This window comes from Periplaneta americana, chromosome 12 (genome assembly GCF_040183065.1).
Source record: "Periplaneta americana isolate PAMFEO1 chromosome 12, P.americana_PAMFEO1_priV1, whole genome shotgun sequence".
Taxonomy (NCBI): domain Eukaryota; kingdom Metazoa; phylum Arthropoda; class Insecta; order Blattodea; family Blattidae; genus Periplaneta; species Periplaneta americana.
In genome coordinates this window covers 124,678,890-124,823,068 of record NC_091128.1, presented here as the reverse complement: position 1 = coordinate 124,823,068, position 144,179 = coordinate 124,678,890, and the positions used below count along the sequence as shown (strand labels likewise).

General features: G+C 35.3%; 3 protein-coding genes across 8 annotated transcripts in view; all 3 read left to right on the top strand.

Moving 5' to 3' along the window:
- Positions 1-25,459: 25,459 nt before the first annotated feature.
- On the top strand, positions 25,460-103,625 carry LOC138710870 (periostin). Of its 2 annotated transcripts, none has more exons than XM_069842045.1 (6): positions 25,460-25,743; positions 91,454-91,654; positions 94,362-94,676; positions 95,838-96,047; positions 98,386-98,706; positions 101,099-103,625. In XM_069842045.1, the coding sequence occupies exons 1-6, from the start codon at positions 25,569-25,571 to the stop codon at positions 101,833-101,835; spliced, it is 1,959 nt and encodes a 652-aa protein (XP_069698146.1). In that variant the 5' UTR covers positions 25,460-25,568; the 3' UTR covers positions 101,836-103,625. The 2 variants fall into 2 exon arrangements, with proteins under 2 accessions (XP_069698146.1, XP_069698147.1); XM_069842046.1 differs by having other exon boundaries at positions 25,479-25,743; positions 91,457-91,654.
- A 5,012-nt stretch (positions 103,626-108,637) lies between these two features.
- Positions 108,638-129,343, top strand: LOC138710872 (uncharacterized). 3 transcript variants are annotated; one of them, XM_069842047.1, is made up of 9 exons: positions 108,638-108,787; positions 110,159-110,246; positions 113,846-114,148; positions 118,343-118,488; positions 119,318-119,499; positions 119,596-119,801; positions 124,757-124,839; positions 125,799-125,968; positions 128,599-129,343. In XM_069842047.1, the coding sequence occupies exons 5-9, from the start codon at positions 119,349-119,351 to the stop codon at positions 129,162-129,164; spliced, it is 1,176 nt and encodes a 391-aa protein (XP_069698148.1). In that variant the 5' UTR covers positions 108,638-108,787; positions 110,159-110,246; positions 113,846-114,148; positions 118,343-118,488; positions 119,318-119,348; the 3' UTR covers positions 129,165-129,343. The 3 variants fall into 3 exon arrangements, with proteins under 3 accessions (XP_069698148.1, XP_069698150.1, XP_069698149.1); XM_069842048.1 differs by lacking the exons at positions 108,638-108,787; positions 110,159-110,246 and adding an exon at positions 108,861-109,024; XM_069842049.1 differs by lacking the exons at positions 119,318-119,499; positions 119,596-119,801 and having other exon boundaries at positions 108,640-108,787.
- A 5,618-nt stretch (positions 129,344-134,961) lies between these two features.
- LOC138710869 (mannose-P-dolichol utilization defect 1 protein homolog) overlaps positions 134,962-144,179 on the top strand; it is a 524,941-nt gene continuing 515,723 nt past the window's right edge. For 2 of the 3 annotated variants that reach the window (XR_011335319.1, XR_011335318.1), the window contains exons 1-2: positions 134,962-135,113; positions 143,255-143,320. Coding sequence is in view for 1 of the 3 variants with exons in the window: in XM_069842044.1 (XP_069698145.1) it covers positions 135,026-135,113; positions 143,255-143,320 (154 nt within the window). In the remaining 2 variants the exon portion in view is untranslated. The remainder of the gene's footprint in view (positions 135,114-143,254; positions 143,321-144,179) is intronic. The other variant, XM_069842044.1, reaches the window with a different exon arrangement.

Below are 144,179 nucleotides of genomic sequence, written 5' to 3'. Positions count from 1 at the left end.
ACTAGTTTTTTTCATATTACTCCCAAAAATAGCGTAAAAGTTTATTAGTTTAAGTGAAATGTTTAACCACAATAAGCATACCACATACGGTTTTTGGTTTAACATGTGCTTATAAGTTTAATGGTTGAACATTATACTGAATATCATGGCAATACATCACTTCTGCTACCCGATCTGTTCACATCAACGAACTGTGTCTTTAATATTCAAACGTAACAGGTTTGTCAACATGTGATAATCACTGATCAGCTGAAAAAATATGGCTAATATAGCTTTCCGACTAAAATTGTAAATCTGCTATACAAAAAGTCGATTTTATAGTTAAATAATATCAATATTATAAATCTAACCAGTCCTCTAAATAAAGGATATTCATAATATCTGTTTAAAATTGTCAAATTGACAATACTTGAACATGATTTCGAAGTATGTACACAGTAAACGTTATTTTTTAAGGATAAAAAATTATGATATAAGATTATGGGCAGAGACCCGAAGTATAGTATAATATACTTGCATTTGTGCCCTAACTGTAACTTGCAGAATTTTTTCAGCATTTTTCCTCATTTCAGCGACTTTTTGAAGTGTAGAATTATATTGAACTTTAAGAATAAAACAAAAAAGTCTCAGGACTCAGGAGGATATACAGGGACATCACTTTATTTTTACTTAAAATTTTATTGTACCTGCGTTTCTGAATGTACTTGACTCCACCCCTTTCACTAATGTCCTGCTCCCGTCAGCCACACAAACTTACGGCCGCTGTTACATTCGAAGTCTGCTAGCAGTGAAGTAAAGAGTACAGAGTATAGCGTGTTTCAGAAATATGGTTGCGTTTTCTATAGAAGAAAGAGCCTATATTATTGAAGCTTATTTCCAGGGGCAGGTATTTATGGAGATTAACTTTATCATTTGTGTTTTTTAATACTGGTGTCGGCGGAGATTGTTGGAGACTGATTTGTACTCTTGGCGGGTATTAATGGAAATTTTGAAAAACACAATTATTTTGAAATTGGAGTATTAACTCAGTATGAATATTACTTTACAAATAATTAATATCAAAGATTCGTTGGATTCTGGTAAAGGTGCGGTATGGCCAATTGACAATATTTGTTGGATTGAGACTGTATTTAACACACATGCATTAAACACGAAAAAAACTTGCAGCCCTCAAATTAACACTTTCAAATTATTAGCGAAATATTGAATTCACTAATGTAATCAGAACACCTGGAATATCATGAAATGTAGCCTACTTCGATATTATAACAAATTCAAAAGAAAAAATAGTCCGAAAAAAGAACTCAGAATATGAAATTCGCTATAAAACGACACAATAATAATGCGCGAATATGTTCATATTTCGCTATTAGAACTCTATTTCGCGATTTGTCGTGATTATTTTATCCGCATATTATTAATCAGAATCACTTAATTCGTAAAGATTAGTAAAAATATATTGTGTATCTATTATGTCGTGATTTTCGCGATCTCCATAAACACCTGGCCCTGCTTATTTCGCACAGGTACGGTGTGTAGCATGACTGAATAACTTTATCTGTGTGGACTGAGCAGAAGTGGAATTAGAGTTATCGAAAGTACAGTAATATGCTGAATAAAGTAGCCATTATATAATGAATACAACCTCCTGAAGAGTTGAGTATTTGAAAAAAAAAACTATTACTACTCTACTGTATTTTGATAAAATACCGTAAAAGTAATAAACAAACTGAAAATCGTAATATCTCATTTCCCTGTAACATAAGTGGATACACTACTTTACTCTCCTCCTATAGCTAGTAAAATGATTTGTTTACATATTGCACTAATAACACCAAACTCCTGTAATGGAAGGGGGTAACAGTGTTTCCGAGTATAGCCAGGTTAATGTTAAAAATGTTGGTAAAATAAGTGATTTCCCTGTATTATATTACCTATATTACAATGAGAGTAATAGACCTATACGATATTTATATGCAGAAAATACGGTCACTCTTGAGGAGTTACAACGTTCTCTCGCTCTATTTACCGAAAACGTAAACGTCAGTAAAGCTGTTTACCATACTATGCATATTCGTCAAGCTAATACCCACTTAATTGCAACTGCCAGAGCACAAAGAGAAGGCCTATACTGAAGGAATGAGATATCATTACTCATCTTGCTTACGATGGTTTCATTCTCAGGGTTCATGATGGGATAATAGATCAATGGAGAATTTAGTCCCTGCGATTTACGGAAAGCCGGTATAATTGTTGACATAAGCTCTTCCGAGTATTAGACGAAAGAGGCAATCATGCACAACCTACAACTTCTCCGGTGATTCTCTACTAAAGCGGGGGCTTATCACTCGGTTCACTTGTGTTCGATCCCAGGCATTGACTGGAGCGCTACTTGTGGTGTACAAACTAATAATGGGATGCAAGTTTCCCCGGGTTGCCGCGTTTCCCACAAATTAATGAATTTCATAGAACCAACACTACATTTCACATTAGAATGTCCCTTAATTTCATATAATTTTATGTCATAAAAAATTGTGGGACGGTGTCGTTGCTGCCAGATGGAGATAGCCACAGGTCAGTCAGGTGCAGTGTTCGATATAGAACTCTCACGGCCACAAATCGGTGAAGCCCAGGATGAGACACACATGTTATAGATATAGGTTATAATTTATGAAATTAATTATTCTTAATTAATTATTATTAATGAATTCTTTTTCCTTCTTAGCTTTCATTGATTCTTTACTTGAATTTTTTTTTCTTCTGTAAACTGCCATTGTTTGTTTGTGTATTTGTTTGCCCTTTTTCTTACTCTTTTAGCTCTCATCTTCTATTTATTCTTGTATTTTTTTGTATGCTTTGTCTAATGGCAGCCTCTAATTTGAGGAAGCTTTGATAAATAAAAAAAAAATAAATAAGAACATTTTATTCGCTTTATATACATAATAATTAATAATAATAATAATAATAATAATAATAATAATAATAATAATAATAATTTATTTATTTATTTAACCTGGCAGAGCTAAGGCCAGTAGGCCTTCTCTTCCGCCCAGCCAGACTCTAATTCTAATTAAATACAATTGCTTACATAGTTATTACATTAATATCTAGATCATAAAACAACTTGAAAGTAAATAATGAAAATTGGATAACTAATGTTAATGTGGCAATAATAAACATTGGTAAGAAATAGTTATAATAATAATAATAATAATAATAATAATAATAATAATAATAATAATAATAATAATAATGATAATAATAATAATAATAATAGTAATAATAATAGTAATAATAATAATAGTAATAATAATAGTAATAATAATAATAGTAATAATAATAATGAGATAATTCAGATATTTATAGGTATGTGATATAATATATAACAATTAAACATTGAGAAACTTGAAACAGCTATTATTGTTAACAAGAATTGTTAGAAAAATATCTCGTTAGCCTATTCTTAAATTGGTTTGATGTCTGACAGTCCCTGACATTACTCGGTAGGGAATACCAAAGTCGAGGAACAGCCACAGTGAAAGAAGATGAATATGAGGATGTTCGGTGGGAGGGAATGGATAATATTGAGGAGTGTTGTGATCTTGTGTCTAGGTTATGATGGGTGGATAAATTTTGAAAACGAGACGCAAGATAGACAGGAGTGGAGAAATGCAATATGTGAAAGAGAAGGGAAAGACGGAGCCAGGACAACATTTCGAGGGATGGTGTTACGCGATCAGCCCGGCGAATATTGCAGACGAAACGGACGCACATATTATGAACACGCATGCATGTATATACGGGCTATTCCATCTCAAATCGACCGAAATATAGAGAAAATTGACCTTGCAATTTTTAAATATAATGAAACTTTTTCTGTCCGTTGACAACTGTGATACAATGCTTTGTGCAAAGTTTGAGGCATCAGAACTTCATAGTGTTAAAATTAAAAATATTTAAATTTATCGTATTTTCATAAAATTAGCAACTTTAAACTATTGTGGCTCCGAAACCCTTTCACCCAATGATCAAAATCATGGTTTATTTTGATGCTGAGAAATTAAAGTTTTTATTAACATGTAAACAGTTTTTCTTACTTTTTATGGAAATGGAGAAGTTTAGATTTTTCTTCATTAAGACGCCTTTGACCACGAAAAAATATTTTTAAAATATATGGTTAGATTCCGCATTGAAAGTATAAATAAACACATATTTTTTACCGATGCACCGTTGATAAGAAAGTATTGAAAATATCAAATAAAGAAAATAAATAGTACGTGCGTGAAGTAACCAGCTGACTATGAGGCGGGAGCTAGCCTAGGCAAGCAAGGCCAGTAGAAAAACATGTGATGTTTCGTCTAGTAGCGCATAGCTGGGCTAGCTTTATCACAAGTTTTCATAAACACAGGAGTAAAATGACGCCCAACGCTCGTGTATCTTCAGCTCTCGGCCAATGCGTGCAGTACTGCGCCGTTCAAGTCCAGGCGTGTGAAAATAATTTATTTAATACCCTCGAAACTTATTACCGAGCCACTAAGCAAACAATGCCGAATCCCTCTTAATAATGCAAGGTTTTTTCTCAATAGTTTTTACATTTTTTCAAATGGGCAAAAAGCCTAAAAGTAAGTAAGGTCAGATTATCTGTCTCTCTGTATGCAATAAAAATAAGAATTACTTCTTAACATAACCTACCAAATGTCAGCTTCAAAATGAGCTCTCGTTCAATGCTCTGCAGTAAATGGTTCCAGAGTTCTGAGCACTGAAAGAGGCTTGTTTTTATAAAATACGCTAAATTTGTCGCTCAATAGTACGAAAACTGTTTGACTTTCGATAGTATATTTTTTAAAATTGCACTGTCCTCAGCACCTTGTATAAATAGGGAAAAAATTAGAGTATTAAAAAATGCGACGTTTTTTACTGATCGATTTCATATGGAATAGCCTATACAGTGTGACTCACTTGCCCCTTAGTATTAATTTTTATAAACCTGCATTTTGTAGTATGCTCACTAAATTGTTTAATTGTTTCTACTAGATTCAAACAAAGGTTAGTTGTGAAATTGCCGTACCTTCATGGGTATTTCCTTAATTAAAAAAAAGATAACTCTGCATTTTATTTGGTTACCAAGTAAAATTATCACTTTCTTCTTTGTTTTAAAGTATGTACTAATAAAGTAAGCACATAGGTTAGGTTATCGTAAGTTAAGTTATACTGACAAATTTTATTTATTTATTTATTTATTTACTTATTTATTAACTTATTTATTTATTTACTTATTTACTTATTTATTTATTTACTTATTTATTCACTTATTTACTTATTTATTTTTATTTATTTATTTACTTTACTTTACTTTACTTACTTTACTTTACTTTACTTTACTTTACTTTACTTACTTCACTATACTTACTTACTTACTTTTGTTTATTTATTTATTTATTTATTTATGTTGTTATTTAGTAGGTTATTTTACGACGCTTTATCAACATCTTAGGTTATTTAGAGTCTGAATGAGATGAAGGTGATAATGCTGGTGAGATGAGTCCGGGGTCCAGTACCGAAAGTTACCCAGCATTTGCTCATTTTGGGTTGAGGGGAAACCCCGGAAAAAACCTCAACCAGGTAACTTGTCCCGACCGGGAATCGAACGCGGGCCACTCGGTTTCGCGGCCAGACTCGCTAACCGTTACTCCAAAGGTGTGAATTTATTTATTTATTTATTTATTTATTTATTTATTTATTTATTTATTTATTTAATTTATTTAATCTTACCTAGTTTCTCGTTTTGTTTCCATTGCACTACCTCGAACACGGATCATGTACCTTTTCTCTATTCCTCTGCACAGAACATCCTTCTACTCATCATCTTTCAGCATATCTATTCCACGCCTCTGGAATTCTCTCCCTGACCACGTCAGAGACTGTCGGACAATATCAAAATTCAAATTTAAATTAAAAAATCACATTCTAGTTCGTGGAATTGCTTGTTGAACACATGTCAGGTTGCGCAACTTCACCTTAACCCATGACATATAGTAAATATTGTAACTATGCTGTTGTAAAATTGAAAATTAATATGTAATGTATTTATTATTATTATTACTACTACTATTATTATTATTATTATTATTGTCAGTTATCAATATCATCATTGCTATCTCTGTTTTCTTTCTTTTTGTTGTATTAGCTCGATGAGAGCACTATAATGTACTTTTGACTCTGTTGACCCTCTATAGGGCTTTAACTTAATTTGTATCATTTTCATCAGTGTTTGTATTTCTTTTTTGTATTTATATGTGCTATCTGGTAGGATGGAAGAGAAGGCCTTATGGCCTTAATCCTGTCAGATTAAATAAATTATTATTATTATTATTATTATTATTATTATTATTATTATTATTATTATTATTATTATTATTATTATAAATTGGAATAAACATATTGATGAATTATCCAATAAATTATCTCAGACATTGTATCTGTTTCGAAGAATCAAACCTGTAACTGCACAAGACATGCTATTTAAAATATATTATGCCTTATTCCATTGCCACTTGAATTATGGTATTAGACTCTGGGGAAATTGTTCACGTATTAATGACATTTTTCTAGTGCAAAAGAAGGCTGTTAGAATTTTGTCTGGCAGTAATGATGTAGCACATTGCAAACCATTGTTTATTAGATTTCAAATTATGACACTTCCATCTTTGTATATTTATGCATGTTTGTTGTATGTTAAAAGAAATTGAACTCAGCTTCCTTTACGTAAAGACTATCACGAGCACGCTACCAGATATTGTAATGATATTCAGTTACCATTGATTAGACTTGAAAAAACAAATTCTTCATTTATGAAACAAAGTATAAAGTTTTATAACATGTTGGATAATGACGTTAAACGTTTGGATATGAGACATTTTAAGATTGTATTAAAAAAAAAAAACATTTTACTATCATCCATATTATAGAATAAGTCATTTTCATGGTATGCTTAAGAATGTGTTGATTGTTTCTTGACTTAGTTTGATTGTCTGTAGACACAAGCCAAACTTAATAAAGCATACCTATCTATCTCGTCTGGCCGCGAAACCAGGTGGCCCGGGTTCGAATCCCGATCGGGGCAAGTTACCTGGTTGAGGTTTTTTCCGGGGTTTTCTCTCAATCCTATACGAGCAAATGCTGGGTAACTTTCGGTGCTGGACCCCGGACTCATTTCACCGGCATTATCACCTTCATTTCATTCAGATGCTAAATAACCTAGATGTTGACACAGCGTCGTAAAATAACCCAATAAAATAAAAAAAAAATAAAATAAATCTATCTATCTACTTACGTACTTATTTATTTATTTATTTATTTATTTATTTATTTATTTATTTATTTATTTATTTATTTATTTATTTATTTATTTATTTATTTATTTATTTATTTATTTATTTATTTATTTATTTATTTATTTACCAGATAGGTATTTACATAATATTGTAATTTGTTACATCTTCAGTTTTACATATCTAATGATTATTACAATGTAAAATGATTTGTTCACTGTAGATTATAAATTTGTTTCACATATCTTGTTAATATTTGTACTTTACTGTAATTAGCTACTTATATATCCCTGTCCGTACTGTTTATATTTCATGTTACCTGAATTGAATCTTCCACCACTCCTCCCAGACAAGCTATACTCGCAACGCGCAAGCATTTCAAGCAACGGAATATTTACGCGGGCTCTATTAATCACATGACATTACTTCATATTGCTTAACTTCACTTACTCTTACGTCATGTAACATCATAATATGATGATGCTAAAGGAAGATAAGAGATTATTACTTTTACTGTCCTTAAGTTTATTATTATTTCCTGTTATTCTCGACAAATATGACTTGTATGAACACTTGGACAGTATCGGAAATTCTCTCACCTTCCTCAGGAGAGGATCCGGAGAATCATTTTCTTTTCTCACACTTTCACAAAATATAAGCAATCATTATTATTATTATTATTATTATTATTATTATTATTATTATTATTATTATTATTATTATTCGTCATCTCTGTTCTTATTCTCGAAAACTGTAATTTTCTGTTACATGTAGAAGGTCGATTATGAGAGATGTGGTCCAGTACTGAAATGTCAAAAGTACAAAAATATTCATATTGTGGTAATGCCCATATAGTCAGAAGGTGATATAATGAAAATGTCCAATTACTTACCCAATTGGTGAGTTGCATAAAGTTCGGATCTACGAAGTACCGTCTGGATAGTAGGCGACTTCGAAGCGTCCAATTATCTATGCTCCAATACCGAAAATGCCCACTTTCAAGAAAGTGATGTTGAAAATGTTGAGATTTACTAAAATAGATTACCGATGAATGTAAAGTACCCATGTGTAAAAATGAGTTGATATAATCCCGAGAGTTACCACAACATTGAACAGGAGGAAATTTTACTATTCTAACTGAATTTAAAACAGATATTTGACATTACCATATCAACGAAAACAATGTATTCTCATTTAACATATTATTGATTAATGCATTCTTGAGTTCCTTAACTTGACTGTGTCACCTTGGAAACATTCTTGTGTGTTCTTTTTCTCATTAAATCTCACTTAATCCTCAGCGCTTTTACACTTTGGGCCTTTTCTCTTAATGGAAATTTTAACTTTGGACATCTCTACGTACTGAACTTTTTAATCACGGACTAAATATCCTGGACCAATTATACCTGTTTGTACTTTCCAGTACCTATAGACATTTTGTGGGCGAATCCAAAAATGCATTAGCATTATTTGGAAGACCTGAGTGAAAAAGACCTTTGGGGAGGCCGAGACGTAGATGGGAGTATAATATTAAAACGGATTTGAGGGAGATGGGTTATGATGCTAGGGACTGGCTTAATCTTCCTCAGGATTGGAACCGAATCTTACTTCCTGGGGGCCCTCGTAATTTAGCTCGAATGGCCAAAATTTGTATAAGTACTTGTTTTGACATTATAACATGGTGGAAGAAAAAAATTAACTTCTTTATCTGCCCTCATGAGAAAGTTTGCTTGTAAGTAGAAGAGAAGGCCTGATGGCCTTAACTTCGCCAGAATAAATAAATATTATTATTATTATTATTATTATTATTATTATTATTATTATTATTATTATTTTTATTATTTATGATTGTGACTCATTACAATTGCTGAGAGTTAGAATTCAGAGTTAATAATAATAGTAGGTAAAGATATCCTCTTCAGACTGTACTAAGGTGCTGGGGGGGGGGGAGGTGGAGGTAGATCGCCGTGCTGTCATAACCTCGGTACCGTCAACCGGGGTGACTTTGTCTCATTTTCAGCACTTTTTCCCTTTAAAATATTTTTATTGTGTGAAAAGTATTTTTGTAAATTTCTAGAATATTATTCTCAAACTGTTTAGTTTCTGTCTAATGAATAATTTAAAGCTATTTACAAAGTTATTGAAATTTCCTAAGTCGATATATATATATATATATATATATATATATATATATTTCTTTAATTTCATCCATAGGAAATCCGGACTCAACTTGGTAAGATGGTGAACAAATGATTGCTGCACTGAAATATCATATGTACTTCGGTACATCGTAATATATGTAATATTGGTGACTTTAGTTTTCGGTGTGCGTGTTTGCCTCGTAGTCTACATTTCCGTCACACTATCTTGCCACTTTGTCTCTGAAGCCCTTCACTACATTGCACTGCACCTTGCTATCTCTCTCCCTAGAGTTTTCCACTGCACTCTGTCCCTGGCGATCCTTGTCGAGTCTGTTCCAGCTGCTGACTGGAAGTCATCCGCCCATCTACATTTGGGACGGCCTCTCCTCCTTTTCCCAGTCCGGACGTCCCACACTGTTGTAGCGTAAGCCCATCTATCCTGTTGCAGTCTAGCAGCATGACCTCCCCATTTCCACTTTAGCACTTTTGCCTGGTTTCCCACGTCTTTCATCTTGGATCTTCGTTTTAGTTCCGCATTTGGTATCCTGTCGATTATTTTGACGTTCAAAACTTGTCTTTCCATTTTTCGCTGATATATTCTCAGTCTTTCCATCTGTCTTTGCGTACAAGCCCAAGTCTAGCTTCCATACAATAATATTATTTCGAATTTTAGCTTTCGGCTAAGAGATCTGTTTTGAAGAATAAAATTTAGACTGTGGAATTTGCTCCATGCCTGTGTAATCTATCTACGTATCTCTTTTTCTCCGTATCTCTTTCCCATACGATTCATTAAAAAATTCTAGGTTCCCATACGCCATATGACCCCCACGACATCACTAATAGACATTAATAGTGAGATTTGCCGCTGATTTCAAATGGCAAAGGTGAAAACCGTATTGGTCTCACTAAAGGAATTTAAAGAATTTAGAGGTGGGAAAAGACGAAAAAATGACGTAACGTATTACTTCAAATAAAATCCCCGGCTACAAGTGAAGGTTCCTGGAATGGAAGTTATCAGCTGATAGAGTTAGAGCTGGGAGTCATTGACTTCACTCAAGACGTGACCGTTGTTTAAACATCCAGATCTTGAGATCAGTAAAAGTCACAGTTCTTCTTAACTAAGCGTAACAACTATTTTTAAAGCTGAGATGATGTACCGGCTGGACTTCACTGCTCTGGAGGAAGAGGAAGGCTGGTAGCAGGTAAAGCATGGACTCCACTGCTGCAGAGGATGTTATTCTAGCCGACCAATTAGCTATCTCATCCGGTCCGGTGGCTAGGAATGACGCTCTGTGGTAGAATCAGATATGCATAATCGGAAATTAGAAACGTCTCCGCGTTCTGACTCACTTCAAAGCCCGCACGTATTGAGTTTCTTTTCTTTTCGTACGCAAAATCGACTGTTTAACCTTCATCTGCGGTTACTGACAAAAAGGCCAATGTTGTCTTTCCATCTTTTCCTTTCATGGCGCCCAGTGTTATTGCATGAAGAATCATGTATGAGCCACTTCTTGTTACCCTTCTTCCTCCTCAGCCTTCTTAATAATAGCCTAACAATAATAATACGATGAAAAAGTCTTAGTCACTAATGGAGCAGACTATTGCGCCATTATTGTCACATTGTTTACGTAATAATCTTCAAATAGCCTTTGTAGTTAAATATGAATGCTAAATAAGGAATTAACCGTGTCTATAGGCTAATTCACACGGGGATAGTTTACAGGAATCAAGTGCTTGGAGCAAGTCGACTTTCCTTCAACTTTCCCCATGTGATATGGTCGAGACAGTCAAGTTGTGACTTGGCGGTCAAGCAGAATTTGAGTTGACGACCCGTCAACTTTTGTGTCCACTTTCCCGTCACGTGACCAACTTGACTCCACCACTTCCCGCGTGTGAATGCGAACTTGTAGCAACTTGGCAAGTAGAAAGTTTGTAGTTTTAGGCCTATTGTCGAAGTAAATTAATAATTATTAATAATGAGCGCCCCTAAGTGGAATTCAAACGATATCATAAAGTTTTTGGAAGTGTATGAGAAGTATGAACTTGTATGGAATATACGTTACAAAGAATACCTCAATAAAATCAAGCGGGAATTATTATTCCAGAAACTAGTCAGTGAACTCATGGAACAAGGTTTCGAAAACATAGACGTAAAAGTGGTTCGAAAAAAGTTAAAAACCCTTAAAACAGGACTCATTCTGAGATGTTAGCTGTATTCTGCAGGACTTCTTCAGCTAATTCTTTCAACAAGGTATTAGATGCACCGTGCATAATTCTTCTACGAATCCATTTCTTAACCCATGTTCTCTTTTCCTTTTTTTCAAGAATATTTTGTAATTCATACAATAACAAGGCGCCAATTAGCTGCACACATGCTTGAATATGTGCTGGTGGCATCTTCAGTTTCACCAAACTAAAAATGCCAGTTCACTATTGATTTTTATTAACTATCAACAGAATACAAGAATTCAAACACCACTACGAATACAACATTCAGCGCACGCTTTTTTTCAAGCAAGGTTTAAAGTTTAATGTCTCCGTGTGATCACAAATATAGCATCAAGTTTAGGGGCTTCAAGCACTTGACTCCTGTAAACTATCCCCGTGTGACTCGGGTTTATGGCTCAAGAGTTATCATTCTGATCTTCCATCCAGGCGTTCGATCCCCGGGCAGTCGAATTTATGGTTAATAAAGTAGACGTTGCAAAAATTATCTCGGGATACTTCCGTTTCCTTCTATAATTTCACCAACACTCAATCTTTCTCTCATTTCGTTGGAATAGTTAAAAATATGCTGGGGTGAAGATTTGGAGTAGTACCACAGTCTAGTATATACAGTCACAAAGCTTAAGTTGTGAGGGTGCTAGGAACAATAGACTGTGCCAGTGCTATTTCGCATTATCTGTAATGAGGTGATAGTAGCGATCTTAGTGGTTAGCAACTATCTATGGATACATATTTACTACGTATTGAGCTTCGTGTCTGTATATACTAGACTGTGGTAGTACCCACCGGTATCTGATGCTGGTATAGAATTTATGGGCTTGGGGCTCCTGGCCCTGGGTCTGATCATGCTACACGTCTGAGGGTGGGACCTGGTTCTGACAGGGCTGAGGTAGAATGGTCCATCTGTCAACATCGGATTCACGGATGACACTCGGACCACCTGTCTGACTTGGACGATCATCGCATGCATATACAAGGTGGATGGTAACTTCTACACCAAAATGAAACTGGTAATACATCATAAGGAGAGATTTGAAAAATCTAAATAAATTTTTTCTCTAACATTCACCGTTTTAGAGAAAATCATTATGTTTCTATGAAGCATTTGGCATCATCACAGCTATTACAATAACTCTAAACAAGAGCGGCCTGCACTCCTTACCTTCCCCTCCCCCTCTGCTGTACTCTATCGGTAACACGCGACGTGCGCTGCGTTGAAAGATTTATTTTAACGATTTTCGCTATTATTCAATTTAAAGTGATGGCTAATCGGTTTAGTTTTCAAAAAAGATTCAAGACATTAACTGTTCAGATTATTTTTACCTCTGCTTGTATAGCAATGTGCCATTTCTTTCGGGCTATTACCGCAATAGAGCGCTGCAAACATTGGGCAAACACTATTTTTTTTTTCTATTTAACGGTGCTTCATCGAAGGAAAGGGTAATAAAAGTTTTGTTATATTTAACATGTACGAGTAGAAACACCTCTTAAATTTTGGTGTAGAGGCTACCATCCATCCTGTATAGGGCGCACAGTGGGTTAAAACGAGCTTAAGTGCAGGGACTAGCCCTCGAAAACACAATCCAAGCCTAAATAAGGAATGGCAATTGAAAGTATCTTATTCGCCTTACACAAACTCCTTACGTAATACTGGTAAAGGGCTTTCTTGAAATATAAAATCTTACCTAAGTAAAATGATTGTTTCTATACCTGGTAAGGTTTGTCTTGTCTCAGTAGCAATAAAACCAAGTCCCTTCAAATGAGGGTGGAGATTATAGGAGGGTTGTAAATTTTCAGGATTCCTTTCAAAACCTTGTCATTGTACAGGCTACCGGAACTCAATTTCTTGAAAGATACTGCTCCCGTCCACTGCCCAGTGCGAGAATCTCCTACAGGAACTCCGAACGAAGAGGTCACAAATATGGAGCAACTTCTATACAACAGAGGCCATGCTGTCCGAGGAGTGGAAGAACTCAGACACACCACCACACGCTTCGCAGTGCATGGTTTTCATTTCAAGATCTGCAAAACGATAGGCTACCATGAGACCAGTGCAGAGTGCGTGTGTAAATTGTGCGAAGGTGCCTGTGAAAGATACCACGCCCTCTCATGCACACTAGGAATCGAATCACTAAGCAGTTTCTGTAGTGAATAAGCATCCATGGAACGAACACACAAAATATGCATATTTTGCGCTTTTCTACCTATTATAATTTCTTGAAAGACAAGCTCAGTGACGGAACTACACAGTACGAAGAGAGATATTTTGTAATTTTATTTTGCGCTACAGAATGTATCAACTGGTCCCTTCCGCCACTGGATGGATGGACGGCATCGCTCCACTCCTCAATCGCCATAACAATACAGACGAAGTAAGACATATCTCCTTTCTCTCTCTTTTCACGGTGAGACAAGATACATCACACAGACTCTATAAGATCGAATCATTTCTTCCTTGCATTACCGAAGTATCAGAACTGTCAGATGACGTGCTAGGAGTATTCTGGGTTGGAATAGGTAACATTAAAACGATGTTTCTACGGTTGTGTCCGTTGCAAGGTTGGCAAACCTCGCTACTTGGAAGTAACAGAGCCTCGATCCGCAGACCTCAGCTGTTAAAGGTCACTGCACTATCACTGAGCCACCGTGCGCCCTGAATATACGAAAGTATGCAAACTTACGTCACAGACAGACGTGGATTTATTGGCAGCCAAATAATTGTTCAATGTAAGAAGGACATAACTCCTTTCATTGCAATATTCGATAATATTGACTTGATGTGAACTATTTTCATCGATGTTTATATACAATAATAAAATATATGCTAGATTCCTACAGCGATGTGAAGTAAGAAGATATTTTATACTAAAGAACACTGTCATAATATTCTAAACGTAGCCTAAATCTGAGACTATTTACACTTTCTTCTACTTCCGACCGTTTCTATCACGGAGACTTGAAGTCTGTCTCGTTCTCAGTCTGCTTGATAGCTCAGTTGGCAAACAGCTCTCTTACGACGACCGCTCACCCGTATACCAATCTCGCTCACGGCGGAATTGTGTTTGTGGTGAAAAAAGCCAGGGTGAAGATTTTTCTTAGTGTTAGGCTATTCCACACATCAGCAACGTTCTTAATTAGCTGTCAAAAATATTCGGCTAACAAACTGAGTGTGGTTATCCAAAGAAAAATAAAGAAGGTAAACTTGCGAATTCTAAATGAGGCAGTAAAGCAAGTGAACAGCTTCAAATACTTGGGGTGTACTATAAGCAGTAACATGAGCTGTTGTCAAAAGAAGGATAGCAATGGCAAAGGAAGCCTCTAATATAAAAGGAGCATCTGTGGATCTCTGGAAAAAGAACTAAGGAAGAGACTAATGAAGTGCTTTGTATGGAGTGTTGCATTGTATGGAGTAGAAACATAGACATTACGTCGAAGTGAAGAGAAGCGTCTAGAAGCATTTGAAATGTGGATGTGGAGAAGAATGGAGCGTGTGAAATGGACAGACAGAATAAGAAATGAAGCTGTGTTGGAAAGAGTGGATGAAGAAAGAATGATGCTGAAACTGATCAGAAAGAGAAAAAGGAATTGGCTGGGTCACTGACTGAGAAGAAACTGCCTTTTGAAGGATGCACTGGAAGGAATGAGAATGAGAGAAGAGTTCAGGGCAAAAGAAGATATCAGGTGATAGACGACATTAAGATATATGAATCATATGCGGAGATTAAGAGGAAGGCAGAAAATAGGAAAGATTTGAGAAAGCTGATTTTGCAGTGAAACACCTGCCCATGGGCAGAACACTTATGTATGTATGTATGTATGTATGTATGTATGTATGTATGTATGTATGTATGCTAAGTGTCAACCTTCCTCTGTATCGCTTTTCTATGACAGCAATGTCCTGATGAATAGAGACCGTATTCTGTCCCAGGGCATACGAAGATAAAGTTAGTTCTTCATAGACTATGTTGGTGTGACGTCATGTTTGGTGCGTGGCACAGGTACTGTCAGGAAACACTTGCATCTAGTTGACGTTCTATTTATAATTCAAAACTAGATTTCGGAGACTATTGACAATGTATTCTAATGATAAAGGTAGAATTTTCCTAAAATAATTTAAATTATTTGTTTATATGTTTATTTCAATTGTTTGTACTGTTATTTGTCTGCCTCGGTAGCGTAGTTGATATAGCGCTGGCATTGTATGCTCGAGGTTACAGGTTCGATCCCGGCCCAGGTCGATGGCATTTAAATGTGCTTAAATGCGACAGACTCATGTCAGTAGATTTACTGGCATGTAAAAGAACTCCTGCGGGACAATTCCGACACACCGGCGACGCTGATATAACCTCTGCAGTTGCGAGCGTTGTTAAATAAACCATAATTTTTTGTAGACTAAAGACTACAAGACCTTCTCTTCCACTCAACCAGTATAAAAAAGGATGTAATTGTCCTACATGAAACGCTACGTGTCATGTAAGATATATGAACAGACCTTAAGTCTAATTTAATATGAAGTGGCGGAAGAAAAATTGTGTCTTTTTAACTAATAGTTCATATTTGGCACTTATTTCCCCTGTTCTCAAAGCATACCTTTCAGGCTACTTACTCTCTTACTTCGTAATATTCTGCTTAGCTTGATTATCACAATCGCATATAAAGCAGAAATAAGATAAAGACAACACTATGTGGAAGGCGTTTTAAAGGAAACTTTGAAAGGAAACGGATGTGGCTTTTCAATGTTAGATCTTCTGTAGATGAGTTATAGGAAGAATATTAAAATTGCAATTCTGCATTAAGATAACTGGATAAACGATAAACATTTGAATCTCGTTAATATAACGTCATGTCCAAATATATACTGCAATACAGGACGTTACATTTCACAATAGACGAATTTTCATTCCCCAGAATTCTTCCATGGCACTTACTCAACCTCAAATATTTGATTAACCAGTACATACAACATGGTTAGTAAGTTCATATTTTAAAAATACAGGGTGTATCTAGATATGTGTTCCTAAATGTGGGAGCGTGTTCCTGATACCAAAACATAACAAAAAGTTCATATTTTAAAAATACAGGGTGTATCTAGATATGTGTTCCTAAATGTGGGAGCGTGTTCCTGATACCAAAACATAACAAAAAGTTCATATGAACGTGGGTCCGCAAACCCTTCGTCATGTCCAATACTTCTAATTGATTAATTTGTATTTATACTGTAACATGAGTTATATGTATACACAATCAATTTCAATTCAATTTTAAAAGTTTGCATCACATTAATTATTCTCCAATTTTATTCATGATTTTATACATAAAGCTCATGAAGATCCAACACCATGTATAATACATTGCTCATTTGTTATTTGCTCAATTTGATCAAGATTCAGATTACATATTTTATTATATCTGATGATGCCCAATAAGGCGAAAACGTTAATATATTCAAAATTCATATAGCAAATAAACATTTGCAAACAGATGTGTCTTATGATTGAAATTTATATATAGCCTACTTATTTTATTATATATTATCTTTGATTGGGTTAAATAATTATCTAACTATGTTAACAATGATTGGTTTATGCTGCTTGAAAATATGGCAATCCTCTTGTGTTTGCAGTAAAAATTAAAATGTATGCAATTTGTATATGTGGGTTATCATTATTTACCCCCGAAGTCTTCAATTATATTACCTAGGTAGATCAGATAATGAAATGCCTTAGTACATTGTTCAAACACTGAAGAATTTCGGTTATACAGAATGATTCAGAAATACTTGCACACATTTTGAGTATGAGTTACTTACTTACTTACGTACGTACTTACTTACTTACTTACTGGCTTTTAAGGAACCCGGAGGTTCATTGCCGCCCTCACATAAGCCTGCCATTGGTCCCTATCCTGAGCAAGATTAATCCAGTCTCTATAATCATATTCCACCTCCCTCAAATCCATTTTAATATTATCTTCCCATCTACGTCTCAGCCTCCCCAAAGGTTTTTTTCCCTCCGGCCTCCCAACTAACCCCAATGCGAGGCTTATTTTGAGGTTTCGTAACAAGTTATTTTTTACGGTGAAGGGATGTTAGCCCTTCGCCCAATCCTCAAGCTGGAGGACCACCCCTCATCGGCTGTCCGCGACTGCTTATTCAATATATTCACAGCTACCCTCCATATCTGGAGGCCGTCTCCTCTATCCGCAACCTGAAGACGCGCCATGCCATGGTGAGATCTAAATTAGAAAAATATATCACGTAAATTATGTCCATAAATGCTTAGTTTATGAGTTGTAATTGCAATATTACAGTAGACAAACACACAGATGCCATATTTTACTCAAAACTGGCAGAATGCATTTACAGTTCATTAAACGTTTTGGTGTTGTATCAGGTAATGAAATTGAACTAAAAATTCAAAACTCAAAGTCAAATACAATAAAAACCTGAACCAACTAATCAAATTCACGAGACATGTCAATGCATCTGCACTTAAGCCTTTTCTACAGATTAACCAAAAACATCATAACGAAGTACTAAATAAAGTGCGAAATCCTACTTCCACATCTTCATCTTCTAATTCCATGTCCATTGTATCTATAAAAAATGTCACTCCTTCATTCAGTTTTGATAACTGCGTTTTCAACAATTGTTCATTTAATTAATGTATTAATTAAGTTATTTTTAATTATTATATTATACAATATTAAATTAAAATATTATGATTTCAGCAGATAATGAAACTGTGTTTCTGTTATAATAACAAGAGAAAAGCGCAATACATGCAATTAACATTGTTACACCTGTATTTCTCTTTTCTCAATTGGCATTACTGAATAAAATCCAATTTTTTTATTGCAGTAATCGATTTTCATCTATTTCAACTTCATAATGTCTGAATAGGTACTGTAAGTATTCATAATATACAATTATTAACACTTTTTGAGCGAATTTTAGGGATATATTATATGCATTTTTATTTTATTAGAAATATTTATAATAAATCTCAGACCTCTTGTGACATTATTAAAGATAAATCACATGAAAACCATGCCAAAGGACAGTTTAACAGAAATGTAACCATGTTTTAATTACTATAAGTCTCGAGATAAAATAAATATTTAAAATCTTTGTAAGCAATGGATTGATGGAAACTGAAACAGGTTTGTAGTCTACTCATGAATTACAGAAGAAGAACAGCGATTATGAATGGTGGTCTACAATACGTGATTTATAGCTTTTCCTAATAGTTTTATTCGAAAATAAATTCGAAGCCTTTTTAAACTTATTTTATGTTAATTTTTGTTACGGTTCTGTATTGGAGGTCGATTGAAATTATTCAATCATTAAAAACATTTTCGTGTTGTGTTAAGTTGTACAGTATATTATACAAAAATATTATTTGCAGAACTTTATGCCTCAGTTTTAATTTCAAAGACTCTTGTTATGCTTTTGCGCTTGTACAGTACTAGGTGTGGCTCTTAAAAAAAAAGCTAATTTTTATTGCAGACTGTACAAGGGGAAAGCATAAAAAGAACACGAAGAACTCTACAGAAAGAAATGTAATAAAATATAGCTTAGGAACAAGTGAAATCGAATCTTCCAATAATAATTACAAAAACTTTGTTTATGACCGAAGCGTGTTTAGTCACAGACAAGGGAATGCAAACTTTCTTTGTGTGCGTTACATCACAGAATAATAATATTATATACTAGCATAGTCAGGAAACAAAAGAATATATTTCAATATTAAGGTGTCTTTCTGGGGTTGGATGGTTCAGAATCACTCTACGCTCTTTATAAAAGCAAATATTGTGGATTATTTTGCATTATTAATGTTACTCTCTGGTCTCAGGAGTATAGAGGTGCTCATAGGACGGGACATGTAGTATCTGTAAACACTATCCCCTGACGTGGCTGAGTGGTCAGACCTCTGGTCTGTCACACAGACGGCCCGGGTTTGAGTCCTGGTCAGGTCTGGAATTTTTCATTGTAGCGGACAAGGTCGCAGTTGGGGGTTTTCTTGGTGTTCTCCCGTTTTTTCCCATATTGGGCATGTACATCATTCCGTGACCATTTCTCCATTTCGTCATCATTCCAAATGCAACTTTTCCTTCTGCATATGGGTGTTTTGGTTGGTGACAAAAATATATATATATACTCTACAATTTGCTGATGATCAAATTATACTAGTAGAAGACTATGATGATATTGAATACAGGAGCAGAAAACCCATTGAATAATATGAAAAATCTGGATTGAAATTTAATTTTGAAAAATCTCATTATATGGTTATTGGGGGAAAGAAACAAAATCTGATAATTGAAAATAAAGTTGTTATTAAATATAGTAATAAATACAAATATTTAGGTGTTACAATAGAAGAAATCATGTAGAAATGAAAGAAAGGAAAATATGCAATATTCACTCTTAATCAAGTGTTATGGGATAATAAAATCACAATTGATACTAAACATAAAATTTATAAATAAATTGCGAGAAGTACAACTTTATATGGGGCAGAAACTTGGCAATTGCAAAACGCATTCAAAAATAAATTTTTGGCCTTAGAAATGGATTATTGGAGACGATCAGCAGGCATTTCAAGAAGAGATAAAATTAGAAGCGATATAATCAGAGAGAAAATGCAAGTTAAGAATGATATTGTAGAGGATATTTTCACAAAACAACTAATATGGTACGGGCATATGATGCAAATGAATACGGAAAGATTAGCAAGGTTGACAAATGATTGGACCCCATCAAGAAGAAAAAAAAGAGGAAGACCTATGACAACATGGAAAAAGTGCATTCTGGAAGATATGGAAAGAAGACAATTAGGAGAAGACCTATGAGGAGAGAGAGGGGAGTGGTATCTTGCAGTGCGATACATTTATCAGGGACTGTAAATTAATATTTGGCTGTCAGAAAATGTCAAAAGGCATTGTAAACTGGCTAATATACTGTATATTACTAGTGGCTTGTGCAGAAAATACTGCAAACTATGTAAGTTCATTAGACGTTCAAATAAACGTTTTTCAGATTTATTTTCAATGAAGAATACCAGACATTCTAAAAGTTATTTGTTTCCATAACAATGAAAGATACTCTCTCTCGAGCCAATACTGAAGAGAACCACGCATATAAATACACCACACCGCCATTAAATATATGAAAAAGACCCAACCCCACTTGATTAATAACTATAAAAATATTTGATTTTTAATAATATTATTATCTTACGTAAGATTTATAGCTTTCACTAACATATACTATATAGCCGCCACTCAGTAAAATATAGAAATCAAAACCTAATTTAAGTTATTCTCTACACTACTTATATAACCCCAAAACGTTTCACTTTCATATCATCAATAGCATTAATATGTATAATTAATGAAAAATAGTCACATCATGGCATTAACTACAATAATATTTTATTTCTAATGGTAATAATGCCATCAAACCACCTCACGTTTTGTAGTTTTTAATATCCAATACACAGCTCTACCTAGAAAATTACACACCACAGAATTTAACCTGTAAATTATTTTTAGTAAGTTAAGTTCTTAATAACAAATTTAATTTGAGCTCTAAATATGTCAGCATTCTTGCAGATCATGGCCTTCGTGTAATATTGTTTACTGTAATGTGTGTTTTGTTTTATTCTGAAATGCAATTAGCTAGTTCTCAAAACTGATGAGAGATGGATTTTAGAAAATAGGAAAATTATGTTGAAAAATTGACATTTCACTGAAAACTACTATTTTTCTTAAAAACTTTGAGTTCCAAGCTTCAAAATGAGGGGTAATTTATTAAAATCCGTTCAGCCGTTTTCCCGTAATTTCCATTACCAGTTCAAATTATATATATAAAGAAATTTTACAACGTTACATTTGTTCGGATCAAATTTCTGCGTATTTAAAGGACAAAACTAAAATTCTTTCAATCATCCATTATAATACACTGGTCTCTTAAACTTACTGAGCATATTGGGAATCAAATCAAAGGCTTTCCCAAAGTACGCTATGAAATGTTTCAAGTAAAACAATTTTTATCTCGAAAAGGAAGCAAAAACGAGCAAAATTTTATTAAACATTTTTGTTTGAAATATCCCAGAGAATAACCTTCTGAAATTAATGACATGATTTACGGTCCATTCTGTATAAATCCCACAATGAACCAATGTAATGGATCCGTCCCAGGTCCAGAGCTCGGAATGTCAAGCCAAGTGTGTATTCATTAATATATTCTTGTAACGTGTTTCATCCAGTTGTGCTTACACTCATTAATTTATGGTTTCCTGCAGAATTTCGTAATTTCTTTTGTGATATGTCACAGTTGTTCTTCTGAGAAATCTCGTGTCTACTTTGTTTAACTTGATATACGAGTATCTTGTTTACTTTATAGACTGCGAGTCATGTGATGCTTTTAACTTGCTTTGTCTTTACAATTCGATTCAACATTGTTGATTATGTTCACTGAATTATTAGTTATCTTATTCTGAAAATATTTTCTAATTCCAACCAATAACTTACCCTCCGCTGTGGCACAAGCAGTGGCGTTTCTGGCTACAATTTCAGTGGATCTACGTTCGATTCCCTGCAATGAAGTGGAGCTACTTTCACTTTTCTCATAGAATGTACGTTTTTTGACTTGCATTTACGATGCGTTGTCTCAGGCGTGACTACGCGCCGTGCTAATATTTCCAGATAATGTTGCTAGTTGTGAATATCTAGTGCTGGTTCATATTTCTCACAAGAGTGGTAGGGTAAGACCGGAGATCCCGTTCTTAAAATGAAAAATGATATGTACATAGCCTATGTAGGATATAACATGGCATGATATAATAAAATATTGTATCATATCCTACAGTATATGTTATGATATTGGTAAAATATGGCATGGCATGATATATGATATGGTATGGTGGATAGATAGATAGATAGATAGATAGATAGATAGATAGATAGATAGATAGATAGATAGATAGATAGATAGATAGATAGATAGATGGATGGATGGATGGATGGATGGATGGATGGATGGATGGATGGATGGATGGATGGATGGATGGATGGATGGATGGATGGATGGATGGATGGATGGATGGATGGATGGATGGATGGATGGATGGATGGATGGATGGATGGATGGATGGATGGATGGATGGATGGATGGATGGATGGATGGATGGATGGATGGATGGATGGATGGATGGATGGATGGATGGATGGATGGATGGATGGATAGATAGATAGATAGATAGATAGATAGATAGATAGATAGATAGATAGATAGATAGATAGATAGATAGATAGATAGATAGATAGATAGATAGATAGATAGATAGATAGATAGATAGATAGATAGATAGATAGCTGTATTATAGGTTGAAGATGGGATAATTCCACGTATACTTAGGCCAGCAGTACGGGTTTTGTGTGCTACCTTAGAATAAAATTTAGAGAAATAGTTGGTTAATTTTGTCTAGAGCCTCCCATTCAGGAACGAGATTCTTTTACTTCCTGTAAATATAAGACATGACGTCTCAGGTTTACTTTCCTTCCAAAGGAAACCATGCTAAAGATTTTATCGTTCTTGAACGGATTTGAATCCACGGACATCTGATCTGGTGGAAAGTATGATTATTAGATCGTCGAAGATTGAACAGGACTGGTCTGTAGTAGTAGTAATAGTAGTGGTGGCAGTCGAGGTAGTAGTAGTAGAAATGCTTCAACTTATCAGGTCTTTCACCTGGAGAGATTACTCAGCGTCGAAGTTCAACATGGTCGAGAATGATAATGAATTTAGCTTGGAGCCGTCTGTTAGGGACAAGATTACTTTACGTGCCGTACTAGCTTTACGTCCCTGTCGGAGGAAGCCATGATAATGATTTAGCACTCATTAAAATCCACCGCCTTTCGCCGGACTTGAATCAGCGAATCTAGGATCCAACTGCGAACATGTAACACGGGTACAATATGTGATATGATATGATATGATATGATATGATATGATATGATATGATATGATATGATATGATATGATATGATATGATATGATATGATATGATATGTTTACAATTTTATTACGATATGATATGATATGATATGATATGATATGATGTGATATGATATGATATGATATGTTATGATATGATATGATATGATATGATATGATATGATATGATATGATATGATATGATATGATATGATATGATATGTTTACAATTTTATTACGATACGATATGATACGATAGGATACGATTACGATATGATATGATATGATATGATATGATATGATATGATATGATATGATATGATATGATATGATATGATATGATATGATATGATATGATATGATACGATATGATTACAATTTTATTACGGTACGATTACGATTATGATACGGTAGGATACGATTACGATATGATATATGATATGATATGATATGATATGATATGATATGATATGATATGATATGATATGATATATGTGGTATGGTATGATATGATGTGATTACAATTTTATTACGATACGATACAATTACGACTATGATACGATAGGATATGATTACGATACGATATATGATATGTGATAATGGTATGATTACAATTTTATTACGATACGATTACGATTATGATACGATAGGATACGATTACGATACGATATATGATATGATATGATATGATATGATATGATATGATTGTTATTTTATGTTATGTTATGATACGATGCGATATATGTTAGGATTACGATACGATATGATACGATAGATATGATATATTGTATTATGTTATGATTACGATACGATAGGATACGATTACTATTGCGATATGATATGATACGGTACGATATATGTTATGTTAGGATCCGATACGATACGATGATAGATAGATATATGTTTTGATACGATTACGATACGATAGATATGATATGATATGATATGATATGATATGATATGATATGATATGATATGATATGATATGATTATGGTACGATGTGTTTCCTCACATAATTTGAATATACAAATAAGCCTATTCAAGACTAATGTAAATGGGCCACTATTTCTTCTGGGCAATGAGCTCAGGTGGAGTTCCCAATTTTTTTTTTTTTTTTTTTTTTTTTTTTTTGCTATACATTAACCCCTATATATTGCAGGTCAATGTGTCAATAAATTTTGCATGCCAGTTACATCATATCGCCGCTTTCTCACGTTCTCACGGAAATTAAGCTTTGGTTATATTCGTACGTAATATTTTATTTTGTCATATGTTCTTATAAGCTGTTGTCCCAGAAAGATCAGTCATTATTTTTGCTTTCTCATTACGGTATACGAAATGTTAAAAGAAATTTGATGCCGCAAACAATCGATTTCGAGATTTTTAGATCTTGTGGAAAAAAATATTCGTAACAAAAAGTTTTGAAACACTGGTCAGAAGAAACATTCCCTCCGTAAATTATTATTATTATTATTATTATTATTATTATTATTATTATTATTATTATTATAAAAGTTATGCCCAATGTATATTTGATGTTACTTTACTGAGCGGAGAGAAAGTTTCTTACACGCTCAAGAGTTCGTCTAACTGTACGTATTGTTGTTACGTTACAAAGGCCTTCACTTCGCCCTTGACATTGTCAAACAAGCGCGTCTTCGGTGAAATCGATTGTCTTGTTTTCACGAGAGTAGTACGCCCGTGTCCGCCGCGTGGCAGCGCTGCAAGCAATCAAGTTCCACCTCTCTTTGCAGTGGCAAGCAGCAACTTTTCCTTCCTGGCGGGTCTGCCTTCTTTAGGATCGGCTGCACGAGCGAGCCAGCAGTTGGCGGGTTGTTGTGGTGCAGAGGACGTCGATCTCTACTGTCATGGCTCTGCCGTTACTGGTGCTCTGTCTGGCCTCAGTGTCCGTGTCAGTGACAGGTGCTCCCCCCCAGCTCCCCGACACCTCGGGGATAGACTTCGTATTAACGGACAATCTCAACGTTGACCAGTTCTTCTCACTATGGCTTGTCTTCAACAACGATGAAGTGAAAATGTCAGGTATGTTATAGATCTATTATAGGATTTTTATTTTTCGCTCTAAAACCCCCGGAGATGTATGGATGTTGGCATGAAAAGGGAACCTTTAAAAATCTCAGCGTCGAAACCACGCTTGAAAAGTCACACTTAAAAGAAGAGGCAAAAGAGAGGAAAAAATATGTCTGTAAAAACCATTAGGCACAAGGAACAGACTCCAATAGTAATATGCGTTAAAAGAGCGGTATGTTGAAGTTTTCATGTTCGAGGAAAAGTTTGAAAAAGCGAAATGTAGTTGAGCTTTTTTAATTTCCGAGAATTGAAAGAAAACATACCGCTCGTGTATCGTACATTATTTTGTGCGAAGATAGTTTATTACATACCTGAAAGAGGAATTTCTAATTAGTTGCAATGAAATCTCCATCTTGGTTTCTGTTCAATGACGGAAATTTTGGAAAACAAAAAATCTATCTTCAACATTGTTGCTTTAAAATGTTTTCTGTGTTTACTATACTCCAGCAGGCCATGATATACGTCTGTCTTTTTTTCCCCCAGTCTATAAATGCGAACTTAAAACAAACGGTAAGGTTATGTAATGATTTTTGCAAATATTTAAAAACAATAATTAACAGTCAAATTTAGGTGAAATTGCAGTGGTAAGTTTCCAATTCATAATTATTACTATATTGAACGTCTCTAAAAATAATATGTTAAAAGCCTAAAGCAGTAAAATCAATATGTCATTTAAGCGGTAAGAAGAGGGAAATTGTTATGTGTGTTAGGTTGGGAATACGGAATGTGGAATTTTAGACTTTCCGCGGATTGGTTTTGTGCGGAAACCAAGCAAATACGCACGATCTCGCACAAAAATTGTTTAAGATCTGTATTTTTAAATAGCTTTTTGTCGGGCTTCTGGAACACACGTGCTTGACACGTCTGTGTGATCGGTATTTACTCTCCTCGTCCGCTAAGCCTGCAGATCAAACATAAACACTCTGTCCTTGGCTTTCTGTATCTTACTGATTGAATCTTCGATCTCGCTACACACCATATATGTCTGATTTTCGTTGTGTTTTTAAATGACAATATTAAACTGAGAGATGGGATAACTTCACAAATGTACACAAGGCACAGATTAAGTAAATATATGGCATGTAATATATTACATTAACAAAATTCCACTAAATAAACAATTCGCACATACATGTTGTCGGTTTCTTGGTAAAAGTGACCAAGTCCAAAATGCAAAATTGTTGGGAAAGCCATTTAAAGGTTTAATGATCCATCCAAAAATCACTGTACTTATTTAGATGTTAGTAATTAGTTATTTTGAAGATAAATGTGCTATATTATTAGTTTTTAATATAACATTATGTCTTAAATTTTCATAATGCTTGGAAGGCTTCAATGTGACTTGGTCACTTTTACCAAGAAACCGATGATGTGTCATTGCATTACATATCGTCATTTATAGTTGAGAGTAGGGTAAAGGTTGGTATAATATTATGATAGTTCTTTTTGAGAATCTATTACAATTTTACTGAGCGAGTGAAAGATCGATTTTTTGCGTCAACGTATTAAGGGAATGTTCGTGGACAAGTTTCTGCACAAAACCGGTCATTCTCTCGCACAGTAAAATTGTAAAAACAATTCTCAAAAAGAACTTTAATAATATTATTAGTATCACCATTTACCAACCTTTACCCTATATCTAGCAGAAATTGATGTCTCAGAGCTGCCAATATATGGAAAAAGAAATAAGTAATCATTGTTACGTTAGTTTTGGATTGTTCACGGTTTTTTTATGCATTACATATACTTTTTTTTGGTAGGTAGATGATACATAGAATTGTGAGGTCGAAGATCAGTGACAAGTTAGGTTTGGTTTATTAAAACTTTTGTATGCCTTGCATATAAGCTTTTTGTTGTATAGGTAAGTAGGTTTGCCCTATACCTCGACATTGTTGCACAGTCAGTACTACTGATAACATTCGCTTTCCCACGTAGTGCAAAATGATAGTGGTACCACTGGGTTTTATCGTTATTGTCTGAAAACAACGAAGAAAGTTATCCGTCATGTGTATAAGAAACGAAGGTATTTGGGGCGAGCTGGATAGGCTTACAAGCAAACATTCTGATGAAGGCAGATAAAAAAGTTAATTTTTTTCTTCCATTATGTTAATAATGTTAAAACAAGTGCTTATACAAATTTTGGCCACTCGACCGCAATTACGAGGCCGTCCAGAAAGTAATTTTCCCTGGGGGCGTTTACAGAAAAAAGCACAATATTGCATGTAAAGATTTATTGAAACAGATACAGCAATTGTTGCGCTATTTGTCAACATATCCCCCCCACTGGAATTGAGACATTTGTCATATCATGGGATCAATTTTTATTTATTTATTTATGTATTTATTTATTTATTTATGTATTTATTTATTTATTTATTTATTATTTTGCTAATATGTAACATAAATTATAAAATATGCAGAGAAACTTTAGCTCGCCCCTGAAAGAGTAGAAGTCGTGCTCAGGGGCGGATTCCTGAATTGAAATTAATAATTATACAATACAATTATAATTAATAATTATACAATACAATTTACAATTATAGTATATTGTATTCTTGTGTCGTAGAAGTCTGCCGCCTGGGATCGGAACCAGCGTTTGACAGCCGTCTGCACCTCTCTGTTGATTTCATGATATGACAAATGCATCAGTTCAACAACTGTTGAAATAGCTCAACAGTTGTTGTGTCTGTTCAAATTAATTTTTCCAATGAAATTGTGTTTTTCTCTGTTAACGGCTCCTGACGAACTTATTTTTTACGGCCCTCGTAATTGCGATCGAGTGGCCAAAATTTGCATAAACACTTTTTTTGACATTATTAACATGGTGAAAGAAAAAAAATGCAACTTTTTTATCTGACCCCATCATAATATTTCCTCGTTAGAGCAGGAATGTCAAAGCGCTTGTATTACGTGCCCATACTACAAGCAATGCAAATCCAACACGTTTTAGCAAGATAGTATAGATACGCAATTAAATTTTGGAGCGAGTCTTGATGGGAGTCCACCTGTATGTAGCCAACAATTTCGCACAACTGTCCACAAGTAGCATATATATAGGGGCTCTTGTTTACTGCACATGCGCAATAAGGGAGCTCCAAATTTTATTTCCGTATCTGTACAATCGTCGCACTTAAGGAAGTGTTGTGCGGGCGGGTTCTTTAGAGCACGCAGTGCAGATGCTTTAAGATCTCTGCTATACTGCTTATGTGGACAGTGGAGATTTAGCTCACAGACTTTCTTGACCTCGCCACGAGAAAGTGATGTGGTCAACACCACGCTCCAGTCGCCTTTTTACCCTCGAAAAGAACCGGTAAACTACTCAATTTGTCAGGAGGGTGACTGCATTCTAAAGCCTCCTGGAAATTATGATAAAAAAAATTCCGCCACTATCCAAGCACGATACAGACGGTAGATTTTCAGTGATCTTCCTCATAACTAAGGATGCGATTAACATAAGCTACTTTTGGTCTGAAGTAACTCGGAAACAAAAATAATTTTGATCCGGTCCACGATAAAATGTTAATTAATAATTATTACCCAATTTTATTACTTTATTAGAAGTAATAACTAAAGAAGCCACACTTACACCAACAAATTATTGATCACTATCGATATCTTTGATCGCCAGTGTAAATATCAGCAGAACCTCAATCAGAGGTATGACAGGATACCATTTACCTTTTACAAATTTTACATATAGTCTACATACATTTTTTATAGGTTATAGGCTTTCAAGGTAGATTTTGACCTTATGATTTGGTTAATTCCCCAAACATTGAACGTACACAGGATATACTGGGTGTTCAGTTCAAAATGTGTCATGGCTCGCTGTATGCCGCCATGTGGCTAGCTGATGAGCCTAGAGAATTCAATCTTCCTACACTTCCGCAGAGGTGTATAACCTAAGAGGCAGAGAAGTTGCCTAGCAAGTACGGCGTTCATTCTGAAGAGTACGTACCGATACGTACGGTAACGCCGGTAGTGGCAGGAATGTGAACTGTTTGGAAATACGTACTGTCGGGATATGGGGAGAGGGTTAAGACGATTACTTACGTATTTGTTGACATTAACTTCGACGGTCAACATGGACACGGAGCATTTGATTTGTGTTGTGGAATGTTCCGTACGCAACCGATGATAACAAATACCCTGCGTACGACTTGCCGGCGCAAAACACAGTTCGAAAAAGGTTATGGTAGCACACAGACCGTACAGACCGCCATCTGTTGCTACGACGTTCAAGTTATACCGTACACCTTCTCAAGTTCAGATTGAAGAACGCCTTAAATAATAGGCAACTTCTCTAACATATAAGCTGAAACTCGCTTCAAATCGGTGACCCAACAACAGTGATGTCATGACACACTTTGAAATGAACACCCAGAAGTATTTTCTTTTAATGTTCTCTTCATCGTATTAATATTTGATCATTCTTCTTCCTTTAAAGGTACAGTATATTGAGTAAAAATTAATTAGGAGACTTAATCTTATTTATTCTGCTATCAAGACATCAAAATAACATTTTAATTGGACAGATACTCTTAACTTCGCTCATTCTTATGTCCCACAGTTTTTTCACAATTACAAATGATCTCGGTGATGGAATGCTTTCTATGGTTTGGATTGGTTTGTAGAGGGCCGGGACGGGATGTATCCACGTACCTAAGTTCGCAATGCTCCATTGTGTGTCCTACATTTCATTTCGTGTTCTGCTCAAGGGCAGGTCTTTCACTGCAAACCCAGCTTTCTCCAATCTTGCCTATTTTCTGCCTTCCTCTTCGTTTCCTCATATGATCCATATATCTTAATGTCGTCTATGATCTGATATCTTCTTCTACCCCGAACCCTTCTCCTGTTCACCATTCCTTCTAGTGCATCCTTCAGTAGGCAGTTTCTTCCCAGCCAGTGACCCAATCAATTTCTTATCCTCTTCCTGATCAATTTGAGCATCATTGTCCTATATATGCGTTGATTATTCCAGTTTGATAAATGAATCCGATGCTGACAGGCGGACAATTCTCCTTCAACTGTGACAGAGCGGTATCCCAACCTACAGATGAGTATCTGATAAGAAGGAAGTCCAACCCCTTCCTGTATCATAATCAGAAACTTGAACTGTCTCCAAGAATTTACACCAGTCTACTTTTTATTATTGAGGATAGGTGAAGTGAGGCGAAGAGTATGGGTGGAATGAAAGAGGGAAATTGAAATACCCCGAGAAAAAGTCTCTGCTACGTGTGCTTTATCGATCAGAAATGTCATCACTACCAGGCCGGGGATCGAACTCTGGCTGTGTGGATGGTACTAGAAGACGTTAATCCTGAGCCACAGACGCGGCTTATTATTGTTTTTAAAAGTATTTTAGACTTGAGTACAAGTTAATTAGGAGATTTAACATTTTTTCCTGCTTTCAAAAGGCCTGAAATAACATTTTTAATTGGACTGATCCTCTTATAACTTCAGTTAATTCTTCTGGCTCCACTTTTCTTCAGAATTAGAAGTCTTCTCGGTGATGGAATGGTTACCATGCTTGTCAATACGACCGAGGTTCGCGATTCAAAACCCGCGATAGATGCTTTAACATGACTTCGAAAAAGGAGGACAACTGAGATTCACAAATAATAAATATTTTATGACACGTGAAAGATAGAGATAAGCCTTGAGGCAAATTTAATCACTTGTTTCTGTTTGAGTAACCTCTTCAGTTTAATATGTCATTAAATAAAGTAATTAATCATTCGATAAATCGATAATTTCTTACTATAGGCTACAAAAACCTCGATAATTTGTACAGCTAAATATACGTCTCGCTTAAAAAAAAACACTGAAATCGTAACGAATCAGTCCAGTCTTTTCATTCATCAGACAATTTTTTCATAATTTTCGTTAAATCAGAATATGCGGTTTCAAACCCAGCGATGAAATTCCTTAATGTGGCTTCCTTATAAAATCAAATAAAGCTAGGATTCTCATGGCATAGGATTTACGACATTTCATATAGCTTTTGACTCTAGTGGACAGTACCAGACAAAATTTATGGCTCTATTAATATCATTTGCTGTGGAAAGAATCGTTAAATAGTGATCTATAATTGACAGTTATAGCGTTTTGCTATTGTTGTTTATGATATTTTCATCTTGTGTCACTACAAAATTTAGAAGCGGTTGATAGCCAATTCTGGCGTTTAAATCTCCAGAAATCTATTGCAGACAAAAATGGAAATGGATGTAGAAAGGATGAAAGATTCTCGGATTTCCAAAAGCAACAATGTCGTACAAGTCAAGAAGAGGTAGAAAGGTCCGAGGAAGATCACTTAGAAGATGGATAGAAACCTTCCATTTTATTCAGTTTAAGCTTTAATACCTAAGTCTTTTGGACGTTTTCTGGCTTTAGTAAATGTTCAGCCGCTTAATGTCTCGGTTTTTCACATCGTTCGAATTTGGACAAGGTGAAAGCTGAATTTCATTTATATTTCCATTTTCATTTCATCATAGCTTCATTTCCGTCAACTCACAATTATATCTTAAATGAAGAAGACTTACCGTTTAAAGAAACTTAAAAAATAAAGAGTTGTAAATTACTGTCATTCATATTACTGAAGTCATTGAGAGATTACTGTGTTCTGTCACTACCGAAATATTCAATTCTACGGGATTAATTATTAAAGTAGTTCTAAGAAAGAAGCAAGTCGGTTAATTTCTTCCTTATGTTTCATTTTGATTCTGAGTTGAAAGGCTCTGTTAAACGCCGTCTCCTTAGATTCCCTTCACTCGCGTTAAACTGACAGGTGTAAAGGCCAGCCACCAGTGCGGCTGATTGACTGAGGCAAGTGAGGCCCGGCCTCAGTCACTTGGCTTAACTGAAATCAAATTTTGTGTTTTTATATAATATATTAGTTATTTGAATGAAGCATATATCGCTGTAGAAGCATTTGAAAACTTTGTGATGTATATAGACCTGTTTTGCAGTAAAATTTGTTCCTGAGGCCAGGATCGCTCGTGCCGGGTCTGGCATGTGATGTATATAGACCTGTTTTGCAATAAAATTTGTTCCTGAGGCCAGGATTGCTCGTGCCGGGTCTAGCTTATGCATTTCCTGTCTTTTCGCGGGCTTTGAGTTTGCGCTTAAAATGTTGTAGCTGAGGCACAATTCGTCAGGCATCGTGGCCTGGTCAGGTTTCACTTCTCCCTTCCATGAGCCGGCCTCAAGGGTAGAGTGGGGTGGGAATAGCAATGGTGACTTGTCTTCCTAAATAGGCCATAAATAACAAAATTCCAGCTCTTTGGCAGGCAGAGACCCACACTATTCTCTCCCCTTATGTCTTAGTTTATGACTTAAGCGAGAGTGTTGTACTATTGTACTTCGTAGTACAGTAGCGAATCTGGACCAATGTTGTTATGTATTTCGGGAAAATATAAACAGAAACAAATGCGAGAAATAATGCTGGTGCAGTTAATTCATTGTTAGTGTGTCCTTTTCCGAGAAGAAATAATACTAAAAGAAAGAAAGTTTTAAATAAAGGAGAGACTACCGAGATACCTACGACATCGCTGACAATTTTTCTGACGCGAGTTTCTGTTGCATCCTGGTATGGGCAACATAAATGGTTAAGTGGTAATGTGGTGCACAATAAACTTCTCTGTTGGCCTTGTTTGTTGCTGTCAAAGGAAAAAAATAAAAAGAAAAGAAAGAAAGGGGAATTCATCCATTTTGAATCTTGGGGAATTTCAACACATAGTATGGGTTGCTTCATCACACTGAAACAATCACTGAAGCTCACAGCATAACAACTTATTTGATGAGTGAAATTATTTTTCATTAATAGTAATAATAATAGATTAATAATAATAATACAGTAATAATGATATTAATAATAATAATATAATAATAATAATTAATATCATAAACAAACATTTCCTATCGTAAGCACTTAAATTAGTTGCATCTGGCCTCACCGAGGATTTCGATCACCGGCCGCTACTGCCGGCCACTCACGTTAAAACAATGTCGACGCTAAACTGGTACTGTAATTACGTAGCAATAATTCATTTGACGTCTCTTTTAATCATCCGTCATCATAAGTCGCCTTGGTAGCTCAGTTGCCAGAGCGATGGCTTACGACGACCGTAGACCGGAATTCAAATCTCGACAATAGTCGAATTATATTTGTGGCGAATAAAGCCATCGTTGTAAGGGCTTACCTCGGAATGAAGAATTACGTATCAGCCTGAGAAAATTTGGCATCACTGGGTGAAACAAAAGATGTCTCCTTTGTGGTATGCGATATAAATATTGGAAAACACTTGATTGACCTATGAATAAGCAACACACTACTTGACACATGGTTTGACGTATATAGCTCTCGGTTCAATAAAGGCACAACCGTTAGTTAATGAATGAAATTCATGGGCATGACCCATAGTCATTGACTTCGCCTGCTACATGCAACCAACTCTAACAGAGCTTCACGATCCGTTTAATACTGGTATTGAGTCAGTATTGCCAACTAGCCTATATCACGAGCTCATACAAAACTTTTGGACATTGTGCCACATCAGAAATAGAATTATCTCCAGTAGACAGGGAAGAAGGCTAAACATAAGTTTGTATTTAGATTTACGTTGTATATTTTGACTTATACATATGAGTTGCTGAATGGAATAAGGGCTTATCTCTATCCCTGTTCAAAATGACAGGCTTCAGTAAAACCTGTAAAATGTAGGCTATTACATTTTCAGGTAGAAGGATTGACGTGCATTGTACGCAATACCATGAAAAAAAATAATGTATGACTTACGGTACACATTTATAAAGATAAATTAGTAATCTTATAGTTTTTCAAATTTACTGCAATTGGTATAGGCCCTTACTGTCACATGCGGCCAGTGGGCTGGTACACTCTCATCCTCCTTCATGCCATAACAATCGGGGTGCACAATAGACCTCAGTATGGTCGACGTGCAAAGGGTCGTCCTAACCCGCCCTTAGCCACGTGACCTAACCTAACCTAGCCTAGGCCCTTATTTCTTTCAGACACACATATGTAAATCAGTACAGTAGAGTCTCCATTATTATCCGAGTTAATGTGGACCAAGACTGCCTCAGATAAGCAAAAAATCTGATAAAACGGATGGTTACTGAAGACTGTGATTTGATTAGTATACATAGACGAACTCTTTACTTAATAGACTAAACATAATGAACAAATCAGATTAATAATATGAACTCTAGGCGTTTAAAAATATAGTACGTATATATTAAAAAACAACTAACATGTAATACTCTACAGTATTTACAGTAATTTCTTATTTTCTTTTTTGGATCGGGCTCGGATAACACGGAACCTCGGTTAATCGAAACTCGAATAATCAAGACTCTATTGTATATTGATTTTCTGTATGCCCCAGGACTAAGATAACCAGTCGTCCTTTTACTGTAGGAAATCTCCTATTTATGGAGAATGGAAGATCTCTTTAAATATTATTGTATTAAATTGTACAGCAAATTTTCAGTATTTTATTGTAACGTTTAAATATGTGATATGTGATCTCAAATGTATCGATACTTATCTTACTGCAATAGGGATTCTGAATTAAAAAAAAAAGCTATGATTTTTATTGCCCTTTTGACATTGATTGAATTAAAGCTTCTAAGTATATCGCTACGTGGAAAATGGTCGTATATATCCAGATTTGTACAGTATAGTAGTTACTGTAGTAAGAGTATGTGTGAGGAATTGTGAAATAAAGAAGATTGCGTGTCTGAGTATGTCCGCTATTGAGAAAACTTCATACCTATTGCATGCGTACTGTAATTAAGTCTTCCGTCAGTTGTTAAGAATATCCGCTCGCTATTGAGAAGTTCTTTTTCCATAAGCGTGTACGTATATCTATCGGGGAATTTTAAACTGCCTGTAAATAAGGAATGTCCTCTAGTGAGATATATTCATTACCGGAAGTTTCTCTGTGTTTTATTTCAATGTCATATATTATTCCAGAATATAAGTAAAATAGTTCAAAACTGTACGCATATAGCTATACATACTTGTTCTTAGAAAAATGTATAAACTTGGTAATCTTTTAACCCTACCCAGGATACCTAATAGTATGCCTAGCTTGATGATAAATCTCCGAACAATACTAGGTTATGCTTTCATGAGTCCATTATTAGAGGTTATAATTCACACGCCTGCGGAGACGTCCATTTGTATAAAGCAGGAAACTGTAAAATTTGGCCTGGAGGTCTTTTATTCATGGACAACTTTCTTTGACGTGACGTTAAGTCTTCGGAAGAAGCACTGTTAAAACAGCGGCCGATGTTGAACGCGCTATAGATAGACATAGATTTGAGTTAATTTATGTATAATTTTCTAATTGCTGTTTCTGTAAGTTCGATTAGCTCGGATGTGTAACAACACAGGGCTTTATGATCAAGAACTGGAAAACGATTTAACATCAGATCAATTTAGAGCTCTTATTTTATAATGAATGAATATCCACTAAAGTGATGCTTAAATCATAAATAAAGCGATATTATTATTATTATTATTATTATTATTATTATTATTATTATTATTATTATTATTATTATTATTATTATTATTATTTTATTATTATTATTATTATTTAACAGAATGTCTTATTACACATTCCTTTATAACAGGATATAACAGACAATTTTTCAATTTCACATTCATTTTTTATGGACTTCAGATTGTTTACAATGCTTTTAACGTTTGTCTTTGTGCTCCCAGTTTATTCGTATATTGCAGTATTTACACATAAACACGTGTTTATGAAAAATATAATCATAGTAGTATATAAGTAGTAATAAATACTTTGATTTAAAAACACAGAAATGTACTCGTTCACATTGTTTTAAGTTTCTCGAATATGACGTAAGCATTTCCATGGCGACCGAAGTTATGACGTCAGTATAATTTTCTTTCTACTAATTTCTGCCATTTTTTCTATTAATGCTTGCCGAATATATAGTAGACGTTACACTTCGAAATACTGTGTCAATTAGATCAAGAGATGGGCGTAGTTGCTATCCACAACGCTGATTGGTACGTACCTGTTAAATTGTGTGTTTTTACATGAGAGATAGTGAGTGGTTTCTATAACTGCGAGATGCGAGGTCTGCGCACCTCGCAACCATAGTCCGGATTTTCGCACGTTGCATCCGTCGGTTCAGAAAAACCAAGGCTTTATTGGGGACAAACGACTGAAACACACGGGAAATGTTTAATTGAAATGAATTAAAAAACTGCCTTGCGACATTCTGCGTCATTATTCAGGATGTTAATACCTGCTTTCTAATGAATCACATATTTTATGGTGTTAGATTAAATTAGAAGGAAAATTGCTTTGAAACAAAAGTCAGTTCTGTAGTCTACAATCGTCAAATGGATTAAAGATTGCGTCATTCTTTGGCTTGCTTTAAACCTTTCCTCATTTTACATTACTTGGAAAATAAGCACCAATGACATGAACCAATTTCCCCAATATATAATTGAAGGCCGTGAGAAATTGACAGAATTAAAACTAACCATGATTAGAAATGAGATTCAAATTGCATTATATTTCGTGTATGATTATAATGAGTTTTTTAGGTGCCGTAATTTTATTATTTCATTTATATTGACTTTATCCTTAATAATAATTACCAAAATATTCAATAGCCTACTTGTTAGGTTCCATTGGCCTAATTTAGATAGCGTGTGTAGTTTTTCTACAAGAAATTCAAACTTATTTATTATTATTATTATTATTATTATTATTATTATTATTATTATTATTATTGTAAATGCCTATCACTGATATCGTCTTATATAGTGCATACATTTTATCTTTACACGCTCGAGGAGATAAAGTGAAATCAGCAGCGCATAGAGCAGCTGTCCACATGCGAGCGTGGAAATATAAAATGTATTCACTGTAGTTTTATATGGTCTTGTGACTATCAATCGTCGATGGGTTTTATGAAAGGCCTACTATAAAATCCTTAACGTGACTTCCACTATGGAAGTGAATCTGTGAGTACTGTCCCGTCGCTCCAATTCCCGCCAGCCAATCGCGTTGCAGGTCGGCTACATTTAAACGTGTGCGTCTTGTGATTCGCTGATGAAGACGTTATTCATTTCTTAAGGCTCGATAAATACTTAATATAATCGCCCGCCATTTTGACTCTTTCGTTGGCGTTTGCAGAAAGTACACGAAGACATTATTTGCTGCTCAATTATTAGCTGAATTACAGTGCGTTTGATTTATTATCATAGGAGCTACGACATGATAATGTTTAACGGTGTGGCAAATAGATTCCTCGTATGGTAGCTTGGCAACGAAAGAACAAAAATGGCGAACGATACTATCTACCTAGACTTTATAGAGCCTTCACTTCCTACGTACACAAAGAGGAGTCACGCCGGGAATAACAGCGTCGCGACTAATTCCTGTCCTTGATTCAAGAGTTTCAGGAAAAATTCGTTGGTCTTTTCTCTCCCAGGTTGAATTTCGACTTTTAATAGCTTCAGCACTTGAAAGAGCTCTTGCACTACTTCTGTCGCTATTACTATTACTACTACGTAATCTTCTCGATAGTCCGTGATGGAATATTTATTATCCCGAGACTTTGGTTGAGACCTCTGCGAGAGTAACTTAGACTTTGCTGGTTTCTGGCGTGAAATGCCAATTCTGTGGCCGTTCATCTAACGGTGCCTCCATTAAACGCTACAGCCTGTAAATGCGTAATTTGTGCAGACTTCTGCATTAGCTAGTATAGCCCCTGCTGTGAATATAGTTGGATCGTGGCATAGATCAGTCTGATGTGGGATTCTACTGCGAGAGAGGTTTGAACCTGTGCGAACCGTTAACTTAAATGTGACGTTAGAATTACTGTTGTCATTATGTGTACAGACTGCAACCGGACAGGCGATAGGCTACTTGGCGCAACCTGCACATCCACAGCTATGAATCACCGTGCTGTGAAGGAAGTGGCGGCACATAATTTGTTCGTCGTATTAAAAAAATATGTCATCGAGATTAGACAGTCTTATTATTACGTTTTGAGTCTTTTCGCAGTTACTTTTTTTTTTATCAAGTTATCAATTATATTTTAATAAATAGTTTCTTTTCTTGAACTTTCAAGAAACATAAAAAATTAAATTATTTGCTATATCCATGTAAAGGAATAAACTTTCATACCCCGAAGGGAAAGAAGAATGGAATAGAGAAAGGAAGGAAAATAGAAGCAAGAAGGATGGAAGAGGGGAAAAGGGAAAGAAGGATAGAAGAAGGGAAAGAGGAAGGATAAAAGAACATGAATAAAAACAAGGAAGTAAGAAGATAGATGGAAGGAGGGATGACGGAAAGTGAAAGATTAGAAGAAGGATTTTTATATTGATGTCAGAAATACCTTTATGTTGAATAGGATATATTTCGTGTCAATATATTTGGTATCTGAACCGTGACAAAATGGTCTAACCATAACGTTTCTGTGGTAAAGGAATAAGCATCCTTAGTTTTCGTAATAACAAAGTACTACTGGAAAGAATACTTCCGTATATAAGTTAATTTTTAAATATATTCCCGGAATTTATCCAGTAGACGTATAGTTCGCAAGAAAATTAACTTCCTGTATATTTACGAAATACTGTTAAGAGTCACGTTGTTCTCCTATACATATATTCAACCCTATCGTATAACATTGTAGAAGGGGAGTTCAACAGGTATCATTACGTAAGTGGAAAGGGCGTGGCCCGTAATGAAAACGCTACGTCAAGACTCGAATCTACAGAACATGCGACGGGGGCGAGTTTCAGCCATTTATCTTGCTTCCTCCGTAACCTGTTTTCGGAATTTTCTATGATCGGTCATAAATTTTAATTTACTCTGTTCAGAAGGCACCATAATTCTTTCTTTACGTGTTTCTAACGTAACTTTCGGGACTATGATTCATAAATTTACCATCAGAACATCAATTAATAAACCTGGACTTGAAACAGAAATGTTGCGTTTCAGCTGTAGTTCGTCTTAGAATGTTAAATCCTGCAATTCAATAAATATTTTCTTTTTTTTTTAAATGATTTGAAAGTTCCTGTATGCATAATTGTATGTATTATGTGGTAAAAGTAAAGTACGAACTATGTAATACAGTAGGCCTATAATGTAATATGTAATATTTGTGTACATGTATGAATGCATGTATAAGAACACTGAACGAATATCTAATCCAGGAGTTGTTTTATTTTTTGAGACAGCACCGTCCTTTACATGTCACGTTTTCCGTACCACGACGCCCATACCCAAAATTTAAAAAAAAAAAAGCCCCAATTCGATTTCGTGGTATTTAAAAGAAAATAGTCGTTTTTACTAGCTTGTATTCTTTTACATGTAAAAATACAAAATTAGATGCTGATAGGCCAAACATATACTGAAAATTTGCATGTTGGGTTTCACTATGCACTATAAATTTTAGTTTCTCCTTATAACCGCAACGCCCCAGATAAAGACATGTGACGCACCACGGCGTCGCGATGCACAATTTGAGAACCCTTGATCTAAATGAATTAACTTACTTACTTACTTACTTTTAAGGAACTCGGAGGTTCATTGCTGCACTCACATAAGCCCACCATTGGTCCCTATCCTGAGCAAGATTAATCCAGTCTCTATCATCATATCCCACCTCCCTCAAATCCATTTTAATATCTTCCCATCCACGTCTCAGCCTCCCCAAGGGTCTTTTTCCCACCGGCCTCCCAACTGACACTCTATATGCATTTCTGGATTCGCCCATACGTGCTACATGCCCTGCCCATCTCAAACGTCCGGATTTAATGTTCCTAATTATGTCAGGCGAAGAATACAATGCGTGCAGTTCTGTGTTGTGTAATTTTCTCCATTCTCCTGTAACTTCATCCCTCTTAGCCCCAAATATTTTCCTAAGCACCTTATTCTCAAACACCCTTAACCTATGTTCCTCTCTCAAAGTGAGAGTCCAAGTTTCATAACCATAAAGAACAACCGGTAATATAACTGTTTTATAAATTCTAACTTTCAGATTTTTTGACAACAGACTGGATGATAAAAGTTTCTCAACCGCATAATAACAGACATTTCCCATATTTATTCTGTGTTTAATTTCCTCCCGAGTATCATTTATACCCGGGTTCGATTCCCGATCGGGGCAAGTTACCTGATTGAGGCTTTTTCCGGAGTTTTCCCTCAACCCAATATGACCAAATGCTGGGTAACTTTCGGTGCTGGACCCTGGTCTCATTTCACCGGCATTATCACCTTCATTTCATTCAGACGCTAAATAACCTAAGCTGTTGATAAAGCGTCGTAAAATAACCTACTAAAATAAAAAAAATAAAAAGTATCATTTATATTTGTTACTGTTGCTCCCAGGTATTTGAATTTTTCCACCTCTTCAAAGGATAAATTTCCAGTTTTCATATTTCCATTTCGTACAATATTCTCGTCACAAGACATAATCATATACTTTGTCTTTTCGGGATTTACTTCTAAACCTATTTCTTTACTTGCTTCAAGTAAAATTCCCGTATTTTCCCTAATCGTTTATGGATTTTTTCCTAACATATTCACGTTATCCGCATAGACACGCGACTGATGTAACCCGTTCAATTCCAAACCCTCTCTATTATCCTGGACTTTCATAATGGCATACTGTAGAGCAAAGTTAAAAGGTAAACAAAAGAAATCTCATTGATATAAAATAATGTTGGCAGTGGGAATCACGATATACGCAAATAATATAAAGAATAAAAGCTTAATTTTACCCTTATTTAAAAAAAAGAAAGTGGTTTTTATTGTGCGATGTCGGGTTTGCAGGTGATATGACGCAAGACTCGTGCAAAATCAGTGCACACGCATATGAGTGTTTCCCCCGAGATTGCGATCAGTTGCTCATGACCTCGCCGTGAAATGTTAGACGTAACAAAGCTCAAGAATGCCAAAAACGGCTGAGGCGTGACGACCACCTCGCTGAACCGCCTTCATGCCTCGGTGCTCATTCAAGTAGTTCCTTTCTCTTTTCCGCGTTGCTACTTCTCACATCTCCCGCATAACACCAAGGATTGCATTCTCTCTGAAGAAATATTGCAACCTACGACTCTACCTCGGATTTTTCAGGCATTTGTGACGGGATAAAAAAAATCCAAATGACATTTATAGCGCATAACTTCAGTATAGAGAACATTTGGGGTTTTCTCAAAGTTTTCCCGTTTCCCCACGTTAGGAATTAACTTCATTCCGTCAGATCTCTACTCCATTATCATACAGTAGAACTTGGTTATAACGACATCCAAGGTACCTTGAAAATTATGTTGTTATAAACGAGTGTCGTAGTAACCGAGATTCATTTTATCAGTCTAGTGAGGTGTAAAATGAAAAATAATAAACATAATTAAGCTTATTTTAGATTTATGCATTCACTTTTAAGCATACCATGAACACAATAAAATACATGTACAATTATAAATACAGTATTCTGTATTAAAACAATTTATTCATTACTCACCAAACTTATTTACTGAGTAGTGAAGTAATCAGTCATTTTACTCTGTTGTCTCCTACTTGCCCAATATACACTTTCTAAATTACATTCTATGTTCATTATTTCAGTTGCAATTTCACTGCTCCTTCTCCTAGCTTCATAGAAATGTTCGCAATTCTAATGACTTCTAAAGTGTCACTCACTTCTTTTAGTGGCCATACTGGGTTAAAATGCGCGCACTTAGTGAAAACTTCCATTAACACCGCATGAATTCGGGCAGGTTGCAATGGGATGGGGAATCTGCCTGCATTCGAGAGGTCTATGACAGAAGGGAACAGTAAAGGATTTGCCAGATTTCAGCAAAATATTTCTTAAAATACTTTGGTTCTTAGAAAATTGTATTCCAAACTGAGGTTGAAAATGACGTTATATGCGAGGTAGACGCATATACGTTTGTCGTATTAAGCAAGGTAGAAAAGCATATGTCTTATGGGGAATTAGTTGGGACCACAGAATATTTGACGTTATAGGCGAGGTGTCGCACAAAATGAGGTCGCTATAACCAAGTTGTACTGTATTTGCATTCTTCGATCGCAGGTTGACGACTCACGGTGGGGTTAATCTATGAACGAAACCTGGATACTAACGAATCATTGTTTAGTCAGCTAGCGTGGTTGGGAATTCACCTGTACTTCGATCCATAATGTCTGACAGGAGAAGTTAACAATGCCAACAAAGGAGGAGAGAAGTATAATTGCTATTCAACCAATGGCAGAGGTCTCATTCCACGTTTGTCTTGAAGTTGGGAGGGGATGGAACGCTTCAGACCGCCCAACTTCAAGATAAGCGTGGAATGAGACCTCTGCCATTGGTTGATTAGCAATTATACTTCTCTCCTCCTCTGCCGGAAATGTTTACTTACTTACTGGCTTTTAAGGAACCCGGAGATTCATTGCCGCCCTCACATAAGCCCGCCATTGGTCCCTATACTGAGCAAGATTAATCCAGTCTCTATCATCATATCCCACCTCCCTCAAATCCATTTTAATATTATCTTCCCATCTACGTCTCGGCCTCCCCAAAGGTCTTTTCCCCTCTGGCCACCCAACTAACACTCTATATGCATTTCTGGATTCGCCCATACGTGCTACATGCCCTGCCCATCTCAAACGTCTGGATTTAATGTTCCTAATTATGTCAGGTGAAGGATATAATGCGTGCAGCTCTGCGTTGTGTAACTTTCTCCATTCTCCTATAACTTCATCCCTTTTAGCCGGAAATGTTTACTCTTAATAAATTGGGCATAAAAGGAGAACAATTGCTTGCAGTGACTAAAGAAATAACTAGTACAACGCTGAGAAATATACTAAGAGATGAGGAATACAAAAAATGGTGCACACTCAAGCAGAAAGGCAGAGGTATGGCATTATTTGAGGAATACACGCCAGCTAACCGTTGGATAAAAACAGGGGATGGTCTCTCTGTATCCGAGTGGAAGGAGGCAATTAAAATGATAGGACAAGTATCAAACGTGCGTGCCATGCCAGGTCGGTCTCAGGATGGTGTGATTTTATTTTGTTACTCAATCACAATCATCCGCTACCACATACAACTTGTTGTGAGTGGACGCTGGACCTAAAGAGAATGAATGAATGAATGAAGTGCATTTATTGATACACAATTATACAAACTCATGTACACAAGATCCTTTGCACAAGTCCGTACAGCCATTCGTGCTATAACTATGTACAGTTTGGACCTAAAGAGATCGCACAGGCAGCCAATATTCTACGACCAGCACCAGAGAAATTAGTTGAAAACTCGAGATAACAGTACAGATTAACAAAAAGAGCGTATCACGTCACATTCTTATACTATTCGTACTGTAAAAGCTAATATGGAGAGGGAACGGAACTATATTTAAAAATATAAGAATCTGTATGTGGTCTGGCTTTTAAATAGACTCTGATTTTTTTATTAAAAAAAAGTTTCATAAAAAGTAATTTCGCACTTATTTCGTAGAAACATATAGGCTACATTTCGCATTTTGTCACGGTAATATGCTTAACATGCTTTTAAACATAACATTACTTAATTTTGCAATTTTTGGGCACATTTCGCATTTACCATTTCTAATAACCAGGGAGCGAAACTTGTTGCCCGATGAGAGAGAGGCAAATGGTTTCAGATTAACTGTGTTCTAGAGTCCTTCTACTGTGTACAATATAAGGCGGCGTGGATCATGCTCCCTTGAACTACTTTGCCTTAGTTGTTAGCTATTTACTTTTTTTGTGTTGCAGTCGAAGAGTAACTTTTTAATTAGTTATTTTACTGTGCTTTATCCACTGCGACGAGTAACTTACATTATGGGCTGAGACCTCAGAATTCCGTATTAATTTCGAAAAAAAAAAATCGTGATAAAATATATTTCGAGTTTTATCGCTAATTAGTTTTAAGATAATCGCAATAATTCCATATACCTAAATTGGAAAGAGATTTTTACTTGAGAAAATAACCCTATATTACGCATTAGGCGTCAAAATAATGATAAAAAAAGGTTTCATAAATCAATTTATTCAACAGATGCACAAGGAACCCAGACACATTTCAACACAGCAGGTGTAAATTCAGGGTAATTCAACATGAGAGTTCGTAATGTCTCAATCACGTTAAGTTTTAACATTGAAAGTGTTGGATGATTGTTTCAAAACTATGTATTTCAAAGTGAGAAACGCTACACTGCAATCAATACTTTTCATATCCTTGAAGTAATTTATTGTTTTAACCCTTTCTGTGAGTGCATTAACATTATTAGCATCTATCTGTATAATATTTACTGGATTGTCATTTAAATTTACAAACAATGAATATGAAGTATGTAACTTGCATTTTTCAATTTTCTGAATCACTAGTTTACTGAATGCTTAAATAATTTTTATATTTCAATCTTTAAATTCAAACTGAAATAGTTAATTAATTTGCCTACCGATTCCCCTATATTATTAGAAATTACTATATTCATTCTACGCTTCATATCATTATGCGGAAATCTATGATCTCTACCTATCTGTCTCCACAGGTGACCATGACTATTCACGCTCAAGTAAACAAATCCGTACCTATAGTGAATGAACAGCAAACCTGTTTCATCGGGCAACAAGTTTCGCTCCCTGCTAATAGTCACAGAACTGAAATATGGTAGATGACAGAAATAGATGGATAAGGTAGCTACACAGAACCTTTGTCGCGCCGTTATCGGCATTGAAATCTTAAAGATCACAAGGTGTGGAAGGAAAAACATCTCAAAGTAGAAAGATGGTGTTGATAATACCGAATTTGGAATTTGTCCTCTAATAAGGGATATAATTTGACAGCATCGATTCACCTCTACGAAAGTAACCACTATTTATATATAATTAAAATATCAAACCATATAAAGAATCTTTTCAAAACTTATATAAAAAAAAAACAGCCGCTGAGAAAAGCACGCTCTGGTGCTTATTTTAACTGCAGCTAAAACTCCGTTTAACTTTGTCTTGAATAAATGTTGGTACCAACTTTCTCTGCCAAAGGCCTCGTGAATAGTTCAATTTATTTTTCGTGTTTGACGTCCAGGCAATGAACTGCATTTGACCTGATAAATATTGGCACGTGTCACTCCGCCATGCTTACTACTGACTGTGCTTGTCTTTACAACAAAATTCAGAGCGTAAGAATTCCGCCTTCTCTAGCCTTCGTTCCCGCTTCTCAAGAAAATCGATTTTCCGTCTGTTAAACGAATACTCTAGGGCAGACTGTACAGTTTCATGACCTTACTTGAAGTTTTAAATGTTTCTTTTTTTTTCTCTCCCTTGCACGAATGTATTTATAATGTAGCGTAGCATGAAGTAGGCTACTACTCTGCAGATAAGAATATTTTTAATGTAGACAATTGAAGGGTTCAGAACCATAGTGGACCAAGCGCCATTTACTAAAACCGTAGAAAACAAGGGTTAAAATTAAGTTATTACCATAATTCAATGGAAACATATAGCAAGTAATATAAAGTATACACATTAAAACTAAATGATATGTCAATCTTTATTAAACTATGGTATTCACTTAACTTTAACCATTGCTTTCTCCGTTTTAATAAATGGCGCTTGGTCCACTATAGCTCTGAACCCTTCAATTGTCTCAAATAATTTACTACTGACACTACTGATTAAAATATGCATTTTAACCTTGAATTGACACCGTTAAGAGAAGAATATATCTTCAATTTTCCACGTTGAAAATTCAGAGTCAATGTAGAGTTTTATGGAATTCTGCAAGTCTGCCAGAACTAAATTCCATTTCTAAGGTGAAATTACTTGTAAGAACGAATTCACAACTCCAATGAAAAAAAAAATTGACTAACAAAGAAATTTCACACCTTTTATCATGTCAGAGAAAATCATAGGGGATTAGCCGGCAGTAGCGTAGCGTCAATGTAAACTAAAAAGCTCAGCTTCCCCAGTTAATAATAATTTCATAATAAACCTGCAGTCTATGGACAAAATTATTTATTGATTTTAATAGAATTTATAATTACGCGTTAAATACTGTGATGCGGCAGCTCAGGATGATTTGTGATGCAGCAGTAAACAAGAAGCCTGCACACACCAGCTTCCAAGCAGACTGGCTTCTTACACTCATTCTTCTGTGTAACCCACCCCGCAGATTTTCCATCCCTTTCTAACTAAACTATCCTGGTCGCAAGGCTATCAAGAAGCTAGCTTCAACATTGAAAATAAGTAGTTTCCGAGTTATCCCTTTTCGTCAATTGTGTTCAGTTGAAGTGTTAGCATGTGCATTGTGGCTGATATAATAAATAATGAGTGAAATAACAGTTCCTGACACCGATTTACTTGAGAATTTTTTAGGACAATTCTATTATCAAGACTGACTTACGGACAAAAGTGTGATCTAAAAAACAAATGACCGACTCCCTTGCTGTCAATGAAGGACACAACCAAAAGACAGATGCATACATACGTAATGATACTAATACTGTATCTACTGACCGTTAATATTGTGTTTCCTCTAACTATGACAGGGAGTGAGCTAATGTTATACGTATACGTATCTATTTGTTAGAGATATGTGTAAACCGTGAAATCATATTTTACTACGTACCATTTGAGGTAATGCCTTATTGGTGTTACTTACTAGGTTCCAACCAATCTTCGACTGCTGACTTGACATTGACTACTATTTATTTTAAGACTATATTTTTGTAATACGTTTTCTCATATTGCATGAAAGACAACTTGAATTAGCTTCCCCTGCTCAAAATTTCATGCTACTCCACTGTTAGCCGGTAGAGCCATGAGCACCTAATTATAAACTGTTGATGGACGATATACTACGCGTTCAATGTTACATGACCGTTGAGCGTTGATGTCGCCATAGTCGTATAACACACATCGTAAGCGATTATGAAGAGCGGGGCATTGAGGGGATCAACACATCCGTGGAGGGGATGACGTACACTGCTAATTCGTGGAATCAACATCGGTCAATTTACAACGGACGGTTAGATTAATTTTCTTGAAGGTAGGATTATATTCAATAATTATCATTATTACTGACATCAAAGTCACTGTCATAAAAGCCATTAACTGCAGAATCACGATGACAGCCACAGCCGCCATCAAAGTTACAGCCATGAACATAATCACCACTAATACCACTTGCTCAAATGTTAGGACACTTCAAATTTTTTCATTTGTATGCTTTTATTTTTATTTCCATTTATTGTGGCTTTGTCCTCTGACGTGAAACTTCTAAACTCAACCAAAAGAAGAAAAAAAAATTGTAACTTATTAACATAAAAGCGAAACATGTCGTGGATTATTCTCGCGATGTAGGTACAGGAAGTTCACGGGACAAGGTAATCACAGTTTCACCAGCTTTAACCCAGCAGTGAATTAAACACTGAAATGTTACTGTATTTGATAACAATATGACAAGGTAAATTAATCCATAATTCACATTCTAATTCAATACCAATTAAATAACAAGATAATTTGAGCTCATCAATTTAACAGATGCAATCATGGTTAATCACAAATTAATTTAATCCAACCTACAGCCTGCGCTAGAGAGCAAGGGCGACCAGATCGACCTTCTGCCGCAGGTGAAACATTAGCAAGTACCGCGCATGTGCGGAGAATCGATAGTTATGAATCGATCATACCGGAAACCTGATAAAACTAAATGTACCATTCTGTCAGATTATAATAAAACGGCACACACACTCATACCGTTACAAAAGATTTACTCTGACGTCTCTGGTGGTACCATGGAAAGAGAAGTGTAAGATGAACTTTGTACATCTTGGTTTTCCACGCGGTTCTTCCCGCTCCTTTCGCCATTTAATATTCTTCTAATCTGTTCCTGCTCTGTCGTGCTTCTCCCCCTCATGTGGTAGCTATTAGATTGCGTAATTTTTGGCTTTTCTCTTCAAAATTCTCTAACACTAACTTCCATTGCAGAACGAAAAGTTACATTTGTTCAAATTTCTGCACATTTAAGGGTACGTACACGTTGGAGCAACGATAAACGATAAAAGAAATGAGCTAGCGACGCTTTGGTATTATCAAAGAATCAAGTGTTCATATCGAAGCAACGAGGTGGCGAGAAGAGAACATTTTGATTTATCAGTAGAAGATACCCTATGCATCCACTTAATGAAATAAGATATATAGGAAATATCAGCTGCTAAGTTCAAGGTTAATATAACTTAAATACGTACAAAATTAAACCCGTTTCTCATCTCAAAGATAGTATAAATTCGTTGTGTTGTGATTGGTTCTTGTGATCACATAACATATGACCAATAAATACACAACTGATCAATTTGAAAATATCTACAATAATTAATTTAATACGCCGAAATAATAATAAATCGATTAATATTCGGGTATATTGATAACCACCGGCAATTATACAGATTAATATTATCTTAATCAGAGATAATATGAACGACAAGAGCGAAGAAAACTGAACTTTTCATTTCCGTCGCTTTTATCGTGTATCTTCGCTTTTATCGTTACTCCAATATGCACACCTCAATGACAATGCATGCTTCAATTCTCTCTGATATAGCATCGCTGCTTCTTTTATCGTTTATCGTCGCTCCAACGTGTACGTACCCTTATGGACAGAACTAAAATTCGTTCAATCATTCATCATCATAAAACACTGCCCTCTTAAATTGACTGAGCATATTGGGAATTAAGTCAGTGGCTTTCTCAAAACATGCTATTATCATATGAAAAAAAATTATCTCGAAAAGGAATCAAAGACAAGCAAAATTGTATTAAACCTTTTTGTTTGAAATATCTCGAACACTAACCCCTTGAAATTAATGGCATTACTTACGGTTCATCCTATTGAGGGGTTCACAACCAGAGTGGGCCAAGTCCTTCTGGAATAATTTTGAGAAATTGAGTCTTAAATTTCATGCTTAGCAACCTTCACCTTTCATAGGAAATGCTGCCCTCTATGGAGTAACAAATGAGTTATGGACTCGGTTTGTTATGGCTATGAATAAATCTAAGTTTCTTCCTCCGAGATTGTATTAATCCACAAACTGACCACTGGTGGACTTGGTCTACTCTGGTTGTGATCCCCTATTATATATTTATAATATACGAAAGAAATGCTACCTCTATCTGAACCATGAAAGATTACCATTAGACTATAGACATGCCTTAGCTCAGGTCTGGGGGATTTATGCGTTAGCTTGAGCGATTTTCAGATAGCTGTCTCCTTCTACTCCCGCAATTTATGTTCATTGTGGACATAAGAATCGATCAGTGGCGTGCAATGTGTAAGCTACATTTGCATTTGTTGTAAACAGAAAATCAAATGTCATATTTGTGTACATATGTAGGCGTAGCATGGCTTGCACTCATTGTGAATGGCACGTCACTGAACCTCTGCAGTGTTTATCGTTCCTGTCCACCTGTCCGCAGCTTGTTTCTGTGTGAGCGCGAGGGCGCTCAGAGAGAGCTACCCCAAGCCTTGCCTTAGCTTATAAATAAAAGATCAATAATTAGAGATAATAGATTTCAGCAAATTAAAATTAAAAATTAAATTTAAAAATATATGTAATTTCATTTCCAGAGCGTAATATTTATTTAAAAATTGTCATATTTATTCATATTTCTTTAAGCCTTCGGATATTCTCAAAATTTGTATTCCTGTCTATCGTTTTTTTTTTTCTTTAGGACAGACAATTCTGTTTACGAAAACTGCGCATACTGTATTAAGTATTTAATTCTTAATTTATTATCAAGATATCAGTATAGTTGTGCACGATGAGTTTACACACTAGGTTACGTGAAAATTACTTTAGAAATAAAATGGTAGTAACCGGCAGGAAAGTTGCTTCCTTGATGGATCGTAAATTGCGAAAGTGACTCATTGGGGTAGACGGAAAAAACGTGTTTCAAATGCTGGGATTCCGACACAATAAAATGGTTGCAGATTTCCTGTCAATATTTATTGCATCATACAGTGGAGTCCCTTCTTTGTTCATTTCTTTGAGGGTAAAAATTTAGCTAATCAAAGGCAATTTAATATACTTAGTACGTACTGTGTACTATTGGTCTTATATGCCCGCCCCTACCTCGGCGATACAACCATACCCGAGAAATGAACCGGTGACTCGTAGGGGTAAGCAACAGGGTGAGTACAGACACTATTTAATGTTTCAATACTACGTAATACTGAGGAGGTGTACTTGTCTTTGAGCGTTGGAGGGACCACGCAGCAGATTCCCTACACGTTTCAACTTAATTTTTTGTCTGAATAAATGTATTGTTATGAAATAGTATCAGTCTAAATTACTTAAAAATATTTTGTCGTTAATTTTAAAAACAATTATTTTATTTAGAGAAGTTACCACTGTAATTATTTATTCTTATGTGTGTGTGTGAGTGTGTGTGTGTGCGTGCATGTGTGTGTGTTTTTTTTTACTAAAAAAAGGTCTTCTCCTTATATTTTTATGTCTATATAGCTTATTTAGATGCTAAAATAATTCTTATTTAAGTTTGTATTTTCATGTATAAGTGAAAATGAATATTTTTCTTCTTTTTTTACTGTATCTTTTGATGTCAACGTCGAACACGAGCAAAGCAATCGCCTTATCAGTAACGTATTGAGTGGTGTTCATGTAGTGGGAGGAGTCGGCTAGGTTTCCAAATTAAAAGTTTCCATAACAGAAGATTTCAACGGAGGGACTCCACTGTACTAGATCCTTTTGTCTGAAAGTGTAGGTTGTTTTAATACGTCACTTGTGTAACGTTAAAGAATTACGGTACTGTATTATTGTCGACATCATTATCATCATGATCATGATGATCATAAACATTATCATATTTAATAATAAAAGTCTGAAGGTGTAGATTGGTTTAATACGTCATTTCTGTAACGTTAAAGAATTTTGGTACTGTATCATCATCATCATCATCATCATCATCATCATCATCATCTTTAATAATAAAAGTCTGCGACCTTAAACCCATTCCGTCTTAAATAAAATTGTCTCATGATTTTTATGAATATGCATACTTTATACAGGGTGTTAAAAAGCATCCATTATTTTAGGAGGTGCTAGTATGCATCAAAACAAGAAAATAATATCTAATTAACATGGGTCCTACAACACATACTTTCTGAAATCTGAACACTTGTTCATAGGAGGTGCTCAATGCGACGTCCACTCATGATAATGCATTCCTCTGCCCTTCGACGTAAGGAATCAGACACTCTTTGAAATTGACCTGGTTCCTTCATGTGTCCCCATAACCAAAAGTTTAGGGGATTTAGGTTTGGGGAACGAACAGGCCAAGGTGTGGTGGTTCTCTGACCAATCCAGCGGTCCTGAAATATCAGCGTCAGATGTTCACGCACATTGCGGAGAAAATGTGCTGGTGCGCCATCGTACATGAATAACATCTTTATTCTCTGCTGACATGGCACATTCTCCAGCAAGGCAGACAATACGTTAATAAGAAAGCCCTGAAAGTCTCTGTGGTAAGACGTATGGCCCTAATAATCTATCACCAAGAATGCTTGCCTATACGTTGATTGAGAATCGGTGCTGAGGCCTTGTTTTTTTCAACAGCATGGGGATTTTCATCAGCCCACACATGCCGATTACGAAAATTCACATCATCTCTGCTGAACCTCGCTCATATCCGCAACCAGACTTTAGTTTTCAGTATGCCTTGCTACGTATCATTATTCTATGCCTAGGGTGTCAACTACGGTATGATTACCTGGTAGTCTGCTGTATTATAGGACAGAGAAATGAATTGTCATGAATGGACGTCACATTGAGCACCTCCTATGAACAAGTGTTCAGATCTCAGAAAGTATGTGTTGTAGGACCCATGTTTATTACACATTATTTTCTTGTTTTGATGCATGCTATCACCTCCTAAAATATTGGATACTTTTTTGTTAACATTCTGTATACACAAGTTACAACAGAATTTTGTGAGATTTCTTATTAACAGTATTAGGTATTAATAAGTGTAGACTATGCAAAATTTCATCATTATATCGTGAGGTTGGCGAAATTTTATCGCATGACACAATACGGTATAATCACAACAATAAACACACACACAAAACCTTCTGGAAAAAATGTAGATCTCCACTCCTCTGCCGAAAACGAAACTTGGGTACCTGCACTATATTTGTAACCGGAAATGCTATCACCTGAGTCACAGCGGATGATCATTATGTCTAGCTTATTTCATGTGTGTGTGCTATCATTAGCTCGAAAGGTTTAATATGCGTGTGAGCAAGTCTTCCTCGAATTAATTGTGTATTCTGCATAAAAACCTTGATTCTGTTGTTGAATCGTTATTACAAAAGTAATTTTCGCCTCTCTTACACAACTTAATCTCGATTGCATTTGTAATTATGTAGAATTAGTAGAAGGTCGTGTGATGTTTTAGTAGCTGAGCTGGTGGCTGCCACATTATGAGTCAGCGAGGAGAAAGTGAGAATTTCTTGCGACATTATTTACATCCGACGTGTAGAATGATGTTTTTTCCCCCCTTGTAGCATGTCAATCATCGCGTCGAGATGCAAACGTCAAAGCACTCTTAACCCTTGTTGTCAGCATCTTGGAGCACAATACCACATCACACATTGGACAGTTTTTGGGCTCATGTTCGGTGCCCGTGGCACGATCCCAATATAAAATTTCTGATGCAACGATTGATGCCATAGGATCTCACGTGTTAAAATCATCCTTAGCTATAATTAGTAATCATTTATACCCAACAAAATTTTTATTGTAAATGATTTCCTACGTTTTCTTATCTTAATGTTTTTTCTTTTTCTTTCCAAGTGTCACAAAATTGTTTTGTTTACTTATTATTCTTTATGAATTGATTAGTAGGCCGATCTATCGAACCCTTATTTAGGGCGGCTTTTGTTTCTACAAATTATCTTCTCACACTAGTTTATTAAACCTTGTCGGACCGTAAAGAAAACAACTATCGTTATGTCCATATTTTATATGTTGTACAATATTATAGTATTGTGAAATTTTAATGTTCCTACCAATTTTTTTCTATTGTTCTATTAAAATTATAGTACGAGTATATAGCCTATTAACCTGTTGTATCCTATAGGATACCTTGTCAATTTAAGGGTTAATATCATAACCAGGGAATGAAACTTGTTGTCCGATAGGAGACAGGCAAGTGGTTTCAGGTTAACTTTACTGCGTTCTGGAGTCCCTCAATTATGTACAATAGAAGGCGGCGTGGGTCGTGTCCCGTAGTGCCCTGTTCCTTAGTTATTCGCTATCTACATGCTTTGTGTTGCAGTAGACGAGTAAATGGTTATTTTGCGATGCTTTATCAACTGCGACCAGTAACTTACATCATGGCTGGAGACCACAGAATTCCGTATTAATTTCGAAAGAAAAAAATCGTGATAACAATATTAGGCCTATATTTCGCGTTTTATGTTTAGTTGTTAGATAATCGCAATAATTTCGTATAAATTGAAAAAGAGATTTTTACGTGAAGAAATAACCCTCTATTACGCATTAGGCGTCAAAATAATGATAAAAAAAGTTTCATACATAAATTTATTCAACAGATTCATAAGGAACCCAGACACATTTCAACACAGAAAGTGTAAATTCGGGGTAATTCAACATGAGAGCGCGATTGACTGACTATCATAGGAGCTATGACATGAAATGTTTTAATGGAGCGAGAAATGTTGTTTCTTGTATCTTAGCTTCAACTGGTAGACAGAAGAGTTTCGTAAAAACATAGCTTTCAGTGTGGCCACCGAAGGTAGCGAACATATCGAACAAAGCGTACAAAGCAAACATCACGTACATAATGAATGAATGAATGAATGAATGAATGAATGAATGAATGAATGAATGAATGAATGAATGAAGTGCATTTATTGATACACAAATATACAAACTCATGTACACAAGATCCTTCACACGAGCCCGTACGGCCATTCGTGCTATAACTATACACAGTTTGAAACTTCAAAGAAAACAAAAATAATACTACTAATAACTTACTTACTGGCTTATAAGGAACCCGGAGGTTCATTGCCGCCCTCACATAAGCCCGCCATTGGCCCTATCCTGAGCAAGATTAATCCAGTCTCTATCATCATATCTCACCTCCCTCAAATCCTTTTTAATATTATCTTCCCATCTACGTCTCGGCCTCCCTAAAGGTCTTTTTCCCTCCGGCCTCCAAATTAACACTCTATATGCATTTCTGGATTCGCCCATACGTGCTACATGCCCTGCCCATCTCAAACGTCTGGATTTTATGTTCCTAATTATGTCAGGTGAAGAAAACAATGCATGCAGTTCTGTGTTGTGTAACGTTCTCCATTCTCCTGTAACTTCATCCCTCTTAGCCCCAAATATTTTCCTAAGCACCTTATTCTCAAACACCCTTAATCTATGTTCCTCTCTCAAAGTGAGAGTCCAAGTTTCACAACCACATAGAACAACCGGTGATATAACTGTTTTATAAATTCTAACTTTCAGATTTTTTGACAGCAGACTAGATAATAAAAGCTTCTCAACAGAATAATAACAGGCATTTCCCATATTTATTCTGTGTTTAATTTCTTCCCGAGTATCATTTATATTTGTTACTGTTGCTCCCAGATATTTGAATTTCTCCACCTCTTCAAAAGATAAATTTCCAATTTTTATATTTCCATTTCGTACAATATTCTCGTCACGAGACATAATCATATACTTTGTCTTTTCGGGATTTACTTCCAATCCTATCTCTTTACTTGCTTCCAGTAAAATTTCCGTGTTTTCCCTAATCGTTAGTGGATTTTCTCCTAACATATTCACGTCATCCACATAGACAGTCCCATTCCGAGGCTTATTTGAAGGATTCGTAACAAGCTGTTTTTTTACGGTAATGGGTTGTTAGCCCTTCGCCCAACCCCCAAGCTGGAGGACCACCCCTCATCGGCTGTCCGCGACTGCTTATTCAATATATTCGCAGCTACCCTCCATATCTGGAGGCAGTCTCCTCGATCCGCAACCTGAGGACGCGCCATGCCGTGGTGATAGGGACCCACAATACATAATAACAAAAGAATAAAACAACAATATTTGTTGTTATTTCTACTGTTATCATTAATTATCACAATCACAACTAATGTAACTTCATACCAAATTTCCCAAAAATAATAAAAATAAAATAAATGTAAGATATGAAAGAGAAAAAAAACACAGTGAAATATTATATAAACAATTCAATTCTTTATTGAAACTGCAATAAATAATCCAAATAATAAATATAAATGTAAGACATAAAAAAACATATACACGCGCAATAAAAACACCAATAGAAAAAAACACAATAAATACAAAAAGAACATTATCCCCTAATTACCTCATTCGCTCGGTGTTAATACTATTCACTACAACACTAATTAATAACTCTTCCCCTTATTTCCTCGGCCCCCTCCCCCTCGGCCAGTTCCACCCTCAGCTGTCGAACTTTTGCCATAAATTTTCCCACATTCTCGCAGAATTTAGCGTTATTTAATATATCGTATGTTGCCAAATCCCCTCTGCTAGATATCACGTAGGCTACATAGCGTAGCGCTCTGTGTGAACTCAGAATTAGACGTTCACAGCTACAAACAAACAGGACTTCGAAATAGGGCCAGACCTCTGACCAGATGGAGACACCAAGCCAACTCTTGAAGACGGAAGTGGCAATGGGTCCAAACCTTGATGTATTTTATTATTATTATTATTATTATTATTATTATTATTATTATTATTATTATTATTATTCGAAGAGGTGGAAAAATTCAAATATCTTGGAGCAACAGTAACAAATATAACTCGGGAGGAAATTAAACACTGAATAAATATGGGCAATGCCTGTTATTATTCCGTTGAGAAGCTTTTGTCTTCTAGTCTGCTGTCAAAAAATCTGAAAGTTAGAATTTATAAAACAGTTATATTACCGGTTGTTCTGTATGGCTGTGAAACTTGGACTCTCACTTTGAGAGAGGAACATAGGTTAAGGGTGTTTGAGAATAAGGAGCTTAGGAAAATATTTGGGGCTAAGAGGGATGAAGTTACAGGAGAATGGAGAAAGTTACACAACGCAGAGCTGCACGCATTGTATACTTCACCTGACATAATTAGGAACATAAAATCCAGACGTTTGAGATGGGCAGAACATGTAGCACGTATGGGCGATTCTAGAAATGCATATAGAGTGTTAGTTGGGAGGCCGGAGGGAAAAAGACCTTTAGGGAGGCCGAGACGTAGGTGGGAAGATAATATTAAAAAGGATTTGAGGGAGATGGGATATGATGGTAGAGACTGGATTAAGCTTGCTCAGGATAGGGACCAATGGCGGGCTTATGTGAGGGCGGCAATGAACCTCCGGGTTCCTTAAAAGCCAGTAAGTAAGTATTATTATTATTGCTGCTGCTGTTGGTGTTGGGTTCAACAGTAAGTGAGACAATTATCTAACAAAAGATTCGATTTTTTTAAATTCTTAGGATTATTTTTTTAGATAAAGAGGTTGGGAGGCACGTTTCCTCCTTACTCTTCGGTTTATCACTTTACAGTTGCTCCATTATTATCAATTCACTCTATAATTGTATTGTTTCTGGATAGCCTTGATAGTTCTACGGTAGCATTAAATAAAAGATATACATTTTTACTACTGTCATTAATACGTGCTTGATTTACGTTATGTGTGAATTGAATTGCAAATCGCTTCTCTCCAATCCATCACGCAGGAAGTGTGCCCCTCTTTATTACTGTCTGAGAGTGAACATGCAGCATCACAATCCCACATCAGCACCTGCCACGTGTTTTACAGTGTAATTGTAGCAATACCGGACAGAAGTGCATGTAGTGTGTGATCAATAAGCTTACACAACGTCATTAACACAAACCAACGTGTGTACTCGACACGTTTCGGGATAGAGATCCTCCCGTTTACAAAGCATATGATAACCGACTCCTGTTGTATGCAGTTTAATCCAGTTTCATTAGATATTTTTTGCGAGTTCAAATTCTAACTATACATTCAATACAATTGAGGAATAGTGTTTGATATTCTATAGTGTTTTAAATTTATATTCACTAGAAATTTTGTATTGGGGGACAGAATAGTTATCCCATTACAAAAAAAAATGCTAGGATTTCAACGATACCTTTTTCAACAGAATTCAATTTTTACGTGACTGCGTCTTTACGAACAGAATAAATATTGTATGTTCAACATTAGAATTAAGACCAGGGAAGGGCTGCAGTAAAAATGTATAATGGCCGACGGAATATTGTCTCCTGCTTCCATGTTAATTTGACTTTACAATGCATTCCTTTAATCCAGGGTTTCAACTACGAATCTGATTGACCTGTGCGGTTAATTTATTTTTTGCCCTTCATTTTTGTTGCTAGTTTAATGTGAGTTTTAAATTTCCTTTTAAAAGAATTGCTGCAAACACGTAGGCAACTGTTGATTTAATATTATTCTTATTGTTAAAGTTTGTTTAATTTAATGGTTATTTATACTTATTATTTATTAGTTTATCTTATGTTTTAAAACAGGGTGGTCTAAGCAACTGCACTAAACATTCGGGTGATGATTAATCTGAAAAGTCGACCTGGTTAGCGAGTTGGTATAGCGCTGGCCGTCTATGCCCAAGGTTGCGGGTTCGATCCCGGGCCAGGTCGATGGCATTTAAGTGTGCTTAAATGCGACAGACTCATGTCAGTAGATTTACTGGCATGTAAAAGAACTCCTGCAGGACAAAATTCCGGCACATCCGGCGACACTGATATAACCTCTGCAGTTGCGAGCGTCGTTAAATAAAACATAACATTTAACATTTAATCTGAAAAGGGGCTTTTGTCGAAAATTATTTGATGAAAACTTAATTTTTATGTGTTTTATATGAATATTTGAAAATGTTACACTGGACTCTCTTAAGTTCGACTGAACAGAATTGAAAGTATAGTCCAATAAGGGTAGTGGGTGTGGCAGGTGAAATGAATACAAATTCTTATTGGCTGTCCATCAACGAATACAGTACTGTACTTGCATTTCCTGCCCTCCCCGAGACTTGTGTATGCGCTTCTAGTACAACCACAGTGGGTTTCGACAGTTCCGTCTCACAAATGGCACAATTCTCAAATAGAAAAAGTAGAATTCATTAATTTAAAATTAGTGATTAAATATGGATGTCCTAATCAATAAAATATTATGTTTTCATTTAACAAAAGTATCACTACAAGACACAGAACGAATTCTCATTCAAATGGCAAACCCATTTCTTAGTGCCCGTATAGGGGCGTGTCTAATTCTCCTACGTAAGCAGTCGAACTATAGGATGTCGAACTTCAGAGCTTCCACTGTATTTACATAAAAATCAAAATATGTGTTTTTATGTGAAATAAAATTTAAAATACATATTCAGGTGACCTTGTTCCAAACTTAAAACATAATTACGAATTTCTGTTACAATGCAAATAAAATATTTATTTACCTAAGAATCCTTGCCCTAGTCATAACTCGCACAACAACGGAATTAAAAATATTTTGTTCCACAAAAATATTCCTTTTTAAATTTAAGGTTTCACGTGTCTGAGCCTTTTGTACAAAATCCCCTGATTCAATTTTAATTACAATCATGCGTTATTTTTTAAACCCCGCGTAATTTCGATGTTAGAATATCTTGTCATTTAAGCAAAGATGAAATTTTATTATTCGAAATCTGAACTGCACGGATTGTGTTGGCGCAAGCTTTCTAGTTAGATTACTGTCATTCTATCAGTTAATTAGGTATCGCATGGTTAATTTAACACTTTACGCAAACGATACGTATTTGTTTCCACATGCAAATAATCCGCCTATCGTTCTACGAGAAAGTTCTCTCACTTAAACCTAATAAGAAATAAGAAATCGTGACCAATCTCATGGCCACAACAATCGTAGTCGATTGCGTCACTTTACAATTCGTTGCCACGCAATAGATATGTAGGCTATCAATGTTACGGAAGCCAATCGTAAAATGTTTCCGTACCTCTTCCAATTCCTGATTTCGTGATAACGTCTGATATGTAGCACATTTCCAGTGAAAACTGTTTCCTTTGCGTATTTTTCTCCTTGTCATGCTTCATAAAGTTTAATTAACTAAAGTCATCATCATCATAAGCGTTAATGTATCGTAGTAGTTACCTCTTCGAATTTCAGCACACTTGCTCATATTTCAAGATCACATGTGATTTGTAATAAAGTATTTTTGGGTTAAACGAGCGTTGAGGGACTTCCGCCGATTTTGGAATAGACATCGACACACTTAGGTTAATTTCAATTAAGAAACACGCCAAACGAATTATCTTTGCAACAAAAACGGATGCTCCCTGGACCAAATTATCGTATTTTATAATTATTTGAATGCAACAGAAGTCAGAAGTCTTGCTAAAATCGGCGGAAGTCCCTCAACGCATGTTTCACCGAATTTTTGTTCGAATTACTTTATACCCAGAAGCTCTGAAGTCTGTTAGCAGTTTCTTACAGACAATTAACAATAATTAAGAGTAAATGTGGACTCCTGACCGTAAACGAGCGGACCCAGGTTGAAATCCTGGTTGAGATAAATTATCTGGTTGAGATTTTGTCCAGAGTTTGCCTTCAAAACATTAAGAGCAGCACCCAGCATTTGCTGGGTAACTTTCGGCGCTGAACCCTGGGCTTATTTCGCTGGCATTCTCACCTTCATCTCATTCAGACGCTAGAAAACCATAACAGTTGATAAAACGTCGTAAAATAACCAATTAAAAACTCCTGAGCCGTCAACTTTCTTAGGACAATCCCAAAGTGCTATAATCAGCGCATTATGAATTGGCGGATCAAGGTCACATGCAAACCACGCACGAACTGAACTAAACTGTGAACTGAAGCACTGGTAATCCCGGCTGCCCCAACTGACCATAGTTGAGGAGAATGGTCCAAGATTGAGGGTAAGCACACGTGCAAAATGCAGTCCATTGCTTGACCTTGATCCGTCAGTTCGAAATGCCCTGGATATAGTATACAGAACCAGTAAATTCTTCTACGAAATACGTTACTTATATTAGTACATAATAATAGCTTACTGTAGAATGTAGAATTCCTGAATTCTACTCGTTTATTATCAAAGTAGGATTTCATTTTTTGTGTGTGGTTGATGTACGTGTACACTAAAGGTAAACTCTGATCACATATAACAGATTGATTAGCCTAATGCATTTTTAAGGTAACTTTTATCAATTTGACTATGCTGCCATTTAGCGACTATAAAAACCCTGGTGAAAATGCATGGAGTAATAGCTTGCAGCTGTACTTCCATCTAGCGGTTGTTACCAAAAAATAATTTTCGACAGTGGAGATCCTAGTGATTGTTCTCTTTTATATGTTGCCATTTTATAGCATGGGAATGGCCAATCTGATATATATATGTGTGTGTGTGTGTGTGTGTGTGTGTGTGTGTGTGTGTGTGTGTGTGTGTGATCAGTAGACTTGTAATGTTGGAGACCGATTACACAAGTTTACCGCAGTATAGGCCGGAGACGTGAGCAAGTACGAGGACATTGACTTGGTTCTGCGATCGATTATGCAAATAATAAGGTGCACATAAACAGCTCTAAAAGTAAATATACGCCACATAGCATTACAAAAATATATTTTTACATACGTTTCGTTATGTGCAGAAGAATTATCTTAGAATTATTCGTGAGTTTAAGTTTCCTCCTTTCTTTTTTTGTGCTACAATGTCTCTGTATAAAGACTGATTCGCGAGGATTTACCGTCCCTTACGGAGCTTATTTTCGAAGACATGTACATGTATTGCTATTGAATGTCTTCAATGATATGCTGGCACATCGTTCCTTTATTTGGCTAGTTATCAACGTCCATACTTCTCAGTCATATGTTAGCGTTGGAGTTGCCATAGTTTAATCATATTGGCAATGGATAATAAGCCATGCATGAGAAAATTCGGTTCACGACCACTCCTTCTATAAAGCCTTAAAACTACGTCGTGGCTATCGGCGTACGTCGCAGAAAATTGCTCTGTTACTTTGAGATACGAGTATAAGAATGAATTGTCTCATACATTTCTCGAGGACATACACATTAGTTGCAGGTGCTGTATTTGATGTTAATGATTTACCTGGAGGCACTGAAATCCTGGAGTCAAAGAGGTCACAGTTGTGAAATCGACAGCAAAGCTCCAGTAAAAGTTCACCGGTATACGGAATAAACAAAAAAGACACACGAACGTGCTTCCCGCGTGCATTTTCTCTGGTTTCTTTTGCAGTTCTCCGCAGCCATGTGTTATAATGACTTTCGTAATAAATTCCATTTCGACTTTGTTGGTATCCCCTCCACAACTCTATCTACTAATTACATCACGATTCTTTCGGCAACCTGTTGTTAATACATCAGTGCACTCCACACGAATTATTGAATGGTAATGGATTTGACGGACTGAAGGATAAGATGGAATATTTATGGACTGGATGAGACTATACAAGAGTAGACATGTTTGGACTGAACAAAATTGGACACGACTGGATGGATATATTGAACTGGACAAGATTTATTATTAGTATTTATTGATTTAACCTGGTAGAGATAAGGCCATCAGGCCTTCTCTTCCTCTCTAGTAGGAGATCACAACTACAATATTAAGAATACAATTAAACTTATAATAACAATTAATATTAAATTTACAATTACAATTGAAATAAAAATCAAAGTACTGGAAGATTACCTGATTAATAAAGGTAGACAATTTATTGTAGAAGTAATATTACTTAATTAATCAATTAATATTAAATTTACAATTACAATATAAATCAAAGTACTACAAGATGACCGGATTAATAAAGGCTAAACAATATATTGCCCCCTGATGTGGTTACATTCATTAAAATATCAAGATTAAGATGGGCAGGATATGTGCAAAGGATGGCAGATCATGAGATACCCAAGAAAGTTATGGGGAATAAATTTGAAGGAAAAAGGAGTGTAGGACGACCAAGACTGCGATGGATGGATGGAGTGTTAGAGGATCTAAAGAAAGTGGGAATTAAAGGATGGTGGTTGGTTGCCAGGGACAGAGATGCATGGAAGAGAGTTCTAAGGGAGGCCGAGGCTCAAATTGGGCTGTAGCGTCGATGATGATGATGATGATGATGATGATGATGATGATGATGATGATGATGATGATGATGATGATGATGATGAAACAATATATTGTAGAAGTTAACAAAGAAGGATTTTTTTTTACTGGAGTACAAATTAAACCTAGAATAAAGAGATGAAATTACCGGAGATCGAAGTATTTTATGCCATGTCTGAACGAGTCTCAATTACTGACCAAGTTCCTAGTAAGTTTGTGTTTGATTTAAATTATATTTCGACAGTCCCTGATGCTAGAAGGCAGCGAATTCCAGAGTCTTGGTAGGGCTATTGTGAAAGAGTGTGAGTATGAGGAGGTGCGATGGGATGGTATTGTTAGTATTGTTTCATGGCTAGAACGTGTGTTCAGATTATGATTCGAAGAAAGCTAAGTGGAGAGACAAGACAGGTACGAAGGACTAGAGTTCAACATTTGGAAATAGACGTCAAGGCCAACTATATAGTTTCACCGTAGGAATTCCATTGAATTGAATTACATTCCTGATTATACGATGTAATGCAGTAAATTTGTCATGGTATTATTACAGTGAGGTTAGTTGGGGACGCTCGGGTTTTGCAAGAGCCGTTCCCCGCCGCGTCCGCATTCTCGGCGCGCAAGCAATGAGTGACACTGCAGTTTCATTTAGTTGTGTTGTGTTGTGAGAAGTAAGTTGGAGGTGAAAGTTGTAATCTTAAAAGTTTAAGTTGAGTTTAAAGTGCTTCGTGTAGGCTACTGTTGTGATGACTTATTCATTACGTGAACATACTTATCTATACAATACATATATACGGAAACAAAAATCTTGTGCGGCGATAAGATGCAAATTTCGGAAAAGTTTCCAGAGAGACCTGTTCCAGCTGCCAGTATAATAAGAAGACTTTTATAAGAAGTCCTTGCGAATAGGTTCGGTAAACGATGAAAACCCGAAAAGAGAAGGTCATGTTCTGTCGGAAGAGAAATTAGACGAGATTAGTGAAAGATTGGAACACAACCCCCATAAATCCTCATAGACGTTCAGCGCAGGAAACTAGAATAAGTAAAAGTTCTGCTCGTGTAGCGACAAAATTACTTACATTAAGGCCCTACAGAATGCAAGAAACCCACACTCCATAAACGAACTTAAACAGAATACAAGAGATGCAATAAATTCTATCAGTGCTGAAGAACTTGCGAGATTGACTGCCAATTTCATAAAAAGATGTCAAATGAATGTTGCAGTAAATGTAGGACATTTTGAGCAACTAATGTGAGTCTAGTAAATACAATTTGGGACATCTGGCCGAAATCTACGGCTGACCACTAGGATCCAGAATACAAAGCAGAGGTTAAATGAAAAATACAATATGATTGCGGAGAGAATACGGAACAGTGATAAAAAAAATAAAGTACAATTTGAGTTCGGAGAAACATGAGATGAAAAAACATTGAAGAGTAATGAGATAAAGTGAAAAAAAAATTACATACTATTATACAAGTGATTGTATAAAATGGATAATGAATCTCTCAATACCATTAGACAAATTTTGTTAATGTCCTCATTAGAAAATTTAAGAGAAAGGAGAATGGTTTTGGTTAACTAAAATGAAGTTCCCCTAGCGCCAAAAAGAAGTCCTTTCACTTCCCATGTATTAATATTAATTTTGTATCTCTCACTGAAGTGAGGCATACATGGGTTGTAAATACTCTTCTTTTCATTGTTAACGTTGTTGGCTTGTTGATCATCCTTCTCGAAACGGAGAGTGGGGTCAAGAATGAGGCTTTGATTCCGGCGATCGATAGCTACAATGTCTGCTCTTCTCGTTGACCCATTCTCAGCCAAGCAGTAAACTTCCCACTTTGCCTTCCGAAGAGTGGTTGCGATGGAGCTTCTCACTTTATGTGGCGATTGCTCCTCAGTAGTTCTCCTTTAGGGCAATAACCCAAAACATGCCCAAGGGTTTCTACTTCGCTGCATCCTGGACTTTTAAGCATTGTAACAGTAGGATTGTAGATCTAAAAATGCCGGAGACGAGCGCGTGTTCCTCGCGGTAACCAACACATTGATAGCCTGAACGAAAACCCGAGCGTCTCCAACTAACCTCACTGTATTTGCAGATAAAAGGGAATCTGTTGAATTGTAGAAAAATTGTAAAATGATATTAAGGAAAACGGAAGAACACAGAGATTACCGGTACCAAGTTCCTTGCCTTGATTGAGCAGACGGGCAAATAAGTGCATGAATATGTCATTAAGCACAAGCAACGGTATTTCTGGTTTTTGAGGACATGTAGGCATCAGACGCATGACATAGTACATAAGTTATGATGGTACCTGCATAATACTGAAAGTAATTGACACATCCACACGTCAAATCGCAATGAACAGATCGAAATGTGTGAGAAAATATTTCTACGTAAACAGGAAAACTAAAATGTGTTGCTCAAGCATAGTGGTAAGCAGTATAGCCCATGAAAATAGAATTTGAGCCTACATTTCGTGGTTTTGCAGTAAACGTTTAGTTTGTAGTGATGAAAAATATGTTGATGAACCTAGTGTGAAGTGATTTAGAATAAAGGAGAAGGAAATGGTTATTAGATCTTTATAATACAGTAAGTACAGAAATTTTCCAATCAAATAATTTAATTTTTGATGTAGGCCTAATGCAAGTGGTACAAATCAGTTGATTCCCGCTACAGAAGCGGATATTTGTCTCCTTTCCATTGCGCGTGTCCTTGTTTTATGTTGGTTTATGTTGTCTTGAGCGGTGACCTGAAAGTCACGCTACTAGTGAACGTCTATTGTTGATTAAGAATTTAAACGGGTACTAATAGCCTTAAAAGATAAAATCTAAATAAAGATTAAATCTCTTCATGCTATAAGAATCGTTATCATCTTCTGGAAAAATAACTAAGGAAGAGACTAGTGAAGTACTTTGTCTCGAGTGTGGCATTGTATGGGAAAGAAACGTGGATGGCATTACGACGAAGTGGAGAGAAGCAAATAGAAGCATTTGGAATGTGAATAAGGAGAAAAATGGAAAGTGTGAAATAGACAGAATAAGAAATGAAGCCGTGTTGGAAAGAGTGGGTGAAGAAAGGATGTTGTTGAAACAGATTAGAAAGAGGAAAAGGAAATAGTTGGGTCACTGGCTGAGAAGCAACTGCCTTCTGAAGGATGCACTGGAAGGAATGGTGAACGAGAAGAAAGTTCGGGGCCGCCACCGCCGCTTAGGAGAACATAGGCCACTAGTGTAGCTCGTAACGGTAGCGAGATATAGGTCTATTCGTATTCCGAGGCTTCGCTTGGACATGGGTTCCAATCCCAGTTGCACTGATTATCTGCCTGGGTTTTTCGGAGGTTTTCTTTAACTGTAAAACGAATGTCAAGTAAGCTCATAACGAATGCTCGGACTCATCTCGCCAAATGCCATCTCGCTGTTACCAGTACTATCTATACTAAGAAACCGCGCATATGATTTAGTGTCGTTAAATACAGACCTAACGAGAGGAAAATAAATTTACACTTCTCTGCTGGGATTCTAACCTTAATGCGATGGACTGATGGGTAGAAACGCTATCTCTTAACCTATAATCATGATAGTGTAATTTACAATGCATATAATAAAATATTTAATTAATTAAATTGTAAATGATGAAGTGATATCAAGGGTCTTTATTATTATTATTATTATTATTATTATTATTATTATTAATATCATCTGCTGTTTGATACAATATGATGCATAATATATGTACTGTAAACCTGTCAATATACCACTGTTGTTATTTTATTTTTACTATTACAGTTATTTTTGTTATTGTTACTGTGCGGTGATATTAATGTTATGATTATTACGAGTAGTGTTATTATGTTAATAGTACAATGATGATGGTGCAATTCTAACAACAGCAATAATAATGTATTTATTAAAGCAAAATATCCGTAAACAGCCTTGGACTATATACTAAAAATACTTGCACATGTATTTGTCTATTGAATAAACTACGCAGTGCTACCATAAAAAAAAAAGAATAACATTTTCAAGCTCATTTTCTTGTTCTTTGTCAATCGCTATGTGTACACAAATACACTTTACGATGTGCCTGTGATCTTCCATTCTGTTTCGGTTCAATTTCCTTTGTGTGAACCGTTCTTGGAGACCGTTGAATTTTTTAACTGTCGAGTCTCATGTGTGCTGGTCTTGTCCGCTCGCACCGGAGTGTGAAGCCAAGGCACTCTCGAGTTCGACCTTGAGTGATACATGCTTCAGCGGGAAATTTTCCCAGCATGTGGAAATAATTAGCCACTGTGGTTGTGAAGAAGAGGAGAACCGTCAAGCGACGGTGAATCACTTGAAGCGTAAGACAAGGAAAGCCCATCAAGTGACTTAAAAAAATGCTTGTGACGTGCGGGAATGTGTGTCATAAAGCAGGGGTCATCAGTTCAGTTTGCATGAGATAAATTCAAAGTTGGCAAAATTACCATCAAACTGAGAAATAATAATAATAATAATAATAATAATAATAATAATAATAATAATAATAATAATAATAATAATAATAATAATAATAATAATTTTCATGTAGGCTTAGCTTCCATGGACTTAAGTCACTTATGGCCTCACTTCTTCTAAAGTTGTTTCATAGCTTTTCTGTCTTATTTTCCTTTTGGTATGTAGGTTTTTTAAATTGTGGGTAGTATATTTCTTTTAATTGTATAAGTAAATACTACTAAAAAACGCTTTAAAGTCACTTATGGCCTCACTTCTTCTAAAGTTGTTTCATAGCTTTTCTGTCTTATTTTTCCTTTTGGTATGTAGGTTTTTTAAATTGTGGGTAGTATATTTCTTTTAATTGTCTAAGTAAATACTACTAAAAACGCTTTAAAGTCACTTATGGCCTCACTTCTTCTAAAGTTGTTTCATAGCTTTTCTGTCTTATTTTTCCTTTTGGTATGTAGGTTTTTTAAATTGTGGGTAGTATATTTATTTTAATTGTATAAGTAAATACTACTAAAAACGCTTTAAAGTCACTTATGGCCTCACTTCTTCTAAAGTTGTTTCATAGCTTTTCTGTCTTATTTTTCCTTTTGGTATGTAGGTTTTTTAAATTGTGGGTAGTATATTTCTTTTAATTGTCTAAGTAAATACTACTAAAAACGCTTTAAAGTCACTTATGGCCTCACTTCTTCTAAAGTTGTTTCATAGCTTTTCTGTCTTATTTTTCCTTTTGGTATGTAGGTTTTTTAAATTGTGGGTAGTATATTTCTTTTAATTGTCTAAGTAAATACTACTAAAAACGCTTTAAAGTCACTTATGGCCTCACTTCTTCTAAAGTTGTTTCATAGCTTTTCTGTCTTATTTTTCCTTTTTTATGTAGCTTTTTTAAATTGTGGGTAGTATATTTCTTTTAATTGTATAAGTAAATACTACTAAAAAAACGCTTTAAAGTCACTTATGGCCTCACTTCTTCTAAAGTTGTTTCATAGCTTTTCTGTCTTATTTTTCCTTTTTTTATGTAGGTTTTTTAAATTGTGGGTAGTATATTTCTTTTAATTGTATAAGTAAATACTACTAAAAAACGCTTTAAAGTCACTTATGGCCTCACTTCTTCTAAAGTTGTTTCATAGCTTTTCTGTCTTATTTTTCCTTTTGGTATGTAGGTTCTTTAAATTGTGGGTAGTATATTTCTTTTAATTGTATAAGTAAATAGTACTAAAAAAACGCTTTAAAGTCACTTATGGCCTCACTTCTAAAGTTGTTTCATAGCTTTTCTGTCTTATTTTTCCTTTTTTTATGTAGGTTTTTTAAATTGTGGGCAGTGTATTTCTTTTAATTGTCTAAGTAAATACTACTGAAAAACGCTTTAAAATGATAGTTTTATACAGAGTGGAAACTATGTAATTATCGTGCAGAGTGAAGGGGGCAATATAATTCATTAAAATAAATAAAAAGATATAGGATAAAGGTTGGTAATATTGTGATATGAGTAATATTGTGATAATTTTTTGAGAATTTATTACAATTTTACTGAGCGAGAGAAAGACCGGTTTTGTGCAGCAACTTCTCCACAAACATTCCCTTAACACGTTGACGCAAAATATCGATCTTTCCTCACACAGTAAAATTGTAATAAATTCTCAAAAAGAACTATCACAATATTACCAACCGTTACCCTATATTATGCCTTTTGTAATTAAGTGTATGGTTAATTAGGAAATTAGGCTGAAAGTCTGCGTAGTTTGGCAACAATGGATCACCATCTCAACTACGAATGCACACCGGAGCTCTTCTGAATAGTAGCATTCCGTTCCTTGGTTACTGCAGTAGGGTTGTCAGACTTTCTAATAGCAGGAAATAATGAAACTTGGTAATCTAAGTTATTTAATTTGCAAGAAAACCGTTCATTTCATTTGAAAATTACAAAGGGATCAATTATTGAATAATTTCAAGGAAAAATTTTTCCAGAGCCGGGTATCGATCCCGGGACCCTTCGCTTAGCGCGCGAACGCTCTACCGACTGAGCTACCCCAGGAACTATACACGACACCGTCACAATTTTTCCTTTTATATCCACACAACTCAAATGAGCTGACAAGACGCCAGAACTCAACTATGAGTGCACACAATACTGTGTGACTTAATTTGTGGCTTTCTGTTAACGTACCTCCAGTAACGAATGTATTATACAGGTACTACCTGAAAGCCAGACAAAACTGGCTTTTAAGCACTGCGTATGAAAAAGTGGATCGTTTTAACGAACACATTTGTCACTAGATTGGCGCTACAGCACCAGGAAATTTTTTTATTGATAAGGATATAGAGCGTCCCAGCGGGCTTTGGGCCAGCCGCGCACCTAGTTTCGTGCAGATGGCCAGGGATACGCTGGCGACACATCGGATCCATTTGAAACGTACAATTGAAAATCAAGAGGAAAGCGGAATGTTGGCGGATATATATATATATATATATATATATATATATATAACGCTGTAAATAATAGTCTAAACTAACCTAAACTTCGTAAAGCCAGTGGGTTTAAGGCGTGTGATTTAGTGATTTATGATTTTTCTGTATTATATTTATAGAACATAACTTATTTGTAGATTTAATTAACCGACAGAGTAGGCTAATGGCTGGAACAATAATACTTAATACACTGTTCCCAATTGATACTCATGGGACTTATAAAATTATATATCAAAGAAAGTATCACCACAATCTAGTATATACAGTCACGAAGCTTGAGTTGTGAGGGTGCTAGAAACAATAGACTGTGCCGGTACTATTTCGCATTGTCTGTAATGAGGCGATATTAGCGATCCTAGTGGTTAGCAACTATCTATGGATGCATATTTACTACGTATTTAGCTTCGTGACTGTATATACTAGACTGTGGTATCACTTCAAATATTAAATCAGGACTTTAGAGTTCAAAGTTACATAAGAAGTAAGTGTAAGAGAAATTAGTGGCAGAGAAATAGGATGTTCGAGTAGGTTTTTAAGTAATATCTCTTCACCTACCATCATACTATCAATTCTCTACTGTAATATTCTTTATTTCATCATAGTGACAAGTAATGTCAATCAGCAAGAAATAGGCCTACTGTTTGTAGTAGGAGAAATTATTTACACCACCGGAAAAACTTGGCAGCAGCCGATGTTCCATTCACATGTCTTGCCTAATAATGATGAATCACAGTTGAGTCATTCGCAGTGCAGGAAATGTACAGCGCGTAGAGTTTAATGTAGCAAAATATTGAACCTCCTCCTCGAATTAATATTTCATCAAGTTTCAAAGGTTTATTAATCATATTTAACAGACTTTAAAACATAAATATTAAACTAACATTAATATTTCGGAAATCTCGTAAAAGCTATAAAACGCCTTTTTTATATTTATCTCATTTTCCCGTAAATTTTTTAAATTTCTTTATTTGTCATATTTTCTTCTCTTTTCACCTGTTTTTCTACTTATTCTTCTTCATGATATTTTTGTTTTTCTCTTACTACTTTTTTTGTCATTTCCTATATATTTCAGTTTATTCACATCCTAACTATTTTTTCTTGTCTTTCTCTCTGTATCTTCTTCTTTCCTTCATGTCTGTCTCTTCTTTTTCTTCTTCTTCTTCTCTTCATGTTGTCTCTTCTTCTTTTTCTGTCTCTTCTTCTTCCCTTCTTATTTGTCTCTTTTTCTTCCCTTCCTATCTGTCTCTTCCTATTTGTCTCTTCTTCTCTTCATATCTATCTCTCTTCTTCTCTTCCTATCTGTCTCTTCTTCTTCTCTTCCTATCTGTCTCTTCTTCTCTTCCTATCTGTCTCATATTCTTCTCTTCCTATCTGTCTCATCTTCTTCTCTTCCTATCTGTCTCTTCTTCTTCCCTTCCTATCTGTCTCTTCTTCTTCCCTTCCTATCTGTCTCTTCTTCTTCTCTTCCTATCTGTCTCTTCTTCTTCTCTTCCTATCTGTCTCTTCTTCTCTTCCTATCTGTCTCATCTTCTTCTCTTCCTATCTGTCTCCTCTTCTTCCCTATCTGTCTCTTCTTCTCTTCCTATCTCTCTTCTTCTCTTCCTATCTGCCTCTTTTTCTTCTCTTTCTATTTGTCTCTTCTTCTCTTCCTATTTGTCTCTTCTTTCCTTTCTATGTATCTTTTTCTTCTCTTCCTATCTGTCACTTCTTTTTCTCTTCCTATCCGTCTCTTCCTCTTCTTCTTCTCTTCCTCTTCTTCTTCTCTTCCTATTTGTCTTCTTCTCTTCCTATTCGTCTCTTTTTCTCTTCCTATCTGCCTCTTCATCTCTTCCTATCTGTCTCTTCTTCTCTTCCTCTTCCCTTCTTATTTATCTTCTTCTGTTTCTATTTCTCTTCTTTTTCTCTTCCTATCTGTCTCTTCTTCTCATATGTTCTTCTTCTTCTTCTTCTTCTCTTCCTAGTTGTCTCTCTTTGTTCTCTTCCTATCTGTTTGTTGTTTTTCCACCTTTTGTGTTATTTTATTTAGCTTTTCTTCGGTTTTTATTTCCTCTTTTTTTTTATTTAGTTTCAGCTAATGTTGCACCAAAGACCGTATTTCAAATAGCCGATGAAATTCACTAACACGCACACATAAGGATAGAAATCTTGTGTTGATAATTTCCTTTGGGAAAACGTTAAAAATATCTAACCGGAAGAAACAAAAGAGAACTTTATACCGCTGCATACTTCAACTATGAATAAGTTCCACGTTTCTTCCGAAAGTCCTTCATGCAGGTGTAGGAGTGATCATCCCACCCGCAGGACAGTGTGTAACTGGGTGACCTCGAAGCGTGAGAGAGATCAGCCCTATTCCGCCTTATAAACGACCCTGCGTGCAAAACCGAAACAAACTCTTAAGCGGGTAAAGGCTGGTACACAATAAACCGGGAACGGAAACGACAACGAGTATGGAAATATTGTTAAAATAAATGTATTTAAATGTGAGCATTAACAATTAATGAGACGCTTGCCGGAGCCCGGGAACGGAAACGTGAAAGTTAATTGTGAATGCTCACATTCAAATACATTTATTTTAACAATACTTCCGTTCTCGTTGTCGTTTCCGTTCCCTGTTTATTATGAATCAGCATTAAGTCTCGAGATGAGGGAAGTATTAGCGCAAAATAAATATCCCGTTATATTATACTCGTTTTGTTCCCGTATAAATGCCACCGGACTTGGATCACTGATAGACTCTAAGATTTGTGATGGATAATTGTGTACCGAGGCAGATTTTTTATGCTTTATGTACCAATCGAAGAAACTGATGTTCTTCATATTCCCTGTCCCCTTGTTGGTATGACCGTTCGTCTGCTGTTATTGGTCTTAAATTGCATAAGCATTTATTTTGTATTTACAGACGATATAAGTTAGTAGATAGTAAATACAGTAGATACCGTAATGAAAAAAGTCCTCTGAGAATTAATGTTATAAACGCGCTTGCTTATAAATGATAAACCTATTGAAGAAGTTATGTTACTTATAATTCTTAGGTTTCCATCTGTTATACAAAGGATCAATTATTTGAAGATAAAACTGACGAAAATAAATCATGCACGTGGTAATAAAAGGAAATCTAAAATGTGTGAAAAAAATGTGTCATGAAGATGAGACATACTTTCTTAAAGTAGTCTCCGTTTACGTATTCCACACCAACTCAGTTTCGTTATCATATTGACAATAGTGTTACTGTTTATAATTTACTTTCTTGAACTATTATTCAAGGGGAAAATGTAGGCCTATAGTTTAGTTCAGACCTGGGCGTTAATAACTCAATTGAGTCACTGCAGACCACCCCTTAACTTCCCACTGCACCTTCCTCGGCTGAGACAGTAATGATTTGGTGCGGTACGATTAGGCAGAAAGATCAGTGACGGGTTGTATCAGGCGAGCATTAGAGTTTTTAAGAACTTTCGGCTCTCGCTGGTCGCCTAAAATCCACCACTGATGCACAGAGCCTTACTGTGCGTTTGTTTATAAGGCGGTGTAAGAAAAAAGGACATGGGCTGGGGGTTTCTCCGTCCCTTTCACTTCCCTTCTTACGTCCAGGACTAGTTTAGTTTATTTAAGAAGTCATCAAATAATAGACTACAAAATTACAATAGGCTTAGTCAAAATTAATATTATTTGCAAACAAATTAATTAAATTTACATTCAAAATATTCCTGTATTATGTAAAATATCTTGCTGAAAAGCATATCTTTCAATTTAGTTTTGAAAACTCTAATATTTTTAATATTTATAATGTTGAGAAAAAGTTTATTTAAAAATTTCGCACCTACAACAAAATGGCTATTACAAGTTTTGACTAATCTACATTTTGGTTTTTCTGAGTCTATGAGAATGTGCCGTGTTACCAGAAATATGTTCATGTAAATGTTCATATAAGAATATTATATTACCAAAACATACAAGGAGAAAACAGAATTTCAAATTGATTGAATAAGGGCTTAGAATGTTCTCTTGGGTCACAATCTTTAAGAATACGGACAACTTTTTTCTGAAAAAGAAAATCATTTTTACAGTGACACTTTTCTCACAGTAAAATTCCATAATTAAAATGAGATTGGAAAAAAATTAGATAGACGTTTAATAAGGTACTGCCAGGAAATAAGACGCAAGTTCAATTCAAAGTACAAGGTGGGCCAGTCAAACAGAAAGATCTGATGGGAGTATACTGTCCATATGGAGAGGCTGAGAATATAACCGTCTCTTCTGTACCTACTTCCTTTACAATTTACTACTCCTTAGGCGGTGACGTCACTATCTCCGCGTTCCCTAGTAACCAAGTTGTTTGTCTCTACTATGTTTAGTTAAATGGTGCTCATCGTTACTGCAAACTGCAATTGATTTATTTCAATGGAGCGTTGGACGGGGGAACAGCGCGGCTACGCACTTAAAGCGTATTATCTTCTTCTTTTTTGAGAATGAGGTCGGAAATGCAGTGACTGTTAATTCAGTGCGATATGTTGAAATGATGCAGAAATTTTTTAAACCACAACTCGGCATTTTCCAGTGAATGAAAAAACACTGTTTCAACAGGACGGAGCAACGAGCCTTCGATGGATGCTGTGAATGCTTTGTTCCCGGGCCGCGTCATTTCTCGGAAAGGGGATATCGCTTGGCCGCCTAGGTCACCTGATTTAACGGTGTGTGATTTCTTCCTATGGGGACACTTCAAAACGAAGGTGTTTGGGAGCAATCCACCCAGAACAATTTCAGCCCTAAAACAACGTATACGAGAAGAGGTCGCTGCGATACCTCTGAATATGCTGAGAGGGTTTATGTAACAGTTCGTGGTCAGACTCGAAGAACGTGTGCGTTTCAATTAAGGTCACTTGGATGACGTAATTTTTAAGAAATATAAATTTTTTTCTTGTTGCATACCTAATGGTTATTCATGTACTTATCATTTCTTCTTCTTCTTTTCTGGCCCTATAGACCATTGTGAGCTTTGGCCTCCTTCACAATTTTCCTCCACTCGTCTCTATCTTGTGTCTTCCTTTTCCATCCTCTTATACCCATTCTTCCCATATCCACATCAACGTCCTGTAATCACCTCTTCCTAGGTCCCTTTCTTTCTTACTTCTATAATGTGTCCATGAAGCAGGAGTTTAGGCATTCTTCCTTCTTACATTCTCTCCACATGACCCAGCCATCTCAATCTCATGGATTTGATATGTTTTACCAAATCTTCTCCTTTCAGTATGTGGTCAATTTCCGTGTTTGATCTAATTCTTCATTCTCCGGCTTCAAATATTGGTCCATATATGTACTTGTCATTTATACTCATTAAATTGATATAATAGTAACTTTTCATTATTTTTCTGCACCTTGAAATCTTTCCGTTTGACTGGCCCACCTTGTATGTATATTTAAATAAGAAAATAAACTCTGTAGAAAATAATGGCTGTACAACATACGAAGAAATAATGTAAAGAAACATCGAAGGAGGTTCTTATTTCTGGACTAAAAAAACTAATCATGTAACGACAACAGAAGAAAAAAGATGTCTTGAACAATTGGCGTTACAAACGACTTCAGATGATGATGATGATGATGATGATGATGATGATGATATTCTTATTGTGTGTTTTACTTAATATGCTACATATATATAAATTTTCTGTTCTTTTTTTTGCCCCTAGAAGTGACAAAAAATGTTATCTAGGCTAGTTGAAAAAAGTCAGAATTGACAATAATTTGAGTTTTGTCACCCCTGAGTGTCTAATTCACACAGAAGCGAGACACTTGCGTGATGAGATGGGTCCACGCTACAGGTACACATTGGCGCCATGCCGGATACCGGTTCTGTGTGCTGCTATTGCAGGAGAGGAATGTTGTACTCTCGGACTCCAAGGCGCCGGCGTGATCTGTTTTACTACTTATAAAACCTCGTGGCTATAACGTTTCCAAAACACAAAGTGGTTCGCAATTCGGTAATCAGAACACTGCTCAGTTTTATTCAGGACTCTAGAGATTATGGTGACTAATGGTGGTGATGGTAAGGATTATTACTTACTTACTTACTTACTTACTTACTTACTTACTTACTTACTTACTTACTTACTTACTTACTTACTTATAGCTTTTAGAGAACTCGGAGGTTCATTGCCGCCCTCATATAAGCCCGCCATCGGTCCCTATCCTGAGCAAGATTAATCCAGTCTCTCTCAAATCCATTTTAATATTATCCTCCCATCTACGTCTGAACCTCTCCAAAGGCTTCTTTCCCTTCCGCCTCCCAACTAACACTCTATATTGTCGTTGTTCCTGCAAGAACTCCTATGTGACATATTTATCTATTTTCAGATATTTGCTCTATTAAACAACTTAAATAGTGATAAAGTAAATAATAAAATCTCCTAGGCCTATATGTAATTGTATTTCTTTGTTTCGAAAATGTTAGAATTCACAGTCTCCTATCTACGGCTGCCATAGGATAAATAAATGTGTTTTTTCTTCCTACTGAAAATTGTTATATTTGCACAGAGGAGTTATTGCAGGAACAACGACGATATGAATTTCTGAATTCGTCCATGCATGCTACATGCCCTGCCCATCTCAAACGTCTGGATTTAATGTTCCTAATTATGTCAGGTGAAGAATACAATGCGTGCAGTTCTGCGTTGTCTAACTTTCTCCATTCTCCTGTAACTTCATCCCTCTTAATCCCAAATATTTTCCTAAGCACCTTATTCTCGAACATTCTTAACCTCTGTTCTCTCAAAGTGAGAGGCCAAGCTTCACAACCATACAGAGAAACCAGTAATATATTACTGTTTTATAAATTCTAACTTTCAGCTCTTTTGAGAGCAGACTGGATGACAAAAGCTTCTCAGCTGAATAATTACAGGCATTTCCCATATTTATTCTGCGTTTAGTTTTCTCTAGAGTGTTATTTATATTTGTTACTGTTGCTCCAAGATATTTTAATTCGTCCAACTCTTCAATAATAATAATAATAATAATAATAATAATAATAATAATAATAATAATAATAATAATAATAATAATAATAATAATAATAATAATACTGATAAGAATTAAATTATTATTATTATTATTATTATTATTATTATTATTATTATTATTATTATTATTATTATTGGTAGTAGGTGGTACAAAACCATAGTTCGCGGGTTCGGATCATGGATTTTTTAAAATTGATCTAATCTTACCGGCTACACTAAAGACCTGGACCGTCTAACCTCTAACAGAAATGAGGGACGGTACTAGGGAGTTTTTCTTGAATGTAAAGACGGCAAGCACTTGGATTGACATCCCTACTGTTACTAATGCCGCTTATCTGTAAAGGTGGGAACCTTAGCCTCCTAAGGGCCTCTATGGCCTGTAATAGGATAACTTTTTTCCCCCCAAAGTGCTTACTGAGCACGCACAGTATGCTTTATCTCGTATTTAGAAAATTCAGGTGGCCCAAATTTTGTTTCTATATATGTACCTGCGATAGAGAAAGACTAAAATTTCATAATTTATAAATTAATTTATAAATTTACTTTATAATCCTGTAACGGTTAATTTTATGAGGTCCTAAATTTATTTTTATTATTATTTATTATAAAGTAATGTTCTTTTTTATTTTTACTAAGTTTGAGGCTCGCATTTGGGAGGTCCCAGGTTCAAACTCCGTTGTCGATCAATCTGACTGGGGTTTTTCATGATTTCTTTTAGTCACAAAGGCAAATGCCGAATTTGAAATTTAATACCATTATTCATCACAACCTCAATCACAAACATCATACAAACTAATCAAAATCTAAGATCAGTTACGTAAACAAGGCATCTAGAACACACAATAGAAACAGGAACTCAACCATTGTAAAAACGGCCTACCCAATATACCGAAAGATCCTACATGCGCGGTATGACCACAGATGTTAAAGCGCGTATAAATAAACTTAAAAAAGTGTTATTGACTAGTATAATGAAAACGTGAAGACAAGCTAAGTTGATTGGGCGTACATTTTTTATGACTTTTTTTATTGTGAAGGTAATTTTGAGATGGCATGGATCATATTAAAAAAGGAATTACAAATTTGTTACCGTGATATTTCTTTGACGTAAATTGCGTGTCATCGCTTGCATGCATTAATCCCTACCCGTTCCCTACCGCGCCGTATCTTTTGGAATACCAACCGTTATTAAGCTACAGGAAAATTTGTCAACGCATTACACTTATAACGATGTAGACATTAATCTAAGCGATATTTTAGCATCCTCATTAGATGAGAAAAGTCCGTAGACATGAGAGCTTATCTGGAGGCAAAAATGCCAGACTGATTTAATGTAGAACATTCACGCAAGCTGTCACTTTCAGGTAAATGCGAATGCATGCCTCACCAATAAGTAACGGTTGAGTTTATATATAACTTCAGCATATTTATTTCTCTTTTAATCTTCCAGTGACTCATTTTTTATAAATATCATAGACAGAACTAAAATACTTGTATATCTATTTATACCTATAGCTTTGACTTGTAAATTATATTATAGTTGTTCCCTGTATCTCTAAAGAAATGTCTACGTACTTGAAACTAAAACATAGAAATAAAGGTTAAGATAAGGTAATCATTAAATGTTCCTTTTTAAAGTACAGAAATAACCTATTTGATGGGACGTATTCAGTAAGAAGCACATGGGCATATGTCCCCCTTATCCAAAAATTCTACCATTAAAGAAATCTCAATTTATATGTTTTTATTATTGGCTTTGCTGCATTATTATTATTATTATTATTATTATTATTATTATTATTATTATTATTATTATTATTATTATTATTATTACTATTCATAGTTGCTGTCAAAGGACAGGTCTCTCACTGCAAACCCAGCATTCTCCAATCTTTTCTACTTTCTGCCTTCCTCTTGGCCTCCGCATACGATCCATATACCTTAATGTTGTCTATCATCTGATATATTCTTCTGCCCCGAACTTTTCTCCCCCATTCACCATTCTTTCCAGTGCGTCCTTTGTTTCTTCTTAGCCAGTGACCTAGAAAATTTATTTTCCTCTTCCTGATCAGTGTGAGCATTATTTTTTCTTCATCCACTCTTTCTAAAACAGCTTTATTTTTTTATTCTGTCTATCCATTTTACTTGCTCTATTCTTCTCCAAATACACATTCAAAAGCTTCTAGTCGCTTCTCTTCACTTCGTCATAATTTACTTGTTTCTGTCCCCATACAAGGCACTTCAATATTATTATTATTATTATTATTATTATTATTATTATTATTATTATTATTATTACTTTACTGTGTTGCTTATTTCAGAATTTATTTTATTCTAGGCCTATAATTTACTCGCATATTTTATAATCTTATTTTTTACCTGTGTTTTATTGTAAAATGTTTGGAAATATTTATTATTATTATTATTATTATTATTATTATTATTATTATTATTATTATTAAGAGGCATTCACATGCATTTATGTTAATATTTATGTATAAGTACGCAAATGTTCGTAAAACTATCTAGAAAAACTGACATGTCTAATTGTCATGCCGAATGCTTCATGTTACCATGTTAACTCGTAGGTAGGCTACAACATTTTTTGCTATTTAAAAATAATATAATAATAAGATTATAACTTAGCATTAGCACAGTGTAGTATATACAGTTACGAAGCTCAATACGTAGTAAATATGCATCCATAGCTAACCACTAGGATCGCTAATATCGCCTCATTACAGACAATGCGAAATAGTGCCTGCACAGTCTATTGTTCCTAGCACCGTCACAACTCAAGCTTCGTGACTGTAAATACTAGACTGTGGCATTAGTAAAATGATAATGGCGATGGGAAATGGAGATGCTGAAAGAAATCATCCATAGGTTTACAGCTTTTTCCTTCGTCTATCCAGTAAATCACTGGATTGCCAGAATCTGTCCATAGGTTACACTAAAAGCTCAGTGACGACGTGGAATATTACTATTATTATTGTTACTGCTATTTTTGTTATTATTGTTATTGTTGCATTCGTCTGGTTATTCATTCCAGTAACATTTCGAGTAGTGGGTCCAATATTTTACGTCATACGAGTATATTAATCAATTAGATTAGGTTAGATTATATTTTATTAAAGTCACGAGTATTATAGAAATACTATGGACATAGTCATAATAAAAACAGAACAGAGTGAATAAGATTATATTAGAAACATAAGTTATTAACTGAGGACTCAAAGTATTCATTAATACTATAAAAGGGATGATTAATCATCCAGCGTTTTAAAACATTCTTAAAAGTGTTATAGTTAACAGTATGTACAGACTTACGTAATCTATTAAACATAGATACTGCCATGGACATAAATTGCTTTTAGGTGTTTCCAGACTAACATTAAATTTAGTCAAGTGAAAATTGTATCTTGTATTATAATTATGATGATCAGATCTGTGATAATAATCTGCTAAATTTTTCTTTACCTTCAGCAAAGAGGTGAAGATGTAAAGATTAATAACAGTCAGAATAGCCTCATTTATGAATAGTGACTTACAGTGCACATCATAAGCAGAACCAGTTAAAATACGTAAGACTCTTTTTTTTTGTAGAAGGAGAACATTAGATACTATAGAACTTTTTTCCCATAAGAAATACCACAGGTTATTATATTATTGAAGAAGGCAAAATAAGTACTTCTTACATATGTTTTAGGCACCAGTGATTTCAATTTTTGTAATAAATAAATAACCCTTGAGAGTTTAGTACAAACATAATCAATATGTGGGGCTGAAGATAATTTGGGATCCAGTACAATTCCTAAAGGCTTAGCAGATGGCTGAGAGTTGTAAATTGTGGAATCACTTAACGTAAACAACACATGCGGCTGAACCCATGCCAGAAGCTAGTAACATGGATCAGCAGCAATTTGGATTTATCATTCTCAAAAAGTGAGAAGGATAGAACTGGATTTAAAGTGTTGATGGAATGAAATTGTGAACAGAAAAAACCACAGGACCTTCTCCATTACAAGTTTCACTCCAGTTAATTTCAGGAATCAACCTGAGTTCGCAGAATGATGATAATGTATGTTGAAGATTGAACCCAGATTATTTCCGCCTTAGCTTGCGTACACCATAGTGCTTCATATGTCACTGCAATTGTAAATAAAACTGAGATAAATAAAATTAACCCCGCCGAAAAATTACATATGCAGTAACGTAACACGCCTTCTCACGTGTTTCTATTAACTGCGCGTGTTGTAATATGTTGCCTCGAACTTGATTCCAATTAATGTAATGACGCAAAGACGAGTCTTTGAGGTTAACACCCACAGAGAGAGAAGAAAAAGCAGGTCATAATTCAGTGACGTCAATATCCTAAGTTTCAAAGGTGAGACTTTCTACATATTTTCGCTACAGAACACTTGTCGGCCGGCTAGAGCTTCTGCTTTCCACGACAGGTTCAAATCCCGCCTAGAACTTGGATGTTTGTCCTTTACCTGCATAATGCCCAGTGTCACTTTCTTATTGCACGAAGTATGAGGAGAAAGTATTGTGAAGTCCCAAAAGAATCGTTATCGTCGTCAATATTATTATCAGCAGCAGTGGCTAGACCGCTAGAGGGATTGGACAAAATTAAAGTTCTTCTGAAGTAGTCTCCTTTGAAGTTAATTTCTTACAGAATAATGAATGACCTATTTAAACAATCTTCTGAGTTGTGCTGGAATTCCCTTAGGATTATTCCAGTTTCCGTGACATTCTGATATTTTTCTGTTTCCCCAGTAATTTATATATTTCTATTTCTTTCTTTATACTTTCATTTCTTTTTCTATCATTCGTTACAGGGAACTTGACATTTCACACGAAAAATATTTCTTCTGCTTAAACAGGTTCCGACAATAATTGATGGGCCTACTAACGAATTTCAGCATGTTGTACTAAAGTGACAATAAAGTTTAGAAATATAAAAATAACACAGAATCTGGTTTGAACAATGCAATTTATTGGGATGTTATTATTTTTTTAAATGATACATTTCAAGTGATCCCCTCGGTATCTTATGGTTTGTTGTAGTCTTACCCGTAAATTGTTCATGACTATGAGTGTGATATTTTGGTATTAACGATATAGGTACGCGAAATGTGTTAAGGGGTTAGGTACAGCTTATAGCAGTAAAATTTTGGAAATATTCAACATTTTTTTCCTCCATTACTGTATCTTGTACAATAATGAAAATTAGTACGTGTAAAACACTGTCCTTCTGCTATATAATAACAATATTTTTACGATTTAAAAAATATATATTTATATTCTTTTCCAAAATTCAATATGGTAGCAGTTCACTGTGCAGTGACGAAGCGTTTCCCTCATAACTCAAAAACTATCCAACATTCTGTGATGAATTTTTTGTGTGTATTTATGCATGTCATATCTACAATATGATGCAAAATCACTTCTCTACCTTTGACAGATTGTCTGATAAAAATGAATTCATTTTTAAAAATGGTCAAATATCAGTATTTTCTTCTGACGCAAAATAAAAACAATATTACTTATTAGGTGATACAGTTGAAAGAGCATGATATTGTAAACATGAGTTTCAGCAATAAAATAAAAGAGAGAGAACATGAAAAGTTAACATGTTTATGAGTTAGGAGGGAAACGCTTCATCACTGCACAGTGAACTGCCACCGTTTTGAATTTTGAAAAAAATATAAATATAAATAATTTTTTTAAATCGTAAAAATATTTTTTTCATATAGCAGAAGGGCAGTGTTTTACGCATACCAATTTTCATTATTGTACAAGATACAGTAATGGAGGAAAAAAATGTTGAATATTTCCAAAAAATTTACTACTGTAAGCTGTACCTAACCCCTTAAAAGCTTAATTTTTTGCATGGAAATGTAAATACCTTAATGACAGTCCAAAATTAAGTTAAATATATTCGTGAATTTTCGCTAAATTTATAGAAATCCACGAAATTACTTCATAATCATGAGATTTTTAACAAAAAAAAACTGTTTTTATGGAGCATTCGCAAGAAAAATAATTCTTTCTTCCAGATAAAACGTTATTCTTTTTTCGTTACAGAATATACAGTACATTAACATTTCTACAGATTTGATCGTTCAGCTTTTTATGAATATGATATCTGGCGACAATGCACGCATAGTTTCAGTGACTACTTCCAGGGAACAGCGCAAGCAGACAACGGTCATTTCTCTTTCCCGCAACAACTGCCTTCGTGAGATCAAGAAGGTAGTGCCGTCATCCTCTCACAGTCGATTGGAACTGAATTATGAATTTAATTAATGATACAAACAATTTTGTGTTGGTTTCAAAGACATTGTTTCAGTAATATTTAAAAGAAAATTGTATATATTTTTATGTTTCTTTAGGGTGCGAAATATGCACAAAATTGCTTGTTTTTTTTTTTAATATTAACCAAAATTGAACCATTTTAATCACTGAAATCAGGGTAAAATAACCACCATAAAATCACACCCCTGTTCATGACACGTTGTTTCTGACGAGTTGGCAGAACTGTAAAATGAGAGCAGCAACAATTAAACGTTTTCTAGACACTGCCTGAACGGCCAATACATAGCGAAAAGGTGCTGTACTGTTTGTGCTAGAGTCATAATTGGTTTCTACTTTTATTCAAGATGAAAATGAGTTATTACAGTGAATGGTGAAAGGTATCAGCAAATGTTACAGACATTATTCAAAGACGCGCCGCACTGAACAAAGCTGTCATATGATTTCAATAAGATAGGATTACGATCGACACTGCCAGAGACACACTGCAGTTGTAGAGAAATCTTTTCCCTGGACGCCTAATTTCTCGGTTTGGCAATATTAATTGGCCGGCTCGATCCCCAGACTTTACAGCTGCTGATTTTTTTTTCTGTGGGGATACCTCATAGACAGTAGTGTCAAAGTTGTAAGCTCCGAAACCGGTTGTGGTGCTAGAGACGTCCAGTCGGAGCGTGAACTTGCTTATGTCTGTGGAAGCACCGGAGCACATAACGAGTTATAGTGGAGCGCTCCGCTCCGTTTAGGCTGTGTCTGACAACGCTGTCATAGACCACTAAACGAGACTACACTGCCACTTTAAAACAGTATGCTGACATTCGTTGGAGTCAACTGCCGGATCCAATATTTTGCTTGTATCTCTTGATTTAAAAATCCACGTTTTGTAGCCATATAACAATGTTACGGTCATATTCTTACACGTGCAATTTTAGTATTATTCCTCTTTAGTTTGAAAAAAATTTCGATATTTTACAAAAATGCCTGTTATCAGCATTCTTGAATATGAAAGTGATTTTCGGTTGTCTATCTGACCGGCTTTCTGTTCTGTTCGTAGTAAGGTTAAGGATTGGGACGAAGATTAAAGCCTTGTCACCTTTCGAAGGTAACATTCTTCATTCATTGACTTGAGATCTTTGAGTAAAGGATTAGATCAAGTAGAGGCCTGCTGAAAACTGGAATTTTTATGAGTTTCACAACTCATAAAATTCTTTTAGTGACACCTTTCCGATAAAATTAATTGATTCTATTCTGCGTGCTGTGACCTAGTTGCTTGGCTTTGTTCACCACAAATACGAATCTGCCATCACCGTTATTCGAACCAGAGTCCTCAGTCATATCACAAACCAGTGCTCTGTCAACTGAGCTACCAAAGCGAATTGAGAGAAGTCTTAGTATGTGCGGAAAAAATATGTGGAGAGTCATATTTATTTAGGATAGGTCGATATTCTTACTTCAAAGTAGAAAGAATGAAAAATAGTGGCGGGAAAATGCGGAGTAGTAACTATCCCTTGCTTTTTATGAATGTTTGATAAATAGAAAATTAATAATGACAGAGGAAATGGAAATAACTCGAGAAAACTTTCCCCAACATCGTCTTTGTCAAGGCACTTTGACTTGCTGAGATTTGAACAACGACCTCTGGCGTTGGAAGTCAACGTTTTAGAAGTGCGTTTTATTTAATCTTAGCACATGATATCATTAGCTGTAATGTTCAGTTTAACCTTGATGTAATTACCTTAATAATAACTTTTAAGTAAGCATTGTACCTTAGAGAAGGTTTTCTTAAGAGGTGTATTGTTTGATGACGTCACCACGAATTTATCACATAACTCACACCTTACGTATTTACCAACAAACAATATTTATATAATCACAACAATTTATTGATTCAAGAAAGTCATAAAATCCTCAATCACACACTCTTGTTTACGCTTTAAGAAATGGATTTAAGTCGCTTTTGCTCATTAAATATTTCAGTGTTGACGTACTATGGCATTACTGTAAGACATTATCGAAGAGTTTCATCTTCCTGTAATTAATATAATAGCATGAAGGCAAACCACTCTTAAGAATGCTTAAGTTAACTCATCATGACATTACTAGCCGACAATTTCAATAATAATTCTGGTATTGTGCTTATACCAAGGATTATGAGGTCAAAATTGAGTCATCCGTTGAATATATCACGCGGAAGTTCTATGAAATATAACTTATTGCGAATTTTAAAGGATTGTCCTTAAAAATCTGATTGAGATTCTGACTGACACATCTATTAACTGGCAGTACATCTCGCTTGAAGATTTGTGTTAGAGGAAGAACAATATTGTTCCATACTGTATAGCCAGTGCCAGCGTTTTTGGCGCGTATCCTTGAGTAAAAAGCCAGTCAGTGAGCACTTGTTGCCAGTGCAGCTGAGAACGGTACCACCCAACACGTCACGACAGCAATCTGCCCACTGCGTCAAAGGCAAGAGTCGAACATCCGAACGAATGTTCGAAGTTAAAGCGGTTACTTCTAGCGTTTTGCAGGCTAGACAGAACACCAGGCGCACTTCATCATACAAGAAGACTGACATTTTATAAACACACAAACGAAGTAGGCTAACAATTGAAGGAAATTTACTTTGTCTGATTAAAAATAAATGTGTTTTCTTGAAATACGCCTTCAGTTGATTAGACATTTTAATAAATTTATCGTTTTCAATACTTTGAACTTGCAGCAATTTCATAACTTTTGCATAATTTTTTTTTTAATTTTATTGGGTTATTTTACGACGCTGTATCAACATCTAGGTTATTTAGCGTCTGAATAATATGAAGGTGATAATGCCGGTGAAATGAGTCCGGGGTCCAGCACCGAAAGTTACCCAGCATTTGCTCGTATTGGGTTGAGGGAAAACCCCAGAAAAAACCTCAACCAGGTAACTTGCCCCGACCAGGATTCGAACCCGGGCCACCTGGTTTCGCGGTCAGACGCGCTGACCGTTACTCCACAGGTGTGGACCTTTTGCATAAATGAACGACTGGACACTGGTAATATGAAATATGAAATGTGATATGTATACAAATGCAAAAAATATATTATAATTAATTACAAAACAAACTATAATTTGTAATGTTTATAATTTGACCTCAAAATGCATACCTAAAAAAGTAATTGTTCATATATTTGGTTTTTAATTGTTCTAAAAAGATGCATTATTTCATTAAAAATAATTTTGAAGAAGATAAAATATTATTTTAACAAAAAAAATAATACTCTTAGAGTTCTGATGTACGCCTATTTAGTTTTACGTTGATGATGTCGCTTATGACGATGCCTAATTGCAATGCTGAAAGGCTCAATGCGGTGCCTTTTATAACCCCATAGCCGTCCACTCGCAAAGAAAGCGAAACAAACCGAACGTTCGTTACCGAACACAGAGGCAATATGCAAGAGAGAAGAGCTTGGATATTGCCTACGGCGCCAGGCGTTCAGCAGCAATAATATAGTTGAGTACAGTATATACCTATAATATCATTTCCATTTTTTTCCAACCGATTGTGCAGGACACTAGACTGTGCTGCAAGGTTAAGCCCTATCCACCATTCGTCACACTACGCATTCCTCTCCACCCTCTGGTGGTGATTTGCCGTTTCTCATACATATTCATTTATTTTTTGGAGACTTTGCAGAGGAAGGCGTCAGTGTATAATCTGCCATATATTATTTATTTTAGAATGTAGGTTTTTACGGCCGGCGTTGATAGGATGCTGTTATTTATTTTTTATGTATTTATTTAGTTATTTATTTTATTTTTTATTCATGTTTTTAATTATTTATTTATTTATTTATTTATTTATTTATTTATTTATTTATTTGTCGTCATCCCCGCCCGAATAACCAATAGACGTGAGCGACATAATCTCTTTATACAGAAATATGAGCCATCTGGAACTCACCGCCACTGCCTTTCACCATTCTTTGAACAAATCGCCAGGAACATTTACTGCCGTGGACGGTGGTTCAGAGTCTAACGTCACACAAACATGAGGAATTCCAATATTTCTTTCCGAAATGAAAATGATAATGAAAGAGGAATTGTGGAGAGTATTTTGAAATAATGAGGGGGGGGGGATGGAAGAACTCCAGAAAAACCTTGGTTCTGTCCAACACGAATATATTACTTAATATTTATTAATAACGGAGAAAAATAGTAACCATAACAGAGAATTCTGTAGGATCAAAAAAAATAATAATAATATTATCATGTGGATATTATTTAATAGACAAAATTTCAGATATACGAGATATAATTCTTGCGCTAAGAAAGGGACAGAGTTGACATTGAAATGATATTGGACTTAGATTAGCTATTCGTAAAAGCAGGCCGTACAGTTTTATGTAATATGTCACTGCTTTTATACATCCTGTCAATAAAACGAGGGTTGACGCCAGTGATCTCTATGTATCAGTATAGAGCTCACTGGTTGACGCATACATAAGGCTTTTCCAAGTATGGTATTGTTTTCAGTTGCATTAAGCAATTACCGTACGTATCTAAAAACCGCAACAGTGTACATATTATCTGAAGCTGAAACAAGACTCTGCATTCCACAGAATGCATTCCCCAGTGATTCATGTGATTTGCTTCCAGAGAAACCGTTAAATAAACGATGACCTTATGTTGGCATTTCACCAGGTGGCGTCACCAAAACGGACATTAACACTTCCAGGTGTCGTCGAATACAACTAGTTGACATTCTCATGTTTCAGTACCGCGCATTAATGAGTAAGGGAATGGTCTTTCAATACCTGTATTAAGTAAACACGGGACTAAAAATAAAAGTGACAGGATTTAAGGAAATTCCCAGTGATTGCTTGTAACGTGTATACAGAAATTAGGATAATAGAATTAGGTTAAACCAAAGAATTCGTTGTAAGATTTACAAAACTTTAGCAGTGATCAACGTGATGGTAGATTTTATTTAACATTTGCAAGGTGTCATAGATTTATACTTTTTTGAGGGGGGGGGGGAGGGATGTGTATTTGCATCCGTCAGATGTCTCTGCATCTGTGACCTAGTACAAATACCCGAAGATCTCGCTTCACAATCTTGTACCAACAATGTTAATAAATTTTATGCTCGACCATGCCGAAATGTAGTAATTATACACCTGGTAGCAGTCCTTTAATGCATGTCATTAAAGTACACCTATTCATTAAAGTTCAGGTTTTCGATTATTCTCGGATATGCAATCGAAAGACAACGAGGGAAACGTCACGGAGGCTGGAAATCCAATACTGTCGCAGAAGGTTATGTTCTGTTACTATAATAATTAGCATTAATTGTAAATAATATTCAAATAAATTCAATTTGTCATCTCGTTTTTCAATTCTAAATCAATTCCCAGGTTATATCAAAATTAGTTCATTTTATTCTCTAAATTATATCAAGACCAATGACATTATTGTTCCTCGGAAAAAATCAATACTTTCGCGTCTGCGCACATCTCACAATTTACGAGCTTGCACAAGGTCACTTCTGCTCTTCAGTGAGATGCGAATAAAATGAATACTTCTGAATAATTTCAAGTTAGAAATATGGTCGAGCATAAAAAGTCGTATGAAACTTGCCTATAATGGTAATTAAGACGCTCGTATGAAAATTATGAAACTCGCCTTGCGCTCGTTTCATAAACAAATATACTCGCGTCTTAATTACTATCATTATAGGCTCGTTGCATAATGTACTATATTGACTTCTTGATAATGTAGGGCCTATACAGTATATCACAAATTATGTATTTATTTATTTTAATTACTTATTTGCTTATTATTTATTTATTTAAGAAACATAATATTATATAGTCACATATGCTTATCTTGAAATTCTCTGTATGTAAATGTTTACTTTTTTAATCGAAGTTAGCAACGAAATTGATTAATTTTATTTCTATTCCGGTACTTTCGATTGAGCCAAATGTGTGCAGTGCAGACATTGTGCCTATAGCAGGCAGAGACCTTTATTTCTTAAATACCACAAACCAGGAAGATATATTCAGCACAGAGAAGATAAGTATTAGCTTTGACAAGAATCTTTCAAATGTCACATACCCTCTTCTAATAAATAAAACGAGGAAAGAAAGTAGCCTACAGAAGTCACTTGTCCACTTCTAATCACAAAGCTGTTTTCTTAGTTAAAAATAAAACGAGGAAAGAAAGTAAAGAAGGAGAAGAAAACGTTCATTATATAACTTAATATAATACAATTTGCTATGAGTTATAACCAGAGGGCGGATCTGTGTGCGGTTAGAAAACTTAACAGCTTAGACGCGACGAGACGCGAGCAGTAGCAACATAGTCCATGCATACTAATCCTGACGGACAAGCGACAACGCACATAACTATACATTACTTCATATTACTCGTAATTGTTTTCATATTTGGTAAAATGTAATTTATTCCAACTATTTTAACCAAAAAAAAAATGGTATAAAGATATGTCGAGTTCTTTTCAAAAGGTCATTAAAGTGACTAACAAGTCTATAGAAGTTACGAGCTCACGCCTGTGGAGTAACGGTCAGCGCGTCTGGCCGCGAAACCAGGTGGCCCGGGTTCGAATCCCGGTCGGGGCGAGTTACCTGGTTGAGGTTTTTTCCGGGGTTTTCCCTCAACCCAATAGGAGCAAATGCTGGGTAACTTTCGGTGCTGGACCCCGGACTCATTTCACCGGCATTATCACCTTCATATCATTCTGACGCTAAATAACCTAGATGTTGATACAGCGTCGTAAAATAACCCAATAAAATAAAATAAAATATAGAAGTTACGGACATAGCTTCTAATCCCACCGAAAGCATATGTATCTGTCTCTTTTTTATGATGTACTACTCTACCACGGGCACGTTGCAGGAATTCCACTGTATGTTCGTAAAGTTATCTAGTGAATTGTTAAACGAAAAAAAAATTGACCATAAACTTTAGATACCGAAAGATTCATTCATAGTGTTCTGCCCAAGGGTAGGTTTATCACTGCAAACCCAGCATTCTCCAATCTTTCCTTTTTTCTGCCACCCTCTTAGTCTCCGCGTATGATTCATGTATCTTAATGTCGTCTATTACCCGTATTTGACAGTTTCTTCTGTCCCGAACTTTTCTCCCGTTCGCCATTCCTTCCAGTGCATCCTTCAGTAGGCAGTTTCTTCTCAATCAGTGACCCAGCCAACTTCTTTTTCTCTTCCTGATCAATTTCAACATTATTCTTTCTTCACCAACTCTTTCCAACACTGCTTTGTTTCGTATTCTGTCTGTCCATTTCACACGATCCATTCTTCTCATATCCACATTTCAAGTACTTCTAGTCGCTTCCCTTCACTTCGTCGTAATGCCAATGTTTCTGCCCCCATAGAATGCTGCACTCCACACAAAGCACTTCATTAGTCTCTTCCTTCATTTTTTTTTTTTCAGAGGTCTGCAGAAGATGCTCATTTTTTCTATTAAAAGCTTCCTTTGCCATTGCTATCCTCCTTTTGACTTCCTGGCAACAGCTCATGTTACTGCTTATAGTACATCACAAGTATTTAAAGCTGTTCACTTGCTCTACTGTCTCATTTAGAATTCGCAAGTTTACGTTCTTTACTTTTCTTCCTATGACCATGGTCTTCGTCTTGTTTACATTTATCTTCATCTCATATTGCTCACAGCTTTGATTTAGCTCCAGTAACATATCTCTTAGCACCGAAAGATAATATTGCATATATATGAAACTTTAAACATAATATAGGCCTAAAATATCTTCCTCAATAAGTCTCTTTCTGTAGTATACAAGTATTAATAAGTAAAAAGGTAAAAAAAGGAAAAGGTATCCCCGTAATATGCCATGAAGGCACTTGGGGGGCATGGAGGTAGAGCCCCATGCTTTCCATGATCTCGGCACTAGAATGAGGTGGTGTGGTCGGCACCACCAAGTTTGCACAGTATAGATATGCTGCAAAGCTTCATTGCAAATTGAATAGGTAAAAATATTATTGTATCATAAATTACGAAGATAAATTAAAATTTAGAAGTGTAAGTTTTTCCATAAATTCAAAACTGAATGACTTATTGTTTCAGAAGAGCCGTTCACAATCTTCGCTCCTCGGAATAATGAAGCATCTTTGAAGGACGCACAGAATTTGTTGGCTCAGCCAGACCTCGTGAAGAAGCTGCTGATGGATCACATTGTTTTGGGTCTTAAACTCAACCTCAACCTCACAGGCGACTTCACCATTACCACGTTGGGAGGTCGAACGGTGAATGTGCGGAGGATCAATGGTAAGTTGCTAAGTCGCTCAAGCGACGTTAGCTTCATATTTGGGGACTCGGAGAATATCTCTTCGTATTATCTAGCAACCAGCTTCTGATAACAATGTTTTATAAAGCTTCAATATTGACTTCCTTGCAACAAGACAAAGTATGTGAATAGACTATCATTTAATGTGGAAATATACAGTCTACATTTAAAGGTAATCACTACTGTTCTTCCTATGTGCATATATAAATTTTGGGTTTTCACTGCAATACAGGGTATTTCCAATTTTACGAACTAAAAATATATACAATTTTTTGTTACATATTGGGTTATTACAACATTCACCATATACCAGGTGTTTCAGACCACCCGTATCAGGCTTTTTTCTCGAAAACTTTGAGATACTGGTTGTTCATAAAAAAATTTGATAACCAAAACCTATGTAAAGAATCGATTGGTGGTAGTACCATTTCCCGTAACAAACCGGAAGTAGAGGTACCTGTGGTCAACTTCGAAATTTCAAATGAGAACATGGTTCATTTAAGGTACCATTATTGCAATTATTAAAAATCTTGTAACTTGTAAAAAAACTTTGTAACTAATTCAAAATCAAAAAAATTACTTCCATATTCCATCGACAAGTCTATCGTGCTATCAAAAAGGAGTGCGTTATATGGCAGTAAAAATGTTTAATAGCCTTCCTATCGATATAAAAAATGAAACTCAAAACATAAGCTTATTTAGGGCCAAATTAAAGAAGTATCTAATTCCTCACGCCTTCTACTCTGTAGGTGAATTGATGACATTCAATAACGCTTCATGGAATTGATACTAAAACTATGTGTTGTAGACTATATTGTAAACCTCGTCTATATATATTTCATCTAGACTGTGACTATAAATTAAGACTTTATAATAGTATTAAGTTTTTTGACTTGTTCCATATTCTAGCTGTAAAGCAATATATGAATACCATGGAATGTTAATAAATACAATACAATACAATACAATACCATTGGAAACTAATTTTAATAAGAAACAACTTTTACTGAAACTTTTTTTTCTAACTTTTATTGTTTACTCACAAAGCAACAAAAATGGTATCTTCTGAGAAATGCTGTCTGTTGTTTATACTATACCTATACTCTTCATAGTAAGTGTTCGAAATGTACGCCACTCTGTGCTAAACAATGTTCTGATCACCTCCTAACATCCGTGATTGCACTTCAGCACAGCTGAGAGACCCACAGGCTTCTTTAATTCTTTGTTTCATGTCTTCTCTAATTGTTGGACGCACCTGGTAGAACATATCTTTAATTCTCTTCCACAAGAAGGCTTGTCCGTGACTCAGGATTGCATCATAATACAGTGTTTAGAATTCTGAAAGACAACAAATTTCATTCATACCATATTCATCTCCATCAGTCGCTACAATGCCCATTACTGGTCTCTGGTTAATCCACACTGGCTACGTGAAGTGGATTATCAACATGTGTGGAGCCTAAACACATGGTGTAGCTTCCTTGGACACCATCAAAGGACCATACTTTTTTGAGGAGTACTTGAATGGTAGAAGACACGCTTCCTCCGAAAAACTATGCACCAGTTGCTTCATGATGATCCCCTTTCACTTCAGTTAATGATGTGGCTTCAGCAGGATGGCTGTATCTATGTAATTTCTAATTCTAGTAAAGTTTATTCACTTCATTATGGTTTAACAAAGCAAATCCAGCTCTTTACCTTTTTAAAAATCATCACTAAAGTATTTAATCTTGTTAAATCTTGTTTCGGAAGTGTCCAAATTTCGCTACCATACAACAAAGTTGGAACTGATAAGGTGCTATGATATATAGACTTTTAAATGTCGTTCTTTCTTTAATCTCATCAGGTCTAAAAATTTGACTCACTATGTAATCTTCATCTTACGATGTTTGGGTGACGTGTATACGTCCGTTGATGTGACATATTAATGAATTAAATACTATTATAGTCACAATCATGCCATGGTATGAAAGAAAAATTCCACAACCTCGAGCAGGAATCGAACCAGCCATAAGCCATAAGCAGTGCTGACTAAGATCAGACGCTATGGACAGTACTCTATAACAGAGTCGCCAGTATGAAAGGATAATTCCGAGGCTTTGGCGTGAGACGAGCTCGATAGCTCAGTGGTAGAGTGCCTGACCGGAAACCAGGAAGTCGCAGGTTCGATTCCCGCTGGAGGTTGTGGAATTTTTCTTTCATACCATGGCATGATTGTGACTATAATAGTATTTAATTCATTGACTCACTATGCCCTATATTTAATTAGTTTTGTTTGGAAATCTTCAACTTAATGTATAATTGGCATTCTATGTAGTTGAATCCATTTACTTATTCTACTGTTGTATTCAGTACTACTATTTTACTTATAACAGGCTATTAAACCAAAGAGCTATGATTTTAGATTTCGAGGCTGAAATATTCATATCAATTTTATTCAAAATATTGTTATCTTTGTGAATCATCTTTCGAATTGGAAATTATTACTATATCGTCAGTAAAAATATAATAAAGTGAACTTTTGTATGATTAAATTTCTTTAAAGTGTTACAGAGAAATGTCATGGAAGGAAATATTGCAAGAAAGCTGAAATTTGTTTTGTAAACTGTCATATTTTGGTGAAATCTGCAAAATAATATTATTTTCTATAAACTCTTATTATATTAATTATTATTATTTCAATTGCAGGGACTCTGTATGCCAATGGTGCCAAAATATTAGAGCCTAGAGTAGAAGTTCCCCATGGCATATTGGTCGTCGTAGACAATTACTTGTTCCCTGAAGAACTCGCACCAGGAAATCAGACTGTATCATCAGACTCAACAGGACACACAGCTGAATCTCTAGTCACAATCACGGCTGATGTCCCTGACAGTTCCAAAACCACCAATGCAACAAGTTTCCTGGAGAGTGTAAACCAAGTACTGTCATATCTCAAGAGTGGTGTGAAAGTTTTCCAGCAATTTCTTGGAAATTCCAGTGTTTCTCAGCTTCTCAAGGATGGTAAGTTTCAATTTTGAATAAAAGCCTTATCCTATGTACGAAAGAGAGACTTAAGTATGCTTTCATCTCTTTCTTTTACTTATCTATTTCCTTTTTTTCCCCTTTCTTATTCTTTACCTGGTTTACTTACTTACATACTTATGGCTTTTAAGGAACCCAGAGGTTCATTGCTGCCCTCACATAAGCCCGCCATAGTTCCCTATCCTAAGCAAGATTAATCCAGTCCCTATCATCATCTCCCTCAAATCCATTTTAATATTATCCTCCCATCTACGTCTCGGCCTCCCGAAAGAGCTTTTTCCCTCCTGCCTCCCAACTAACACATTATATGAATTTCTCGATTCGCCCATAAGTGCTACATGCCCTGCCCGTCTCAAACGTCTGGATTTCATGTTCCTAATTATGTCGGGTGAAGAATGCAATGCGTGCAGTTCTGTGTTGTGTAACTTTCTCCATTCCCCTGTAACTTCATCCCTCTTAGCCCGAAGTATTTATCTTTTATTTTCTTGTTCATTTCCTTCAGCTTACCTTTCTCCTTTCACTTTCTCTTTCTTTCCCTCTGTCTAATGGCTGTAAGTTTTTCATCTATCTTCCTTCTTCTCTTTCTCTTATTTTTCTTTATCCTATTTATCTTTCTTTCTATTTTTCCTGCTCTATTTTCTTTTATTTTTCTCGTTCCTCTCTTCTTTCTTCTTTGTGTTCTTATTTCTTCTTTTTGTTTTTCTTTCTGCTTGTCTATTTCTTTCTCATATTTATTTTCCTTCTCTTTCTACTCATTTCCTTCCTCTTCCTCCTTTATATTATGTCAGTCATAAGACCCATACAAAATTTTATGAATATTATTTGATGGAATCTGTGAAGTCATGCATTCCATTATTGCTACACATGGTACCAGCATTTGTATTTTGGCTGCTGGTATTTACATAATTACATACTTAAATATTGATTACCACTGTTAAAACTATTGGTTGTTGTACTAGTGTGCCCCGAGTATCATTATTTTATATAAGAAGATCAATTTCATAAAATGGCACATTTTACAAATTAATTAGTACCAGTATTTGTACTTGCACTATTTCGAAACACACAAAAGGCATACCAGTAATGAGAAAGTAGTATTTATCATCATCGTGACATTAATTTAATTTAATTTTATTTCAGGTGAAGAATACACAGTGTTTGTTCCAACGGACCATGCTTTCCAACGTTGGCATCCAATTGACTGGGGATTTTATCCATTCTCAGTACCCGAATTTACGGAAGAGATAATTGTGAACCATTTTGTTAAAGGAAACTGGAGACAAGATTCCATTAAAGATGGTCAGAAATTAACAACATTAGGAGGACGTGAGATAATATTTGAAAAAAAAGGTAAGAGTTGTCATACATTTAAGAACAAAGTGAATGATTATTAGGAAATTATTTTCAAAACTATTGTATTGTATTAATGCCCAGTAGCCTATTAATTGCTAAATTTAATTTTGACATTCATGAAATTAAATAAAACACTGGTACCCCTCCTTTATGAATCTTCTACATCCCTATTGGACAACTCACTCAGGCTGCTTGTTAAACTTGCGTTCAGTCATTAGACTGCTGATGATCAGTTCAGCCAGTTCTCAGAAATTGTAATCCGTGGTGACAATGAGGGAAAATTCTAACTCCTTGGGAAAATCGATAAGCATATGTTTTACTGATGCACTTTTACTCCGAAGCAGACAAAATATATTGTCTTATGCCACCAGAGTCATTATATTTCTTATTACGAGCCATATTGGAAGACCTCACAAGAGATGGTTGGAGACTGTAACAGGCCACTAGGCCTACTACTTGAAAGAATGATGATGATGATGATTATGATGATGATTACGAGTACAATAAATACCGTATGAATTAACACTGATCATAAAATAACAAAACATATTGAATGTATGTTATGATTTCTTCTTATTGTTATTTATCATCATTTATGCAGCATTATACTGTAGCTTCTAGCTTCTATTTTTAGCTTACGAAGCTTCAGGTTTCCCTGTTGAACCGGTCGCCCTTCAGGAGACCCTTCGCGAGAATGCAGTTACATCTTGCTTTTCCTCAACTTCACACATTTCATTCCACTAACACACCCATTTCATCTTACTTACCTCCTCAGCTCAATTGTCTACAATTTTTTTCGTATGCGTTTATTTTGTTCCATTACACAATGTAATATGACATACGCGCGCGTGCACATTTGTGTGTTATGTGTGTGTACGCTTGCATAAGTGCGTGCATGTGCACGCAAGACCTACAGGAGACCCCAGCTGACGATATCTGCTGGTATGCAGTGATAGTCAGATATATATAGTGACCTATAGGAATCTGTCAGCCAGACCTGTGGTACCAAACCCTCCATTAGTCGAAAGGCTAGAGAGTCGATTTTCCAAGATGGTAACCTTGTTCGAATCCTGGTGGGTCTAAATGGAATTCGTGGTAACTTACTCCTATTTCTATTTAATATTTGAGGAGAAAAATTCGCTCTGGCGTCGGGGATCGAACCCGGGTCCTTGGTTCCACGTACCAAGCGCTCTGACCACTGAGCTACGCCGAATTCAATCCACAGCACCGGACCGAACCCTCCTCCTACAATGTTTCCCTTTTTGGCCTGACTCCAAGTTAGGCATATATGTTGACGTATATATCCAATGTCAACTGCCATTATATTAGGAGCGCACTCAGTTGAGTGACTTGTTTGGCCGGGATTCCGCAGTTAAGTGCACAGTAATCTGTACAGACATATGCACTGCAGCTATGAGAATATTATAGATTTATTAATTTGTCCTACAGAATAATATCTGTAATATTGACGATTAATTCGGTGTAGCTCAGTGATCAGAGCGCTTGGTACATAGAACCAAGGACCCGGGTTCGATCCCCGGCGCTGGAGCGAATTTTTCTCCTCAAATATTAATTGTCAATATTACAGATATTATTCTGTAGGACAAATTAATAAATCTATAATATTCTCATAGCTGCAGTGCATATGTCTGTATAGATTACTGTGCACTTAACTGCGGAATCCCGGCCAAGCAAGTCACTCAACTGAGTGCGCTCCTAATATAATGGCAGTTAACATTGGACATCAACATATATGCCTACCTTGGAGTCAGGCCACAAAGGGAAACATTGTAGGAGGAGGTTTTGGTCCAGTGCTGTGGATTCAATTCGGTGTAGCTCAGTGGTCAGAGCACTTGATACGTAGAACCAAGGTCCCAGGTTCTATCCCCGGCGCCAGAGCAAATTTTTCTCCTCAAATATTAATTGTCAATATTATAGATATTATTCTGTAGGACAAATTAATAAATCTATAATATTACTCCTATTTCTCCTACTGAAATTCCACCATTGATTTATTAATCATAATCCTTATCCGGTGCTATGTACATTGCCTCCTAAGGTGGACAAAGGGCAAAGATACGGTTGTAAAAACTCTACACTTACGGCACATCACTCCTAGAAGGGGATGCTTGGGTAAATGACTAAGGTCTAGTACTCACCATCGGGTAAAAACAGATCTATTGTATTTCAGAGATGCAAATTCATCCATTAAGTTTCACCTAACTCACACTTTCCTTCTCAATTAGAGTTCAAAAAGCCAGCCATCTTCCCCTACACAGATGAAATAATAAACTGCTTTATATTATGATATTAACATTGTATTTTCTTTCTACAGAAGCACTGGAGACTAAAGATGATGCTCGTGGAGCATCAGTCAGCTTGAATGTTAATGGAGTTCCTGTGGTCAATGGTGATACTCCTGTTGAAAATGGAAACATCATGTTCATCAGCGAGGTTTTGTTCGTGGACGAAGATGTGGTGCAACGACTACATCAGCAGAACAAAGATAAAGAAACTCCTCCGCTATTGGCCTTCACATGGATGAATTCCCAGTTCATCTCACATGCTTACTTAGCGCTGCAAAAGGATCCTAGATTCACACACGTCACTCGGTACATCAATCTCGCAGATGTTGCTCCAGTTATCACAGGACATGGTGAGAATTTAATAAAATACATTTTAGTTAGCCATAAGTGGGAACTTCTTAAATTAGATGGATGGATAAACAATTATTCTAATTGTTAAATTTTACGTTCTTCTCCTACATTATAACCTCAGGACATGTGAGAAATATATAAATGAAATTAGTACCTATACTGATAAATAAATTTATCCGCCTATGTGCAGCCCTTTCCTCTAAAGTATAAACCAGTGGTTCCTTTCCAAACTTTTTGAAGACACTGCCCACTTTTGGACGAGACTTATGTATGCGACCCCACTATCAAACTGGTAGGACACTTAACCCCATTGAAAAATACAAATCCCTGTAAAATCTAAAAGAAGGATTAGTGGATACCAGAATGGTTAAAATAGATGAATATAATGCAACAATGACAGGAAATATTACATGAAAATCATTTCTATAGCCTATTTGCTGGTATTTTGGAACACTTACACACTTTTAATAGTACCTGTACGAGCTTACAAGGCCAAGATGTAAACATAATAACAGCCAGGGATAAAATTAAAAGATTTTTAAAGAAACTAAGCAACTTGATTTATGGCTGACACCATTTGACAAAAAGGAATTTTATGCATTTCAGTGCATTAAAGAACTCATGGAAAATTCAGCTACATATAATGCAACAAGTACTGTGTTTGTTTTTGTGAATATGAAATTAAGTTTGCACAGTTCTAAAGAACAGGTATTTTAGTATTTTCAGGTAGAAATAAAAAAAAGACAGTCACAGATGGATACTAAGTCCATTTTTAGACAGTTATATTCAACTGGTTGAAATTCTGAAAAATATGTCTGTAGCTTATATATGTATGTAAAAAATATATATACCGGTATATATAAAAGAAAAATTAATTGAAATATGCACGTATCTGCCAGGACTCCTACAGTATATGCATTGTTACACGAATAATCTATGTAAAGATTAATTTTTTGGTCCTACAGAATTATCTGTGATGGTTACCATTTGTTATTAATGGCCACCAAGTCACTCAATTGAGTGCGATCCTTGTGTGATGACTGTTGACTTAATATGTAATATGTCAATATATAAGTCGAACATGGAGTAAAACCACTAAGGGAAAAGGATCGAAGGAGAAAGATTCGATCCAGTGTGGTGGGTTGAACTTTGGCATAGCTCAGTGGTTAGAGCACCCAGTGCATAAAACTGGGGGTCCCGATTCGATCCTCAGTGCCAGAGCGAATTTTTATCCATTAATAACAAATGGTTATATAAAACCTTGATAAGACCAGTCCTCACTTATGCCTCAGAAGCCTGGACACTGACAGAAAAGGATATAAATAGATTAAACATTTTTGAACGGAAGGTTTTAAGGTCGATATTTGGGCCAGTCAGTGTAGATAATGAATGGAGAACCCAGTATAATTATGAATTATATGAACTATTCGGTGAACCCAATAGAACATCATTTATAAAAATGGGATGCCTGAGATGGGCTGGTCACGTAATGAGATTAGAGGACTCGAGACCAGACATCAGAGTCCTCCGATATGAACCAGGGAGAAGTAGACGAAGAGGAAGACCAAAGGTCGTCAGGTGGGAGGATGGCATCAGGGAGGATGCCAAAACTATTGGAGTTAAAAACTAGATGAGTGTTGCTATAGTCGCGATGCTGTTATTCCCGGCATGACTCCTTCTTTTTGCTTACGTCTTAGGAAGTGAAGGCTCTATAAAGTTTAGGTAGGTAGTATCGTTCACCATTTTTATTCTTTCGTTGCCGAGCTACTAGACAAGGAATGTATTTGCCATATCGTTAAACATTATTATGTCGTAGGTAATAAATCAAATGCACTGTAATTCAGCAAATAATTTAGCGGCAAACGACGTCTTTATGTGCTTTCTGCGAACACCAACGAAAGAGCCAAAATGGCGGGCGATTATATTAAGTATTTATCGAGCCTTAAGAAATGAATGATGTCTTCATCAGCGAATCACAAGATGCACACGTTTAAATGTAGCCGACCTGTAACGCGATTGGCTGCCGGAAATTAGAGCGACAGGACTATAGAATTAGGGATGATTGGCGGAAATTCCTATGAACAGTCAGGACCCATGATGGATTGTCGAGCTAAGGATGAATAACAAATGGTAACCATCATAGATAGTTCTGAAGGACCAAAAACTTAATTCTTACATAGACTAAGAAATGGAGTTGAAACAGAATTTTACAAAGGTTCTAAATATTGACCATGTCTGAAATAAGGGAAACTACCAATTCAATGAATTTTACAAATAAATTAATAGTGTTTAATGAAGAGTATGTGAGAAACACATTCTCATGTCTTTAATTTTATGCATTAACAATTAAGCAGTTATTTTATTTTATTAATAATGTGTTGTTTGTTCCAGGTTATACATTCTTCGTACCAACAGATAAAGCATTCAAGGAAATTGGTCTCAATGCCAAACCTGATGCCTACCTTTCTCGAGGAGAAGGATTCAAACTGCTGCTTAATCACTTTGTGCCAACAAGGCTGTACAATAGAGATTTCTCAAACGGACAACAATATAAAACTCTAGGCGGAAAAACAATTCATGTCAAACGCATAGGAGATAACATAACACTTAACGATGCCAATATAGTTGAAAGTGAAGTGTTTGTGTACAATCTTGGCACAATGTATTACATCGACAAGGTTCTCTTTGTAACCAAAGATGATATTCCAGAAACAACTGAGACTGAAGCTACTGATTTAGAGACGTCTACTGTATGGACCACAAAAATGCCTGATGACGTTGAGACTGTACCAAGTGAATTGTCAGAAGAAGGCGGTACTCATCCTGACATTCTATTGGAACCAGACATCGCTGTTGAGATGATAAGCAGTACTGAAGCAAGTAGACTTGATGGTAGTACAGAGTCTGATGTGAGGTTTGAATCTGATATGGTAATAGACATGATAAACAGCACATTGGCGAGCAGAGTGGAGGGTAGAACTGATGAAAACAATTCTGACACTGTTGCACCACCTGAAGTTACAACAATCTATAAGGATGTTGCACCAACGGAATTTACGAGTACTGAAATGCCAGAAAATGAAAATTCAAGTAATGGAAATCTAAATTCAAGTATACCTCTGAAATGAGACGCTCAAAAGTCTTCTGATCATGTTAATGTATATAAAGAAGTACAAATTTTGTCCCAGCCAACAAGTCCATATTGTGGCTTCAGAAAAATGTACAGGGTGCTAGAAATGGAAAGAAGAGTTACTGTGGAGTGTTGCTTGCAGATAACAAGGGACAACTTGACTGTATTTCACTGTTGAATGGTTCTCTCGAACAAGTGACCATCCTCAGTATTATGTAAAGGAAAAATAAAATTTGTCATTTTTACAGAACTGAATTAATTAGATGAAAGGGACGGTAAAATGATTGTGGAAAGATTCCAATCGACGTAGAACATTTTTTTTTTACTTAAAAAAGGTGGCAAAAGGCATCATATGACACTGAAAAAAATTCGTAGGCTAATCCCAAAATGATAGACATTATTCTTGTTTATTCATATGGATTCAGTGATAGGAATGGCCATGTGTTATGGAAAATGAGTTTTGAAAGAAGGGTTATGGGCGTGAAAAAAAATCTCTATATGCATTTTTATACTACTAATATACAATATTTGAATATTTCGAGCATTATTTGAATATCCATGTCTTATTCATACAGAGATTTTGTCATTAATCTTAAATTAAAAATTAAGATAGTTTAAAATCCATATTTTTGCTAATATCCGCTCCAGGTTTTAAATTAAACTTAGTCTACGACAACGATTTGATACAGGAATTTCGTAAATAATTTAAGGAAATTCGTGTAATTCTTAAGAAGTAAGAGTAGAGCTTCTCAAAGTGTAAGAAATTGGCCGTTGGATGTCGTGATACACTCGTCAAATTATTAGGAATTACTTAAAACATAATTGTATCCAATCAGATCAATTAGTTTGAAGTCCTGATAATGCTCTCTGATCACTGACTTTTCAGACAACACAAATGTATATACCATTACGTTATTTTATATTCTTAACCATAATAATTGTATTAGGTAGTTCTGAAGGGCTTGTAAATTACGGTATTTAATGCTTTAAAGGGACATACCGGTAGTGTTCTAAAGTTTGAGAAACTCTACTTTACAGAATCTGTCGGTGAATCCAGGAAAAAATCGTATGTCTAAGAATACGAATATTTCAGAAGTAGGTATTTGTTGGTAGACCAAAGAAAGTTGGCACAAAGTAGGAAGATCGCTTCTGTGGTAATACTGTATATATGTAATAACACTAATTGTGGGAGCACATAAAAATATGAGAATGTTTGTAATACTTCAAACTATAAGGTTAAACATTTGTATTTATATTTATATTTCCAACAGATCGCTTATACCTAATTGTAAAATTTTTGAAGTAACATATTTTAAAGTAATAATTTAGTACCGTTTATGTTAACATTCCTAATAAAGTGAAACTCTAAATCTTAAAAAATAAACGTGGACATAGTCCACTATCACTATAAGACAATTATTACAATAATATTCGCACAATGTTTTGAACGTATTTTTAAAATAGTTTTAACCAATTTAATTTATGAAAGTAAATGTAATGTATTATTACTTAATGCAAGAATTTTTATAAGTTAATGCAAGAAAAATATTAGCAGTGCTGTGTAGGTCTACATATAATACAATTTATTCAACATCCTCTCCCCACCTTCACATTCCAGGAAAGGATTTTCTTATTTTTTTCAACATAGTCAATGCTTAATGGTTAACTAAAATACCGTACAAATACTTTTACAAGGTTTGAACATGGAAGTTGTCACTTTTATAAGCAATGAAATTATAAATACAGTTTTCCTTAATGGGTACAATAAAGCAATTATTCTTGACATTATTTTTATGTTCCTTTATTAACAATTTATACCGGTAACTAATCAATTGATTTCAGTGGCGGCTCGTGAACTTGTGGATTGGGAGAGCTGCAGTAGATTTCAGTACATACAAATTTCACTTCTTGATACCATTACTAATAAGTATAGGACAAAAATAAATGCACTACATATCGAAAAACCAAAACTTCCTGACTTAGTTGGGAGATGTCTGTAGGACCATTTGCTAATCCCTAAGAAAAACTAATACCATCGATTTCAGTCTAAATTTCAGATCGGCAGACACTCAACTTACAATCTACCAGTTCATTCTGAATTGTCTTAGAATAACCTTAAACAGTGACATGTTCCAAATAATTTTTGAGAGGCCCATTTAGATTACTCACGAATTGTAGCAACCCACGAAACACATCAGGGTTCTTCGAATCGTTTTTTCATCATGTCCCCTAAGGGGAAGTTCATATTGGCCACAAAATTTGATACAATCAATTTCTTTTTTTAAATAATTTCACGATTTTTTCTCACTTCTTGATTATGTTTGAGAATGTTTGTTCTGTTCGTTTCATTTAATTGCACAGCAGTATGAGTTGCGTAACATAGCCAATGAAACAACATTTTTCAGGTGAGACTGCGAAGATTCGTGCATTTTGCTTTTTAGGGGCAAATGTCCTAAATGTGTCGCACCACTCCTAGTCCATGCAGTATCACCACCGAAGAGGAGGCAAAGAAAACAAAATACAGATTTTTTTTTGTTCACATCCACGTAACCACAAATGCTTAGTGTAAATTTCATTGTTATACTTCCTTACATATATGCACTATTTCGGCTGGATGAAGCTTAAGTAAGATTTAAGTCGGGTAACGGAAGACCCTTTAATTTCACTTCATTACATCAATATTCTCCGCAAGGGAAAAATAAAATTAATATTCTGTAATTCACACACACTCATGCTTGCACATTTACTCTGGTTAAGTTACGGTATTAAGACGTCACACCAAAGCAACACTCAGATATACTGATGGTCAACAATTTTCTAAAACTGGAAAATAAGTCTCTTTCGTATTTTACGTGCTATATCAAAAGGATTCTACTCGTGCAATCATTTTGAGTTAAGGCAAATATTAGGTTCTGCTGGAGGCTGGATATATCCGTAATAATAAGGCAAAAGAGAATATTAATTTCGTTATATTAACTCGATAAGATTCTACAACAATAAGTATGTGAAAAGAAAATAAAAATTTTGTCATTAAGTTTCAAAGGAATAGAGAATCCATTTGACGCAGCATTACAATAGCAGTGTGGGAAGAGAGGAAAGATCCCTTGTAGCCTGGCGCTGCAACCACTGCAGCGAAATATGGCTTTAAACAGGGGCAGTTTTCCTCTGCTCCCCTTCACCTCTCTACTCCCTGAACAAGCAAGACACACTCTCTATGAGCTGACCACCCTGCAGATCCAAGGACGATTTTGAATGCAGTGTCAATTCCAATACAGTCGACGCGCAAAAAGATTATGCATAAGATAATAGTACATATTCCCGGCCAGATGAAATATAAAGCAATTTACCAATAAAAGCTGTAACAATTCTTCTAAAAATTAAAATAAATATTATTTTTATTTACCTGTCAAAGCAGGGAGTGCTGCAGCTCTGCAGCTCTTATGGACGAGCCGCCCCTGATTGATTCCTGTTCTAGAATTAGTTGTTTTACATTTATAGATTACAATTTTATATACAGAGTGTAAACAATATAAACTCTCAAAATTATACAGCAGTGGCGTAGCGTCAATGTAAGCTAAAAAGCTCAGCTTCCCCAGTTAATAATAATTTCATAATAAACCTGCAGTTTATGGACAAAATTATTTATTAATTTTAATAGAATTTATATTTACGCATTAAATATTGTGATGTGGCAGGTCAGGATAATTTGTGATGCAGCAGTAAACAAGAAGCCTGCACACACCAGCTTCCAAGCAGCACTCATTCTTCTGTGTAACCCACCCCGCAGATTTTCCATCCCTTTCTAACTAAACTACACTGGTCGCAAGGCTCGCAAGAAGCTAGCTTTTACGTTGAAAATAAGTAGTTTCCGAGATATCCCTTTTCGTCAGTTGTGTTCAGTTGAAGTGTTAGTGTGCATTGTGGCTGATATAATAAATAATGACTGAAATAACAGTTCCTGACAACAATGTACTTGAATTTTTTAGGACAATTCTATTATCAAGACTGACTTACGAGCAAAAGTGTAATCTAAAAAACAAATGACCGACTCCCTTGCTGTCAATGAAGGACACACTCAAAATACAGACGCATACTTACGTAATGATACTAATAATGCATCCATTGACCGTTAATATTGTGATTTATCTAAGTATGATAGGGAGTGAGCGAATGTTATATGTATACGTATACATATACGTGTATATTTGTTAAAGATATGTGTAAACCGTGAAACCATATTTTAATATGTACCATTTGAGGTTATGCCTTATTGGTGTTACGAGGTTCCAACCAATCTTTGACTGCTGACTTGACATTGACTTTATTTTAAGACTATATTTTTGTAATACGTTTTCTCATATTGCATGAAAGACAACTTGAGTTAGCTTCCCCTGCTCAAAATTTCATGCTACGCCTCTGTTATACAGACTGTACCGGTCTACCAAACACGATGTGTAGTGAAATTTTGTTTTTTCTTCCATTTTTGTTTTAATTCCTACAATACTATGTTTTTAGGATTGATAGTAGTCTAATATTTACTGTTCGAGTAAATGTGAATGTCATTGCCAATTACCTTCTGTCCATTATATGCTAACACCACCACAACAGAGAAACAACAAAGTGTCCTAATTTGTAAAGCAGGATATCACCACAGTTGCAATATACATGGTGGACCGAAGTAAATAATGACGGACTACTATCATTTTCAAAAATGTTGTACTAGGAAAACCACAAAACCTACAGAAAAATTTTATTAGACTTTTTTGTTCAGTAATTTGCGCTCTTATCACCAGTAATTTTTTGGCAGTTTATATTGTTTACACTCTGTATAGGTATTCAACATAAATCCAATTTATTACATTTCCAAAAAAATTCTTTTAGTCATGTAAATGTGGTTCGTGTGTTTACACAGTCTATAGGACCATAGGAGAAAGAAATACAAAACATAAATTGAAATTGGTGTGATGTATTGCACAATAACGCAAAGCATTCAGATATTCAGTAAATGCATGCAGTAGAAGTTCTATACAAAAGATTTGTAAATAACTTGTTTCCATAATGAGATTCTGTAAAGGGAGGGCGAAGGTGAGACAAAAACGGTAAAATATATTCTTTATCATTTCACGGTATATCTTGAGTGCTGGGTGACATCAGTGGAATTTACACGTAGAATTAAGTAAAAACGAGCATTGCTATATAGCAAACTACAAACTGAACACATACATCTAATACAATTGATGAGTTGTAGCTAGTCTGTAGATATCAGTGTAACAGATGTGTAAGAGGTACCACTCACTTCCAATTTAATGGTTCCTTTGGAAATAGAATAAATTTGATCCTTTTTTATTATTATATTTACTATTTTAATAACGAGTTTACAATCAAAGACTACTGTGAGCGTTTTGTCGCATTTTCACTTAAACCTCAGATTATTTTTAAAATTTCAAGGAAATGCTGACTAATTACTTAGATTGCATAGCTCAGTATGGTCGATATATGCCTAGTAATGTCAGGCATTAGGATATTGCAAGAAATTGTTTAATAATACCATGGTACCAGTAATGATGTTGGTTAAATTTGTTTCTGTGTAACTTATAGATAAATTTTATTGGCCTTTGCATTCATTCTCCAAAATTTAATTTTTCACTAGACATAGACCAGCCATATTGAGTTATTAATGTAATCCAGATAGACTAATTACTGAAACGTCAGCTACTTGGGTAAGACAGTGCTCTAATATTCTTCACTAGAAGTAGTCCAGCCACCATGAGCTACATAATCCAGATATTACTGAAAAGTCGAATGTTCAGGTAAGACAATGCTCTAATTTTTTTTCACAGAATGAATGGTGTGAAACTTATCAACATAACCTGTAAAAATTAGTATGCTTACAGAAAAATCATGGAAGAAATTTTCATATGATAGACTAATGTTGTCATGACAGATAATTTATTATTTCGCCATTGTCTTCACATGTTATCTCTGTCATTTGTTCACGGTTTTCCAGGTAAGAAGTAAACCGTTCCAAGCCTCTAATTCCAATAGTTTTTAATTTTTCTAACAAAATAGTGTGATCCACTAGATCAAATGCTTTTGAGAGGTCTAAAAATAATCCTATTCCTATTTCTTTCTTGTCGATAGATTCATATACTGGTTTTAAAAAGTTTATAGTTGCTGTAATAGTTGATTAACCCTTACAAAATCCATGTTGGTTTTCAACAATTATTTTATGTTGGGTTAAAAATGATACAAGCCTCTTGTGCATAACCTTTTCAATTTTTTTAGAAAAAAACAGACAGTAAGGAGATTGGTCTATAATTTTGAACTTCCATCTGTGGTCCTTTAGTTATCGTTAAACTAGGCTATCTGGGAAGTGGCCTGTTGACAGTGAAAGATTTATCGGTACTATGAAAATTATAGGAGTAACTATATTTAGAAAACATTTTTGATAATAAAATCTGGAATCCCATCGATGCCTACTGATATTTTATTCCCAAATTGTTTAGTAGTAATTTCCATAATTTCTGTTTCATTAGTAGGATTTAGGAATATGCTATTACAATTATTATCTTTGTGTTTTGTTATATTATTGGTTTTAATCTGTGTACTGTTACCCAGAATAGTTTCTGCAATGCCTATTATAATATATCACTTTAGAATCTCCCGCCTCCACTCAGCGTTGCCAAACTTACCCATGCTCCTGCGGTGGTGCAAGGCTTCTATGTTTAGAAGCCTTGGCGGTGGTGGACATTTTTTCAATGGTGCCAACATTGCGCAGTTTCGATTCGCAACTGAAGTTCTTTGCATGAACTAGTTGACGTAGTTGTGCATATTGGCAATACTGAGCTTGATAAACATGGTTTTGTGTTGAACACTATGATCTAGGGTTTAACGAATATGAAAATAAGTAGCAAGTAACAGAATTATTTAAGGTTTTGTTTGATATTAAGGTAACTATAGTCAAGTCTGAATTAAATTTCTGGTAATACCTTTATCCCTTTTATTGTTTACATGAACCAAATTCATATAACGCAAGACGTGCTAAAGTTTAGGTTATGAATAACTAAAATGTCACTTGTGTAAGCTTTAAATTTGTGCAACAAATTAGAGCTTAGTTACATGTTTTGCTTGTTCTGAAAGGAAGAAGAAGTAAAGTAAAAGAGTGTTTAGAACTGGAAAATCAATAGGTAATACTGTGTTAAATGCTCTAATTAAATGGTGGTCAACTTGTTCTTCGTAAGTCGTATAGACTGATTTCTACGACACTTCCAAAACCTCCGTTCTTGGTAACAGTACTCTTCAGAGACTGGAACAAGTTACGGGATATACCTATACGTTGGTCTAATAGAATACCATTCGTAATGTGTAACGACCTCGCATTAATACTGAAGAATTTTCCTTGACTTCATTGGCATGTGGGCTTATAGTACATATTTTGTTGCACATAGATACTTTTTAGTTGGTTGAAGCGTTTCACATGAATTATCCTGTCCATCGTAAATATGTGAAACTGATCTGAAAAGTCATTCCCCTGGAAAATTTAGTGTGCCTAAAGCAGGAATAATGTTGAATACACCAATGTGTGTGTGACGATGCACTTACGTATCTGCTGTCATTACTTATTCAGTTCTATCACAATAGATGGTGTGCATTGTTCGTAACCGCGGAAGATCTATTCGAAGAAAAACGGATATAGGCCCCTATTTACTTGACTGAGAAATAAACTAGCCTATGTTAGGAACTGTATAGATATATAAAATCGTTTTGCTGTCCATTTACTTGAGCAAATGTACATAGCTTTTGGAGGAAACTTTCATAGGTACCGGTAATTATAATTTATTACACACAGAGATACCTATGAAATCAGATTTTTAAAATGTAAATGCAATTTTAAGTTAATTCTGTATAAGAGCTCTACCAAAGGAAGGCAAATTTTCACTGAAAATGTTTGAATTGAATACACCGCTATTTTATAAACGTACTTAATGTCCAGGGAAGTTCTTCGAAGGACCTTGGGATGAATTCATGTGTTAGTAATGCTGCAACATACAATTTAAAAAGTCAGTTGCAAACATGGCATGCTCAGGATGCCACATAGGGTTGTGTGAGTGTTTAAGCAAGAAGATTGATGACGAAGTAGTGGATTGTCGGTCCAAAATTGGCGTTGCCCCTTAGTTTTTCTTTTGTTGTCAGTATGTATAACTCAACTAGAAGTCATGTAGAAAAATAAATTGTGCCTATCTTTAGTAGCGCTCTTGTGCAGAAAAACATATTAATTTAGGCCTGTATTTTAGATGTTTATTATATTATTTATTGTCCAGGTGTTTAATAGCTGTTTATGAATTGAAGGGATACTACGATTCAGTCAGAGGAAGGATTTCTTTTTGTCGCAGAAGGACTGTAAAGCAGGCAAGTCCTATATATTAATTGAGAATTCCAGACTTTGTTCTGTGTTTCAAAATGCGATAATTGCAATAACGACTGTAATCAGTAGTGAAAGTTTCTCTAAATGACCAACCACATTCATATATTCTAAGCTTATATCTCTTCTAAAGAATCACAAGTGTCCCAGTGAGTATGCTGGAAAGCCTCAAATGTTATTTCTAGAAGTGTCCGCAAGCTTTTAGAAATGTCTTACACTGTGTGATTTGCCAAAGTCATTAACGATATTAGAGATCGAGAGATCGTTGTTGGATGTTATCACAGATTATGAACTTGTTTTAATACATCTTGGAATGATGTTCCAGGTTCTTGATCTAGCAGTCTTCCCCTTGAATGCACCCCTCATACCCAATCTTCCGAATCCTTTTAGACTTAATTAATAAGAAGTGTGCAGACAAAGTACTATCACATGGACAATGTGCGGCTTCGGGAATTTTGTACTACAACATTATTTATCTAGTGTATTCTTTGAAGTGTCCCAAGCCCGCATCTAAATTCCTAAGGTACCTTGACTTGAAACGTGTTGATGAAAACCAACTACCGGTACTTGAAGACTCAATGAAAATTCCCTGGGACTCAATATGGACCTTACTACTGATGATGAGGAATTTGATAGACTAAATGAGTACATTATAAATTTATATGACAAGCATGCACATATAAAATCTAAAAACATAATAAAGAGCACCGGATGACTGATAGAAATGCTGCTTACAAAACCTTTAAACATAACAAGACAAATCTCCTATAAGTTAATTACTATAAATGCTTATGTAACAAAACCACTCAAGCCATTAGATATTTCATAACATCCTGAAGGAAGAACCTGACCTATTTATTTGTCATGGACCTGACTGTTCCAAATTGTGGACAAACTAAATGACCATTTCACAACAGTACAGTCAATAACCATAAATACAGTTGACAATCAGCAAATAGTTCACGAATTACAAGTAGAGACATTTTTTTCTTTGCTTATGTCATAGAAACTGAAATAAGAATGGCAATGAAGTGTATCACTCTAAAATTGAAGGTATGGATAATATTAGCATTATACTATTGAAGAAAATATTGGACATAATATTGCCGACACTAACACATATAGCCTATTTAATGCCTTGCTCACAACCTCCACCTACGTATCCTAGATCATATATGTAACAGATAGGTCATCGTTATGTTAAAATCGTTTGCACTTTGAAGAGAACAACCGCCAAGATCACCACCCGTCCTCCGTAAATGAACACGAGATGGCAGTACAGTCGCTAATGCAATTCAAATGGGAATTATGACGTGACTCCTTATGTAACAACTAGATGGCAGCGTAGTAAACCTGACAAAAGTTGTTAACTTCAAAACCTATAAGGCCGACCTATCTATCTATATTATGATCTAAGACATACCCAAACCTCTGGAAGAAAGCTGTTATCTGTCTGATTCCCAAAAATAAAACCCAGTTATGTGCAATCTGATCGGGGATTTTAGGAATCTAATTAGGTTCATCATCATCATATTTTACACGGCTTGGGCCTGATGAATTGTTCCAGCATCACTATTGGTCTCTCCATGACATCCTTGGGCGACCCACACCTCGTTTTCCTGTGGTGTGTAGTTGAAAAGTTGTATCGGGAGATGACTTGGTACCATCCTTAGTAGATGATTATACCAGTTCGATCTGTAGTGTTGAATTTTGTCAATTATGTTATTCATATTTAATTTATTTTGTATGCTTTCGTTTGTCTGATGACCTAATAAAGTGTAGCCAGCCAACGGGCGAAGTAATTTCATTTCTGCTGGTTCCAATCGTTTTAATTTCTGGTTGGTTAATGCCCAAATTCCAGAGCCATATGTCAACACTGGGATAGCCATTGTTTTATAAAATTTCAATGTTGTGTCTGTTAGTACTTTTTTCATGAGTGTTTTTTTTTATTGTGCCAATCAATCACTTATATTTACCAATTTTATTTTCCAAATCACTTGCTTTTGTATACTCGTATGATACTGTGACTTTTTTTTCTGCTTTAACCACCACACACCCATGAACAATGTGACTTTTATTCTTAATAATTCACTCTACAACAATGAGTATTCCACTCAACACAATAGTCATTATTGCACTCCACACGACGACAATGACAATACATGACGTGTACTTATTATTGAGAAGAACAACAATGTACTCCTAATTTCAATAAATGTTCACAGTGCACTATGTGCAGAACAAAACTGTCAGTTCACAGTTCGCTTGCCTTGGCTAGTTCTTCTAGCTCACTGTTCAAGTTCACTGCACATCGAACTCAAGTCTTCCAGATGCGGTTCCACTACACGTCGAACACAAGTTTTCCAGATGCGGTTCCACTGCACGTCGAACCCAAGTCTTCCAGATGCGGTTCCACTGCACGTCGAACCCCGGTCTTCCAGATGCTCTCGAAGGCTGGTTTCCTTGCTCACTCGAAGACTCGCATGTAGACTTGAAGACTCACTGACTGACTCTTCTATCGGCACTAGCGCTTTTATTTATTACACCATAATTTCTGGAATCTTTGAGAGGAATGCGCTTCTGGATGTTTCCCTTGCTCTCTCCGCTCTGCGCCGTCACTGCACCCTTCTCCCCTCGCTCTGTACCGCGCTACAGCTCCTACCGAAGCTCGAGTTTCCATTTCCTCGTGCCTTCCTTCTTGCCAGATGCGCGCGCAACTCCCCGACATGACCAGAATATTCCCGCATGGTGCCACAATACTATGCACACAAGGTAGTTGTACTTAGAAACTTGCTGTGTTATTTTCCTTTCCAATTCTTTCTTAGTTCTCATGTGGTTATTTATTTTAAATCCCGTAACTTTCGTTTTTTGAGTTGATATTTAGCTAATGAATTCAATTGATAAACTGTTTTCTGTAAATTATCTTCTGAAGAGGCAAATATTGCTTGGCCATCAGCGAACAGTATTGTAAGTATTCAAGTTAATTCTGTTTAAAATATAATTATTACCTAAAACTGCTTATCATTTTTTATGACTTCATCGTATAAATTGAATGAAGCAGGTGACAAAGGGCACCCCTGTCTAACTCCCTGGTTAATTTCTCTAAATTTGGAACTGTTTGTGTACATTTTAATAACTGTATCTCTATATAAACTCTGTACAGATTTCACTAGGTATTTCGGTATTCCTCTTTCTAGGACTGTAGACCAAAGCATTTTTCAATTTACTGAATCAAAGGCTTTACTGTAGTCAATAAAAGCAATGTAGGTAGGTATTGTCTGTTTTTTTCCACTAGTTGAGAAACAGTAAAAATGCAATCTGTGCATGATCTGCCACATCTGAAGCCATTCTGTTCATCAAATAAAGTTGTCTCTGCTTTTGCGTTTAATCTTCTGCATCACAGTTGCGAATTATCCGCAGTTTTTCTAACCCAAATTCTCGCTGATAATCGAGAGTCTATTGTACTTTAATGTGAAATAACTTATTATGACATTTAAAAATAAAATTCATCCCTGCATTCATCATTATAATGAATGTGTCAAGAAATGTTGATACAGTTCTTATTATTATTATTTTTTTTTTTCAGGAATTTGAGACGTATACTGTTTGTAAGCTGTGATTATTAATGTCTCATCTCTCGTAAGAGTAAATGTTCATGATCAGATATCTGTGAGTAAAAAATTACATTGTCTTGCTTAATATATGAAATACTGGAACAAAAAATACCTTTAAATGCCCAAAAGACTGAAAAACATAGTAAGTGATTTCGATGATTGTGATGATATTGATGAAAGAAAAAGAAAAAAAGGAGCTAGTGAAGATGTAGAAAATGAAGAAAATGAGCAGTGTTTGGAAACAAATGGAATACTAAGGCAACATTTGCAAAAGGGTAATTGAATTATTTCATTAAAACTGTAACTGTCATTTTGAATTTTTATTATTGTAGCCTAATATACTCTTATTTCTAGTGTGTAAGAGCTGGTGAAAAGCGTGTGTGTTTAAATTTGATGTAAAAGGAAACAAATTTTAGTTATATTGAGTTTTTTTGTTCTGTTCCATCTGTTAGTACCAATTTATTGTTGGTATTCCATTGGTTTGTGGTACTTTAAGACATATTTCAAGTAAGAATGTCAAATATTTGTATTCTTGAAACACAGTACTGTAGCTTCCCTAGGGCCATTCCGTAGTATGTACTTTGTTAGGGACGGGACACTCAGAAGGATCATTATGCAGCTGAAAGAGCAGTATCTGTAAATCACATTGTGTAACGTAAGTACTGCGACTAATAATACATCAAAAGTTCCAAAGTAAAATTTAATAAGTTTCTGAAAATCAATTAAAAATAGGCGTGTTAGAGAAGGAAACATAGAAATTTGTAAAAAATGAAGATAAAATATAACTTTTAATTTTACAACAACTGTAACAGAGAATCATATACAGTAATACAAAATCAAATTATTGTCACATGCATGTACAAATAATTGAAGATTGCGTATTGCGTTTATCTAGAAAAAAGTTATAAAGGCTTTACACTTCAAGTGCACTGTTAGGGAAGGGACAATTCAGGGCACAGGAAAAACAAAATGATACTCTCTCTCAATAATTGCTACATGTAATATTAATAACAATGGATTTTTTTTCAATCTATGACTGGTAATGCTTCATCAAAGCGATAACATCCTCAATTGGAAGGAACAAGCACAGATTTTATAATGGCCTTTATATTTAGAACACTTCAATCCTCACATGTAGAAAGGCAAAAGCTTAATTTTGCTTCATCTGACACTCTGAAGAAGTTTGATTGATAAAATCTGACGTTGATGTCTTCATCAATCACAGATTCTATGAGCTTGTCACGAAGAAGTTCTATACCACATTCTTTACACCTCTTGTCATAGTATCCTTCAGAAGGGTTGCAAAACAAGGTAGCTTATAGAATAGAATTAGTGTTATTTAAGTAAGATTCTGACTTTCTTATTTTTTTAGCCCATACAAGAGGTTAATATCTTCATGATTTCAATATAAGCAAACATCATGGTCTGATGTAGTAGTTACAAAGACATCTACTGTATGTAGACTGTAAAGTTTTGTCTTCCCAATTTTCACATCTCCATATTCCTGCTTGAATAGAGCATAAACTTCACAAGATATTGCAATTCAAACGTCTTTTTTGAACGGTTTTCTTCTCTTTATTATTTTTTTCTCGCCACATCCTTCTCACCTGAAAGTATTTGACTTATACCATCCCTGTGGTAGAAATCTACCTTATTTACTAGATCTTCACTTAGAAAATCTTTGTGAATTGAATCTGATAATTTATGTTTTTTGAGAGTAGGCTGAAAAATTAGTTCACTCTGTTTCTTTGGTGCTAGATCATACAACAGTGAGTACAAAACTTGAATTCATTTCTTTCCGTGGTAATGGTAAAACTGATTTTACTCTACGAATTGCACATTCTAGGGCCTGAGGGGTATACGACTCCATAGCAAAATTTCCAGTTGATTATTTCTTTTGTGCCCTTTGCTTTCGGCTTTGAAGCACTTACATTTTTTTTCCAATCTACACATTTCTGATGTTTATGTTCCTTTTCTTTTACTTTATAATTAGCATTGCTTCAGTGGCTGGCCATGATGATATCTTTGAAAAATATTGGAGTGCAAGAGGTCAAATGACTTTATTGTCAAACGCCTGGCATTAGAAAACAACAACATAATTAGCATTGCTTTCTTAATCTTCTTTTAGCTTGTTACGCCATTTTCCCCAACTTTCTGTGGGTGTTTTAGGCTCCATATTAGTGAATCTGAAATAAATATTATATTCTAAAGTTATTTTGAAATTAAGTTAAAGAGCATAAATATTTTCACAGATTGATTAATGTCGGTGGTGAGAGCTGTATAGTGAAAAAAATTCAAGGTTAGGAATATATCTCCAATGATTGATTGCAAATTACTGAAAAATCACTCATTCTTAATGGTAATTTAGCTTTTCAACTATATAACCTACTGCATATTGAAATTATTGTATCCTACCATCCTGTCCTAAGAGATACCGGTAATAAATTTTGACTTTGAAAATTTATATGCCTATATAATAGGTCAGCAGTACTGAACCTATTAGGAAACAGTATAGTGTTATCACAATATTGCCTATTTTTTTCAATAAAATGTATTTACATATAGTCTGTACTGGGTTGTACACTGGTGGCCATAATTCTGGAAACTTTTTTTTATTGCACTGAATTATCATAACATCTGCATTGATCACAGATTTGTACAATTGAAAATGTTATTCGTGACTGATTCGTTAAGTATGGGGTTATAATAAAGGTGTTATATTAAATCCTGAATATTTTAACAATAAATAATCATTACTATGTGGGAAATTATGTTCTTGTCGTTTAAGATCTAAATATTAATTTAGATTTCATTATAATTTCCCATTTTAGTGTAATAAAAACTGGTCTATTGTTAAGTTTAAGATTATTGTCGATCAGTACAAGCATTCTTGAGCACTGTTAGCATAGCATATGGACATTATTAATTTCTTTCTGTCATTAGTCTGACTTAAGATTTCGTTAGGTGAACACCTGATTGCTTTACAACAAACTTTATTGATCATTTTATCACAATTTCTCCACAAAAGGACTGAACACCTTCTAGGGCAGTCACACTTCGAGATGAAGGCTACACATTCCTTGCAGAAATACTAACTAAATTGCTGTGTAGAACTTCCTGTATATCTTTAGAAGATTTCCTTCGCTCTTTTAATGCTAATCGACAAATCTGCCTCATATCTCTTGGACTTACCTACTTTGGGTTATCTACCAGTCCTAGGTGTTGTTTTACAAGATTTTGTGGATTTGTACCTCTGCAATACCTCCTGGATGCCAGACACTGTAGCACAATTACCAAGTTTTCTTGCCTTTTCCTTGAATGTGTAGCCTTCATCTCGAAGTGTGACTGCCCTAGAAGCTGTTCAGTCCTTTTGTGGAGAAATTGTGATAAAATGATCAATAAAGTTTGTTGTAAAGCAATCAGGTGTTCACCTAACGAAATCTTAAGTCTGACTAATGATATGAACACACTAATAATGTCCACATTTTATGCTAACAGTGCTCAAGAATGCTTCTACCGATCAAATATGATCTTAAAATCAACAATGGACTAGATTTTATTACAGTAAATAATGGAAAATTATAATGAAATCTGAAATTAATATTTAGATCTTAAACGACAAGAACATAATTTCCCACATAGTAATGATTATTTATTGTTAAAATATTCAGAATTTAATATAATACCTTTATTATAACCCCAAAATTAACGAATCAGTCACGAATAACATTTTCAATTGTACAAATCTGTGAATCAATGCAGATGTTATAATAATTCACTACAAAAATAAAAAGTTTCCAGAATTATGGCCACCAGTGTATAGTATGGATGAAATATTCTAGAGAATGTGACCATAGCTATGATAAATTACATGTGTTTCACTATTATAACCTCTTCTTAACAAATGTCCCTTCCCTAACAATTGACTTTATAACATTTAAGACATAGTTATTTTTCTAATAGGTGATACTTATCTCAAATTATTTACACATTCAGGCAGCTATCAACGGAAAGCATCAGGAATGCCAGCCTTAACATCCTACAGTGATCTTGTAACATAATAAATAAAGTTGAAGTTTTCTTTTGTTATGGAAGGGACATTTTTAGTTGGAAAATATGTAAAATCAATAATTATCATCCTACATCAAAATTACTTGAACGCTAGCATAATTACCTTAAATGATTGTTCCAACATCAACTGTTAATGATTTCAATGCTTATAATAGCAATGACACAGTAAAATTCATCTCCCCTTCCTAACACAGAAAAAAACACAGATCCCTAAAAGTTAAATAAGAAGAAAAAGAATAACTCTTTTCAACATATGAGTAAAAAGGATAGATCTGAACGCTACAGTAATTAGGCTATAAGATGATATAACATGTATATTTTGATTCTTTTTTTTATTTTTAGCATATAGTGATCACTTATTGTGGGAAGGCCCATTACTAATGGTTTTCCTTTTTCAGGTAATATGAATATGAACAGAGGTGAAAGTAATGAGAATGCATTTTCAGCACTGAGTGAAGATAATGAAGCGGATGAAAAATTTGAGGGAAATTCTATTGTGAAATCTGAGTTGTTATTTGAGGATCATCCGTTGGTGAAGTGTGAGGTATTAAGTTCTAATAAATTTCAGTGATTTTAGTTTTTTCTTGTATATGTGTATGTGTATGTACTTTTTCGAAAGAGAAGTCTATACTGCATTCCATAATGTCTGACAGGCAACGTAAATATAGCCGGCAGAGGATGGGAGAAGGATACTTGCTTATCAACCAGTGGCAGAGGTCACATTCCAGGCTTATGTTGAAGTTGGTGGTCCGAAGCATTCTGCTTCCTCCCAACTTCAAGATAAACCTGGAATATGACCTTTGCTGTTGGTTGATTAGCAAGTATACATCTCTTTTCCTTTACTGACAATGTTTACTTCACCTGTCAGACATGGAATGCAGTATAGGTGGGAGGCCTGTGTCTTAGATTTATGGCACGCAAAAGAACCCTATTCCTCTTAGAGGACTCCCATCGAAATTTGTTGACCATTTCTCGCCTACATTGAATTTGAATGCTGATTAACTTTGCAATTGAAAGTGTTGTTAAATACTGCTTCTTCTACTACTGCTGCTGCAGCCTTTTATCCATTGGTGGGTACTTCATTTTGCATCATTCACCCAAGCATCCCATCTATGTGCCAAAGTTGTAGTTCATTTTGTCGACATAGGCATTTCCCACAGTGCATCATGGGAGGCCAACCAACTACATAGTACCGCAATATGGAAAAACTGGTGTATAAGTGCGCAGGACTGTGATGTCAGATAATATCAGATGCGAAGAACTTTGTAAAGCTGGCATTGTCTTCCCACATACTATGAAGAACTGACTGGCTAGCATATTGGCTGCTTACTATGATTGCAAGATTACAAATTATTAAAAAACAGTGTTTACAGGTTTTTCTACGTGTGATTTAAAGACTACAAAATGCCAGGTTGTGCCATGTTTGGATGCAACAATTATAGCAAAAGAACTAAAGGCAGCAAAGTCAAATACTTCCAATTTCCAAGAAATGATGACTTGGCTGCAATATGGATTAAAGCTTGTAAGCGAAATGACAAAATTAACCTAAAAAATGGTAAGTTCTTCGGTCTTTAATTTTTTTATTGTTGGTTTTACAGTTTCAGGTTGTTGAGATATGTAGTTTATTGCCTCTTTTTTTTTTCATTTCCAGCCCGTATTTGTTCGGCCCATTTCCATGCAAACAGTTACCATGTGCCTTTAAAACAAAAACTTCTGAACTACACACCAAAAAATAGTCGGAACTTGAAACCTGACGCCATTCCTACAGAAAATCTGCCTACATCTGGGAAGTATAGAAAGAATTCTGCAGACATCAACAGGCTGCTAAGAAATAAGCGACGAAACCGTAAAATAGAGGTTAGTGGATTATTAAAAGCAACAATATCGGAAAATGAAGCTGACTCCATTGTGGTAGGTGAGTCAAATAGTGTCTCTGATGAAGTAGATGAGAACCAACAAATTGATGCCTTGAGAAATAAAATTGTGACTCTGGAAAGTGAAAGTTGTGAATTCAAAAAGAAGATTTAACAGCTGTTGAAAGAAAAACAGTTGTATGTCGATCAAATGCTAGGAATAAAAAAGAATTCAGAGAAACTGTCGAAAATATTAGGACACATTTTTATTCCAGCCCAAATTAAGTTGTACATTAACACTGTTATAGCATCCAGCTCCTCAGTTGTCATTAATAAAGTCTAGAAAACTTCCATATTAATTTGTAAGTGTTAAGAAAATGAATGAGAAAAACTGAATTTAAAAGTGATACGAAATAATACTAGAAAGTGGTGACAATATTCTTTGTAAAAGATGTTATATATAAATCATTACAACTTACTGTCATATTATTTTCTTAAGGTGTCATATAAATAGTATGTGCTGGAATTTTAAAATAAATTGTTGTAAATGAATGATTATAGTGAAATATCAGACTATTTTTTTAAACGAAATGAGTCTTCCTTCAAATTAAGCTCAAGAACTCAAGGCATGTCTGTCATTTCAGAGGCCAGTACAGTTGAAATGTTATGTTAATATTCTTATTTCAATTCTCGTAATGTTAATAAACAATATGTAACAATTAATTTTATTATCTTTTATTTATTGCTTTCCCATATCCCATTAGCTCTTAAATACATACTTAAGTTCAGTTCTGTCATTTAATACACCACAAGACAGTAGGCAGTGTGATGTGATCATGGCTGCCAGATGTTCCAAGCATAATGTTATGCACAAGGAAAGATGCATTTTGAGCACATGTACTGTACCATTTTTCTCACATCATGCATATTACCACCGGATAATGATGATTATTATTATTGTTATTATTATTATTATTAATATTATTATTATTAATGGCGCAATTGTGGAATGCTGGTATGGGAAATGGGAGTAACCCGTGAAAACTTACCACCAATCACTGTGTTTCTCCACCACAAATTTCACTTTGATCCGCTGGGATTCGAACCCGAGTTACCAGAGTGGAAAGCTGACGCTCTAACTATTGGGTCTACAATACACTAGAATAGGCATGTAAGCTACTTCAAATATACCTTCCCTGTCCTAACTCTCATATCCACAAACTTGCTGATGGGGCAGTCTAGACACACTGAAATATCTGGTTTAATAATTTGCTTGTAAGTGCTGCAAATGAACCATCCTGTGATACTTATTTCAGATTTACTTCATCTTTCAGATAACTGATTTTAGGTTAATTATTGGAAAGAATTTGTATAAATTTATTGATGCACAAAAATTTTGTCTGAAGTGTTTGTTTGAGACCTAATTGCGTAGATAGTATTCTGAACCAAACATGTAGTAGACATGTTATCTATACTGTTTCATTTGGTATTGTGTTTTTAAAGCTATTTAAAATAATTACGAAGATCATTAGAGCAGATTTTGAATAAATCACCATTTTATGCAACTCTGGCATGACAGCTTGAAGTAACATCACGTAATGTTTGTAGTAATCATTATAATACTTGGGTAATAATGGGTAATTTATGTACGTACTTGCCAGATAAATTGAGTATCAGCAAAAGACCTCAAGCAGTTTAGGACGAGCAGACAAGAACAGATAAGTAGTTGACAGAATGCTAAAAAAAAAAGTACAGTGAAACCTGTTCAAGACGGAAGTGACATGGTCCTAATTTTTTTTTTTTTTCGTTATGGACAGGTTTGCGTGTTATTCAGGTGTGAAGTTGAAATGGAATATTGTATCATTTGTGTAAATGAAAAACAAAATGGTATGCTGCAAATTGTAGGAAGTAGAAAATATTCCGTTTAACACTACTGACATTAAATCAGCTTTCTGTCTCTTATTTAATTGGTGAATGATCTTGATGAAAATCTCATTTCCTGTATAAATTGTATAAACACTATAAAGTTTATTAAATACACTAAATTTAATATCTAACAGTATACTATAATATTGTACTGTATATCACCACACATTTAATTGGACTAAGAGCGATCATTGACTCACTCATAATATGGCCTTTATTTTTCAAAGTGTTACACCTGAGTTTTCCAGTCCTAAATTTCAACATTATTTTCCATACGCTTTGTTTCTCATTTTCCTCGATAACTTTTACTTCATCACTTTAATGGTAGTGCAACATTTTTACGCAACTTTTTATTTATCACGAAGTCACTAATGAGTTACACTTGCCTTCTACCCAGCTACGACAGTACACAGGGGTGAAGCATTGAAGGGACTCCTCTACCAAGTCAATAGGATAATAAAATTTATACTGGTAACCACCAGGCCAACACATCCTCGTACCCTCAAACATTTTGCAAAGAAAACTTGTCTTTATCTTAGTGACCCACATATTTCGTATATTCCTTGAAAGCACATACTATTTCAAAATATAGTTTACATTAAAGTAGTGTGTCCAGAATATTATTTCCGTTTTGAACAGCAGCACACAGTTTCCTTTTCCACGTTGGACAGTTTTCATTTCACTCAGAAAAAAGTACACAATGCATACGAATTTCGCTGGGACCAATAAATTGTTCCGAAATAGATAGGATTCCAGATTATTCGGGTTCCGATTTGAACAGGTTTCACTGTATGTGCTTTAAATTTATTTTCCTCCCAATAAAAGAGTCCTTTTTCGGTACTTTATAATTTGTAATAAGGAAGTAAAAATCAGAATAGATTTTATATTCTCTTGGATTTACTTCAAAAAGAAAAAAAAAATATATATATATATATATATATGTAAAACGGAAGAGGGACTTGAAGGATTACACTGTAGCCTGAGGCTTATTGTGCTTACCACTCCTGTTCTGTGAATGATGCTTGTAGCTGAATGGCTGTGCTGTGACCTTAACCTGGGCTATGGTATGGATGATGATGATATGTGAATTAATGACAGTGAAATGAGTCTGAGGTCCAATGCAGAAAGTTACCCAGCAATTCTTCTTCAATTGGTTAAGGGAATACTTTGCTAGACCACATGAAATGTAAGTTACTTGATGTATCAGCAATCAAGCAGTTTGTCATTAAATTACAGTATTACATTACTGTTAAATTGTTACTCTAATCTTACATACATACATACATACATACATACATACATACATACATACATACATACATAGATACATACATACATACATACATGCATACATACATACATACATACATACATACATACATACATACATACATACATACATACATACATACATACATGGTGTTTTGCCCAAGGGCAGGTCTTTCACTGCAAATTCAGCATACTCCAATCTTTCCTATTTTCTGCCTTCCTATTAGTCTCCACGTATTAGTCCATTCCTTCCAGTGCATTCTTCAGTAGGTAGTTTCTTCTCAGCTAGTGACCCAACCATTTCCTTTTTCTCTTCCTGATTAGTTTCAGCATCATTCTTTCTTCACTCACTTTTTTCAACACAACTTCATTTCTTATTCTGTCTGTGACTTCACGTGCTCCATTCTTCTCCAAATCCATATTTAAAATTCTTCTAGTCACTTCTTCGCACTTCGGTGTAATGCCCATGTTTCTACCCCATTGTATTTGTAATTTAAATAGTCTACTAAGAACTTAAGCTAAAATCAAAATTTGGATCATCAGGGCCTCAACTGACGATAAGATGCCACTTTTCAAGTTCTGAAAACTATAGATTGACAAATCAGACTGAAACCCTGACCGAGTTACTACGTGAGCGCTGGCTGTCTTGGGGAGGAGCAAGTGAGAAAGCACGGGGGGAAGGGAGAGAGCACTATGCTATATATTTGCAGGTCCACTCACAGTTTGTCAAACCTGCTAACAAAAGCATTAAAAGGTTGACTAGTTGCCTTCAATGCTAGCATAATGGAACCTTCCTAGCCGACAGTCGAGGCAAAAATGAAGAATCTGCTATTGTGGTAATACTGGAGAGTGGTTCTTCTGTTGGTCGCGATGCCCACACACACCCTCTCAGATATTCACGTGGTGATTGGTGACTGAATGACGAGGAGCGAGGGAGAGAGAAGAAAGAAAAAGAGAGATTCCAGAAGTTGGCGTGTTTTACGGGGTTTCACTTGAAGTTGTCAAACTATAACTACCATGAACCAAATTATGTTTTTTTTTTTCTGAGGTAAATTCAAGAGAAGATAAAATTTATTCTCATATTTACTTCCTCAATATATAAAGTAAAGTAGAAAAAGGGTTGTTCTTATAGGGAGGAAAATAAATTTCAGGGAGATACATTTTTTTCAGCATTCCTGTCAACTGCTTATCTGTTCTTTTTGCACGAAGATAGATAGACTGTTACACTTAAATTCGAGTATAGAAAAAGCAATTGCATCCTTTAATTTCTGTCTCTTTTTTATTTGTTGTTTGTTTGTTTTATTATATAACCTACCTCTCGTGTATTTAAAACTCATGTCTTGTATCCTAGTATATATTTTCAGTTTTTTGTGATAATTTTTAATGTCATGTTTATGTATTTATTTTTTGTGAAATGAAAACCAGAAATGCGTCAATAAATTTCTGATAAATTTTCAGTATGTTTCTTCATTGATACAGTAGTCATAGGAAGAAGTTATTTATTTACATATTGATAACATTTACATTACATATGTTTTAATTTGTAACAGTATAGGCATTCATTATCTCGTGAAACCAAAGGTTTGCATGTGGAGGAAGTGAGATCGGTAGGATATAAGTAGAAGTGTAGTGAGAGAGGGAAGCTTCTCAGTCCACTTTCTTCTTCCCCTGATGCACAGGTAGGTTTCACGAGATAATGAATGGTCTATAAGTTATTATAATTGCATCAATTTCTGCTTTTAATTCTAAATCTTTTGTTAATAGGCAGAGCCTTGGGAATTCAATACTGTTAAAGAGGAATTGGATGATGATATGACGTTAGATGAATCTGAAGTTTTACCGAAAAAGTAAGTTTGTAAATAACAGACTTCATTCTTTTTACTTCCTTTTCTCCTTCCTTGTCGTCGTCATATCAACATCACCACCATCTGGATATTCCACTACCTTTTTATTTTTGTAACAGTTTTTCACTGGGTGAACCTCATAAGTGACACCCAGAAGGCATCATTCATGAGGCAATTAAGCCAGGAGATAATGGGGTAGGTATGATGACATAATATATGTCGAACATGGAGTAAGGCCACAAAGGGAAGATACTGAAGGAGAAAGATTTGATCCGGTGCTGTGGGTTGAGCCTTGGCTTAACTCAGTGGTAGAGCACCCAGTGCATAGAACTGGGGTCCCGGGTTCGGTTCTCAGCACCGGTGTGAATTTTTCTCCGTTATCATAAAAAAATGAGTTATGGACAGTGATATTTACATAATAAGGAACTCAATTATTGTAAAATGTGTAGAATGTTGAGGAAGCATGTGTCAACTTCATGACACTCATTTTTACTAACCATGCGTGTTTTTGTTTCATAGGTGTTCATTTGTCAGTCTTGGTAGGTCATTTGACCCAAGAGGCATAGTGTTGTTTCAATATCAACCGAAGATGATAGATTTTTGTTTAGAAAGCCAAATCTTAAATACAGTTTTGCGATTTTGTTTGTGGGTTAAAGGGATCATTCAGTGTTGGTCCTGAACAGTTACCTACATACTTTGTATAGGCCCACTGAGGAGCTACTGATTTTGCTTTCGTAGTGAGGGGTATTTGAGTAATGGTACACATATACAATGCTGTTTATTATAGGCCTACTCATATGCTAAGATAAGGTAAATAAAAAAGAGGATCATATTATATACGAACTTTATTGCACATATTAGTAGTTGCAGTACATACAAAAATGTCTACTGTGAGTGCAGAATTTTGTAATATTGTGATAAATTATTATTTATATAATAAGTATTTGAATGTATTCTTGCAGTACACAGCTGTCAAATGCATCAAATTGCCAGGCATTTGACATGGATGAACAGCTCATTGAATTAGTTCGTGAACGACCTGAACTCTACGATATGGGCTCAAGTAGATACAGTGATAACACACACAAATCTCTAGTTTGGGAGGATATAGGAAATAAGCTCAACAAATCAGGTAAGAATGTCTTAAATATTGACTTACAAGGCCTGAAATGGTTGGATTAATTGATTCAGAAAATGTTGTGAGTTGAGTTATAATATCCTAAATAAGGAGACAAAAATGCTTTTTCCCCACAATTATTCTGTTACTGATTATTTATCAGGCACTCCCAACTATCGATATACACTTGAATTTCGATAGTGATTGTTACAGTTCCATTATAATTTTTAGTTTACCCTTTTAAGTTGTTTTTCCCTGTAAGAAGTTTACATTTATGCTGGTCCCTTGGAAAACTTCTTAAGGGGGAGCCACTGTATTCTTGAAAATAAGGTTCTTATGAACTGTTAATTTTTAATAGCCGGACACACAAAGAAATCTAGCTCATTGCATGTTTAGTCAACAGTTCGAAAAGTGATTGGAACCTCATAAGTGGCACAAATAACGCATTACCCATGAGGCAACTAAGCCAGGAGATAATAGATTAGAATGGTGAGTTCCTTTTTCCCACAATTGCATACATTGGTGATTAGTAACATATTTCATTAATTAGACTTTTTTTTAATAACTTATTGACCGATCAGTGCTTTTAGCGCTATACAGACCACTTTTAAATAAAATACAAATACAAGGTGTGACAGTGAATTGAAGGCAGCTTAGATCGCGGTCCTCAGTGAACAAAAAATTGTTAATAAGTGATATACATAGGTTGGTGATGATAAATTTTTATTATAATTTTAGGTCCATTGGAAGACGGTTCTTGATTCTGGTGGGAAATGTGGATTTTCTTCTGAGAAAGTAGTAGACAGTACCTGGAACATTTTCTAGGTTGTTATAGAACTTCTTAGCTTGCGAATGAATAAACTGTTTGATTGTGTCAATACCAGTTTCTCTGTGTGGTTGTTACGGACACACCAAGGAGAGCTGAATGAAATTCGTAGGACTTTATTTTGAAATGACTGGATGTCTTTGATTTCACTTATTGCAGCTCCACCCCAGACAGGACAGGCATAAAGCAGTAGAGGTCGTAATAGAGATGTGTAAAGTAATATCCAATTTTGTAGCTTTAGAGATGATTTCTTGTTGAGAAGCGCATATAACTTAGTGAGTTTTGAGTAGACCAATATAAGTTTGTCATTAATATGTTGTTGCCATGATAGACAGCAATCTAAGTGCACTCCAAGATATTTTACAGCTTCATCCTTTTGTTTCCATGGTATCACATTTGTTGCAAGATTTATGCATGAAGCTTTAGCAGGGTGACACAAAGTAAATATCATTGCTTCGCACTTGTTGTAGTTCAGTGTGATGCACCAATTTTCAAGTCAAAGACGTATGATGTTTAAGGCTTCCTGGAGGTGATTTGAGGCTATGTTAATGTTTCGATGGCTTGCATAAATACAGTGAAACCCTGATAATACACGCTCATTTGTTATGCTATCCCGCATTATATGCTCTTGTTGTCTGGTCCCTTGATATCCCTATATAAAACCATGTAAAATTCACTGCTTAATATGCTCATCATCCTGTTTAATACACTCTTTCATCTGCTGAAAATTCTAAAATATCGTACCTTAAAGGATACCGAGAAAATTTTCCTGGGCTTCTACATTTACCACCAGCATCTGCATATTCAATAATTTGTAGGAGTCTTTATTTGGTGAATACAATTTGTATTTGTATTTCTGGTAGTGTGTAAGAGAAGGCCTGATACACCAGAATAAATAAATAAATACAGTATATTGGAATGCGACCCTTGAGTGAGTACCTGCAAGACTACTGTATTCAGAGCCTGTCTTTCTTCCTGGCAGCTTTAAATTGCATTGTTAGTGATGACTAGTTGAAGAGGAAGTGGATGTGGTAGACATTCTAAATCCTTCTCGCAACAAAGCCTTTGCCGCTGTGTCTGTGATTCGTAGATTCATTAATGTTTCTAGTAATCAAGTTACTGATGTCACTTCCTATTTAAATCATGTGGAAAATGCAGTTATTTATAGTACAGGATTAAGTGCAAGACAGAAAACAATTTTTTACTTTTTTAATGAAGAGGCACTTTAATTGATAAGACAGTGTATTTGTTCTGACATTTTCTGAAAGGAAAGAAAATAAAATAACCTTTTACCCAGCATACATTATTTAATCCTTAAATTTCTTCAACAAATGTTTATGCTGATTCATACCTTTGTGTTAAAATTTAAAAAATCCAAAAATGACCCACTCTCGCTAATACACGATCCCGTTTAATACGCTACTTTTATGTGGTCCCTCGGAGAGTGTCTTACAGAGGTTTCACTGTAGCTGTATCGACTGCATACTTAGTAATTTGTGCAGTTGGTGTTGCATTAATCAGACTTGAGATTCTAGCTCATTTTAGAAATAAATTGTGGTTTTGATTAAAAACTATTTGGCAACACTGCAGGCATACAAACGTTTATTTCACAACTCGGCAAATATCTTGATAACAATAGTGACTGTGAAAAAATATTTGAAGGTTTCATAGCTAATTGTTGATAATAATTGTTTCCATAATATTTACAGATTTCGTACCTGTTCTTCCTGAAGACCCTACATAACATAACTCTTATAAATTACTTTATTAAAATATTCTTAGTATTATATAATGATAATAACAACATTATTGTTCACAGCATATGAATGTAAACAACGTTGGATGTCTCTTAGAAGTAAATACAGAAGAATACTTTTGAAAAGGAAGGGCAAAAATGGACAGACTGGGACAGTTGTGGAAAAATGGAGATTGGAAGAACATATGGAGTTTTTGACATCATTTACTAGGGACAAGACGCGCTTTTCTTCATCACAGTGTAGTGACATTCTTAAAGACGATAAGAAATTGTGCAGTGAAGATGTGCAAGATGAAACAGGAAGTACGATTGTAACAAATACCCCGTCCTCTTCATTGGAGACAAATAGCAAATGTGATGAGACACCCGCTGCAAAACAGAAAAAGATATTAAATCCAAAACCCAATGAAACAGCTAGCGCGACTCTTATGAGGTACATTTTAGATGAAAAAATTAAAGAAGAGAAATTGTCGCAGGATCCAGTAGAATTATTTTTTAAAGGTATAGCAGCAACAGTGAAATCATTCACACCCAATGATCAACACCAGATTAAAAAACAGATATACTTTCTAGTAAGTGACATGGAAGAAAAATATATAAATTGGAATCAAGAACGTACAACTCACTAGAATCTGTGTTACTCACAACAGAAAGTAGATTCCATCAACCAACATTTACTGAAGATGACGAGTGTACCTGAGCTTAATTTAATGTATTCTTCCTTTTTGTATGTAAGTGACATAAAAATTATGTCGTGTTGCTCTGTAAATAACGCCCTTTTACTTTCTCATTATACATATATACGTAAGTTTTCTGCCCATGGGCAGGTCTTTCACTGCAAACCCAGCATTCTCCAATCTTTCCTATTTTCTGTCTTCCTCTTAGTCTCCACATATTATCCACATATCTTAATGTCGTCTATCATTTGATATCTTCTTCTGCCCCGAACTCTTCTCCCATTCACCATTCCTTCCAGTGCTTCTTTCAATAGGCAGTTTCTTCTCAGCCAGTGACCCAACCAATTCCTTTTTCTCTTTCTGATCAGTTTCAGTATCATTCTTTCTTCACCCACTCTTTCCAAAACAATGTTCTTTCTTATTCTGTCTGTCCACTTCACACACTCCATTCTTCTCCATATCCATATTTCAAATGCTTCTAGTCGTTTCCCTTCACTTCGTCATATTATCCATGACATTCCGCTTTCTTTAGCTGTAGGTGATTTGTAGAGTACAAAATATAAAAATACATCAAAACACAAGCAGTGACATTTCATAAACACTTATTGGAATGAGAGAAAAAAATCAATCTCAACACTGCACTAAAATACCCTATTTTAATGTGTTTGTTGAGCAGAGAATATAATGCAGGTATACCACCACAGCAAATAATACATCTTTATTATAAATTATTTATAAGACGAAATACAAAGAGGGTTACAAATAAGGTGACCAGACATCCTGTATGATAAAGAGGGCAAATCGAAGTTCTTGCCCCTAATTTTTTTTTCAGCTACAATAATAAACGTACAGGGAAATCAAAACACAGACACTGTTCTAAGTACCTTTGATTATTTTTCCACATGTCAACATTGCAGTTTAGGCATTTGTCCCATCACACTACTAATTTGAAGATGCCGATGTAGAATTTGGATGGTCGAGACTGGAACCACCGCCAGACAGCTGCCATCAGGAAAAATGGAGAGGATTCTCATGAACAATGTGGTTCTCATCCATGACAACAATTTGTCTCTGTGGCAAACAGGACCACCGCCCAACTGCAGTCATTCAGATGAGAGATTATGAAACATCCACCGTATAGTCCAGACCACGCCCCCAGTGATTAACACATGCTTGGTCCACTGAAGAAGTTCCTGGCAGGCCAGGGGTTGCGAAGACCGCTGTCCAAACTTGACTGGCCAAATTCTACAACAGTGGCATTTCCAAACTCGGTGCGATGGGACAAATGCCTGAACAGTGGTGGTGACTATGTGGAAAAATAGTAAGAGGTACTTAGAACACTATCTGTATTTTGATTTTCTTATAAGTTTATTATTGTGGCTGAAAAAAATAGGAGCAAAGCTTTTCCCATTTGCTCTTGTAGTACAGATGGAATAGTTTCCAGCATGGTTCCACCTACTCCACTGCCTTTACAAGTTGGCGCCACATGCTCGCATGGTTGCCAAATTTTGCGCGGGAGCCACTATAGCTCTTGGTTAACTATTTGAGGGAAGTGTTTATGCTCTTAGTGCAGGTAGAAAATCTCATTACCAACTTGAGAAATGGAGATAATAGTTCCGAAAATGACAGTGACCTTGACACCTCCTTGACCAGTTATGATTACAGAGTTCTGGTGTAGCATCTCTGGAGTGATTCGTAAGTACAATATGCAGTAAATTTATAAATGAGTGGCTCAGTGCCAGAGTTGCCTAAACCACAAATGTTTTAGCCGCAGATTTCTGCATAAAATGACTGTAAATTATAATTTATATGTGTGCCAAAGTAGATGTACTAGATAAATATTAGATTGGAAAACGTATTATGTGTCTTTCACGTGTTAAATTTTATGTTAACTACTTAACATGTTTCGGCCTGTTATTGGCCATCATCAAAACTGGTTGTTGGTGTCTTGGCACCTTTTGTTTTGTTTCCTGTGGGGGTGTGTTAATGTAGTGTAATGTGGAGTCAAAGAGTGTGTGTGTTCTGAAATTGAGTTGTGTGTTGAGAATTTCATTTGGATGTGTTTTTGTGTGTTTATGTATTTCGTATTGTTCTAGTATGTTTAGTTTCTGGCTTTTTGATTGGATGTTTAGAATTTCCATGTCTGTGTTGATGTCTCTATATGTGTGGTTAGTCAAGACCAGCAACAACCAGTTCTGATGATGGCCAATAGCAGGCCGAAACAAATGCTAACCAAAGTGATATAGTGTTAAAAGTTGTGTAATCAAGATGTATAAATATTAGATTATAGTAAATGAGAAATAATTTCCAATTGAGAGCGTATAGTTTTGAAAAACGAGGTCTAAGTTTAGACTTCAGTAACTTTTTTGAGTGTAATTGTGACTTAAGCAACTCTGGCACTGAGCCATTCAAATCATAACTTGGATATACGAATATCTTTAAAGTATTTATTTCCGTTTACCAAGGAATTTAACGAATTATGTCTAATCTAATCAGCTTTGAATTCTAATAAAATAAATTTCAAGTGCTTAGTTTAGAGGGTACATTCAACTTTTGCAGATATAAAGGACATATTTTTCCTGTGTGTCAGTAATATAATTGTCCCTATATTGTTCACTGCAGAATGAAGCAAATGAAAGATTAAATACTTTTCATAGCAATTCATACACAATTTAAATTAAATAGGTACTGTTACTCTTCTGAAATTGTTTTTGAAATAGTTTACAAGACGACCAACAGTGCACGAATAATGTATTCTGCAGTGGCGTAGCATGAAATTTTGAGCAGGGGAAGCTAACTCAAGTTGTCTTTCATGTACGAGGAAACGTATTGCGTCTTAAAATAAATAGTAGTCAATGTCAAGTCAGCAGTCCGAAGATTGGTTGGAACCTCATAAGTAACACCAATAAGGCATCACCTCAAATGGTACATAGTAAAATATAATTTGATGGTTTACACATATCTCTATAGACACATACAATATGTATAATTTAACATTAGCTCACTCCCTGTCATATTTAGAAAAACCACAATATTAACGGTCAATAGATACAGTTTTAGTAAAATTACATCTTCTTCTTCGTCTCGTGGTACTACAGCTGTTTGCCAGCCTTGACCGCCCCAACAATTGTCCTCCATCTCATCCTATCACTTGCTGCTCTCCTCCATGCTCCCACACCACTCCTCAACAGGTCATCCTCTACAGACTGCAACCACCTCACTGGAGGTCTTCCAACTCTTCGGCTGCCATAAATAGTATTGAAGGTCAACATTCTAGCTGGGTATAGTAAAATTACATCAATCATGTTAAAAGCCACCGGCGTAGCTCTGTCGGCTAAGGTGCTTGCCTGCCGATCCGGAGTTGCGTTCGGGCGCGGGTTCGATTCCCGCTTGGGCTGATTACCTGGTTGGGTTTCTTCCGAGGTTTTCCCCAACGTAAGGCAAATGTCAGGTAATCTATGGCGAATCCTCGGGCCTCATCTCGCCAAATATCATCTTGCTATCACCAATCCCATCGACGCTAAATAACCTCGTAGTTGATACAGCGTCGTTAAATTACCAAGTAAAAAAATCAACGTTAAAATCTTTATCAGAAGATTATTTTTGACTACATAAATTAGTGTCAGGAACTGTTATTTCAGTCATTTATTATGTCAGCTACAGTGCACAATAACACTTCAACTGAACACAAGTCACGAAAAGGATAACTCTGAAGCTAATTCTTTCCAATGCTAAAGCTAGCTTCTTGCGAGCCTTGCGACCAGGGTAGTTTAGTTAGAAAGGGATGGAAAATCTGCGGGGTGCGTTACACAGAAGAATGCGTGAAAGAAACGAGTCTGTGGAGGGGATTGGAAGCTGGTGTGTGCAGGCTTCATGTTTACTGCTGCATCACAAATCGTCCTGAACTGCCGCATCACAACATTTAAGACGTACTTATAAATTGTATTAAAATTAATAAATAATTTTGTTCATAAACTGCAGTTTATTATGGAGTTATTAACTGGGGAAGCTGAGCTTTTTAGCTTACATTGATGCTCCGCCACTGGTATTCTGTTAGATTTTATAATGGTGTGTTGTCAGCGAGGGGAAAGTCGGTAAAAATGCCATAGGATTTCATTACTTTTCACTACCACATCGTACTGCAGTGGCACAATAATTATTCATTATCTTGTTGTAATGTTTAAGCAGTTAAGAGTAATAATAATTTTCTGTTACAACTTAATATTGTTAATCTGCTTCTGAAATGTCTGCTCTCGCCACCACTTGTTTAGATAGCTGCTTGCTGTTCGTATAATATACTCATATAAGCAATAAATCAGCTGACTCTCACCGTTCACTGATTGAGTGCCAGAAACTGCGGCAACTCCACTATAGCTGAGACAGACTCTTCTTTCGAGTTTCTGTCCCTACTATTATTTTTTTAAGTAAAGCGAGATTCTTATTTATCCTGTCAGGAATTGAGTTATTGATCTAATTCATAACTAAAGATAGGATTTTATACTACAACATGAGGTTATTAGGTTAGTCGTGCTTAGACTGTCGTTACGTCATGAATGATGTGAAGCCTGTGGTATGGCCAGGTTACAACTGAAATTGTTATGTATCGCAGCAATTAAATGGGGATACGTTTTTCGTGCGTAGGGTTCAGTGTTGTGCTCTGGTAATTGGTTTGTGTACATACATTGCACTGTGATTCGTTGATTAGTTAACCACATAAAGCTACAATCCCACCCTGGTTATACTATGATACCCATGAACCTGCATTGCTAGCTACACTTACTCTCTTTTTCAAGAACGAACACACTACCTACATACCTAATCTTGTAGTCTGTGTGGGTAAATTCCTATCTTTATTTTTGTAACATAATTTTTTTTTTTTTTTTTTTTTTTTGTAATACAGCTCAAATTGGTATTGAAGCTTTAAGATGTGTAAGATGTCAAGCGTTATACAATTTTGTGGCGAGATGATAATATCACAGTTTAGTATGTACAGTCACGAAGCTCAATACGTAGGGAATATGCGTCCATAGATAGTTGCTAACCACTAGGATCACTACTTTTGCCTCATTACTGACGATGCGAAATAGTACCAGCACAGTCTATTGTTCCTAGTACTCTCATCACCTCAACTTTCGTGACTATATACTGGACTGTGATAATATCATACACCTTGTTGAAATATTTTCACGTTCATGTTTGAGATGAACCATTGGCCGAATGGCTAACAGTAGAGCATCAACTTTCCATGCTTGTACCCTGACGGTGGACAAAGACTATGTTTGGTGATAGGTTTTCATGGGGTACTCCTGTTTCCCCTACCAGCATTCCACCATTGCTCCATAAATCATTCTTCAGCGTATGGTATTACGTAATTTTCCTCCTATGGTGCACCAAGAACAATGCCTTCATGACGGCTGAAAGAACTCTAAGCTCCAGCACGTCGCCCACTAAATGAGGATGCTTGGGAGAATTACGCAAGTTAAGTACTCGCCATCAGAATTCTTGTTTCATAGTTGCCATCTGAATGTTTTACATCATTGGTTTTACACGATGTGTATAATGAGTAAGTATTAATGTTCTTATTCGGTTATTCCATTTCCTCAAATATTTAAAAATCCCACCTATTTCAGTACGCCTACTGTATTGAGCGGACAACAATTGTTAATTTGACTACGCGGTATAGATGGCAGCATGTTGAACAGAAGTGAAAACTGTTCTCTTCTTGCAAAGTGGAGAAGAGCCGTACTCTTGATAGCGATGCCGTTTTGTCAGTTGTTAACCTTAGAACTTCGAACACGTTTACATTGTCAAACATGGCAGAGTTTATCAAGCGTGTTCTGCTATTAGTGTTTTCACAACGTTGTTACGATGAATTCTTCATTAATTTTAACTTTTTCGATGGTGCGTAAATCAATATTTACATATTGTTCTTTATCAGTAGTAGAAGAGAAAATATTATATGTTTACTACAATTATAATTGAATGAAATACAAATTCTGGGGTTATGGCTCTCAGCTGTTAATACTGCAGACAGAAGTGTAGGACACAAGTGCTTGACATGCATGAGTTTCAGAAATAGTTGTCGATGAGTAATTCTGATATTTTTCTTATACATTTCGGTGTAACAATCACTTATCAGTAATATGAATAGTAACACGATTAAAATTAAAAATTAATACGTGATGGGTAATAATTTTTAATATTGTAAAAGTGTTCCTTGATAAATTATGTTTTCTTTTTAAATTAAAATTAAACAGAAAATTCTGAGAAATTATGGTCAGTTGTTTCAAAAGTATGTATTCCATTTTACTATTTTTATTACAAAGTGTTCTTTCTTTTCGTACTAATTCTTGTTTTATAGGCTATATTTGTAATAATATAGGCCTAAAATAGTGCACAAGCTTTCAGATATTACTGTGTGGAAACGAATTAAAAAAACATAGGCCAGTGATAAAATTATTCTGTCTTAGAAGAAACAATTTTTCGATAGTATAGGCCTAGGCCTATATTGTACAAGATTTCATTCATTATAATTTATTAAAGTAATATCGCACATCAGTTTCTTAATGGTTGGAGGGGAGAAATGATTAGGCCTTTTGAGATGGTTCTATACCAGGGACGGGGAACTCGTATTGTAAACAGAGCAGTCAGCATGATACAGGTCTACCTACATACGACACCAACTAAGATAGCAGGAGAAGCTAAGCTCTCTGAGAGAGGCTGTTCCCCGTCGCTGGTCTATACTTAGTTACTGTCAGAGACTTTCGTAGAATAAGTCAGATAGCTGATATTATCTAGAAAATTGGTATGAAACTAAAATGAACTGTGAAGTAAACAGACTAAATTAATCTGACCTAATTGCACTGTACCTAATATAAACATATACTACAGCAGATACTAGGCCTATTATTAGGACAGTCATTTTACTATTTTTATTACAAAGTGTTCTTTCTTTTCGTACTAATTCTTGTTTTATAGGCTATATTTGTAATAATATAGGCCTAAAATAGTGCACAGGCTTTCAGATATTACTGTGTGGAAACGAATTAAAAAAACATAGGCCAGTGATAAAATTATTCTGTCTTAGAAGAAACAATTTTTCGATAGTATAGGCCTAGGCCTATATTGTACAAGATTTCATTCATTATAATTTATTAAAGTAATATCGCACATCAGTTTCTTAATGGTTGGAGGGGAGAAATGATTAGGCCTTTTGAGATGGTTCTATACCAGGGACGGGGAACTCGTATTGTAAACAGAGCAGTCAGCATGATACAGATCTACCTACATACGACACCAACTAAGATAGCAGGAGAAGCTAAGTTCTCTGAGAGAGGCTGTTCCCCGTCGCTGGTCTATACTTAGTTACTGTCAGAGACTTTCGTAGAATAAGTCAGATAGCTGATATTATCTAGAAAATTGGTATGAAACTAAAATGAACTGTGAAGTAAACAGACTAAATTAATCTGACCTAATTGCACTGTACCTAATATAAACATATACTACAGCAGATACTAGGCCTATTATTAGGACAGTCTGTTAAGTAAATAATTCTCACCAAAGGGGCTAGGATTTGAGTCCGATATTGTGCATGATTATTATTGGCCAGAATAGCTGTGGGACAAATTTCCTTCGAATACTGTAGTTGCCATTCATTAATTCCACCAGCTCATTAAATCCGAATAGCTTTTCTAATTAAAACGAGAGAAATTAATTCAATAAAGTCTTGTCAAAGGGCCTTCTATGCCCAAGGTTGCGGGTTCGATCCCGGGCCAGGTCGATGGCATTTAAGTGTGCTTAAATGCGACAGGCTCATGTCAGTAGATTTACTGGCATGTAAAAGAACTCCTGCGGGACAAAATTCCGGCACATCCGGCGACGCTGATATAACCTCTGCAGTTGCGAGTGTCGTTAAATAAAACATACCAGTAACATTTAACATTTCTTGTCAAAGTGATATTTCCCCGAAGTTAACAAGAATTGGTCATTGTGGGGAAATATAAACGACGACATCACGATAATACAACTTCTGTTCTTTCCTATTTATACCTGAATGTTTAAGAAGAAATTAAGTTACCAAGAATTGTGTAGATGTAGATAAGCTCGAAGACAGAATTTATTTACAAATATAATGTGCACTCCAGATTATTTGAGTGGCCAAATCAGGTATCCGAAACAAAGTTAATTTTATTAATAATAGACGTACATTTTAAAACGATAGTTGACATTTTAGGGTTATTTTTGAAATATAAATTATTAAATATTCGTCTCTATAAATTTTATGAGATTTTTATAATATAAAATTTATTTTTCTTCAGATTAAAAGTGTTAGCCACCCATGCTTTGTAAACATGTAAGTTACTTGAGAAGCCATAAGGAAATGATAGACATTTGCAATATTTACAAAGCAGTGAGAAGTTAATGAGTTTTTTTTATTTCACATGTGAACGAAATTATTTCATCTTCCACGAACATTATTCAGAAATAGTATAAATGAAAGTGAAAAATCTTTGTGGCAGTGAACTTATTTTACACATTCTAATTATTTAGATTCAGTGATTCCCAATCTTTTGGGTGTCACGTATCTTGAAGCTTACATTTAATTTTGGCAGACCCCCAAAATGTTTTGTATAATTTTGGCTGGTAGCCTAGTCATGTTTTACTCACTAACACTTGCATAATGTAGTTAATTAAACATCTCTTTCGAAATCCGTATTAATTGCTGAGCCAGAGATGATATCTTCCCAAGTGGAACATTATTCTGTCGGTTAGAATTTTTTCGAAAACTTTTCAGAGCATATTGGACAGTATTAGAAGTTTGTAATCCGCAGCTATTGTACCTTTCTTATGAGAATTGATTATGGGGTGAATATAAAACTGATTCGAAGTATCTGGGCTTTCTTCAGTATTAAGTATGTTGCTGAATTTATTGGCGATGAGTGATGTACAAAAAAGATGGTAACTTGAGTAAAAGATGCGAAATATTAACTAGACTGGGATCAGTATTCTTTCTAGTGGCCAGTACATGAGATATCTCTTTTAGAATGATGAGTTTTAATAGCTGATGATCTTCAGTAGAGATGGAAAGTTTAAAAATCGACAGGATGGGTGGTACAGTATCTGGAGAAAGAGCTTGTAAGAATGTATTTTGTAAATGGTGGATCATTAAGAGTGGAGTGAAGTTATTTTGTTTGCCTGTCTTGTACCAACTTAATTTATTCTGTATTGTCATCGTTGGAGGTTGTGAAGTGATGAATGATACGTTTAAAATAGTGGAAAACCTTCTTGTTTCCTAGGAGCTAAATAATTGTAAAAGGTAGGTTGAAACTGTATTTCTTGTAAGCCAGTCTATGTTTGGCAATCTCTCTGTTGCAAGTCTCGTTCCATCACAGTGGTTTGAGGGGAGTTTTTCTCCACCCTATTACTATTTACATGTTGGGGTTGAAATGGTGTGAAATGAATAAAAGTGCTTCTTGCTGTAATTGGACTCCTATATCAGGAGGGTAGTGAATCCATGGTGTCCAAGATTTTATTTATTATAGGCCCCTAATATTTTGCATTAAGTCATCGGTCAATCAAATTAAATCCAATTGAGTATTTTCCTGACTCCATCTTCTTTTCCTAGTTAAAATATGTTCAGAGGCTAGCTGCCAGGTTGTTTTGTATGGCTAGTTCTGTTAGTGGATGACGAATTTGCTGCTATTGTCGTTACTGATGAAAATTGGTAATACCGTAGAGCATAGATTATCCGAAACAATTGGGGAGTGTTCGGATAACTGATTTTTCGGATAACCGATCATTTACGAAAACAAATTGTACCGGTATCATAGGAGCAGTTGAAACAAAGAAACACTGTTATTAAACACAAAATTGTACACATTATTTTGTATCACACGTCTTACAAATATCACAGAGAACTGACTAGCCTAGTTTGACAAGTTCAAAATGGCCATTAAAGTAGGCCTACAGTTTAGGAAAAGAAGTCCAACATTTTTTTTGCCTCAGAGCTGAGACTTTTTTTTTTTTTTTTTTTTTTTTTTTTTGGGCAGCCAAATCTCCTAAACAGCGCTAGCGGAACTTCTACGTGGCGCGTACGCAAATTTGAATTTGCCGACTGGAATGCTTTTGGTTAATCAATGTTTCTGTTGATCGATATTTGGATAATCGATACTCTACTGTATTGAAATCTCCACATATTATTAACGAGAGAGTAGAAATGTGTGTAACGAAATAAACTCCCTAGATTTCCAGTATACTCTCATGATGTGAATATTGTTGATCGTAATTAAAATAATTTGAATACTACTTGTTGTGATTATGTCGTATTTCTTGGGAAGTTTAACTGATTTTTAAATATAGATTGCTACACCTCCGCCTATATCCTCTGTTGGCAGACTTTAAATTATATGATTCAATATTCCGCTGTTTCAAATTTCTAAATCATATTTTTGTAATGTTGATAATATTTAATATTTATTATTAATAGTTCACAGAAAAATATATACACATAATCATTAACATTATCACAATTTATAATTTTACACAAAAATATACAATTTTAAACTCAATTTCTAAAAATTAACTATTTAATATGAGTTGTTTTATCTTGCACTTGCATCTAGTTGTAATATTGATAACGTGATAGAACTTTTGAGATATTAAGTAGGAAATATCATTGATCTTATTACTCAAACTTCTGGTATTCCAATAGAGTAATTGGAGTCGAGCCGTAAGTAGGCCTATGAAGATTTCAAGTCTTTCAGTTGTGGTGTTATGTAGCCGGGTGCTTTTTGAATGTCGCTAGATAACAAGAGGCTTTAATTTTCTTTGTAAAGGCCCCCAAATTTAGATCGGCCACGTTAAGTTAATTATTAATTTGAAGGTACTGTTGAATTGTGTTAAGGCCCTTCAGTAGTCTGCTGCATTATATCCTGTTGTATTAATAGGCATCTTGTGTTTCCCTCTGTTGTTGAAGTAGAGTCATGGTAAGTGTTAGCTGTGAATGGACTTTTTAGTGCAGGTTTACTAAAAGGGGCGGTTGGTGCAGAAGTTTTGAGTAGCGGATAATTTACTGTAATATCACCATGAGAGGAATTATTCATCCGAAGAATGTTAGTCTAAGTGGTTTGCCCTTTGAGGATTTCCTTAGACTAATAGGTACTTAGTTACAGATAAGTTCTGTAAACTAGCAGCAATATTTTTTTTTTCCAAACTGAATGTAGGGCATTTGTCTAGCTCTGTACTATGGTGAGCTTGCTTACAATTAACACAGAAAGGTTTTTCTATTTCGCAGTCGGTTGCCATATGGAGACCATCACATTTCATATACCAAGTAGAGTTACAGCAGAATTTATGTTTATGATTTAAGAGTCCACATTTGGTTGGTACATTCCATTATTTGTTCTTTATATTCTTGCACATTATGCCTCTGAAAGTATGTCACACAATTGGGAAGTTTTTGCGACCTGAATGTAAGTTTGACTTTAGAAGAGGGTTTGTTTATAATTTGTCCTTTCTCGTTCTTGGTTTTATGATTCATTCGATAACATTAGTTACTATATATCCCTTCAACTACAGAGATATCACAAAGAATATCGGACATCGAGATGTCAGGGTCAACTATCACTTCGTGGACCAGGATGTTATACTTTTGTGTGAAGGATTTTGTTTGAAAATATTCATCAAAGTCAGAGTCAAGGAATTTATTCACTGATCAGCAGAAACGAAATAAATTTCTGTATGATTATACACTGATTTATGAATTTGAGAAACATTTTAATTGTTGTTATTCAGCGATTTTTCTAGTTTCATAGGATGTATTTGCTTAATGTTTTCTGACTTGCTTCTCGTGGTTACGAAAAAAGGACCTGTGTCCGAATAGATATATCTAGGAGGCAAATGAGACTTTTTTGTGCCTGAACCACCGTGACTTCCGGTAGAATTAAGTGTCAATATAGTAACATTTGAACGAATGATGTGTCTTTTTTAAGAAATCTTCCTCCATTTTCTCAAGTTGTTCCATTTTATGTAGAAAGAGTCCCCCGAAGGGGCCCTTTATTACCGAAATAAATTGAGGGGCGTTTTCACATAACTCGTTATCTACAAAATCTTCTTTTTTTCAAGACAACTCTTTTCTAAAATACACAACTGTAGATACCGAGTTTTGAAAAATCTCTTTTATTTCAAGATCAATTTACTGATATACTTACCAACTTTAGCTTAATTCTGATAGCACCATTGGATTCTCCTGACCCAAAAACATAAGGATACGGTAAAACCACAAAATCGAAAAAAAAAATGTAGATAACGAGTTTTGTGAAAACGCCTCTCTGTCTTAGGTTGAGTTAAATCAATACCTATCCGAAAAAAAGCAAAGTACTTAAACACAGTTTAGTCATTTCACAAATTTGACTAATCACACGAAAGGAAAGAACCACTTGCACATGTCTAACTAGTAATGTAGTATCTAAAGCGAAAATGACGATAGCTATAATTAACTTCTTATAACCTACACAAGAAGCAAATTACGAAATTCAAATATAAACCAATCACATTTCTCCATTAAAAAATTTGAAATATGAACACTTCAAAAACAAAAATATATCGCAATATATTGCACTTATCAACCATACAGAATCTATAAAAAAGAAATAAACCGTCATAGATGACGTACAATAAACCTCAATCATAACAACGGAACTATAGGTATCGAATAATATTCTAGACCCATAATTAGGATAGTAAAAAATATATATATAGATATTCAAGATTTGCAAGCCCACAGAAGTCCTTCAGGCGAACTCATTCCTGTTAAACTCTGTCTCAAAAGTCCGAGATAGCCAAAAAAATTCCATCAAGCTGATAAAAATCAAAGAATGTGATAGAGTAATCTTAGTTAAAATACCGTTTGAGACCACACCTTGGTTTCGTGGATCCCTTTGAAATCACTCTCTGATCACAAGTTTGGAACCGGTGATTTAGATTAATAAAAGTAACCCAAATAATATTAATAAAATATGGGTTGGCTGGCTTCATGTGCTGAGCAATTGATAGATAAGTCATTAACTCTTCTCAACTGGGCTTTGGTTAATTTTATTCTTGATCCCCATTTTTCAATTTGTGCAACCCATGCTAATATGTCGGCAGTTGCACTACATATAACTTTTTACATGGCTCTGAACCAATAAGGCTGTGAATCAGTATGGTCATCTCACTCTTCTCGATTGGAGCTGTCCCCAATTGTTATCAGAAGACATCTGTTGCCATGTTGCTAAGAGCTGGCAACAGAGTACAATAATGTCATAGCTACATATGTGTTCTAGATGCATAGAAAATCATATACTTCAAGCCTCCTCCTCCTCCTTCTCCTTCTTCTTCTTCTTCTTCTTCTTCTTCTTCTTCTTCTTCTTCTTCTTCTTCTTCTTCTTCTTCGACAACCCAGGGTGGATTTTTGTCTTCTCCATAATTCGCCTCCATCTCAATCCCCACCATTTGATTATCTTCATACTTTTCAGGTCTTCTTCCATGGATAGTAACCATCTCTTTTTTTAGCATTCCTTCCTTCCTTAAATGTCTTACTCCATTTGTTCATGCAAAACTGTATGGGACATTCTTTTGACATATCCCAGCCATGACAATCAGTTTGATTTATGAATCTCAACCAATGTTGTTGTTTAGTTAACTGTCCAAAGGCAGGTTGGAACCTCATAAGTGACATTAGTAAGGTATTACTCATGAGCCAGGAGATAATGGGATAAGGCGACCAGTTCCTTTCCCCTTCCACTGCATACATCGCTGACTATTATACTAATTAGACTAAGATGTATGCAAACAATTGTTCTTCCTCTGACATATCGTTAAGTGAGATGTACTGCCTGATAATAGTTATATGCGGAGACTAAGAGGAAGGTAGAAAATAGGAAAGATTGAAGAATGCTGGGGATGCAGTGAAAGACCTGTCCTTGGACAGAACACTATATATGTAAGTATATACAGTACATGGTTAATAATGCTTTATAGAGTAATTATTTCTGTTGTTTCAGGACCATGTTTAAAAGCAACATTAAGCAAATTTTTAGGACTTGGCATTGTAGCTGGATCTGTAATGGGTAAGTAGATTTTTATTAAGTAATGGATGTATGTTGATCTTATCTAGAGAATTCTCCTGAGCTAACATATTCTCAATGTTTTTGGTAATTCTATAGAAAGAATACAAAATGGGGCACAGTTTTTTCTTTTACAATTACCATTATTTCTTTAACAGTTGCGTACTACGAATACTATACAGTACTAAGCACGTGGTTTTACTTTCCAGCACTCAATACTTTCCACAGAATAACCTAGAACTTTTCACCTGTTGTATGAAGTAATGAATGGAAGTATCGCCGCTATATTGTCCATATTAGACGTCACGAGTTAATGGATGACCATTTAAATGTAAATCACGAGTGTTAATTATCTCCACTGGCACTAAAATGCTTTCTTGCTGGTGCAGTTCAGATCGCCAAACACCAGCTGTCCAGAAATTTCCACCTGGACCTCCTTAGGTTAGGTTAGGTTAGGTTAGGTTAGGTTACAGTGGCTATGGGCGAGTTAGGACGATCCTTTGAACGTCGGCCATACTGAGTCCTATTGTGCACCCCGAAGTGTATGGGATGAATGAGGATGAGGGTGTACCAGCCCACCGGCCGCATGTGACCCCTCATCCGCTCACCCAATGGGGACCCCCCTACCCTCCCCCGCCCTAAGTTCACTGTTATTATTATTATAATTGTTATTATTATTATTATTATAATCAAATAAGTGTGTCGCAATATCGTAGGTGTTCAGTAAAGTGTGTCGTCAGTCAAAAAAGATTGGGAACCACTGGGTTAGGTGGTGATGTGATGAAGGTCTGAAGTGTTGCGAAACGCGTAAAAATATGATAAAGTATACGTAACCTTTGTGAAAACTGTTTTTATTACGCAA

Bases quoted from the DNA above. Each gene is read 5' to 3' on its own strand.
- LOC138710870 (XM_069842045.1), top strand. From the start codon at position 25,569: ATGGCTCTGCCGTTACTGGTGCTCTGTCTGGCCTCAGTGTCCGTGTCA. The intron at 25,744-91,453 runs GTATGTTATAGA...TTATTGTTTCAG, and splicing joins CGATGAAGTGAAAATGTCAG to AAGAGCCGTTCACAATCTTC. The intron at 91,655-94,361 runs GTAAGTTGCTAA...TTTCAATTGCAG, and splicing joins GAATGTGCGGAGGATCAATG to GGACTCTGTATGCCAATGGT.
- LOC138710872 (XM_069842047.1), top strand. From the start codon at position 119,349: ATGCCAGGTTGTGCCATGTTTGGATGCAACAATTATAGCAAAAGAACT. The intron at 119,802-124,756 runs GTTAGTGGATTA...TTTTGTTAATAG, and splicing joins GACGAAACCGTAAAATAGAG to GCAGAGCCTTGGGAATTCAA. The intron at 125,969-128,598 runs GTAAGAATGTCT...TATTGTTCACAG, and splicing joins AAATAAGCTCAACAAATCAG to CATATGAATGTAAACAACGT.